The sequence below is a fragment of the Labrus mixtus genome, chromosome 8 (assembly GCF_963584025.1).
Source record: "Labrus mixtus chromosome 8, fLabMix1.1, whole genome shotgun sequence".
NCBI classification, from domain to species: Eukaryota; Metazoa; Chordata; class Actinopteri; order Labriformes; family Labridae; genus Labrus; species Labrus mixtus.
The window spans coordinates 25198008-25342186 of NC_083619.1; the positions used below are offsets into that span (position 1 = coordinate 25198008).

At 41.5% G+C, this 144179-nt stretch overlaps 5 protein-coding genes across 22 annotated transcripts in view; all 5 read left to right on the forward strand.

The window, feature by feature from the left end:
* The window catches only part of kcnj9 (potassium inwardly rectifying channel subfamily J member 9), a 14000-nt gene extending 1221 nt beyond the window's left edge, over positions 1-12779 (forward strand). The window contains exons 2-8 of the mRNA XM_061045394.1: positions 299-767; positions 2070-2283; positions 4670-4871; positions 6564-6756; positions 6998-7195; positions 9798-9928; positions 11093-12779. Of these exons, the coding sequence (XP_060901377.1) occupies positions 464-767; positions 2070-2283; positions 4670-4871; positions 6564-6756; positions 6998-7195; positions 9798-9928; positions 11093-11359 (1509 nt within the window). The 5' untranslated portion in view covers positions 299-463 and the 3' untranslated portion in view covers positions 11360-12779. The remainder of the gene's footprint in view (positions 1-298; positions 768-2069; positions 2284-4669; positions 4872-6563; positions 6757-6997; positions 7196-9797; positions 9929-11092) is intronic.
* An 8597-nt stretch (positions 12780-21376) lies between these two features.
* LOC132979524 (junctional cadherin 5-associated protein-like) lies at positions 21377-38355 on the forward strand. The gene is made up of 4 exons (XM_061045395.1): positions 21377-21511; positions 27571-28004; positions 30077-33975; positions 35185-38355. The coding sequence occupies exons 2-4, from the start codon at positions 27679-27681 to the stop codon at positions 35217-35219; spliced, it is 4260 nt and encodes a 1419-aa protein (XP_060901378.1). The 5' UTR covers positions 21377-21511; positions 27571-27678; the 3' UTR covers positions 35220-38355.
* Positions 38356-41339: 2984 nt separating this feature from the next.
* Positions 41340-96645, forward strand: LOC132979530 (supervillin-like). Of its 17 annotated transcripts, XM_061045407.1 has the most exons (42): positions 49810-50031; positions 52066-52129; positions 53655-53746; positions 53852-53909; positions 54028-54176; positions 55365-56193; positions 61282-62613; positions 63373-63546; positions 63692-63729; positions 63866-63927; positions 64034-64099; positions 64215-64351; positions 64567-64662; positions 67174-67468; positions 68781-68846; positions 70103-70838; positions 73138-73648; positions 75424-75556; positions 76978-77034; positions 78337-78414; positions 78908-79055; positions 79673-79765; positions 80003-80083; positions 80338-80515; positions 80599-80771; positions 81055-81210; positions 82258-82394; positions 85106-85253; positions 85398-85543; positions 86181-86356; positions 87363-87510; positions 87858-88137; positions 89336-89487; positions 89860-89965; positions 90426-90633; positions 90748-90881; positions 91355-91510; positions 91629-91784; positions 92399-92520; positions 93000-93155; positions 93375-93396; positions 95754-96645. In XM_061045407.1, the coding sequence occupies exons 1-41, from the start codon at positions 49971-49973 to the stop codon at positions 93384-93386; spliced, it is 8100 nt and encodes a 2699-aa protein (XP_060901390.1). In that variant the 5' UTR covers positions 49810-49970; the 3' UTR covers positions 93387-93396; positions 95754-96645. The 17 variants fall into 17 exon arrangements, with proteins under 17 accessions (XP_060901398.1, XP_060901390.1, XP_060901392.1 ...); XM_061045415.1 differs by lacking the exons at positions 49810-50031; positions 93375-93396 and adding an exon at positions 41340-41879; XM_061045401.1 differs by lacking the exon at positions 93375-93396 and having other exon boundaries at positions 49811-50031.
* Positions 96646-98448: 1803 nt separating this feature from the next.
* On the forward strand, positions 98449-104599 carry LOC132979525 (acyl-coenzyme A thioesterase 1-like). The gene is made up of 4 exons (XM_061045396.1): positions 98449-98493; positions 98746-99216; positions 103130-103332; positions 103595-104599. Exons 2-4 carry the CDS (start codon positions 98760-98762, stop codon positions 104201-104203), a joined length of 1269 nt encoding a protein of 422 aa, XP_060901379.1. The 5' UTR covers positions 98449-98493; positions 98746-98759; the 3' UTR covers positions 104204-104599.
* Positions 104600-105190: 591 nt separating this feature from the next.
* LOC132979526 (acyl-coenzyme A thioesterase 1-like) lies at positions 105191-108531 on the forward strand. 2 transcript variants are annotated; one of them, XM_061045399.1, is made up of 4 exons: positions 105191-105723; positions 106630-107112; positions 107237-107439; positions 107841-108531. In XM_061045399.1, exons 2-4 carry the CDS (start codon positions 106662-106664, stop codon positions 108456-108458), a joined length of 1272 nt encoding a protein of 423 aa, XP_060901382.1. In that variant the 5' UTR covers positions 105191-105723; positions 106630-106661; the 3' UTR covers positions 108459-108531. The 2 variants fall into 2 exon arrangements, with proteins under 2 accessions (XP_060901382.1, XP_060901380.1); XM_061045397.1 differs by having other exon boundaries at positions 105193-105646.
* Positions 108532-144179: the final 35648 nt, after the last annotated feature.

The following is a 144179-nucleotide window of genomic DNA, read 5'->3' on the forward strand; positions in this document are numbered from 1 at the left end:
TGATTAGCAAACCCTGCATAGTGGCAAGAAGAAGGCTGTTCTTGCTTTGTTTATTTTATGTTGATTAAGGGGAATGATAAAATAGGCAAAGACAGGAATTCAAACCTGTATGCTAAGCTAAACAGAGCCTCCATGCATTGTTTTCTTTGTAAAAAAGTACAAAGAAGAAAGCGTCTTGAGATAAATTGAAGACAGAGGTGTGTGCAAAGTCCCTGAAGTAGATCTTTTTTTCTTTCAAACATCAGTTGTCTGTAAATTACGCTGACGGATCATTGTGTTCTTCTCTCTTTCAGTCCAGGCTTCAGTCAAGCAAACAAATGGTCCAATCAATATCCACTGGACAGAGTGTGCCATAGGGAGGCCATCAATATCACGCTAATACACCTGACACACGAACACACACATTCGAGTACACACACACAACACACACACACACACACACACACACACACACACAGTAGCCATGGCGCTGGAGAACTCGGTCCTACCCACCCGCCCGGACTCCCTCTCCCTCCCTGTGGACGAGAAAGGGGAAGGGGAAAAGGTCGAGGTGGCTACGGAAGTCACCGCCTCCACCGGCGTCTTCAACCTGTCGGAGGAGCTGGGCCACGTGGTCACCACGGAGACGGCGCCGTCCCCTCCGCCACCGGTCAAGGAAAAAAGGTCCTTCCAGAACAAGCTGGCCGAGCGGGAGGCCCAAGCCAACAACCAGCAACCGAGGAAGAAGACGCAGGGGACGGAGAAGGAGAGGGGACGATTCGGGTGGGGTGAGTGACTCGGCATGTTGCTTCCTGCATCCTTCCTGCTTTCTATGAACTTCATTCAAGCTTTAAGAAACTGAATGGAGGCTGCAGGTACATCATTAATGACTCCCTCAAATCCTCCAGGGATGGGAAGCTATTGACTTACTCAGGAGGATTTATTTCCTCTCCTTCTTTTCACACACACACACACATACTGGAAAGGGTCAAAACTCGAGCACCTCCTTCCTGTCTCCACCCATCCTGCAATGATTCTGAATCTCCTCTAATTTGCATCGTGCTGTAAAGCTTCACCCCTCAGCGATTTTGACAGTTGTGCACATTTTTTTTTCTTCCATTAGGCTCCTGCAGTAGCTCTACTCTGTTCCGTGCGTGCTCCCTGACTCTCCACTATCACTTCACATCTTTGTGCGAAAAACCTAAAAACAGGATTAAAAAAAAGAAGAAAAGCTGACATTTTGGGCTGAAATCTTCTCGTGAAGGTTAATACTCGACTTGTAGGTTGACTGGGCTGCACACTGATTGATCCCCGTTGTTGTTGCAGACCTAAGTTGCAAAAAAAAAAAACAGAATAGTTTGTGTCTTGCATTTTAATCTCAGTTTGTTTGGTTCCCCCTCAGTCAAAAAAAAAACCTCTCCCTACAAAGACAAGACAAACATCAGCAGTTGACCTTCCAGGTTCTTACGGTTCTCAAAGTCCAATGTTGAAGTTTTTCTTCTTTCCAAGTGTTTGACGACGCTCTCCCGTCGTACTTCATCTACCTCTCTGCTCCTCACCTGTCTCTTCTCATTTCTGTCATCCCCTCTTCAACCAGCCGCCTGACTTTCCCTCGCAGCCTCACGGCATCTCTCTGAGCAGCTCTGCTCTCCCCTGACACCTTCCTCTGTTTACCTTCCACACCTCTCCATGTTCCTTTATTCAACTCACATCCTCTGAATAACGCCCGGGTTGTGTCTTCAAACATCAGAACTTTACAGAAATATAAAAAAAAAAAAAAAGGAAGCCTTGTGGTATTTGTGTTGTTGAATGTGTCTAAGAGGTTTTAAAAGGATTTCTTGGAAACCCTCGGGTATGAGGCCGAGACACCTGCAAACACTCGTCTTCAGCCTAGATTCAAGTGAAGAAAAAAACACTCGCTGCGGGCGCTTTCCACAAGGGCAAAATGTCGTGATTTTCAGCCTCAGGCGTTTCTTTTATTTCTAACTTGATCTTCTGTAACCAAACTGTATCTCTTCCCCTCTCTCCCTCTCTCCTGACTGCTGTGTCCCCCCCCTGCTGGTTCCCCATCCCCCTCCTGCCTTCACCAGTCCGGACTCGGCGTAAGAGGCAGCGCTACGTGGAGAAGAACGGTCGCTGCAATGTGCAGCATGGTAACATGAGGGAGACTTACCGCTACCTGACCGACATCTTCACCACACTGGTGGACCTCAACTGGCGCTGCTCGCTCTTCGTCTTCGTCATGGCCTACGCCGTCACATGGCTCTTCTTCGGGGCTATCTGGTACCTCATAGCCTACTGTAGGTAAGATTGATGAAACAGAGAGCAGTGGTTCCCAAAAGTGGGGGTCAGGGTCCCCTGGGGGGGGGGGGGGGGGGGTCACGAGATGCCTTCCAAAAACAAACAAGAATTTGAAATAATTTAAAATTGTATATTTTACCCATTATTTTTAAATTATAGACAAAAAAAGTTGTTTAATTTAAAATAAAACCACAGTCCGTAAGAGAGATTTGTGCTGTTATGAAAGTTATGTTAAACATAATCCTTAAAATTTAAGATCGCTCATGACTGAAACAATAAAGGTGTCAGACAGAGACCCTGAAATAATGATTTCATAATAATAATGTTATTATGTGTCATTCTTATCCCAGTGTTTCCCTCTCTGGAAGTTGGTGTGGTAGCTGCCGAGGTGCCCTTGAGCAAGGCACCAAACCCCCTCCCCACCATCAGCCCAGGAGCGCCCGCTGTGGGCAGCTCCGTCACTCTGACATCGCTCCATTAGTGCATGTCCATAGGATCCTGTTTGTGCATGTGTGTGTATTTCAGCCTATGTGTTCATGACTTACAGAGTGTGAAAACAGAAATTTCCCCTTGCGGGGATCAATAAAAGTAAATCTTAATCTTAATCTTATTGCATGCAGGCTGTGACATCCCTGACTTAGAGCCAGCTATCGGTTTAGATCCCCTCCCTCCAGACTCTCAGAGCAGAATTTTGTTTTACTGGTACACTAATGTCGCTACATCAACATGACAATGAGCACGATCTAAACTAGGGTTGCCCAAAATCCAAACATTGTTTTGTTGATTCTAAAAATCCCTTTTATAGACTCTTTCTGTATTTGAGTGTTTACTAGTTAACTCCTTCTTGCTGCTTGATGAAATAGTTTGAACTTCTGGGATATGTGCTAATCTGTGAGAATGATATCTGTAGAGAGTCTGATACTAACTGCATGTCAGCATGTTCAAAAATAAAGCTACAGTCAAAAGGTGCTTAGCTCAGGGTTTCCCACAGATACTTGAAAAGTCTATTATTAGATTTTTTATATTAAAGGGCATAAAACTCATCAGTGGTCTTAAAATGTAGATAGCAATTTGAGACGGTTCAGAAAACTGTATCCAATCTACAAAGTCTAGTTATCATTATTTAATATTTTATTATTCTTTTGTGTGGGTTTGCTTGTTTAAGTGACAGTTCAAGACACTTACTGCAGCTTTATGGCAGCATACTCTGTTTGCGTTCACAAACCGCCAACAAGAGAGAAAAGGAGAAGAAGATGGGGAAATGCACGTTCAAGGAAATTTGGCTACAAGAGGAAAAATTTAGGGAAAGGTTAAAAAGGGGCAGACAAGGATTATGAGGCGACTTGCAAGAATGGACAAAAGCTTTTAAAACTTGGGATGATGGAAATCAAAGCTGTTGAGTCCCACATGAAACAAAAATCTCATATTATATTCATCCTCCTTTGTTTGGAGCTTAAACCTTACATTTGATTTGGCTATTTATAACTTGAATCTAACAGTCAGTGGACAGATATAAGGCTGGTATCGATCTTCTCATTAAACTTTTTGTCAAGTAAGCGAAAAAATTAATTCCCTTCAAAATATCAAAACTATCTAATTAATGAAACCATCACCGGGCAGCTGCTAAAAGATGGATAATGATGCTCTGAGTAAGTGCAAGACATTTCTGCAAAGCAGGCAAAAAAAAAAAAAAAAAAGTCCAGACAAAAATAAAAAAAATCAGATGACAAAGCAGTATTGATAAAACAGCGTATTTCATCATGATGTGTTACATCCTCACTAGAAGATGTGTCTGCTGGAGCCTCGCTACCAATTAGCTAACATATTCTCCTCATAAAAGTGTGACCCCTTTATATCAATAACAAGCCACCTGGAGCCTGTGCCAGAGAGCTGTCAGTGTTGCTGCTATTCCTCGGTCACCAACACAGGTCAATAAAAGTCATAGATTTTTATAAACGACTTAACACCACTTTCATTAATTAGCCCTCCCTCTCTGACGGAGGGTTGTGTTAATCAGGGGCATTAGCTTGTGTACCGAGAGTAGCTTTAAAGAAAATGTGCAGATTTGCAGATTTTAAAGAGCAGCAGACAAAGTGAAGATGCTTCACGTTATGATATATGATGGATAAAAGGAGGTTTTTTGCAACGTTGCACAAACTGACATCATGAGCGTAAGCCTCATCAGCACTATTAATCGTATTCATTATAAGAACTTGCTGAAAGGGGGATTGAAAATAAACAGGGAAGGATGAGACGCCGTACCTCATCCTTCCTCAGTTCTAAAAATATAAATGTGTTCGCTCCCTGTCTGTTTTTTCCATCTCGACTCCCACTTTGTCACCCTCCCCTCTTTCCCCTTCTCACACACACTCTACGTTTTCTTCCCTAGGGGCGATCTGGACCATCTGGAGGACGAGACGTGGACGCCGTGCGTCAACAATGTCAACAGCTTTATCTCAGCTTTCCTCTTCTCCATCGAGACGGAGACCACCATTGGCTACGGCCACCGTGTCATCACAGACCAGTGTCCAGTGGGCACCATGCTGCTGCTGCTCCAAGCCATACTGGGCTCAATGGTCAACGCCTTCATGGTGAGAAACGGGAACAGTGTAGAATGAGGCAGTCAGAAAAACAAAAATTATCAATATCTTTTTTTTTATTATGTTTTATTAATAATATGATTGAGAAAGAAATGATTGTGTAATTGTTGAGGTGAATCAAAAGCTATGTAATTCCCTTCATATCAGTATTTAGCTTTTAAAACTGTAAGAATAGGCTAAAACATAAAGAATTATAAATCAAATTTCAATCATTATGTTACGAAGTATACCAGTAATGATTACAATCAGGACCCGACCGATATGAGATTTTTGGGTCCCATACGATATCGATGTTGGGGAGAGACAAAACCTGAGACAGATATATCAGCCGATATCTTTCCTTAGATCTGTCTTTGACCTGCAGAGATATGAAAAGATATAGATAACCACATTTCTTGTGTTGATTCCTCAAATGTAGTCATCAAACACTTGTGGAAAAGATTGATAATGAAGACATGATGATCACTCAACTGCAAAGTATCTGCACATGTACGTGCATCAGCGCTTGGCATTCTGGAGAGTGATGATGCTCGTTGTAATCCATATAGCGCCCTCTGCTGGTGACAGAGAACTGATAAATTAATGCAATGAAACTCAAATGAAAGGCTATTTGACTGATGAATAAATATAGTAATATCAGTGCGCATATCTGCGATATAATTAGGCGATACCGATAGTCACTGGATAGGCAAATATCGGCCGATATTATCGGCTGGCTGATTAATCGGTTGGGCTCCAATCAGATTTTTGCACTAATTTCCACTGTTAACTTATCAAAAACTACCAAACAGCAACTTAACTGAATTGAATTAGATTAATTAGATTCAAAGGTTATGTGTTTAAAAGCCTTATAAACTATCATGAAAAACAGTAAAAAGTACAAAATGATGGAATATTTGGGTGAAAAACACAAGCAGTACTGTCAGCAATTACACAAAAGTAAAAAACTGAATATATGAAAATTAAAAAATACAAAATATATTGACATTTTTATCATGTAACCTGTTGGGCAATTTAAAGATAAAACATCAACTGACAATTCAGATTAAATTTATAGTCTGTATTTAGAGTATTTTTTGTGTCTATAAGAATCTGTTTGTCTGATGTGCTGCAGCAAAAGTCAAACCTCAACATACATAGTATATCACGAGTAAGCTCCAACAAACAGAACAGTAATAACATAGACCCGCTCCACTTTGATTCAAAAAAGGCCCGATGTTAGTTAGATGTTTGAGATTATTCACGAGTATTATGCAAACAAAATGACACTCATTTCAGGGCAGATGTTAAGCTCCTTAATATATATATATCCAGAGTGCTGATGAAGCGCTATTTTCCCGTGAAGTAAGCACTCTTTTGATGAAGATGAATCCACACACTGATGTCCGAGCAGCATCATGTTTATGCATGTGTGTGAGCTGGAAACATGCCATGGTAATAGCAACTGATGGGAATGTGGGCTGTTTACTCTGCATGTTTAAAAAAAATTATAGAGTCTGAGGTTAAATCAAGAGACAAAACTATTTTTTAAAATTGGAAATACCCAGCTCTATTTATAAAACCAACAAAGTCGTTTCTTTTCAGCACTCATTATGAAATCTAACAACTGTACTTCTTGTGTTAGTTAACAAACAAAATACATTTTTGTTATTGATCCTCTACCCTTCTGTCCTCTCCGTCCAGGTGGGCTGTATGTTTGTAAAGATCTCACAGCCCAACAAACGGGCAGAGACACTGGTCTTCTCCAAACACGCCGTCATCTCTTTAAGGGACGACAAGCTGTGTCTGATGTTCAGGGTGGGCGACCTGCGGAGCTCCCACATCGTAGGGGCCAACATGAGGGCCAAGCTCATCAAGTCCAAACAGACTCAGGAGGGTGAGATACATAGATAAGACAATGAATTAAAGTGTTGGTACAGTTTTAACTCACTACAGATTCTCATGTGAATACTTTGATGACCTGTACACCAAATTTTTCTTCAAAATCTGTTTATGATTTTTGATTTTGATTTGTAACCACTTTAATAAACCACACAGGAGCACATTGAGACACACAGCTCTAAACTCTTTCCCCTTCCTTCTGATTTTCTCACCTCTGTTGTCCCTGTCTCCTTCAGGTGAGTTCATCCCGCTGGATCAGACGGACATCAGCGTGGGCTTCGAGACAGGCGACGACCGCCTCTTCCTGGTGTCGCCGCTCGTGATCTCCCACGAGATCGACACTCATTCGCCCTTCTGGGACATGTCGCAGGGTCAGCTGGAGAAGGAGGACTTTGAGATCGTGGTCATCCTGGAGGGAATGGTGGAGGCAACCGGTGAGGAATGGGTTAAATACAATAATCTGAAAAAGTAATGATAACGCAAACACCAAATCCTCCATCTGTCACTGGTACACTATTTTGCCGAGAGTTATTAAATGACTTGTTTTATTTGAATCGAGATCAGGAGATCTTAAACATAGGATTGTTAGAAAACTTAAAGGTCACATATTATCCTCATTTTCAACCAGTTTAAATAAGTCTCAGAGCTCCCTAAAATATTTCTGTGAAGTGTCTTGTTCTAAATCCACTCTGATCCTGTATTTGATCATGGCTATAAACCCCTCTATTTCATCCCTGCTCAAAACAGGCTGTTTCTGTGTCTGTACCTTTAAATATGTAAATGAGCTGTGTTTGACCACGCCCCCGCTCAGTCTTTCTTGCACCATGCCCTATTGTTTACGGTGAGAAGGCAGACTCAGAGGGCAGAACAAACACCTAGCTGTGGGAGTGTCACCCACCTGGGGGAGGGGTTACTGCCCTTTGTGATGTCATGAAGGGAAACAACTCCAAACGGCCTGTTTAAACACACATTTTCTGAAAAGTGGAGCAGGCAAAAGACGGAGAGGATGGACTTTTCTCACAATTGGGCGGGTCTGTAGACAGACTAGGGACACATATTAGCGTTCGACAAACACAGTGAAGTGTATTTTGCATAATATGTGACCTTTAAATGTTATGAAAGTAAGTAACAAAAAGAGATCAAATAATCACAACACAATATGAAAATGACTGAGCCAGAAGGCATTTCTATGTTTGTAGATGAAATTAAAAAGTGGGCGATGGAAAACGTGCAGCTAAAAATAAATCTTGCAGTGAATGAAAACATGGTTCCTCAGTGGAAGGTGACAGAAATAAAAGCTACTACAATAAGATGATGATGATTTTACTGCATGGACTTGCAATTAACAATATTTCTTGCCTCAGAGTTTCATGAGATTTAAATTCAGGCAAGTTGGTCATTTAATAACCAAACCAAGATAACAACTTAACAGCATTGTCCTGTATGGGGAATAATACCTTCCGGGCTCTGGGTTGTAAATGTATATTTGGCAGGAAAAACAAGAATTAAGCATTAGGAGATTAATCTTGCAGATGCATTAAAATGTCTGATATTACAGTAATACTATCACATCTCTGCAGAAAGCAAGCCCTGTCCCAAACTGTCCATTAGAAAATGAAATTCCCCTTTCCAGGATGTCCAAGTTTAGATCTGCAATATTTATTTATCAATCCCTTTATCTGTCTGTCTAGAATCTTCTAGAGCCTCACAATGCTGTGATAATGTTGGAAATATACCATGTATATTTAGAAAGGAGTGTGTATGGGAATGTGTTATATAACAGCACAACACAACTGGAGAGAAATCACTGCGTCTTTAGAGGACATGCTGTTGCTTTTGTGTTCTTCTACTGTATGTTCTCGTCTCTCATCTGTGGGTCAAATTTGTCTTTTTCCTTCTTTGCATCGGGAAAGCTTCAAGGGTGTTACATCATATGACAAGGTTTTTTTTTTTTATCAGGCAGAGACCCACCGTCAACAACCACATCCATCCCTAAATAAACCAACGTGTGTCAGTGAACACTTACCTGACCTTCAGCGAGGCACTCACATTGGACACATCATCAGTTAAATACCAAAAATGTGAATGTGTCACGTTAACCTTACATAAACTTGGTACTTAACTTGGCATTACTACAGTGTGTCAAAGCTATTCATGATGCGTCTCCATGAGGTAAAGGGGGCCTCTCTGCCCACTCACAAATATTGATTCCCTTAGTCAGAGTGCTGCGGAGAGTTTCACAGAAGTAGCTGATGGTCATCACGACGGCTGCAGACAGTATTTACATAAAGGCAGCTTGTAAATTACACATTTGTGACATGATAAGCTGCTAAAGTACTTCTGTTTAAAGGGGACATATTGTGAAAAATCCACTTCTACAGTGTTTCTGAACATATATTTGGGTAACCTGAGTGTCTACCGACCCACAAAATGTGAAATAAACCAATCCAGTCCTTTGTTTGTGGTCTGCATAAGTCTTACAACACAGAGAAAAATGCTCTGCTTCAAATTTGCGCTTCTTGTGATGTCACAGTGGGATTCTGATAAAACAATTCCCCTCCCCTCCCCTGATATCTCCACCCATGGACTCCACCCCCAGCCTAGAACAAAACTTTTGCGCAGGTCCGCTATCTTTATTCTCGCTACAGAGGAGTGATGTCTACGGGGAAAACTCAGGGGGGGTCATTACATTTAAAGAGACACACACACCAAAACGGAGCGTTCTGAGAGAGCTGGTTTATACAGGGTCACAAAACTCCTCTGGTGCTTGATTCATGTTATATTTTGACCAAAGCACAGCACAGATGTTTCATTTAGACCACAGGGGACTGTTTGAAAAGTTGGGAAAGGGGGGGATAATATGTCCTCTTTAAGGTTCTAGTCATTTAGTTTTTCGAGAGTAAATGGGTAACTGAATTACCTCTGTGTGTTTGATCTTACTTATGAAGTCACAACCTCTACTGTGCGGTCTTAACAAGTGTTTTAAGACATAATAAATGTCTGCACTCATTGTTGTGTTCATGTTTGCATGTGCAGGGATGACGTGCCAGGCGAGGAGCTCCTATCTCGCGGAGGAGGTGATGTGGGGTCACAGGTTTAGCCCGATGATGTCACTGGCAGAGGGCTTTTTTGACATCGACTACGGAGCCTTTCATCACACATTCGAGGTAGAGTCAATCAAAGCCGAAGATCTATGGGCTAATATAGTGTTTGAAGTGGTAACATGGGTGAACTGTCTTATGTGAACCAGGGATCAAACACTAATGTCAGTATTTGTTGGGAGTTTACCTTGCATTTCTGGGTCTGAGTGCTTAGAATTCTCTTTGCTGTTTACTTGAGGACAAACAGCCGATGTGGCAGCAGTCAGCAGTCAGGTTAAAAAGGAGTCTGGTGGTAGAAAATTCTTCAGTTGTTTAAAACATTATCACAAACGTTGGTACCTGTCGCTGAAAAACAAAAAGCAAAGGCTTCTTTCTGCCATATTGTGCAGCAGTTAAGAAGCATCAACAATATCTGTCTGAAAGTGTTTAAGTAAAGAAAACTCGTGCTGTTATTCCTATTCCTGTCTCCACCCACACGGAGCTGAATTCTCACACTTCTTCGGTTAGGCTCGCTGAAGGGCATGTTGGGAAATGCAGGAAGTCTGATGTGAGAATGAATTCCACATTCAGACTTCAGAAGATTTGCAAAACAACAAAGCTTCTTAAATCTAGGCCTATCCGCAGATGAGCTCTTATATACAGTACATTCACACAACTTTAAAGGGAGAGTTTTACAGAACTCAGAGCCCAAATATATACAATATCAAAACACTTAAAATCATTTGGACTACCATTCTTAAACCTGATTTAATTGATCATGTTCATGTTCTATTTTCACATCTGAGGCAGAGTGTCACAGAGTGTCTATGAATGTCCAAAGGGTCATGTTTAGATTGTTACCAAAGATTTGGGAAATGGCAAAATAATGCAGACCTGTGTGAAAACAAGAGCCTCAATATGTGTTTACCTCATCCCACGTTTTTTTATCTTAAACTAAATCTGCATAAATCTAGACACACTGACTGTTTCACAAAGTTTGTAGGACGTGATTTGTGCTGAGTTTGGTTACACTGGACTTCAGTCTCGAGTTAACCCCCGTCTTAACCTCTTCATCCACCAATGCAGACATAATGAGCGTCCTGCAATGTGATGAACTTTTACACAGCGTCAGGCTATCTTCCCATGTTTCAGGTCTTTTTGCCAGGCTAACTTAACCGACTGATAGCTGTAGCTTCATATTTACTGTGCAGACGTGAGATGTTCTTATTTGACCCTATGTGTCCCCCCAAGGTGGACACGCCATCCTGCTCAGCGCGAGAGCTCTCATTGGCTGCGGCCAGGCTCGATGCTCACCTCTACTGGTCCATCTCCAGCAGGCTGGATGAAGAACCCACTCTGACCAACCAGGCGGCAAAGCAGCCGGACAGCGGCTCGGCCAACAGCAAAGGAGGGGAGCCGACCTTCATCGTCGGGGAGATGACCGACATCCAGGAGCAAACGGGACTGGGCGAGCTGAACGGCAGCGTCGCCACCGACCAATCCGAATCAGAGGCCTAGGACAGAGAATGTTTACAAAGACATTACGTACACATCCACCAAACCACTATCAATGTTCGCAGATCTTTACTTTCAAGGCAAATGAGTAGTTTCATAAGCATAAGTCGTTCAGTATACACCATATCTTACGTTTCCGTTTGAAGGAGTTTATTCTTATATTTTGTCTTATCTGATTTCTTTCTTTATCTTTGTTACAAGTTTGTGTGAAATCGTTTCAATATGTTGTGTTAGCTCTAATCACCCTTGCCTATATCTACATTTAAATGACAAATACTATGCTTTAGGTTGGGGTCAATAATAGTATATCCTGTGGACAAAGGGAGATGGAGGGATTTGTCTTGTCGGCCAAATAAGTGTGCACATTGTGGGATTGTTCACATTTAAAAATAGGTACAGTGCGTAGATGCTATATTTTCCCCTGCGCATGATTATAATTAGATGATATTGAGGTAAAGACTCAAATTGCAGAAACCTTAATTTCCTTTAGATGCGTTGTAAATCATCAGGTATTATCAGGGTTGGAACATAACACCAGCCCACATCTGTCTACTCAGCTAAAACTACACAACAACAGGTGGTGCTAGAAAATTATATTTGAATAATCTGTTTAGCTGGCAAAGATTTATAAAAGGGGCAAAATGGGCAACAAATGTGGTTTCTTGGCCTGGTTGTAAATGGTTTCTAATGTCCCAGAGGCATTGGGGAGTCGTTTTTATTGGTCAGAGAGTAATGAGATGTGTTGCACCTGAGACCACACCCAGCAGTGATGTGACAAAGAATGGACAACACATCTTCAACTCCTTTTGTAGGAAAAAAGTGAAGCCAAAATACCCCCGCAACAGACACTGATGTCTTGCTAATCTGCTTGTAGTTAAAGTTTGCCCCATGTCCCATCTGTTAACATGGAGTAAGAGGGGTTTAGGACCTATACTGCAGCCAGTCAGTAGGGGGAGCTCTACATCTTTTGACTTCACTTTGAGGGTTGTGTGTTGTCCATTTTTACTTACAGTCTATGGAGTACACAGCAAGGTGTCAAATTAAAAAAGTGAAGGTCAAAAAACAGGATTGATCAGTGAGTGTTGAGTTCCTCTTCAATACCACTGGAACATTTCTGATATTCCTATCTTCACATTACATCACATTATGGTGAATAGGGTACCTACTTTAAACCAAAACCTTTAATATAGAGACAGGTTAACACTAGAGTGTGTCTGTGGCTCTGTTCTACGTACAATGTGTGTAGCACAAGGATAATATATCTTTTGTCCCCGGCCGAGTAGAAACTACAAGCACAACAGTGCCCTGCTCAGTTCAGCCCAAACTCCTGCTTCTGCTGCTGCGTATACATGTGGCCACTTTTACTTGATGTTTTTTAATATAGCACATCTATTAGAGTTAATAAACTACAGTATATTCCAGACCAGACGACTCAGAGTGTGTTATATTCTGCAGAGTGACACCATACATCTAAGTATATTATACAAACTGTGCATACAAATGGTTGTTTTACACTGAGACTAACACAGTTTTAAAATATAGAATCAGTACACAAACATTTATTCAAGGTCACATATTATGAAAAATGCATTTATCATGTTTTTCAAACACTAATATGTGTCCCTGGTCTGACTACAAACGTCCTAATTATGAGAAAAGTCCATCCTCTTCGTCTTTTCCCTGCTCCACTTTTCAGAAAATGTGTGCTCAAACAGGCCGTTTGGAGATTTTCCCTTCATGACATCACAAAGGGCAGTAACCCCTCCCCCAGGTGGGTGTTTGTTCTGCCCTCTGAGTCTGCCTTCTCATCGTAAACAATAGGGCACAGAGGGAAAAAGCTGGGCCACCTAAGCCCTTCCAGAGAGGGGGCGTGGTCAGACACAGCTCATTTACATATTTAAAGGTACAGACACAGAAACAGCCTGTTCTGAGCAGGGCTGAAATAGAGGGGTTTATAGGCATGATCAAATACAGGATCAGAGTGGATTTAGAACAAGAAACTTCACAGACATGTTTTTTAGGAGCTCTGAGACTTATTTAAACTTGTTGAAAAGGAGGAGAATATGTGACCTTTAAGTTGGATTTCAAAGCCTTTAAAGTTCACATCAGTGTTTCCATTTCATGCTTCTATCGATGTAGCATCATTACAGTTCAGACATAAATATTTACCGGTACATTTTTACTCCACTACGTTCATGTGTAAGCTGAAGCTCCAAGTTACTTACAGAAAAACTATTTCACACACAAGGAAGATGCAAACTTATATAAGCTGATGGGTTATATTTATCAGTTCAAATATAGCTTCACATTGATCAGCTGAAATATTCAACTGCTGCCCAGGGTAGTTATTCTGTAACACAGCTACATACAGTACTGATACAATCTGAAAATATGTTTCCGGTGTAACAGCTGATTATAGGTGGCCATTAAGGTGGTCAACATTTTAGATGCAATACTTTTGGATACCACGTGTGTTCAAAACAATCCAGTGTCCGTTCTTCGCAGCGATTCAATTTGCGTTATTTGAGAGATTAGCCAATGGGTGTCTAGTAGCGGGAATTGCCAAAGGCCCCACGATACGATATTATCACGATACTTGAGTCCCGATACGATATTATTGTGATTTAACTTTTTTAACTGCATATTATGTCCACAAAGTTAAACTAAATCAAGAACTGTTTTGTCAAATATGACAAAGAAATCTCAGACTATTCATCTCACTTCAGTCTTTTTTATTTCTACACAATGTGAGTCAAGCCCCGAGACAGACCAACACTGGGATAAAAGTCAAACCCTGTAAGGCTGCATGCACCTCACTAATCACACTTCAATCAATCAGTCAATATTTATTTGTATAGCGTCAACTCATAACAAGTGTTATCTTGAGACACTTTACAAAAAGCAGGTAAAAGACCTTACTCTTTGTCTGTTAACATTACAAAAGAGCAGGTAAAAAGACCTTACTCATTGCTATGTTACGAAGATCCGGCCTATCCATCATGAGCACTTTAGCAAAGCAGCAAAAGTTACAGTGGTAAGAAAAAACTGTCTTATTAAAAGGCAGAAATCTTCGGCCGGATCCCCGGCTCATGATGAAACAGTCTTCACAGGCCTAGACTGAACTTGAACATGTACGGATGACAATTGCAGCAATTATTAACAAAGTAACTTTTCAAAATGAATTGTGCGACCCCTTCAGCAATTAAACAATTAAAAAGCAAATTTGGTATTGATATATAAAAAAATATTGATACTTGGCGGCCACGAATCGATATAACATCGCCATGCAAAATATAACGACACTATGCTGTATCGATATTTCCCCCCACCTCTACTGCCTCTGACTTCTTTTTTGCTGCAGTGGTGTAGAAACAGGTCTTGAGATTGTTTGATTTTTAAAAGTATCGTTTCAAAGTTGAATTTCTGGTATTTTGACAACCTAAGTGGCTAAATCTGTTGGTATAATGTTTAACTCTGAAATGCTGTAAAAAGTAACATGAATAGAAAAACACACTCGAGTACACAACTAGATTACATCTAAGCACCGTTTTGGTTAGCTCCATCTATTTACAAAATGTTTCTGATATATTTTCTGGTGCATCAGAGGATCAAACGTGATCAATTGCTCAGCTCAAAGAATAAGTTGCGTTTGGAAAGATCCAGCACTGATTACAGATTAAGTCAATGTTTCCCTGTATAGCCCCTATAGCATGATGTGTCTCATTATAAATTCAGGGCTGGACTTCAGCACCAGGAGAAGTCAGCATATTGGGTTACCAGGCAGAATCTTGGCCATGAACAAAATTGCATGTCTTTCCCTGTCTTGGCTGCTAGATGGCGATAGAGATCCCCCGCAGCCAGTCACACGGCTCTATTGGTGTGTAATGAGATGGGGTCCCTGTCTCAGCTGTCTCCAAGGCAACCAGGGCTGGGGACAGGGAGAGGGCAGAGAGTGTGTGTGTGTGTGTGTGTGTGTGTGTTTCATGTGATTTTGTGTGCGTTAATGTGTCTGAAGTGGACCTTCACAACTGATGGGGGACTTTATGAGGATTGTCAGAGAGTTGGTGTGACGCTGTAGTTTGATATTTGTGAGAGAACGGGTGATGATGATGCACAGCAGTGACCTTCAGAAGGAGAAACAAACAAATGCCCTTGACATTGAAAAAATAAGTCATGAAGGATAGTGGCAAGTTTTCACTGTTTTTTCTTAACCTGCCACAATACAACAACTGTATAACATAGAAAGGGTATTTTAGAAAGAAAATAAGTCATTTTTTTGATCACTATAAAGGACAGGCTGAAGCATCAACGACTCCAGATCTCGACAGAGAGAAACAGCTGGACCTTAATACAATGCTTGAGACATACAGCTCTAGCAGATGCCACATTTCAGCTTTCACCTCACGCTACAAAAGACGTCAGAACTGTTTTGTTTTTTTTGGGGGGGGAAAAGGCTAAATGCAACTTTAATAGTTTCCAGTGATTTTCAGCTCGCCCCACAGTTGAACCGCGTGTGCCATTTCCAAGTTGTAATTATGATTTTAATGAGAGGCTGTTTTGCATGATCCCCGCTGAGCCGAAATCAATGTTTCTCTTCATGCGAGGAAGTCATGACAGTTGTGTTTCAGTCTAGGGCAGACAGCGAGAAGAGGGGGAGGAACATTTTAAAAACAGAAGGAAGCGGATATTATATACAACACACTTCATCAAGGACAAATAGATAACTTGGAGATAAATGGGCTTCTAAGGTTGTGCCAAACTCCAAACACATAAACCCAATATTGCCATTTTGTGAGTGTTGTCTTAGAAATATTGGATCAATACAGCATCGTCATCCTGCAGTGAAGGTCCTTGATCTATTTCAGCATAAAACCAACTTAGAACTATCATAATATTATGTTTTATGGCTGATGTTGTTGGCTAAGCTCTGCCCTTAGCTAGATTTTTCGTATTCAATGAAGATGAAAATACTTTGTGTAGCTTAAAAGGAATCATTTATAGAGATGAAAAACCTGAGATCATAATCCAGGTACAGTTCTCCTCAGCTCTCTGGAGCCTTTTAAAGTAGTCATCTTTGAGATCTCTGTTTTGTTGTGTTTGGCGGCTTCAGCACAGGGAAGCGGTAATTGAAGGTGTGTTTGAGGAAGTCACTTAAAAAAGGGTTTGTCATCAACCTTTACACCACTTTAGTATTACAAGAAGAACATTTCATATCAGTGGTCCATGAGCGCAATCCCATTTTGTTAAAGGCAGGGTTGGTCATTTTCTCTAAAAACACTTTTTCAGATTTTGGTTGAAATTGTCTTTAGGTCCTGACAGAAATGATTAACTCATTATGCTCTGAAAAAGGAACAAAGTAAATCAGTGAGTCATCTGTAGCAGTTGTAAGTCTGTAAAAACTTTGACCAATTTCTGCAACAAGGTACCAATCTGATCAACCAATCACGCCTCCCTGTCTCCCTGCTCGTTCTCTACCCCTCACATGCACTGGCCCACACTCAAAGTGCATCTCAGACGACAGAGTTTATACTGTGAGTTTACTTGCCGTTGAATGAGACATGAGACGACGTAGTTTCTACACGTAAGCAGTGACTTCTGGAGCAATGGCGCTCGTGCATGTGAGTGAGGGGCGTGGCTTTTGAGGGAGCACAGAGGGGAGGGGGTGGGTGTAGACTGAGTATTGAGGGAATGCTATGTTCATACTATGACCATTCAACTAAATGTTTTGTTGCACCCAGCTGTCTCTAGCCAACGAGTCGATATAAAAAAACAGTACACTACCTTTAAACAATTGGCAGTCAAAGACTGTCTGGCAAATATATAAAGGGTATTCACAAACAGATTTTTACCACCAGGAGAATAAAAAAGGAACAAAAACAGAGCTAAGAAGAGAAATCAGATACTCAATACATGAATGCTAATGTTGCTCCATGTTTGCAGGATGTGAAAGTAAGCAACTATTTGCCACAACATTATCTATATTTCATCAAGGTCAATACAGTGTTTGTTACCAGTTGAGGGCAAAATTAATAATTTCAGCTAATTTTTTTGTCAAGCAGGGGAACAGAAGAACCTGATATGGAAATACAGAAATATATCAAGCTATGTGTAAATGTAATATAGAAACCTTAAAGAAATAAATTCATAGGAAAGCATTTTCCAAGCAATGCAGAAGGTTTAAACAGTACCTTTTTGTGATATATGGATCTTATAGGTGAAGACAAAATGGTAAATGGTAGAATGAACTTGAGCTTGTAGAGTGCTTTTCTAGTCTTCTGACTACTCAAAGCGCTTTAACACCGCATGTCACACACATTCACACAACGATGGCAGAGGTTGCTATAGTGAGACCATCAGAAGTAACTAATCTTATTCATAAGCATTCATACATGAGAATGAATGGGGGTTAAGTGGCTTGCCCAAGGACACATCGGACATGTTGCTGCAGGAGCTGGGGATCGAACCCTCGACCTTCCGGTTGAGAGCGGTCGACTCCACCAACTGAGCCGCAGCCGCCCCAAAACACACCTCCAGTAAATTGATCCAATGAAGACCAATAATAGTTTTCAGATTCAGATCATGAACAGTGACTTTCATTGCAGTAAAACTCTGATTGGTTTTCCTGCTGCTTTAATTGTCCATAGTCATGTCTGAACCACACGGCTCCATTATAGCCGTGTATGTAACATAACCAGCAACCTTCCAATAGTCTGAAACAGCCAACAGCCAGATCTGTCTACCTTCTGTAGCACAGATGTGAAAAACATGCAGCAACACCTCCTGTATGTGCAATGACTTCAATCTAAAGTGAGATATTCTCACAACAGCTGCTCTAAGAATAAGCACAATTAAAGCACGACACCCAATTAATGTATGGACTGTTTGATGTGCCGCCCAAAATGTCCTCAAGTTTCAAACTTGAAAAAAACAGATTTTTTATCTAAAAAGTGAAAAATAAGAACAGTCACTTTTCTTACAAGTGTCTCTGAGCTCTTTAGTCGATTATTTTAAACGCAGGTAATGAGAATCAAAGGCCTACACTCCGTGAAAATTCAGCCTGCCATGTGAAGTAGAGCAGAGCTGATATGGGTGTTAGACCACCCACTGTAGCAAGCATCAGACTGCAAATTGCTCTGCCATTTCCAGGGTCGTCGTGCAGTCTGCCAAATGATGATTCTACACCGCATTGCCACAGCAGGTGGACACAATCCTCAAGACTGCTTTGAAGTAAATCCCCAGACATGTCTCCACCTTGAGCAGGTGTAAAGGTGACCGAGATCAAAACAGGATCAAACATAGTCTGGCTCAACATCAACACTTGGAGAATGCGTCTTGATGCAGAACGGCATGATGGGGAGAAAATCTCTCAATCAAGAGTAAAATGATCAGCTGTTTAGTTCTAGAAAAAAAAAAGTTCAGACAGCGCCGACTTCTAGCAAGACAAAGTCTCTTCAAAATGAAGACACATTTCAAGAAAGTTAAACTGAGTTTTAGCTGCAAATCAATATTTCAGTGTCTCTGAGGTGAACCGATATTGGCTCAGACCAGAGTCCGACCTCTACTTCCCTTTCACATTCCCTGCACTATAAAAGGAAGCACTCGGGTACTAAAAGAAACGCCAGCGTCCACCAAATGATATGATGTTATGTTGCCATAGAGATGGGGGACGATGGCAGAGCCTCGGTAGAAAGCTGATACAGGGGTCTGCGTTCAGCTATAGTTCTCCTCGCTGGCAGCACTTAGACTGACCAGACGTCCAACACAAGGCCGCTGCATGGAGCGGTGGAGTATTGATTTTCTAAAGCTCTTTACTAGCTGAGACAGAGTGTAATTAGTTGAGGTGTGACAATACATTGATTCTGATTCCAATAACACAGAACTCTACAATAAAACACGTTTTTTTTTGCCGTATTTAAAAGCAGTGTGAAAACTGTTCAGCACTTATCAAAGTTTTAGGAAACCAAACAAGTGTTAGAACAACTAAATTTAAAGGTTTTTTTGCATTGCTGAGGAATGGACTGGCTTTTGCAGCGTTGGATTTTGAACCTGAACTCAACAGACCGTTTGAAGATGTGAATAAGTGGTTTCATTAAATTTCCAGATGTTCTAATGAAGAGACAAGAGGACAAAATGTACCTGAAAACTGCAGTCAATCAGAGCAACAAAACATTTGGCATAGCTGTAGTTTGCTAGTCTATGTAGCTAGTTCTATACTGCATATAATTCAAGATATTACAAATGTGTTTATCGTTACATGGTGGTTCAATGACTAACACTTTATGTGATCTACTGTCCAGTTCCATTTCCACTAATGCTTTAGTGGATTCAGAACGATCCACATCAGAGGCACGTCAGGGTATGAAAATGTCTGTCAAAGAAAGATTGGTACCAGACAGATTTAGCATTACACGACTGGTTAAAACAATCGTCTAAGAAGAGGAATTTATTGTCTCTAGAAAAATACAGCTTGAAAGAAAACTAGAGGATCTCTTTAGTATGAAAGCTGAATCAGTATTGTAATCAGTAATTCTCAAGTTTCTTCAAGTTCAACATACCAGCATTTGTAGAGCTCTTATCCAACTTGCAATTTTCCTCCAGCAATGTTTGACCTGAAAAGATCAGAAAAGTCAATTTCACCGAAGAACTTTTATAAGAGTTCAAATAAAGTCAAGTCAAAGCAGATTGTCCAAACTGAAACAATGACTTGCAGTGTCCACTTTAAAACTAACAGTAGACATTTGTTGAGGATCATCGTTGAGATTACAGAAATGATTTTTGGACCACTTAATTCAAACATGTAAGTATATGGATAAAATAAATGGAAAGGTAATTAATAAAGTGGACCACATGATACATCTGAATTACAGATTGTGCTCCAAAGTAGTGCTCTGTCTTTGCAGTGATTTCCAGTTTAGTTGGTTGGATGTAAAAAAAAAAAATCTGTGAAATGCCTTCCATGTTCAGTCAGGGTTATTGTAGCAGAGTGTCAGGCAACTTTGAGCGCCTTGGCACAAAATGTAAGTCAGCTCTGGCCCATTTATGATTTCCACATTTAAAACTAAAGATGTGGAATAGTGGACCAACCTGGAATGGAAAACAGCTGCAGTTACTGTTAGCAGCACTGGGGTTAGACTTGGACCAGTGTCAGCCAGGTGTATCATTTATCATCAGTCTGACATCAAAGTGTCCTACAATAAGGCATGAATACTGGGTCAAAGTACTTTACCACTTGAACTACTTGGAGTTACTTGAACATTATGGATAACAACTTGTTTAACTGGTAAGTTGCTGGTAAGCTGTGGATGTACGTCAACTGAACCCCTTCCCCGAATAAGTAGTAAAAAGTGATGCAGAGACGCCTTACATCAGGCTGTAACACTTTGTCATTAGCAAGTGGATCTCTGGGACGTGTGCGTCGTCCCACCACTTCTCCAAACGAGGGATCCCTCAGAGTGCGGCATGTCACAGTTGGCACAGGAAGACCTGAGCCCAGCACATTTAATTAGCCAAGCTGTCTTGGCATTGGATGGGAGGGGGGACACACACAGTGACGAGTCATCAACATCACCAAGGGCGCGGTGCTGCTCACTGCCGTACTGCACATCCAAAAGTTAATGGGATGGGTATGGGGGGGGGGGGGGGGGGGGGGGGGGGGTGATTGTGAGAGGGAAATGTAGTTTTCATTGAAAAATTGGTTTGAGTATTGCAGCAAACATGGGCACAAGCAGTGACCAATCAGTTCTTAAGAAAATAACAGGTGTGCTCCTGCCAGATTTTAATTTACCAATCATGTTACACACACATTTGGAGACACAAGGAGACACAGAGGTTCCAGCTTCATGTCTGCACTTATCATTCGAGTCAACGTGTCAGATTCAATGCAAAGAAATGACTGTTGCTATGAAAAAAAAGCAAAGTTAGGAGGAACAGTTTGGAAGAAACCATTCTGACATCCCTCTCTGTGGCTGCCTGCATGTGAGGAGCCCACCCCACCTCAGCTGTAGTGAGGAGAGCCCAGTCCAGGCAGCCAGCAACCAGCGCGTCTCTGCCTACCAATCGGCATGCTCGGCTCAGGCTCTGTGCAGTGCTCTCAGTCTCAGCAGCTAAAAGCTGGGCGCAGGGGAACTGCGACGGCCGCGCCAAGCATCATCCCAGGTATGCGTCTCTCTCTGTCACTACGCCCTTTTCTTTTTTTTTTTTTTTTTTTTTTTTTGCAATGTTATGGCATCTGTGCTGCATGCTGTTTCCCCTCTTTCCACCGGTATTGGCTTATTTCTAGGGAGGGGTTGCCTGTGTCTTTTTTTTTCTTCTTTTCCCAACCCTCTCTCCCTCACGTAGCCTCTGTGGTAAGCGCAGGGCAGCGGGTCTTTTGGTAAACACTCACAGTCAGCGGAGACGCATCTGCAAAAACCGCCTCGTTAACCGCGCGTCAACTTGCACACACCTCAAAATGTTCGCCCTTCGACATATCCGCGCCGAGCTGCCTGCTGCTGCTGCTGCTCACTGCTGCTGGTGTTGAGGCGGGGATATGTTGCTGCTGCTGCTGCTGCTGCTGCTGCGTGCATTTCACGAGGATAAATTTGCAAAGAGGTTTTGATTTGGCCAAAGCAGCTTTCGTCAAAACATTACCGCTGACTATATTTTCAACTTGCAGCGCGTCCAGGTAGAGGTTTTTTTTTCTTCTTCTTGCGGCACAGGGCGAAGCAGGTATTGAGAGCTGATTTGAAAAATCATTTCATAGCAGTCAATTTTATGTAGGCTGTGCCATACAACACTGCAGCAGGCTATAGGAATAGGCTACAGAGGGTCACACTTTGTGTAAGCATAGACAGTGATTTATTATTGATAGCTGTGTGTTATGATACGACGGATCTATTTCAAATCATTATTCATTCATACTCTGAGTTCTCGTCCACTGGAAATGATGAGGAGGAGGATGTTTTTGTCAGAATCAGGTGAACACACAAAGTGCTCCTTAACGTGCAGAACTTGAGCGTCAAATGAGTTTTTTTTTTTTTTTTTTTTTTTTTTTTTGGTATGATTAGCCCAGTCTGTGGCGCTCTGCTTTCCCTGTCACTAGGTAAGATGTAGGTACACTCCCTTAGCAGTTAGGGTGGTGCTGCCTGCTAGTGCTGATGTGTTACAGTGGCCACTACCTGTGCATGCAGTCTGCAAGGCCCTGGCTGTACATTGGGGGCCTCCCTCCCCCTCCCTCCCTCAGCTCCAGGAGGTGAGGTGGTTTGTTAAAACTAAACATCTAAAAGTTTGAAGTGAATTCAGACTGCGCCTCTGAGTTTAAGTGATATATATATATTTTTTTTTTACATTTGCACGGGAAAGTTGTAAATAAAATCTGCACACATGAAATTGAATACGAGAAGCAGAAAATGATTCAAGTATTTGACATGAGTTGTCGGCAACTGCAACTTTTATAACACCTGACCTTATTGACAGACACACAGAGCGATCACATCTGTCAGAGGACCAATACGTTCACTTAAAAATGGGGTTGTGGTTGTAGTCACTGACGGTACCTTTGTTGTTGCTATGCAAAAAAACAAAAAAAAAGGGCTCATGTGCTATATTTCCACTGCAATCATTTGAAGCTGTGACCTTGTCAAAAAGGGCCACTGTGTGTCTGATTCTTCCTTCTTGTCTCCGATAAAAAAAAGTCTGCGTTAAAGGAAGCTTCTTTTTTTTCCAGACAAGCCCATCTTCACTGAGCACGACTGCTCTTAGATTTTTTTGCAAATTCAAGAAGCTCCTTGAGTTGATTTTTGCTGCGTTTACCACACCAGCCCATTCACTTGGAGAGCGAGGCAGAGTTGGAGGGCTTATACGTCAGAAGCCCTGATTTTGAACATGCTGATTTTTTTAACGTCATTTCAGAGTGTGCTCGTGGTTTGTCTAAGTCAGAGAAGTTACTGTGGCATTCATACATTTGTTAATCCATTTTTCACATGTATTGTCCCCAAAAATGTAGACACAATGTGGTCTTAAGGTGAGAGATTTTCTGCTTAGCCTCTTAACATCTGGATAGGATTCATTAACTCCAGGCTATATTTAAAGCTTTACAGTGAGTCATACCGTGTGAAACGAGCTCCCAGGCCAGGGGCAACTCCTAAGTGCAAAGTAGACAAAGTTATGGAGTGAGAAATGTTAAGGTCACCTTAAGGTCAAGAGAACAGGAGGGACTTTAACACACACTTCTAACTAAATACTCCCTTCTTTAATAACAGCAACATCACATTGCTGATGTAAATGGAGCAATACAATATTTAAGTGACTGATTTCTTAGTTTAGTTAAAAGTTTTTTTATTGCTGCTCTGTGCATGCAGCTGCAGCAATTTGTACAAGAATCGGCGACTATTTTGAAGTCGATTGTTTCACTTGTAAGGAAAAAAAATCTAAATATTTTAGAAAAATTTGAATTTTGTGATTTTTTTTCTAGTAAATTTCTGCAAATGAAATGTGCTTTGGTTGTGGACAGTTGGTTGAACATAAAAAAAACTAGTGAGGCAGATAGGTTGTGATAGTTTAAACTGCATTTCAGCTCTACTTTTTATAACTACATGATTCATACTTAATCATGAAAATAGTTGACTGAATAATAAGAACATGAAATAAGCCGATAGTTGCAGTCCAGTTCTTGTAGAGCTGAATTACTGAAAGTGTAAGTTTCATTAAATGCCTTATTTCATAATACAGAATAACATTTTGTAATTCAAAGTTATTTTTATATTATCACATCTGTATTTGTTGACTCAAGCTAAAGCACAATGGACTGTTGTAACTTAAGCTTCTGAAAATAAATATCATTTGAGTATACACAAATGCATGATTTTTATCCTTCATCCATCCATTCATTATCTATACCGATTTTTCCCGTCAGGGGGGTGCTGCAGCCGATCCCAGCTTTCATTGGGAGAGGGGCGGGGTTACACCCTGGTCGCCAGTCAATCGCAGAGCTGAATTTCTGTCCTTAATTGCAAATAGAGAATGAGTTGGGATAATTCACTAGTAATGAAAAACAAGTTTCACACACTCTAAATTAACTGTAAAATGTGTGTTTCATATCACACTTGTTGATTGTAAACTAACACTATGTTCATTTTGAGAGACAAACACAAATCACTGCGACATCAAGTTCTCTGCTCTCAGAAACTTTACATAGAAGTGTGATACATGTGAAGTAATGGAGAGGTAAAACAAATACTTTTCAATCTGAGTTTTCAGTTCCCATTTTGGAAAGTTAAGTCTCATATTCAAGCAATAACATTGTTCTATATCGCGATAACGATATGAAGTGTGTTAAATAAATATATATCCTAAAGAGTGTATATTAGCTATAACTTACAGTATTTAAGTGTATCCCGTTTTTTAAAAATGTTTTCATTATACCTTTTTGCAATACGTTTGTCCTGAATCAGAAATAAAGACAAAAAGCAGGTTTTTTTGTCCACCACTAATTTGGCATCATTGAATCTGAGGGGAGCTGATAACTTGTTTAATCTTGAGCTGACTGCGTCAAAATGGTTTGAAAGCATGAACACTCTGCCCAGGTTTCCATCCAATAGTGACAATGTACGCACACTCTGTGAGGAAGCACTGCCATGTCTTTATCGTGAACGCTCATGTTGTGATAATGATGACGATTTGATGAATTGTGCAGCCTCATATATGACCTCATCCCTAAAGTAATACTTTGATTATGTAGGTAACACAGACAGAGAGCTGTAGTTGTTAGTGTAAATATATTTATTAACTTGAACAGTTTTGGCAGAGCGACTCGTCCTAAAGGGAGGAGTGGTTTGTAAGTCTGCTTCACAGCACTTACGTCTTTGATTCAGCGCTGTATACTTGTCCTTTTAGTGACACCTTCTTAATGGAAAATGAATAGTGAGCCACTATTCAAGTCCAAACATGATTTAGCCAAAATGCTAATGTGTGCAAAGCCTTTGATCACCGAGTTACCGATTTGTAAGCCCTCCACAGTCTTCTCCAGGCAGGGCCAACTGTTAAAGGCAACAATTAATACATCAGACAAGGAGGAAGGCATTCACACACACACACACACACACACACACACACACACACACACACACACACACACACACACACACACACACACACAAAGAGAGCACACAAACCACAATGGAATTTGAAGACAGCAGTCCATTGTCATAAAACTACAATTTTCTCGTAGTCTTACCTTCAGGCATCACATTTACAGCTGGATTTAATCGCTTATTCTGCAATAAGATGATGAAGATCAAACCATCAAACTGTCTACTGTCAAAACTGTCAACTATTTCCACATTGTTTGTTTATTTATTTTTCAGCAAAAATGCAAAAAACATTTCCAATTGTGCTCGTTTCTTACAAAGTCTCTGCTGCTTTCCTTTGTCTTTATCTGATTGTGAACTGAATATTTTCAGGGTTTTTTGACTGATGTTTGAACAAAACAAACAATTTGAAGACATTATCTTGGGATTTAGGAAATCATGACGGCCAATTTTTTTTTTTAATGTTTAACTTTTCGCACACCAAACAATTATTCAGTTAACTTAGACAACAATCAGCAGATTGATATTTTATAAAGACAATAATTATCTGCAGTGCTTCTACCTAAACTATTTATGTATGCTTCATATAGAATTAAAAAGACGGTGCCAACAGTAGTGTCTGGTGGAAGAGTTGAAACTAAAGTTGTTTCATTACAGTTTACTTGAACACATTCAGGCATGTCAACAACTGTAATGGAAAGCTTTGGTTCCGAGCCTCTTTTTAAATATGTAATAAAGTATAATGCCATGCATGAATCAGAATATTCTAGAAACAACATGAAGGACATGAGTCCGTCTTCCGTCTTCATCACTTTTCTTTTAGTTATTAAGAGATAGGACAGTAGATAGAGTCAGAAATCGAGGGAGAAGAGAGTTGGGAATGACGTGAGAAATGAGCCACCGGTTGGATTTGAACCCGAGCTGCTTGGAGGCCTGCCCTCTGTACAGGGGGCGTGCACACTTGCCACTGGGCTATCAGCGCCAACCCCCCACCCCCATGAGCTATTTTTAAAATCTAAACTCAAGCTCTTTGTTCTTTCTGTTGGCTTTTACACCTTTATCCAGAGTTCTTTAGAGCTGGTTTTGTTAACACTGCACGCTATGCGTAAGATTTGAACTTGACATTAGGACTCAGGAGATGAATCACTAAAAGTGCAGTCTGATGCCTTTATGCTAGAAGACACGTCAGCACCATATACACTATGTATGTTAATCTAAAGCACACAGACAAAGGGCAGGATACACTATGTACAGAAATTCATATTTGTCTGTGATGACATGCAAAACGGTTAGTTAGTTGGATGTCAAATATATGACGCACATGGCGCTGGAGAAGATTACCTTAAGAGCATCTGACACAGACTGCTAATATAATGAAGTATTTAATCTCCTCCCTTTTTTCTTCATGTCGAAGAATTACTTTGAAGTTTCTGCTCTGTCATACAGTTATTTTTGTCTGGAGAAAGTACAGTATATTGTCCATAAGCACAGATTAGTGCAGCTGTCAGAATGCTGCTCCGAGTGTCTGCATGGAGAACAATACCAGTGATTGAAATGACTGATGCAAAATGTTCCACCTAGAAGGTGCTTGTGTTTAGGTTAAATCACATTTTCCAGCGTTTTTATCGCAGACAAAAGGTGGAGAAATCATTATGTAGGCAGTGATTTAAGGGATGGGAACACATCTCAATTTAACAACTCTTGTAGTCAAGAATTGTTTAAGACAATTTCGAGAGATTGCAAAATGTCTTTGGGATGAAGAGTGTGTCTTACAACACAGATTCTTAAGGGGTAATTGCTGTTAATGCTGATCTACTGGATTGCAGAGTAAAAGTTAAAAGGTGTGGTGTCTGCATTTTTTTACCGTAAAACTGAAATTGTGTACTCCAAAGTTGCCCCTTGAAGATGATAATGGCTGCACAAAAGACAGTGATAAGTTTAGCAAATGTTTGTGTTTAATATAGAACAGTCGCTGAGCTTTCAGGCATTGCGTTGTGCTAAAAGGGTACTGCATTAGCACATCTTGAAAGGTAACGGAGACATCAGTGCAACTCTGACATCAGTCGGTGTGTCGAAAAAAGCATTTGGGTGCATGCAGAAAAAGCTCTGTTCACATATTGTCTCTTCCCTCCCTTGTCCTCCCCTCAGTGATGGCCTCTGCCGAGCAACCGTGCTCCAGCTTCCACCAGCAGCACTGCGCATAAGGCTAACACACCCACCTTTGCCCTCCTGCCCAGAAGTGAGAGAGACACCACCATGTACAGTGTGGAGGACCTACTCATTTCGCATGGATATAAATTGCCTAAAAGCGACCCTCCGTCTGCCACGCCTTATGACAAGCGCCCTGCTGATTGCCAGCGGGAACTTGTGGACAACAGGGCTGGCCGGGGGACTCTGAACGGGTATGAGGCCGACCGGGGGACATCAATCACAGGAATCTATGGCAGCAGGCAGGCACTGGTGAAGGGTTACCCTGCCACTGACAACGAGAGTGGGGAAAGGATCCTAAGGAGAAAAGAACTCGGCATCGGTATCCTAGGTGACGCTCAGCCCTTGGGTGATTCTCTTGCCACAGATAGTGGGTGAGTGATTTTTTTTCCCTCTCTTTTGCGATCCCCCACACCCTTTACCTTCCCTTCTTTTTCTCTCCCTCCCTTCTCACTGGGGCCCTTCGGTATTGCATGCAAAACTGAGTCTGCACTGCGCAGGGTTTTTTTTTTTTTTCTTCCCTTCAAGAGCTGCAGAACACTTTGGCTGCAGCAGCACCACTGACATATCCTATGCTGGGTTATGAGGAAATATGAAAGGTGCCTTTGCAATCTTATGAGCTGTTTACGATATGCATGCACGGAGAGTCTCTGTGGAGCCCACCCGTGCGCTGGTTTCGTCTCCACAGCTTCCACCAGGCAGGCAGATGTAAACAGCAGCACTAGACAGTGAGCAAACTGAGGACTGAACATGCCTCAAGACAGGCGCGTAATCACTCCACTGTAAACACTGGCACACTGAATCACGCCCAGCACGTGCTCTGTGATGTAAGCATGTTGCTGGGCAAGTGTGCACAGCGCGGCTCCCCTCAGCTATACAGTAGCATATGCTGCTGAGTATGATCCATTGACTTTGCTGCTTAAATGAATGAGTACAGTGACTAACGCAGTGATTCAGTGCAGTGCAGATACGATGTGAAGCTCTTGGAAAGCATAATTGTAATTCATTCTTTTTATAAATCCATTTTTATTTATGAGACTGGATGTTTTACAAACTTAACATTTAATTACGTTTTTAGGATCTTTTTTTATCTGAGATGTATTTTTTTATGTACCTTGTATTTTGTTTTAAATAGCTGCTAACTGCAAACCATATTTCCTGAATGCATCATTCCGATTGATTTGATTTAAAAGATCTGATGGTCATATTTTATCATCAACTGGGATTTCAAATTAAAACTTATGCTTTCCATTTTTACTGACTGTCATCAGAGAATAAAATGCCTTTATAGGACTAATGACCTGTGGATATTCATGCATATCATGTACTTCTCCTGTTTCATTCAGCAGTGCTAAATAAATAACCACCATGGCATTAGAAATTCAGAAAACAAAATTACAGGATCATTTCACTAAAAAACCTTCCCGAAGACAAAGAAGTGAACTCCTTTAAAAAAAAAAAAAAAAAAACATAATCTGCCTTGCTTAAGTATGCTATGCTAATTGTTTTGGCACCGCAATGTGCATTTTACCCATAAATGGCACATGAGACATAAATATGGAACCATAAATAAAATCATCTCCAGGCAGCTCTGCTTTATCACCCGACAGTGGAACCACTGTTTTGAACGTGCCAACAGAGATTCGTCCTACACTTGCCATTTTATGCTAAATTCAGCCAGCATTTTAAAATATACATAGCTTGTGATGTTATGGATTCTCCCTAGCAACAATCAAGTGCCCTGCTTATTCTGACTTTCCAATGAACAATGTTTCTTATATGAAACTGGAGAAGGCTGGTTTAAAAGTTAAATGTTTATAGGTAGGTCAAATGGTATTTCTTTTAAGGGTACGGTTTAATCTTGCTAATTTAGTTATTTGATCATTCAAATAGATGGAAAGAGGTGCTTTAACTCTCAACTCAGATTTGACTGTAGGACATTAGACACTCCCTGGGAGCCATAGTCTGGCTATCCAGATGACCAGCTTCCAAGATAAGGTCAGCACAATTTAAAATGCAGATCATTTTTGCAGTAGCATCACAATTTCATGGTTTCTTCAAGGGACTTGGGAGCCGCTGACTTAAGCACTTCTCTCTCCTATGTGCTGGCTCTCCCTGATTAAGTTGCATCAGAAAGGATGTACCGCCAATGCTAAACCAAGCGTCTTGGTCATGGTTCTTCTAATGTTTGATAGTGAATGAAATGGAAACAGAAATAATACTTATTTTGATTACGGTAAATTTGTTTTGGGATTGTTCATTACATATTTCCTTTAAGATACCATTTTGTGTTTCTGTGTCCATATACCTAACGACTGTGAGTAGAGCCACGTCTTTAACTGCACAACAGTTAAAATGACGACCTTCCTAGTTTCAGAGTCCACCTAACTTTCCTTCAGTTACACTTTGAATGGCCTTCTAACACTTAACTTGTCCTTCTTTGCAGGTTCTACGATGTTCCCAGTTTGACTTATTCTGAGCCACTGAGTTATGACGAGAGGGATGTTTCCTACTGGCGGAGGCGAGGCCAGGACTTCAGCATCCTCCTGGACTATGCTGATGGCAGGGAGCTGAGGGCCTCTGCTGGTGCATGGAGGCCACAGGCCCTGATTGCAGCAGAGGAACACAGAGCAGAGAGGCAAGCACAGCAGCTATGGGAGGAAATTTCCTGGCTCAGGGACCTGGACGCTGCCCCTGGTCAGCTGAGGGTGACAGGGGAGAGGAAGTGCCAGAGCCTTGGTACAGAGGAGTGGAGGCCTGCTGTGGGCCTGGGAAGGCAGTTGTCTGATGGGGACGGGGAGCGGTGGGCTCAGGACCATTACCGCCTGAGGACACCAGAGGGTTTTTTTCACCCAAGAACTAAAGCAAAGTCGCAGTCTCTCCCCAGAGTTTTGTCACCTGATCGTTCTAGCTGCAGAGATCTCATTCCATCAAGGCCAAGCCTTCCTGATAGACAACAGAGACTAAACAGCACTGTCTTCTCTGGGCCCTATAGTAGGTATATCTATAGTGGTGCTGTTGTAAGGGACCGATGGGGTAGGAATTCTGGGCCAAGCAGCCATGTTGCACTTTTAACAAAGCCCAGGTTCAGCAGGCCTTTGAAGCCTCCATCATATGAGACTCACCAGCAGAATAGGGGTAGCGCAGAAATGCTTGCTATAGAGCAGGGTGCCAAACAAAAGGACAGGTCTATCTATTTTCCAAGGGGAGGGGAGCTGAGACATGACTATTTCGCACAACACTCTGCCATCACTGGAATGGAGCCCCCTGGATACATCCCACCCCCTTCTTATAGAAGAGCTCCACCCCCGAGATCAGTTTCCTTCAATCGCAACGAAATGGCAAACTTGAGATGGAGGGCAGAAGCTCTGCATATGCCAATGTCAGATCCTGGTAGGTGGTTATCCAGACAGTCAAGTAGCTCATGGTTGGAACATTATGGGGAACGTGTTGCATCCTATCGAAAACAGGTACACTCCGGACATGAAGAACAACCAATTCAAGCCCGTCAATTACCCGCTGAAGAACCAAGAGTGAAGCAAATCTCAGGAGGGCCTAGCGGAACATCTCTCACTGACTCAGACAAAATACGAAACATCAACAAAGAGATCCCAGCCGCTAAGATTTTAGGACAATCTACACATGATAGTGCCTTTCCTCCCCAGCAGGGGCCAGCTCTCAATACTGAAACACGCAAAACAGCGCTCAATGACAATGACAGCAGTAATCGATGGTGCACCAGGGGATTAAACAAAAAGAGTGACAGTGTAGCTCCTGAACAAAGCCAACAACGAAGCCAGTTTTTCCCTTCATCAATCCTGGGTAAACCGCCACCTCCCCCGTGCAAGCCGGCCGACCAGGGTGTCTCTGAAACTGTGACAGAAGTGAAAAAGGTCGAGCAACCTGAACCACCAGAGAAGGACAAAACCAAGAACCTGAAAAAAAGACTTAGTGAGACAATTTTTTGTTTGGTGTCCGTGCCTGTTACTCCGCAGCTTACTGGAACAATCCGTGATCAGAATAACAACAATGAGAAGTCACCGGACCCTGCCGACAGTCCCAGTGATAACAAAACTGGCCATTTAACAAACCAAAGTCTCCAAAGCACATCTTCAGCTGAGGCTGAGCTGCAAGCACTAACTGGTAGCATAGCGAGCAGCAAAACGAGCAGTCGAGCGAGCAGCAAAATGTTTAAAAGAGTCCCCTGTCGACCCCCTAAGATTAACCATTACAAGGAGATGAAACTGTCAGGAACCTGGCCTGCAAACCAGTATCGAGACCAGGAGACACAAACTAGCCCAGAGGCCCAAAAAACTGGCCCTGAGAACAAGGAAGCACAACAAGATCCTGTCCCCCCCGGCACTGAAGTTCCTCCTGATAGCAGTGGTGCAGTGGGCACTGCCTTCAGTTTTCCGATAAAGGGAGTGAAGAGCCTGAAACTCTCGAGCAACAGCGCCTTCTCCCTTACATCCACCTTCTCCAACCAGCTGAACAAGAGCACAGCTCCGCAGCCAGCAGTCCCACCCTCAGGAAATTCGGAGGAGAGCAAACCAGCAGCAAACGGTGGGCAGGACGGCTTTGAACAGTTCTTGCTGAGACCAGCCAGCCAGCGACCTTGGGATGCCGTTAAAGAGCTGGAGACCATCCAAAAAGAAGTTCAGGACCAACAGCAGCAGAGCAGCAAACAGCCCAGCGTAGATAAGTGCATAGAGGACCTAAACGAGGCCTACAAAGACATCTTGGAGCTAGGCACTGCCAGCAATAAAGTCCCAGATGGTTCTGTTCAAATCCCCGAGCGTATAAAGATCCGATTGACATCTGAACCTCTTAATAAGCCCAGCAGCCTGAGGCGCAGTGCGGTTAGTTGGTCGGTCGACCCAGAATACAGGGAAGTCAAGAGCGCCTTCTCCAGGCCTGCAACAAAGTCGGTAACCTTCAGCAAGCAGCTTAGGGAGGAGCTCCCTGTCCCACCTCGGGAGACAGGCTTCAGAGAATACAGGGTAATCTCGCATCTTTCGCGCAGACGCAGCAATGACGGCAGGACAGTAAAACTAGACCTGCCAGACGAGCCTATTGAGACACCACTCAGTGACTTCAGTCCAACGACGCACACTGCAGCAGCTGAAGTGCCATGGGCGGATAGACAGCCCATGCAGGATGCCTCCACACTCACTAGTCCTCCAGATTACGAGGACATATGCCAGACTTTGCGCCAGACCAGAGACCCTGCAGATGCCAACAAAGTGTCCACAGGCAATCTGAAACCTAATGACGCAGAGTCTCTTCAAGATCTTAGTGTGGAATCGGACGAGGATTGTCCCATTTGTAAAAGAGAGCTTGAGAATCAGATGAGACAGGGCCCGTTGCCTCCACTTCACGAGGAGAACAGCTCGGACAGTTCGGCCAATCAAAACGCCAGTCCACCGCAACGTGCTGCTTTAGAAAGTCCAGCGGAGGATACAAAATCAGAGGACCCGAACGACTCAAGCTCGGATCAGGTGGGGTCTGATGTAACAAGAGAACAGCCTTCATTGAGACAGGACAATGAGGAAGGAGAAGAAAAAACAAACAATGCTGTGGCAGAAAACTTGAATAATTTGTGCTCAAATAATCCCACTGAGAGCACACTAGCCGTTGGAGCTACAGAGCAGATTGCATCGAAAATGTTAGCAACTGATGTGCCTGCAGACCCCAAAGTCACAGAAGAACAGAGTGCAGGTGAAGCACTCACTATGGAAGTAGAATTAGTACAGAAAGACGTCGTTACAGCTGAAACAGCAGAAGGCAGTGCAGACAAACAGACAGCTGAAATGAAAAATGAGGGTGAGGGACAAGATGCTTCTAATGATAAACAGGAGCAAGAGAAGAAGCCATTTGCTGTCCCAGAGCATAGACTCGGTCTACGGACTCATCTGGGGCGAGACCACCCAGGGTTACCAGAGTTTCCACCAGATAGACTGCCACTCTCCGTTCCGCCAAACCTAGACCGCAGGCTGTCTTTAAGTTTGGAAGGGGAGAAAAGGAGCAAGGGCCCCTCCCACCGGATTGAAGCATTGCAGAATAAGCTTGCCATTTCTCCAGGTCGAGTGGCAGTCGAACGCCTGGCTCGGATGAGGGAGGTGGACGTCATGTATCGTATGAGGCGCCTTAGCATCAGGAGCAATGACTCTGGGGATGGGGAGGGGGAGGGCGGTGCAGAGGCAGAGGGGGAGGGCAAGGACGAACAAACAGAGGAGCTCCATCCTGCTCCTCAAAGAGACAAGGATAACATTCAAGAGGTCACCCAATCACAGCAGGTCTCTGAGGAGAAAAAATTGCAAGATGAGGCGGAGTCATCTCTCTCAGGTAAGAAGTAAAATCAATTAAGATTCAAAGTCCTTGTGGATCAACATTTTAATTAAGCTTGAAGAACTTCTTTACAGCTTTGTAATTTCTACCCCCATTTGAAATCACCGAGGTAAAATGACAAACAAAACATTTATTTCCTCTGGTTTTTGGTCTACGCAGAATCTGTAGACTACAAAATCGCCAAGAAAGAGGAAATTACTAATAAAGTTATTATTTTAGACATTTGTAGTTGAGAAATTATAATAGGACTTTTACTTGGAAACAGGCATTGTACTATCTTAACATAACTTGTGCATCAGATTTAATTCTGTTAATCAGACTTTCAAAAAACTGTTTTGCGAGAAAGTATTTTTTTGCATACTGTCAGTTTTTTTATAACCAGTTTTTAAAACACACATCTGGAAGAAAAGTTTAAATCAAACGTGTGCAAAGGAAAGCTGTCTGTGTCCCTCTGTTGGGTCTGGCTATGTGCTGGAATACACAAGTTATGAATCATGACTGACTGATTTATTCTCCTAGGTTCTATGCTTAGAAACTCTGTTCTGATCTTGCTATATACTGTGGTCTCTGTCTGAATTTTCAACTACTTCATTACTAATATATGTGTAACTCTAAGGGCCCGATCACACAGGGCTAGAAAAGTGCTGCCAGCAAAACCATTGTTTTCCTATGGTGCAGCACGCCTGGGCTTAAAGTTACAAAAATGTCAACTTTTCAGCTCAAGACGCAGAGTCGCAGCACTTGTCAATGTCCTGTTTGGCCGAGGCAGCAAATCAAATCAAGTAGGAGGCTTACCTCTGCTTTTCTAGGAGGGAGTCTAGGAGCAAAACAATGATGGGAGCTCTGCATTTGCTCGAATCAATTTTTCCCATCTTATTTTATTTGGTTTCCCGTATTCGCACAAAGCCCCGCTCCACAGGCGCTCCTAGCTGTTTTACCCCCCCCCCCCCCCCCAGATGGGCTCAGGCGTTTTGGGCGACGCGTCTCTGTGTGATCAGGCCCTAAGTGAATCAATCGATTCACTGACCGTGATTTGGCCTTGCTGTTAAACATCTCCAGGAAACGGTGTCACTGCCTCAAGATTGTGCAAGTCCTCTACCCCCTTAGAGAATTCAGATCTTTTAAAGAAATCATTTATTACAATACTAGATGATATAATGTTTTTTTTTTTTTTTTTAATGAATACCCTTCTTCTTTATGTCCCAGAACACCATGATCCCAGCCAAGTGGAGATAGAGTAGAAAGACTGCGTCAATCATCTCCATCAGAGGTTTTTAGCTCCAACACTGTGACCTGGCTGCCTACTAGAATGCCTTCATCTCATCTTGACACTGAAATGGCCTTCTTGTCCGACAAGAGCATTGTGTACACCCTCACCCTTGGCGCTGCGTTGACTTCTAAGAGTGCTGTTCCACTGCCAAAGGGAGGTGCCCTTTTAACTTGTGGGGGCAACTTCCACCCCAAGTCCGTCCCCAGCCTACCCAAACTGACTCCCCACTACCCCATCTATCCTCCATCCCCAAGCCCATCCTCTTTAAGGGTTTCTACTATTAGTCTTCTTGTAGCGGCTTGTCCTTTCTATTCTATCCTCCCTATGCTTTTCTCATTAGCAGACATTATGCAATTCTGTCGTGCATACTAAACTTTGAAAAGGTCCATAGTGAATACAGTCGAGGGAGTTTTTTTTTTGCAAAATGAACAAATCAGTTTGTTTATGGGCAAACTGTAAAGGATATGAATGTAAGCATTTATGTTTAACCTAATGTAGACATAGAAAGGTTATTGTCACAAACCTGTTCTGTTGCATTTAAACTACACCAAAATAAACTTTGTATCTGATTGTCGTGGTGAGGCGACAGCTGTTTTAGAACTGGACATCACTGTCACTGGCTTAAGAACTGTTTTGATTTTCAGATGAGATTAATCAGCCTTTCTTTTTTAAGATTAAATGACATTGTGCCCTGACTCATTGCTTTTGTACACTCCGCAACCATAACCCATATAGCTCTTCAATGAAGAGCAAGTCTGCACCACTCGAACATGATAGATCAGTAACCTACTGTACGATACATTGGTTCTACGCTGGAGAGGGAGAGTCGCCTTCTTAAAGTACGTTAGTCCCCAGATCAATCCGATGTATAGCTCCCATTTCCAGGTAATTTCAGGAAGCAATAAAGGCGCAGATTGAGTTGAAGAGGCGGTCGGCAACTTTGATTAAAAATTAAAAGATAAATATTGAGATATAGAACAAAAAAAGATACGTAGAGCAATATTGTTGTACAAACAGCTAAGTGGTGTAGTGGAGCTACCTGTAGGAACCATTTTCAGGAGTTTTAATGTGACGTGTCATTCAAATCATATTACAGGGATATGGAATCGTGTCAGGGTATATGGGCGCTTAACAGGGGTGGGTGCTTTTCTTCATGATATACTGTATATCTATGTTCATACATCTGTATCGCAAAGAGACATTTCACTGAATATTTATTTTTGTTATCATCGAATTGTTAATCAGTTTGCATACTGTACAAAATAAAGTATATTTTAAATATTTTAAGAGATATTTTGTATTTAACCATGAAATTTTATTTCTCCACACTTAAAGTATCATACGTCTGTAAAGTATCATATTGAGAGTACGCATACTTTTCTAGTGCTTTAAAATCTTGCAGAGTGATTCAAGAAGGGATGGCCCTGTGGTGTGCCTTGATCACACAATTCGGTTTCAGTAACAGATAGGGTTCATCGTAGCCTGGGTAGACGTGATGGGAACTTTTTGATTGTGCCATGATTTCCAATTGATAGTGCTTTTTTTCCATATGCTAACAGAGTCAATGTTTGCTCTCCATGTTGTACTCAATACATCAATTCATTCCAGCTGTATTTCCTATGTTGGTGGTCAAATGTGACCTGTGTCCTATTTATGTCTTTGTATGTCTTCCAATTCAAATCATGTGTTGTTCTGTTGTTGGTTCCTTGAAACATGATTAGAAATAAAATTGGGATTTTTTTTCTTTTGCTTCCACCCTTCTTTTCTTCTATCTATCTTTTCCTGCTTCCTCTTTTCTTCTGCCTTTCATTTAACAGTGCGTCAATGTTTTGGAAAAAAAAAATGTGTTCTGCTGTCCCTAACACTTATTGCACTAAAGGATACAATGCAGTATGCTTGTTGTTGGCTAAAAAACATGTATGTGCAAAAGTATGAAAAAAAAGTTTTTCTTTCAAATACAGGGTTTTTTAATAAATCTTAAATCAAAACATAAAACGTGATATAAAAAAAAAAGTTATTTTGGATAAAACAAGTTTGCGGTTACGTGTTTTTTCCCCACAATAGCAGCACTGCATTGATGAAAAGTATATACAAAAGATTTGTAGGAATCTTTCACTCATCAAGTATCACTTACTGTTATGTAGCATTTTACAGTTGTAGCATTTGATCAACTCAGAACTCTGTCTTAGCATTTCAAACATTTCTTGTAAATTTTGAAAAAAATCATGTCGCCTTATTCTGTGTGCATTACATTACACTCCAGGCAATGCCAAATACTAAGATACTAAGCACTGTTTCATACCTTAGGTTTTTACAAACAACTTACTGTTTCTGCCATGTCTCTGGCTGGAGAGGTACAGTAGCATTGTGGATAGTTTCCGCTCTTCATGCTGGTTTTCTGTAGGAACATTGAATCAAAACTGTGAACTTCACATAAACTAAAAGCTTACTCTTAAAAGTACAGCGAGATTCAGTGTTTAAAGACGAACCCATTGTCAGCATCACAGGGAGGACAAGCTGGCACGCCCATAATTACTAACACATCTCATTTTCAATTCATTATAAAGACCGAAAGGCCTCGCCTTGGTCTTGTGTGTAAACTGCCCCTGACAACATTTAATTACCTATTTCAGTACATATGCCCCCCAAATAATTGGCATGTCAGGTACACTTGAACATTGTGTCATTTGACTTTTTGTACTGCAGGTTACGTGCAACATGAAGTAATTATGCACACTTGTAATATTTTCTATTTTCATATGAGATTTAAGTGCTTTTTGTACTCACTGACATCTTTTTTTCTTCCTTGCATGAAATGCGAGAGAAAGGAGGAAAAAAAATGTTTTTCATAAAGTATATTTGCATTTGGTACTCCAATAGTAAAAACCGGTGGGCAAAACATTATGTTTCATAATTTAATTTACAAGACTATGCCAAGTATTTAAATGCTATTTTTAGAGTAAATCAAAAGAGAACTCATTCATTTTCTTTCTTTAAAACATGCCTTTATCTTTGTATCTATAAATATGAGCATAATCCATAGTCATGATTGTGCTACTGTTGTATGATACTGCAGTCTGATTCATAAATAAACTCTTTGCATGAAAGCTGTGTTTGTGATCAATTGCCGAGGCGTAATGTATTATTGTTTCATATACTGTATGATCTAATCCGGTAAATAATACTTTTGATGGTTTTAGATACATATTTAAATATGCAACTTTCTTTTTGTCAATTGGTGTCAAATTTTTCAAAGCATAGATATTTTATTGTTCATATTTAAATCTCCCATTCGACTTTAATTCTTAAGTTATTATAAAAGATATTAATGTATGTCCGCATTTATGTAGCCTGTGTTTTAAAAAAAAAACACTCCTACTACATGTTAAGGCCATTTCAGCCCAATTACCCTGACAGACTGTCACACTGAGCTCCACTTGTGCGATCATAAGTGTTGGCAAAGACAATACTTGAGCCGAACCTTGTAAAAACCTCCCAGCATGCTCTCTGACGCTTGGATGTCATCCATGTTCAGACGCTGCTCAAATACATCTTTGTGCCATCGTTTTTGTTTTTTTCTAAAAAAGAGGAGTGAGAAGTAAGATTAGCACATCCTCTGATGTGATACATTATTGATCCCTATAAGCTTTCTTTTCCCTGACATCCTAGTACTCTGCTGTAAGGCAAGTTGGCAGCTGCTTGGGACAGCAGGGGGCCGAGTTAAGAGAGGGGCTGTATAGAGGTAAACGTTATAGGTTGTCACAATCTGTCATACCAAGAGATAGCAGACAAAAACATTCTCAACATAAAAATGAAAAGGTAGTTGTTCATTGATGTTCTCCAAATACTATCACTAAAATCACCTACACGAAAAGCCTTTCAGATAGACCTACCATAGTTTATCTTGAATATAATAAATAAGCCAGCCCACTTCAAATGGAGAATTAAGAGACAGAAAACATAAGAATATTGACTACTTATTCGGAAAATACTCAATGACTACCTTAACTTAAGGCTTACGTTAAATGTTAACTTGCCTTAAAAACACAACTGCTGCAACAGCATGAATGTTGACTGTTAAATAGGCCTATACTTTATACTATAAGATAACAGTTTTGGCCACATATATGAACTTTTAGTTGTATAGGACACTATATAGGCCTACTGTAAATATTACTACTACACACACCTGGGTCATAGTAAAGTTGATTTAATATTGCTTGAATATGATTGGCTCCTGTAACTGATTCTACATCTGATAAACTGCAGTATATTGCTTAAAAGAGTCATTTAAAACCCTATTAGGTTGTAGTTTTCACCAGCCCAATATACATTTTATGAAAACAACATCTGTATGTCTTTAAAGCATGTTGTTTTCCTTAGCAACATTTAATAGCCAAAACAACCAGCTAGTTCACCTTATCAGCCTCAGGTGTCAGCTACTTATGATTACTGACTGCCAGTCTATAGGTTACTTTAATATTTACAGTCTATGGTCTATATACCAACTTGGCTTGAGAGATAAAAACTTATAATAGTTCAGAAACTTTCAGCTAAGTGACAGATTTTTAGAATTACAAAAAGGTAAATAGTATTACTTAATTCCCAGTACTCGCCCCACCTAGCTATTTTGTCAACTTCTGTTTTACTTTTGCTGTGTAATTCCTGGTTGTTATCTATACAGTTGTTGCTATAGATACTGTTGCTATGGCTACAGCTTGCTCCTCTACTCCTAGCTCAGCTGCTGTTCTGCTAATGCTAAAGTTAGTTTGACACCTGCCCTCACCTCATTCATAGAACTGAAGAACAACTTCTACTAATTGCAATTTTACTATTTAATGTTGACATTTAATTATTATAAATTAAATTAGTTACAATTCTGCCCTATCACACAATAGATTAATGTTATGTAAATATCTCGTCATCTAATCTTTATTCCATAGTGCATTGGTGTCCTCAAAATGAAACAGTCCCTCTGTCACTGTTTTGCCACAAAGCTCCAGGTGTCCCTGCATTATAGTTGCCTAAATCCCAGAGCCAGACCAGGGTAAGTAAACTACATATTTGTCACATCATGTTTTACACCTGTTAAACATGCTGGCCTTTTCTACCTTGAGAAATCACTAGGCTACAACTGTCCTCATCCACTACTTGCACATAACAAACCAAAATACTCATAAAGGATATCAAGAGTTACCGTCTCACATATCTTGTTTACTTTTAACACCTGAAGTAATAACAAAGACATAAAGTCTGATTTGACTGTCATGCACCTCTTATCTCCACAAGATGGAGCCATATTATAATTATACGATACCAAAAACAACCTGTATGAACATCCCCCATGGGGGAATCATTTCCCATGTCAATTTAGATCTTTTTAATAAAAAATTATATCCTCACATCTCCAATTATGTTAATATGTTTTCTTGTTTTTTGTAAGCTTGCCAAAAGTGCAAAACTTTACACTTATATTTATATTTATAATGCACATTTGGGTTTTGTCTACCTGAGCAAAACAACCTTAACAGCCTGGAAGAGGTACTGTTATTTGCACTTCATAGCTCTCCTGTAGTGATTACCCTGGTGAGTACCATGATACAATAAACAATAAGCCCTGACACTGCAGATTGCACATTTAGAATAGAGCTCTTTTGCATTGGAAATAAAGTGAAACATCTGTCAGTCAGTGGCTTTAAAACCATGCAATATTTGTCAAACTGAGGAATTACTCATTTAACTGCATCCTACAGTTGAATGCATTGTTTTATGTAGATACAGCATGCATGGCTCAAAGCAAAATCACATTTAATTAAGCTTTTTTTAGAGTCCCCGGTGCTGTAGTGCAGGAAACTCTGCAAAGTCTAGATGACACTGCGCTGCTGGATTGTAGTTTAACAGCTGATTCGATCCACTGTGCTGTTAGCAAGACGCATCCTGGCTATTTATGGCAGACGCCCCTACAACGAGGCCACTCTCTTCAGTCCATACATGGCTGCTGTGGGATGAGGTTACCAAGCCGATTTTGGCCCGCACTCCCCAAACGCCTTCGAAAGAGTGTTGTGTTGACTTTCACTGTCAGTCTAAACTATCAGACCCGGGCCCCCGAACGTGGCTTACAAGAATGATCATGTAAAGAGCCGCATTTTCTAACTTTTAGAAAAGTTTGAAGAACCACTTATTGTAGGAGTATTAGTCTGTTCTAACCCTAACAGTTTTTTTTGGGGCATTTTTCTCAGCTTCATCACATCTTTGAGTCCCTCACTTCTTTCCTGCATACCCCTCTCTCTCTCTCTCTCTCTCTCTCTCTCTCTCTCTCTCTCTCTCTCTCCCCCCCCCCTCTCCCTTCGTCCTTTTCTTCTTTGCACTGCTGTTCCTGGACTGATTTATTAGACCCCGTGCGGCAGAGCTGGTGGGAAAGCACCGGGCTATAATTGTCGGCTGCTGAGGGTTGGACCTGCTTCACGGTGATGACTCTGGATTCTCTCTTTGGGTTTACCTGCTCACACCTGCGCCTCCTGCCTCCTCAGCATCTGCTTTGCTCTGAACGAGGGAGCAGTGGAGCCCTCTTGTAGTATCATTTTTCTACTGTCAGGATAAATGGACTTCACCTGTGAGAACCGAGATCATTGTAAGTATTGTTCTCTCTTTCCTATTTAGATCGTATTCATGCTGATTTGATGAGTAAGATACACAAAGTTATTACAGAATGAATCTAACTGTTTATAATTCAGCTCTTTTATTAATAGGATTCTTGGGGACATGACATGTAGATAAAAAGGATCACTGACTATTATTTTACTTATTATAAACAAATCTTTATAATAACTTTTGATATGCTCTATGAAACCTTACTTTACTGAATGATGGCACCTGACCTAATCCATTATCTTTGACAGTAAATATAGATATGTTTATATATGTTTATTATGTGTCATCAGGGCAATTTTCTTACCATCAGTCATAGTTTAAACCAAATAATATTAATATTGATCACTTCATTTGCAGAGTCTGTGATGCCCAATGAAATCAGACTGGTTCAGAATCTTGCCAGTGCAAAGTTACAGGGCATTAGCACTTTTTCATAATGTCAGGCAAAGTTCTCAGGGGATTTCAGTTTTTAATAGTCAGTTTATGAATTGTGTCTTCTTATGTATTTCATTGCATCTTATTAGTGTACATGAAAAGTTTCCATTAGTGAAGGCAAACATTGGTGGCAAAACTCTGCAGGAGAAGTTTCTGGTTTACGTCCCCAACCCCGGAGGACTCGAGGTGGTGTCCCAACTTAAGCCCCCCTGTTGTTGCTCTGTGCCGTCTCAAGTAACCTCTTGGGTATTAGCATTCCAGGCTCCAGATTGTGGCTGTATGTATGTATGGTGGTATGTGTGTGCAGCTGATCTATCAGCTGGTTGTTGGGGGAGAGTGTTGTTCCAACTCCGGCCAGGCGTCACTTCTCCACAGTTTTTGTTTTTATAGTGTGTGAGTGTGTGTGTGTGTGTGTGTGTGTGTGCGTGTGTGTGAGTGTGTGTGACTTGTGCAGCAGTTGCTTGGTGCTTTGCACCTGCTGCAGGCTTCAAAATGAATAGACAGGTTTACTGGCCAGCCCCATGCTTGACCTTCTGCAACTGGATTCTGTTCTTCTAAGTACTGGAATAGAGAGTTTAAATTGTTCTGTATTACCATCTACCTGTGACACGTGCATTTGATTTCATAAAGGCCTACTTTACTTTAAATGCATTGAAAAAAAGTTACATTTAATGCACTTTTCTGTCTTACTTTAAGCACTTCAAAACATATTTGTTAATCAATTAAGGCCTCCAAAATGAAAACACTTCTGTAAAATTGAAAATGTTTTTTAAATTGTATTTCAAGTATGTTTTAGTGGTGAAAAACATTGTAGATTATTTTTTTTTAATATAGCAAAATGGTTAAATATAGCTCCAATTGTATGTTGTTAGTTTTCACCAGCGATATTGGAAGAAGCTACTGGTTTCCAGTTGTAGAAAATGTTTCTTGTTCTTGTGCCCAAAATCCCATTTTTGGAGCAATCAACATTTTTTTTTAATCCTCCTGCTCATATTTGATCTCACCTCCTTATTGGAGGTACAATCAAACTGACTCCAACAAAAATATATCTCCTGTCATATTTGTATTCAACAGGTGTGTGTGACCTGTTGCATATGGTCTCATGCACCGGTTGGCTTGTTGCTTGTACTCAGCACCATCTCTGATTGTCCCTGCTGTCTGCTGTCACTGTCAGCACTTAGTATGTCAGAACGCAGAGAGCTGTCTGCAGGCTCCTGCTGGCCTGCTAATATGCTGACCTCTTTCAGAATGTGTTACTCCTGTTTGGGTAACACGTGAGATGAATCAGTGATGATTACATGCTCACTTTTAATTGGGATTTGGATATTTATTGCACAGTAATGCTAATGATTTTTAATGTCTTTGCATGATATGTACTACTTTTAACTAAGTAATGGACAAGCAACGACGTATTGTATGTACTGATGATTGATGTAGTGTAGCCATTGTTAATATTAAACAAAGGGAAGGGAGGCTTTTGCAGCAGAGAAAATCTGTTCAATGCAGACAGACAAATCAGGAGGGGGAATAAAAACTCCATCACCAGTGAAGGTCAGAGAGAACAAAGGTACATGACTGACTGAAAAATGCTGACTGCTCTTCATTTTGCACGAAGATGAACTGGTATTAAGATAGAGGGAGACTAAATAAACACAGGGATGATGAAGGCACAGGTGTGAACAATCGGGGCGGGGCACGCAAACACACAGGCGGGAAGTATGAGTGTCAAAATAAAACAGGAAACATCATAAACAAAAAAGCAAGTAGGGAAATAACGACAGGAAGAATTTTACATAAAGTATTCAATCAATATGTTTACTGACAGATGGTATCCCAAATATTGTTGCGTACTATTAATCACATGATTTGATCATTTTAATTAGAAGATAATATTGGAAGGAAATATGACATGAAATTGATTGTTGTTATTATGATGAAGATGCAGTTATAGTTTCAGATTGTTTTAAGATATGGCAGACACAAATGGGATTTATTGTCACTGTGTATTTTAAAGAATCTGCCAATATGAATATTTACATAAAACAAGAGGAATAATAATAATTCAATACTTCCACAATGTGATATGAGCATAATGTGAGCAAGGGGCTCTATCATGATTATCTAAATGTTATTGACATTCTAGCTTAATAGTTACTTGAAGTTATATAAAATAGTTAATATAAATAATATATGTGATCTGAACAGTGTGATCTGCATTTGTATTTATAACAGTTACTGTAACATCTGACATAACAACACTACTTTTTGTGCAGCTAAAAAAGGAATCATCTAAAAGAATCAGTAAAATAAATATTTTCATGTTTATAAAATTGATATCACAGAACAGATATATGGCAATAAACAAGTGTATTTATATTTTCTTACAACCTTTCATTATAATTAAAAGAAATGCATGCAATCATTCCAATTACACATCAATTTTATATCAAGTAGTTTCTACAGTCTTGACTTGGTCATTTGGTGTTGTATGTCCCAAATTAATGAAAGTTCATCTCTGAAGCTTTGCTACAATTAAAAATCTATTCTGCAGACAGAATATGATGCTGCAGCATAATCTTCTGATTGATTATCACCATTGCTTTAGTGCATATCTTTACAATTATTCAAATAAATAACGGTTATCGTGAATAACCTAAGAGAGCCAAAAAGAACATTATTGTCGTGTAACTATGATAAATCGACTCTGACTCATTTCAGATTGCCTCAGAATTGAGCATCATATGGAGAGTTTGGATTCAAATATCAAATAATTTACATTTTGAATATAGCACTGAGTGTATGAATCAGTATGGCTCTTGTGATGTGTTACTTCTAGTTACGTCATCGTGTTACATAATGAGAAAATGAAGAGAATGAAGATGTTCCTGGATGATGTAATTTAAAGAGATGACAGCCAAACTCCCTGAATAACCATTTCTAGCCTGACATGCTCCTCATCTTCAAACATACTGTCCCTATCCCTCTCTCTCTCTCTCGCTCTGTTGCAATGTTTGAGTTGCAGAACTTCTTCAGTGTCTCTCCTCCTTAAAGCACTGAGCTCTGTGCTCATTGATATCCATATAAGAGCAGAGCAGGCAGATTTCTGCACCGGGCGTCTGGCAGAATTGATGCAAGGCAGCAGAGAGGAATGCAGAGCTGCATCTAAAGAGTGAACAGCCAGAGTAAATGTTTAAGAAAGGAGGGAACATCAGGCTCCCACTTGAGCCATGTGTGTGTGTTTGTGTGTTGTGTGTTAAAGAGGGTTTGACTCATGCACTTATAACCAGTTTCACATTAGATTTAGGTTGAATTTAAAGTAGATGGTTTGTGGAAAATGCAGCTTCTTAACACAAGGGTCGGACTAAGATCTTAAAAACTGCTTCAACAGGTGGCAAAAGAGTTTCCTCACTCTGAGTATAGAAAACCAAATGAGCTGTTCTTGCAATGCACTGTCGATGCAGAACATATTTTAATACACATAACTTATTTTGTAATCTGTTCCCAAAGTGCATCTTGAAATATGGGGAAAACAAGTTTCAGGTACGCTGCTCCTGCAGGTTGGGAATCTGCTGCTGCCGGATTTGGGTCTGGGTGAGCTGGTCTCTGTAAATCACTTTTTAAAAGTAGATGGAAGGTGTTGGAGGACAATGCATCAGGTTGTAGATGCTTTGTTTAATGACTTTCCGCTCTGTAACCATGGATACAGTATGTTGACCTGTGTTTTGTAATTTTTTACGTGTGGTATGTTGGTAACTTGTTAAATGTGCTGCTGCTCGTCTTGACCAGGAAGCTCTTGTAAAAAGGGGATGCTTAGACTCTTATGTGGTTTTATAAAGTCATGTTGGTGCTTTATGGCTGTATGGTTAATGTTACATTTAATCTGCACAAATATCTTTAAAATAGTGGATGAAATAGCTGCAGCGTCCTGGGAAGTGTCCGTGTGAGTCTGTATTATTGTGGTGATCTGGTTTGTTTTGGGTTCAGGGTGAAAAATGCTGTAACATTTACTTTGGAATCTCAACCCAGAAGACTTCCTAGTTAGTCAAAGTTTGGCCTGTTAAAAGGAAGTCTGTGCTCAACTGGAGTAAGTCGTAATGTACATCACAGAGAGCGTTAAGCTCAGTAAATCTGAGGCTGCATATACACTCTGAAACAAGGCATCACGTGGTGTTGCTTTCCACAGGGGGGAAAGTTCATCCTTAGTTGAAACCCCTGTATGACCGGTACGATGCTAAGCTTCACAGCTTCAAGTTTGATCAGCAAAGAGACGCTTTGATGTTTTGCTCACTCTGGGATTTTGTTGAGGAACCCGCCTCGTGGTGTTTACGTGATGTCATAGGTGTAAGACATCCTGTGTTGCGAGATGAAATTGTCGAGCTGAGTTTCAAACTATAATTGTTTCTTTGACCTGAGGGACGATTAAAGTCAGAGCACAGTGGTCTCATCGCTGCTGGGTTTTTTTTGTTTTTTTTTTGTAGCTGGTGACGTGTGAAGATCAGAAAACTCATTGACAGAGAGAAATAGACCGGACAGCTGAGGTGGTGAGTGCTTATTAGAAAGCAGTGCTTAACAGACTGCGGGCCTTTTCGATTTACCGTTTATGTGCAGATAAAAATACTCAAATTGACAATACTTCTAAAAGTGTTAAGTAGTGATCTATTTGAATTAGAAAACGGTGAACCTCTTCTATCACCCTTCATGGTTTATGTTGTTTATTTGTCTCTTTACCATGACAATTAAAAGCTTCAAGAGCTTATTTATTATACATAAAAATGGGGGGAAAAGCAAAAAAAAGCTGCAGATTATGCAAGTAAAATACAAAACTTGAAGGACGTTTGAAGACGCATCAGCCCTTAAACACAAGACAGTATTTGTCCTGAAATCACTGTCAACATGTAAAATCAGAGAGGTCTGATATCCAGATGTGTAACCTGTTCACAGCTCATGACGAGTGACTCACACTCGTGTTGTAATCTACAGCCCCCCCTGTGGTTTACTGCAGTTTGGTTGCTCGGAAGACCAAAAAGTATTTTGTCTTATGCCAGCGTGGTTTACTTCTAAGAAAGGCTCTATGGAGTGTCAGCCGGTCTTATGAAATGTGCTTTATAAATATACTCTTTTTGGCTTCACTTAGGAGTGCCTGTGCCTTCTTTTGATCGTGTAAAATGTGTGCAACCAGTGAGACAGAAGGGGGGTGACAGGATGTATCATGTTTGTTGCTGCAGAAGCTGGCATGGAAGCAAAGATCAGAGGGGTAAACAGAGACATAAAAAAAGTGACATAGAGAGAGACAGGGCGAAGAAGAATATGTATGAAGTGGAAAAAAAACATGCAAGAAAGAGGAGAGACAGAAGGAGTTAAGGAAGGAAAGGAAGTCAGAGTAAGGAGAGTCAGAGGATCCAGAGAGATGAAATACCACCAGGGATGACAAATCTGCAGAACGAAAAATGTACAAGAAGTGAGAAAGAAAAACAAGTCAGAGCAGCGAGCAGGCGTGGAGTCAGTCCCTTGGTAAACACACGGCCGGCCGGCTGACAGGGTGACCTCTCCACCGCGGCAGCCACTCACAACACTTGTTGCCTTATTAGGGGCGTCTACAGGGAGCAGAGGCAGGGTAGGAAAGGTGGGGGGGGGGGGGGTGAGTCTGTGTGTAAAGGGTGAGAAAAGCGTCAGACGGACGAGGTGAGTGAGTGTGCAAGTTAGCAAGACTAAGACAGTTGAAAAGTGAAACAGCTGGATTTCTATTATAGGGATTCAAATCACTTTGACTTCAGAATGGTGTTTTCCTACCCAGCTGTTGTGACACACTTTGGATTATTTATGAATAATACGCATCATATTATTATCACACTGATGATTTTTAAAGGAAAGAAGCTCAATATGTTGTTTGTTTTTCCTTTGTTGTCTTTTTTCACATTAATGCAAAGATAAGGAGAAGGAAAGTTGCAGACTGATCGATGCATTACTTCTTAGTTCTTCAAGTTTATTGGTGCAAAAGACAGAAGAATAAAATAAGACAGAAGTAGACATGTGCACAGTGGTGGCTGGTCAATAGAGGGCGCTAGGGCGCTGCCCATCCACTCCCCACTAGGAGGATGACAGACCTTCATTTAATAAGATTTTTTTTTTAATTAGGTTACAACAAAGGCATGTAACATTTTAAAAGGGCAAAGTAAATATTTAATAGTTATTTAGAAAATTGTATAATCAGCTACAAACATGTAGATTTACATGTGTCTAAAGTTACTGATTGATGATATGTTTCCGGTCCTGGGAGCTCCAGCGACATAACTGGTTTTCTTTGTAATTTTTTAAAGTGAAGACCTTAATTTCACTTTTTTCAGAATGTAAAGAGACATTTACTCTGCACATTTTCTCATTTATTTATGTAAAATTTTCATGTTGTGACATTTTCAAAAGAAACCATGCGCAGACCGTCTCTATGACATACTTTTACTTTTTCCAATAAGAAACAGAAATAAGGGTAGGAGGAGTTAATTCATCAACTTTTTAAATGATCAAGGAGACACTTCAGTATTTATGTGAGTATTTGTTTATCTCACAGCAAGGGCAGAAGTGACTGTGATGTAATGATCGATCATGTGACCAGACACTTTAATCTCCAATACCTCCTCGTCTGACTCCAATAATCACACTACCTGACTGAGACAGGTGGGAGTAAACTCTATTGGATAACACTGTGTCTCCGCCCACACTTTTTACTGAAGCTGTATCAGTTACGTTTGGGAGTGTCATTTTATTTATTTTTTTATTTTTTTACAAATTGCTCACCGTGTTTGTTGTAATGAGAAAAGATTAGAAGTGTTGAAGGAAATTATGAAAACTGTTCTTCTGCATTTCATATGGCAACCTAATTAGCTAAACTGACATTCAGACAAAGCTTTCAGTGGAAAACTCACAACCATAATAAACCATTTGTACGTGGAATTCAAAATGTCATGATCTTGTGGACTCTAGCTGTTAAAAGTAGAATAGACAAAGATATCTCAGCATTAGGTAACAGGGTTGATTATCACACAATTTTGGCTTTAGCTTTGGGAAGTTTGATGAGCTCCTGGTGTGTGTGTGTGTGTGTGTGTGTGTGTGTGTGTTTAGTACACCATCTGACTTCCAGTAGTCCTGGTCTGGACCCTTTACCACCCCCTGCAGCCCTGCTGGCACCCTCCTCCAATCCTGTCCCAGCGTTTTTATCATCAAGGCTAATTTCTGCCTGTAATCTGATTAGGGCTCTGAGCTGCTTTAGCACCCTGCTGTGCTGTCTCTCTCCCTCAGCTCCCTTTGCGTGCACACACACACACTGACATGCGCACACACACATGCACACACATTCTGTATGACAGCCAGTGTTTGCAGGCTGGCGTTTTTGCTGTGTAGCCAAGGGTGGTCAGTCTGCTGTGGCCGTGTGCTTGTCCGTGTGTGTGTGTGTATGTGTGTGTGTGTGTGTGTGAGAGAGAGGGGTCGTGTCACCACCTCCATCCTTTCCTGCCTGTCTGCTGTTTGCCGGTTGCTGCCCTCGCCTCCACCTCTGTCAGTCCTGCTGTTCACCTCCATCAACTTCCGCTGTGACCGAAGGAGATCCTAGCAGTGGGGCATCCTTCTGTTCTTCTTCCTAAACATGTTTCGAAACCCATGGATCTCTAGTTACCATGTGAACCATGTGCAGCCTTGTGGCCAAGGTAAGGCCTGTGAGAATGGAAGGACTGGTCCAGTTGTAGGACGACTTACATAACCCAGAGTATCACTAACTCTGTAGGGACTTTAGCTTCTTGCTTAGATAAATGACAGGGGGGGATTTGGCTTGGCGAGATGAGGGGACTTGAAGTTTCATTGTTGACTCCTTATTTTGTTTTGTTTGCTCACTTGGATTGGATGAAATGAGATTTCATGACGTAAGATTGGAAGAGTTAGCGGAAGTATTCCGGGATTTGGGGATTTGACAAAGAGGTTTACCGTATTAAAACATTGAACTACTACTTGGCATGTGTATTGACAACAAATGTGACTGAGGAGTGAAAGATCATTTTAACACATTGATTAGATGCTGTACACTCAACAGGTGTGTGCAGGTACCAGTATGTATTTCCCTGTTTCCTCCACTTTGATGTTGTACCTCTATCATCTCCTGTTGAGACGTAGAAGTGCTGCAGCCCTTCCAAACAGATTGTGTGCAAGTGAAGGCTAGAGAGTCTATTTTGCACCTCTGAATATTTATAGAAAATCCCTCTCCTCACCGCGCTCACTTTGGGACAGTCAGCAGCATAAGCTGCTCTCTGGCACTGCCAGCTTTGAGCCTTGTGTACTGCTTGTTTTGTTGACAACCTGAAGGCGTTTCCAAGGAAAGCTGAACTGACTTCTGTGCAAGGGGCTTTCCAGAAAAGAAAAATAGACTGTTAAACGTGAAGCGCAACTCCACAAGGGTCCCGCCTGCTCAAAACACTTGGCCTTACTAATTTAGGTAATGAAAGAAGAGAATCAAAGTTGTCTCATTTCGTCATCTGGAATCAGTTCTTTACATCCCAAGGACAACACAAATGATGGAGTCGTTTCATTCAAAATGAAGACCTCCAACTCAGATTTCTGGCTCCATATGTGTCTAATTCTGATGAGTTTATTGCATCACATGACATTCTTCCAAAGCACAGTGTAGTCCTTGAAATTAATCATGAGAGTGTCTTTCTACCTCCACTACTTTCACTTCCTCACTGCCAAACGTTCTTGTTATGTATTGCCACACCGTCTTCAGAGACCAAAATAAGAAGGAGGTGTTCTGAAGGCGTCTGGAGCAGTAACAGGATCTGTCTCCTATACTGGGGTATAACTTTACAACAAGGCTGCTGTTGCCATGACGTGAGCGCGAAAGGGTCGCGTCAAGCTGGGAACTGGGTGTGAACTTTCTGAGTTACTGAAAAGCGACTCATACTGAGGCTGGAAGTTTCCTGTCAGAACCTTTAAGGCACATTGTTGATGTTTACTTTGACAGACAGAACGTGCCCTCTCTAATTGAACTCTTAGGTAATAATCCGAGTACGGTCAAGTCAGTTTATAACACAGATTTAAAACCGCAAGATAGTCCTTTACCAAAGGACGTAGATGAAGACATTGAGTTAAAGAATGGGAGAAAAAGGTTATTAAAATAGTTAAAATGACCACATAAGAAGAAGAATTTATACTTTATTGATCCCGCGAGGGGAAATTCGTTTTTATAGCATATAGTCATAGCAGTAGATATGTCCACTGCAGTGCATTAACAAATACATTATATTATATTCTTTTACTATCAGGGTTGTCTAGAGAGGAAACTTTGTTAAAGGTTGTAAAAGAAAGTCAAAAAGTTACGACCGGGCAGTGATATGAGATGCTTTGTAGATCCACCCCGCAGGTTGTTTAGATCAAAAAGCACACTGAAAAACACCACAGGCTAAATCTCTGACAACAAGTCGATGAAATAAGATTAAAGAGGCCCAATTTGGGTAACACATCTGAGTTCAAAGGCTAATTCACTTCCCAAACACTGCACAGAAGCTTATCATGCTATTAGACAGGATTTTACAAGTCTGAGCGACTGTCATTTTATCCCCAATCTTGACCACTCGAAAAGTAAACAGCTAATTAAACGGGTTTATGTTAATGCCAGAAAAAGAACTCTTAAAAATCAGAAACATATTTTCCTACTCAGTTGGGTGAAGACTGATTCTTGTTTCTCTTCTTAGGAATTGAATCTGAAGCTCCTACCAAACTTTGCAGTTCCATCTCTCTGCCAACACAAACTTTAAGGTGAGCTTTTTTTTGGACATGGGTTGTTGGATTGTTTTATCTCACATGGACCAGCAGTCCAAAGATTCTTTGTGGTTTTAGTTTATACATTGGAGCTACAGAGTCACCTCGTTGTGTTTTCTAAGACCATTTACATTCTTCTCATTTTTTTCCTCGTCATCAAGATGTGGATATGGAAGCCCATAGGTTAACTCCAGTATACCGCTTTAGCTTACCGTGCACAGTAAGCATTAAAAGCTGGGGATGCCTGGAACAGCTTATCTTAAGACACTTTTTTGATCACATGACGTTATGGTCATAACACCTCCTCCAGGAGCACAAAGCCCTCCTTTGCAGAAGTTTACAGTGTCGCATTAAGCTTTAGCATAGTAGGCTAAAGGTGAGCTCATGGAGCAAGTTAGATCAAATAAACCAAATAAACAATTGTAATTATGTACTTTATTTTGCACTAAACAGTTTTAAAACAGGTACGGTACCTGAAAATTAAGAGAAGGATGTGAAAGATCAGCTTGATTGTTATGTTTTATGTTATATATAGCATAGGGAAGCTAAAGAGAGATGGGAAATGTTGGGAGGAGAGAGAGGGGTTTACATGCAGCGGAGGGCCGAGGTTGGATTTGAACCCACGGCTGCTGCAACTAAGGCCTCTGTACACGGGGAGCGCGACATAACACGCTCCGGCAGTTTTGGGGCGCTGGAGGCGGGCCCCATGTACGGAGGCTGTAGGCGCAAGGCGGCCCAGGTTCAAATCACGCCTGTGGCTCCTTTCCAGCATGTAATTCCCCACTCTCTCTCTCTCTCTCTCTCTCTCTCTCTCTGTCTCTCTCCCTGATTTCGTATCACTCCATTAAAGGCACAAAAAGCCCCAAAATAAATATAAAAAAAAACAAAAATCTCTTGCAGTTTTGAAATCTAATCTCATTTCCATGACTCCATAAGAGTACAATTTGATCTTTTGAGTTATCTCATACTGAAGGTTCAAACTCTCCCTAATGTTTTAAGAGCTTTGTATATTATCACAAATTGTTTATAAGAATTAATAATAATTGTTATCTGGAAATTATAAATCTTTTTTAAGACAAATAATTGATCAATCTGTGAAATATTTTTGGGAAGCTTTTCGTAAAATAAAGGAAGGGATAGTTTACTCTTGTGCAAGCTGTTGTAGCATGGGGACTTAAGGGAAGAGCTTGATTGTCTTTTTCCACTTGGAGGAGAATCAGGACTTGATGACATAGTTCTTAAGCTGGATCCCGCTGGCGGTGACACCAGCTGATCGTCACCTTTACCTGCCATCACCTCTTTAAGACATGTTTGAGACAGAGTCGCTGGCCAAGCACAGTTGGAGCTGGTTTTATTCTAAATGAGTCAAGCATCAAAACATAAAAACGCACTTTGACATTTTATTATTACATTGTTTATTTGTTATTTTAATCGACTATATTATATAAATATTTAATCTGCATTTTTAGAATTCGTAATTATAAAACATTGATCTGGTTTCTGTCTTTGTCTTCCTTTGAAGTTTTCAGAGTGACTTTTCCTTGGCTGACAAGACCGCCTTGGTCAAGAGTGTTTCAACCACAGATGCCAAACATCTGGCAGTCCTTCCGAAGGGTGCGTATTGATCCTTACCATACTCCATAACTAAGAGTAAAACAAATGGTTGGATTTTCTTTTAATTCTGTGAAACTAAATGTTCATTTTTGATTCAACATTCAGTTTCAGAGTTGAAGAAATACTTTGAAGGATCTGTCAAACAGGATTTCAGTATGAACAGGTACCTTCAGATCTCAATACATGAGCTTTAGACCTAAACACATCTTGATGCTTTCATAAAGTGTAACTCATGGCGATCAGTTGCTCACCTTTGCCCCTCCCCTTTTGTTTTCTGACAGGAAGGAGAGGATAGCCCGGCGGCTGGAGGGGATTGAAAGCGATGCTCCGCCTGCTCTGGTGCCCGGTGGTTTGGTAGCCAACAGAATGCTGGAGGAGGATCCTCCGCGATACACCCGCGCCTCTGATAACTGTGAGCCATGTGTGATGGGTAAGCATGGCACGATGCACTGCAAGAGTTCTGTTTATGATGCTGCCTATAGACGACTTCCTACGGCCGGTTTGTGGGCGCTGCCATCTGTGGCGGCCATCACTGCGGTGGCTTTTCAGCGTCTGCTGCTGCCTGTTCACTGTGACAGCAGCTTTCAAAGTTAAACTATTATATTATTGTCTCGATCCATCTCTTAGTCCTCTGCACGGCCAGTGAATGTGAGTTAAGTGTCCGCTCTCATATAGTGTGTGTTAAGTGTCTGCTCTCATACAATGTGTTTTACATTCACTCCCCGTTTTCTCTCAAATTTAAAAGCCTTTCCAGACGGTTAGTAAACTGTAAAACTCCACAGGTTCTCCCTGAAGTCCTTTACATTGTTGTAAAATTTTAAGTTATGTAGAAAGTACTGTAAAAGGTAGGACATTTTCCATTTAAAGGACCACTTGCAATCAAACAGGCAGCTGATAAAAGGAAGATGCCACCGCAGTAATGGCGGCTTTTCAACTTCCGTCTTTTTTTTCTCCGGATCGGTCTATAGTGAACTTGGATTGAAACTCCTGAATTGTTGATAGATGTGGTTATGCTAGGCAGCTGTACAGCAGGTTTTAAAAAAACTTTGCATGGCCTGGCATTCTGAAATAAGTTGGAATGGAGTGATTCCATATTTTGTCATGTGTGATTAATGGTAACAAGCCTTTACATCATTAGGCAACTCAAGACACTCTAAGATTGTCTGTGGGCCTGTGTTCCCTAACACATTTTTTTGCAATGGCAGCGAGCACAACCTCCATTTCAGATAACTTCTCATCAGCGTTTACTGTTGCTAGGTTACGCAAGTTATCTCAAGGCACTTTCACCTCCTTAGAAGTGACTGTTTTAAATGTCCCACCTATAAATGATTTTGAGGGAGAAGTGACATTGATGAGCGTGCAGTCTTCCAAAACTTTGATTATTTTCAACCAAGAGTGCTGTGATAGAGTGACAAAAAAAAAAACTGCTGACAAAGGGCATTTTTGAAGTTCAGCATTTTCAGTGGAACTGCAAAAACGCCCTCAGCATTGATAGACTGAGTGCTAAACTGATATGAACTGAGACAGTTGTTCACACATGGCACAAATGTGGCAGGATTGATCATTTAAATGTTGTCAGGAAATTATTTTGATAACTATTTCCCCTTTTTTAAAACAGTGAGGCGCTACAGTCGAGAGGAGCTGGAGTCCCCAAAGAAGCAGCCAGTACCTCAAGACAGAACACCGCAGGTCAAAGGTGGCGTTGGCAATGCACGTCAAGAGCCAATGTTGGTTTATGTTGACCCAGTGACGTTATCCACCACTTCTACACCAACATCTGGTTCCGCGGACCCCGCAAGCCTCAGTTCCAAGGCTGAGCGCATTGCACGCTACAAGGCCGAGCGCCGCCGGCAGCTTTCAGAGCGTTATGGCATCCAACTGGATCAGGAGTTGGATATTGATTACAAACCACGCTATCGTTCACGGCGTGATCCAGACGCCTCTGACCGACAGACAGCTGTCTCACAAGAAAGAATCAAACAGGAAGCAGAGGAAAAAGAACAGGACCCAAGGGTGCCGTACCGTGCTGGAGTGGGCAGGGTTTACATGAGGACTCACCCAGATCCTGCATCTGTTTCTGCTTCCAGCCCCGCCCACTCAACCCAGGCCCCTCCCCCGACACAAGAACGCCCGAGGGGGTTTTCGGAGAAGGAAAGAGCGATGAACATGGAGAACTACCGGCGAGGCGGGGCTCAAGAGCGCTCGGCAAGAAGTAGAACCCAGGAGAACCATCCGCTCCCGGCCCAACAGCAGCAACGACTCCCCCACCACCAGGACGCCGCCCACCAGGAGCCAAGCCCCGCCTCCACCAGGGATTACAGTATCGCAGCAGTACCCAGCTCCCCTCGCACTGCCCGCCGGGCCTCCCTGCCCTCCACTCGCTATGGCATCTCACCTGGGGATTTATTCATAGAGCAGCAGGCCCAGAGCATCCTCAACAGGCAGGGGTGAGTTACAAAAACCTTCTTTAGTCATGAAGTATGGTGAAGCCAACCAACGAAACTTCTAGACATGGCTCTGAAACTGTGTGAAATATTTCTAATATTGGGCTATTTCCAAAAAAGTGAAAAAAAAAACATCATAATTATGTCATCATACCATAAACCATAAACAATAGACTTAGGATGGAAAAAGTGGATGTTGCAAATGTAACGTCACCTACTGGTTTGTGAGTTACTGTTTTGGGGTATTTTGCTATTTTGTAGTTTTTTTTAAGCCAAAAGTGACTACATTTGGATGAGAGCTGAGGCGAGAGAGTTGTGAAAGTTTTCGGCTTACTCTAGTGCTACCTTTGTTAGCTAGCTGCATCAGTAATACAAGGTTACATTGATATAAATGGTGCGCTAAGTTTGGCTATCAAAACACAGGCTTGAAAAAAGTCCATGAACATAGCTTCATATTTTGGCCATGAAAGTGACTTGGGAATCACAGTCTGGCAAGGAACCAAAATCTTACCCTGCTTTGCTGTAAATGAGACTAAATCAATCGAGCATTATCTGTATTGTATAGGTTTGAAATTTAGGATTTATACCATTTACTCCTTAGAAAATTGTTGCTGAGGTAATGAAAAGTAGCGAGAAGTATGGTCATTTTCTCATCTGCTGGATTCAATTTGACCTATTCCACAAATAGGGTCGCCCTCTACTGGCCACTGAAAGAATGCAGGTTTAAGAGATGGCTTCACTTTCCAGATTTCAGGGCTCCGTCCAGTTCTCAGAAATGGATTTGCCTCTGAAAGAGCCACTGAATTCTAAATTTGATTCAAGCATATCAACACATCCTCCTGCATCACGCTAGTCTGCAATGTAGAACATGAACACATACAAGTTTCGACCCTCTCTGTACGGTGGACTATACATAGGCTCCTGAATTATACATGGCAGTGTGTTTTTAAGACTTTTTTGTTGTCCTGTTTACTTCCAATTGTAGCTGAGGTCGAGGTTGATTGGTTGAGTTCATGTTTCTCCAAACAAACCCCAATACAATTCAGACGTTTTTACTTAAATTAAAAGAGACTTGTAGGGGAGGGGGTTCACTTTTTGACACTGAATACTGTTCATAATAAACTGTGGGAGTTTTGGTTCAAATTAATATTGGTCATAATTAGGGTGTATAAGATTTTGTTGGCACTGGGGGCCCCCTAGTGGCCGGGCCCCAGAAAGCTTCCCCCCCCCTATGTGTGGTCCTGTTTATGAAAACACAATTTAAGTGTATACTCTTCCACTCTTAACTTCATGATTTGGTGCAGTTTTAGCTAATCACTGGCCGCTATACGCTCGCTTTCCTGCAGCTTCAAACAGCATCACACGGTAAGGATCTTTCTAGACTGTAGGTCCAGCTCTGTCACTGTCCCTGCTCCAGTTTCACATAGAACGGCGTTCTGCGGAGCTCATCATAGTAAAGGTTGCAGGGCAGCAGGGTAGATTGCAAGGTTGGTTTTTAGAGTTGATATGCTTCCCTTGCTTTGCCCCCTGTGCTAACCCTGATTGAACAGCAGCCTGGTACATTAGAAAGAGCTTAATGGAACTGTCTCTTATAATCTTTAATATGCTACCACAAAGGAAAGTACAATTATTAGTTGTGAACATGAGTTGATGATGTTTTAGACGGGTAAGACATACTGCACAATGAACCAAATTCTAAAAAAAAAATGCAGGTGTATTTCTACTAAGATAAAGACGTGACATCAGCCACAAAAACAAAATATAGATTATAACGTCTTAGATATATTTAAAATTTGAAAAAATTCAAACATATGCAGAGGATTTGGAACTGATCCTCTTCCTCAGCATTTGAAAATAATCCTAATGATTGATCTGTTAGTGCAGCTTACTCTGCTCTGATCTGTATGAAATGATTCCCTAAGGACTCTGCTCCTGCATTATTTCATAGCCTGGCCGCCCTGTCAAAGAGTGACTGGTCTCTCAACCCAGACTCTGAGAGTGACACTCAGACAGTCTTCAGCTGCCCTTCAAGGTAATGTCACAGAGTGTCATCTGTGTGAAGAACTTACAGAGCGCCAGAGTTCACCGGGTGTATGTCTTTGAGCTGGCTAATTAAAAATTCAAGAGAAAAAATGATTAATTTTTTCAAAAATCTTATTCAACTGACAGTTTTGTTTATTTTTTTCTTATTTTTGCAGTCATATATTTTCATTAAGTGTTCATGGGTCTTACATTATGGAAGACTAAACATGTGTCTCCAAAGCTTTGTTATAGGTCTGCAATTTTTAAAAACTCATAAAAAAAGAAATATACCAAGATAATATGCCAGCATTTTATTTTTAAAAACATGTTCTCGGTGGACTTGCTGCGAACTCGTTACAGAGAATATATCTCATAACAGAGAGATGTTTTATTTAATGTATTAATACTTCCCTTCAATAACTTTTCTCATTGTCTCTCTTGTTTCAAGTGTTTCAAGTTTGTTGATCTTTCATCAATAACTTAGTAGAACAACTAAACAGAAACCATATACTAATTTTTTTTTAGAATCAGGCAGTCCGGGTTAAAATCCGTCCTTAGCCATTTGTCATTTCCCACACTCTCTCTCTCTCCCCGATTTCTGACTCTATCCACTGTACCGTCTCTCCAATAAAGGCACAATATGCCCAAAAGTAAATCTAAAAAAAAAGAAAGAATAACAAACATATGCGTAATAGCTGCAGAATAGTAAACCATTCCCCAATGGGTGTAAAACTATGAATACTCTGGTTAAAGTTCTGTTTGAGCTTGTATCAAACTTCATGTTTGAGATCAGCGTTAGAGAAAGAATCTGTGCTAACTCTGAATCTTGTCCAGATATAACAAGAAGCAGGCATATCTAACTCTCTTGATGTTACAACTCTTCTGTCACATAAGTTGTGAGATCTCTAAACATAAGCAAACTCAGAGCTCTAAAAATCTGACAATTTATCCCTTAAGAACGACAGCATCCCCTGCATGTAGACCGTTGTTAAATGAGTGTGTGTAGGGTTTCATAGCAGTTGAGTGGTGTTAATGAACCAGAGTTGATGGGCTGACAACATTAGTCAGCTCCATGCCCTGACCCGGTCAGACCCAGACCCACCAACTCAGCAGCTGAGACTGCACTCACATCACCCCCTCCTCAGATTCTCACCTATGAAATTACATCTGAGTCTTAAACCGTCAGTGACTTTGACAATGTTGTATCATAAGACATGCATTGACCCTTTTCCTCATATGATTTGGCGCTGAAAGGCACATAGAGAGGGACATATTACAACAATTCTTTAATCTTCTTTGGTTACACTCAGTGGTCCTGGAGGGTTTAGAAACTGAAGGTCCATGGGTGTACATGTACAGTGGCCCAGATACGCGACATAGCGGGCAGGATGATACCCTGTGGAAAGATGAGGGTCCAGGGTCAGCCTTGGAGCAGTAAGGACAGGTGAACTTCATGAAGGCATGTCAAGCTTGGTCAGACTTTTCTAGAAAGTGTGAACACAGCCTGAATTATTTTTATTGGTGCACAGAAAAAACAACATCCGTTCTTTCATGGTTCATTTGTCAAAAAATATAGTTTCTCCATAAAAAGGAAACCAAAATATTCCCTGTCAGCTATTTCTTAATAGAGTACGTTCTGATCCCTTTCTGCCAGGATACATGTATGCAACTGCCGCTGACTAAAAATGCATCCTTATCAGCTGCTTACAGTGTGGTATGTAGTATAGAGCTGAAGTATCACAAGCACTGTGTAAGTCCTTCATGTCGTGTCAGAGCAGAGGCCCATCAATTATGTCTGGCTTAGTGGTCTACAATGAGATTAAGGCAACCTTTGGCTACCAGAGGTCACAGGGTTGTAGATGTAAATAGTTCTAGTTCTGTTACTTTTTTGGCACGAAGACATCCGAGAGAGAGAGAGAGAGACAGAGAGAGAGAGAGAGAGAGAGAGAGAGAGAGAGAGAGAGAGAGTTGTTGAACCAAGACCGGGGGCATGCTGCTACTTGACCTCGTTGCAATCCTACTGCAGGATTTGAGATCACAACTTGTCCCTGTGGCTGTTTCATGTCATTTATTTTTATGCAATGAAATGTTTCACAATACACATTTGGGTTTCCATATTGATAAGATTCTTAATATGCAAGACTTCAGATTTTAGTGCAAACCAGTCATAGCACCTATTCAAACGTTTAAACGCTTACTTGCTTAGCTGACTAGACAGTTTACATTGTCACCCTTGTTAATGGGAAATAGAATTACTGTAGTTGCTGGTTAAACTTAAAAAAAAAAAAAATGAAGGCCCAGAATGCAGGTCTAATGTTTCTGCCTTAGCAGCCACCCGCCACTAGCTAGGGCTGTAGCTCCAGTTAATCGCTACTGCCCCACTACCATAATGCTCTAATAAAATCAACACAGTGGACGGATGGCAGCTCGTACACAGAGCGGTTTGGCAGAATTTTGTTGAAGGAAATTGAGATCAAATTGTATGCTGGCTGTGTCAGGTTAAACTGGCATGTACAGTAACTTATTAACCAGTACAGGCATGCAGACATTAATCTGAAAGGAGGCTGGCGGTGCTAGCATTGCTAACGTTAGTCATACTCCGCAAACCGATTTTAAATTTTTGTCCCGCAGAGGCTGTGATCCCGTGATTAGATGTGTTAAACAAATTTAGCTGAATTCAGACTGTTTTCTGAGCGTCATCTGTCCTTTAGACTGCTCAACTAGTCTGAATTCAAATTTGCATTTAATCAACAGTGAAATTAGTCGCTATATCTAATTCAAACTACATAGATTTGATTTGCAAAGCTTGGATGTCAAGTTTGTCTCCCCTACTTGACAGCTGGAAAAATAAGACGATTACTATTTAAATTCAACTCTCTACTGAAAGTCTCTGCGTAGTTAAACAGTTGAATTCTGTCAGGTTTTTCCTTAGCGTAAACCAGTTCTCCCATGGAAAATTAGGTATATGCCCTTGATGTGCTCCTTGTTTGAATTGAATTAACATTTCGGAAAGTGGTGCAATACTGGAATTAAGAATCTAAGTGACCCTTATTCATTCCTCTCTCCAAGACTCCGTGTAAGGGAACGATTGTCAAGGGATGAAACTGCCCAGAGGCCTCCTGACTGGAGTCCAGACAGGCACCAGGCTAACAGACAGCGTATGCAAGGAAACACTGCTCAGTATGCACCACAGCGCTCAGAACCCAACCAGCAAAGGACTGTGGCCCAGCCTCAGCCAAGCCCAGGCCACCGTCCTGCCCATGGCCAAACAGCCTCCGTTCCTTCTGCTCCTGAGTACAAACACTCCGGCCCTGCTGCTGACTCTCAGCCCTATTTGGCCATCCCCGCCCCAGTGGCTGCCGCTAGATTGTCAGGACCTCCAGAGGTACAACCAAGAAGGAGAGTAAGTGCTGACCAAATCCATGCTGCCCACAAGGAGGCAAGATTGGAGGCCAAGCAGGTCCTGAAAGAAGGGGTCCATACAGAGGGCCTGCTTAAGAGCAGGAAAGCTGTGTTGCCCTCAGAGATCCGCCGAAGGGAGAAGAGTGTGGATGATCCCCACAGGGGCTATCTTGAAGACATGGACTGGCAGAACTACAGCCAGGAAAGGAGGAGGATGAGCCAAGGAGAGGAAGACTGGGATCGGGAGAGGCCGAGGGAGCGAGGGAGGGAGAGAAATGTTGAGAGGATCAGAAACAGAGACAGCCATGACAGCCAAGAGGAGAGGGTAGTTAGATCTTTGCAGCCTTCCCACTCCTCCTTACACCAGCAGCCAAGGCAGCATCAGCAGTCAGAGCCTGTGTACCATCAAGAGCCCCACACACACCCACAGTATGAACCCAGGCAGAGACAACATGAACCTCAAATTCAACAGCAAGATACTCAGAGGCAGAACCAGTACCAACACTCGAGACAGCCTCAAGAGGCTCAAAGACCACAGCAGTCTCAAAGACAGCAGGAGTACGACCTCCAAAGACAGGAGCCGCCGAGTCAGCAGCAATACTCCCACAGAAAACCACAAGAACCCCAGCTGGTTGAAGATGTAGTGCCTCAGAGGCAGCAGCGGCAGCAGCAGCAGCAGCAGGATTCATCAGGGCACCACAGGGTCGACTCCGCCGTCTACCTCCAGAAGGGTTCCTCTTTGCCTCAGGCCAAACAAAGAAGCGTGGAGATGGCCGGAGGTCTCAAACCCAAGATACGTACCCGCTCCATGTCCGATATAGGTCTAAGCCAGCATTCTGCCATGTACCGCATGGAGAGGGCAGCGGCCAGCAGAGAGACATCAAGGGCAGTGCCTCCATCGGGGGTGGCTAACGGAGAAACGGGAAACCTGGACACCAGAGTGTCTGTAGCACAGCTGCGACACTCTTATCTGGAGAATGCAAACCGGAAACCTGACTTGTAGGTCCACTGGCATGGGCTCTGTGTTGAATCACTAAATACCTGGCTAACTGTGCACGTGTTGTCCTTAATATATGTGCAGCATATAACTTAAAAGCAAGATAAATGCTCTAACACCAAGACGCTGAAGATCGTTTTCACTTTCCCCTTGCCCACAGGTTTAAGGATGTTCCAAAGTCAAAAACAAATTTGACTTCTACTTACTTTTTAAAGTTACTTAAAGGATTGTGGCATCCATAAAAAATGATCCACAAATGAAGATAATCTCTGTGCAATCATCAGTGCCTATGATGCTACCAAAGGCTTTTGACGTTTATGCAAGGGCTCATTAACTCGTTCACCCCAAAAAAAAACAGAAAACAACTCAAAAACACTTGAAAAGCAGAAACAAAACTTCTTACTAATTAGATTAGTTCTAACAGCTCAGTGCATCAGAAACAATAAATTATGATCCTTTAAAATAATGCTGATAGAATGTCATTCTGTGGCATAACATGGGGAAAGATTGCTTACATAACTACCATTATTGTTTTTCTTGCAAGTGACCCATTGGTGGTTGTGTGCTGCTGCATGTTAACAATGGGAAATGGCTCCTCACATTTTGATGTGCAGTTAGGTTGTGCTGAGCGTGTGCATCAGTTACAATCTGTGAGACCTCGTCCTGACATTAAAACCATCCATCACATGTATCTAACTTCCACTATGTATGTTTTTTGTCCCCCATTGTCTCTCTTTTCATCTATACACACATTTTAAAAGTGAGACTACTAAGGTGGATCTCTCAGCCGTGGAGGTGGATCCGGCCAACGGCGGCGGCGATCGGGACAAGAACGCTCGGAGGCCTCGGCGCTACATCACTCCAGGAGACAATCGCACGTCGGAGAGGTTCAGGACCCAGCCCATCACCTCTGCAGAGCGTCTGGAGTCAGATAGGTAAGAAAAGGGCCGTATTTAGCCTTCTGAAGAAGCTCTTTTGAATCATTTTATTTAATAAGAACAGCATTGGATCGCAGAGCACAGCACTAGGTTTACATTAAAAATCCTGTCGATGCTTTATGTGTGTTCACGGTTTCCGCAGGTCTCGTTTAAGCCCAACACAGCTGCAGGATGTTGAAGGTATGTACGCTATTTTAGAAAAGCACAACATATTTTTATGCATAATTTTTGACAATTGAAGGAGATTTTAGTGACAATTTTAGAGATAAGATTACGTTTTTAAGACTGCATTTGTTGTCATGTTTTGTCTCATCAGATGAAGAAAAACTGGATGACAGAGCCAAGATGAGTGTGGCTGCAAAGAGGTCTCTCTTCAGGGTAAACTTTCTACATAATTTGCATTCTAGTCTAAAAGATTAGTTGATAAATACTGTATTTTATTGCCTGAGTAATGCCTTAAACCCCCTCGTCTCAAAACCAAAAGCTGGAATCGTGTCCAGAGATACAGCAGACACGTGTGTGTGTAATTTCACAAGATATATACCTGCAGGTTTGTCACTGGGTGTTAAGACGTTCAAATAGATATTTTTGTACTGCACTTCAATAATCACTTATACGGCTTCAGTTTTAAACACAAACTGATGTTTTGTGGCATATTCTTGCAGGAGCTGGAAAGGACATCAGATGGAAGTGTTCCCAAACCGCGCTCGAGAAACGCTGCAGTAGAACGGCGTCTGAGAAGAGTTCAGGATCGCTCACACACTCAACCTGTCACCAACAGGGAGGTGGTCAATGCTTCAAGGTGGGCCTTTGATTGTGTTTGCATAGCTTGCATTCATTATTGTACAATTCGGAGATGTTCTTTCCTGTAGCTTTCCTCTTTTTTCCACTTCCCTACTCTTTAAGACATCTCCAAACTCCTCTTCACTTTTACATGTTATTTCATTTTTAATATTTTCCATCCATTGCATTATCTTAATTTCACTTTCTCTTCACCTGCTTCTCTTCACTTTGAAGTGATCCTGCTACATCATCACAACCACTGGGCATCAACACTAATGCAACCCGAGTCCCAAGCCCCACTGGTTTCATCACCAGTGTGACCAGTATAAGGTACATCTGGGCTGGGCTGCTTACTTATCTATCTGTGTTTTGTATCTGTTTGTGTGTGCATGTTTAGTTTGTGTATACCATATTTATTTCTATTTATTTGTCAGGGACAATGCATGGCGGCAGTGTTACATCTCATTTAAGTACCACTAATGCAATAGAACTTCTAGCCATGGCTATTTTGCAGTCATTGTCCCTGGTCAGGCTGTAAGGAGATAACAACACTGTAAAATAGACATAAAAAACAATGACAATTACAGCAGAAATACTGCAGACAGGCAGCGATATAGATGCATATCTCAGGTTCAAGTTACTTTATTTGTACCCGTAGGTAAATTTGATTGCAGGGAGAGTCACATATACTTAATAAAACACAGATAATACATAAAACATACAAAGTGCAAATGCACGGTACATGGGTAAAAGTGCAGAAGTGCATAAAGTGCTCAAATTCCAATCGGACTGATGAAACTATTGCAAGTAACCCATTGGTGTTGAGCTGTAAAAGCTACAGAGTCCAGAACAGTCAAATAGATACTAAATATCTATCTATGTATATCTATTCTCTTGTATCTATATTGAGTGATACTTCAACGTCTATGACGCCTTTATGGCTTTAGAATTCAGATTTTCAAGATCTCAGGTCACAAAGTTTCATTAGAAAAATCCCCTATGGGTTTAGAATTGACTTTATTTGGGGTGGAAAAGAATCTGGATGAACCTGATTCTAGTTTGGAGTCTATTCAGTGAACACATTGTTATTAGATGTTGGAAGAACGAAGAGATGAAATAGTTTATTTTAGACTCTTTCAAATCTAGTACCACACCCGTTTTGTTGCAGAAGTGCACCTGTTTCCCTCAATGAACTAAACACTTGTTCTGAATGTTAATGCACTTCAGAGATGTTTTACTCTCTAGCTCCCTCTCCTGGTTGCAGCGCAGATCAGCTCACGCAGCTCACGTTACCTTGTTATTTCTGCTGCTTCTAAGCTGTGTGCACCTTATAGGGGAAGGACGGTGGTGTTTACACAATAACTCATTGAGTACTCTCCATGTCCCGTTTACAAGCATTCCGGTTAGCGGTGTATCTCACAGGCAGATCACAAGTTTGAGTGAAGAAATAGGTTACATATCTCATGGAAAGGTCAGGGGTCGAGCCAGTTGAAACCGTCTGCATGTCTGGGTTCACGTGTCCTGCAGTCTGTTTACCAACCCTGGTTTAGTTCTGCAGACCGCCTGATGATCTCAATATCCCCTTCAAACACCCGAGTGCATTATATGATTATCTCTCTTGCTGTGTCTGTATTCTGACAACGTTGTCACTGTTAGAAAACTGCTAGCAGGTATTTGCATGTGTGTACTATTCTTTATACAACAAAGGGGGGACACTGTGTTTGATATCTCAAGTTTCCATGTACAGTAAATGCAGACAGACACACAGACAGACACATATAACATACATACATATAAATGGTAAATGGTAAAGTAAAACGCTTTTCTAGTCAAAGTGTTTTTACACCACAGACTGATGACAGAGGCTGCTCTGTAAAGTGACCATCAGAAGTAACTAATCCCATTCATACACATTCACACTCCACCAACAAAACAGCGAGAGCAACTTGGACTGGGGATCGAACCCCTGACCTTCAGGTTGAGCGACGACTGACTCTACCACTTAGTCCCACAGCATGTCCGATGTATCTTTTTTCAAGAGAATCCTGCACAAGACAGCTGCCTAAACTTTCACATCAGGAGCAAACAACAGACCATAAACAATACAGTTGCAGCTTTCAGCATTAGGACATGTGCGTTCATACACTGATCAAATAATCCTTAATTCTAGTTTTTAAAATCATCCGAGCTGATAAAATCCTCCAGTTTAATGTGACTCTATAGCTCAGACCAAGAGGAGGGCGCAACAACTTTAAAAAGCCCTTTTTACCAAATACAGTGCAAATGATTGGAATGACATGTGACACATACATAATGTGTCCGTGAGACCAAAGGTTTGAGGAGTCAGTGAACACAAATGAGAGGGCAGTTCATTCATGAAGTTAGGCCTTGTAAAAAAAAGATGTACCATCTGTTGTATAAGGAAGACAAACCTACTTTTTCTTTTTAAGACAAAATGATGTGGAGACAGATTGTGAAGCACCGTGGTTCCAACTCTTGAGGGAGCATGCATGAAAGAATATCACTATAAATCAAGTACTGATAAAAAAAATGTTGTTTTAATGAGTTTATCCTTGCAACAAAATAAAGACAGGATTTGATTTTTTTCTTATGATTGAAAAATATTTTATTCAGCTAAACGTGTGAGTTTAAACCAACCAGATGTAGAACCACATATGTGGTGTGAGCCTGGGGCAGCTGTGTGCTCCTGTTGCAGTCTAGAGACAAGAATATAAATGATAATTTCTGCTTTATCGTATGTCTGCTTTCATTGAAATATCTTTCTAAATGACTCACAGACATGACTTACCCACTGATATCACCCTGTTTCTTCTCATTCAGCATTCAGGCCTCATCCCAGCCAGACTCTGTGGTCCAGGATCAGGAGCAGAAGGAGATCCAGGAGCAGCAGAAACCAGCTCAAGTTTCCGGCGCTGGCGTTGAAGTAGACGACCTGGAGCATTTTACCGACGAGCATGACCTCTCGTGCCTCACCCTGACTGAGAAGATGGCCCTCTTCAACCGCCTCTCTCAGACTACAGGGAAGGCTGCTGAGGGGGCTCGAGGAGAAACCCGCCAGCGCAGAGCACAAAACCGGTTTCAGACTCAACCCATTACCCTGGGAGAGGTGGAGCAGGTAAAAAAAAAAGGAATTGCCCCATGACAATTTGACTAATTAATGTGAATAAAAATAGGAAAATACTTAGATTCAGGAAGACAATCATCCTATTTCCAAACGCTCTGTTACTTTAGTGGCATCTACTCTACATGCACCCTAATAAAGAAGATGTTATAATGATTTTATACTTATTAAACATGTTCACAATAGGCGTTTTCAGACCGCAGGAACATTTTTTATAGTTCTAGGAACTGTTGGAACCCCTGACCCTTTTTTATTTATTCCGCACTGCAGGAACTATGAACTATTTTAGTTCCTAGAACCCCTTTTAGAGGAACCTTTTTAGCTCCTGCTGCAGAGTAGGAACCATGGTGGTGCGAATGCAGACAGAAAAAAGTCTGATGTCTACCAGGGGGGACTCATTGCATTTAAAGAATCACACACACCAAAACGGAGCGTTCTGAGAGAGCTGGTTTATACAGGGTCACAAACCTCCTCTGGTGCTTCATTCATGTTATATTTTGACCAAAGCACAGCACAGATGTTTCATTTAGACCACAGGGGACTGTTTGCAAAGAGGGGAAAAGGCTACAATATGTCCTCTTTAATATAATATACATCTCTTATTTTTCAAGTGCTGTAGGTCAGGATTATTTTGATGTAAGATCGTGCATAGAACAGGCCTGAAGCAGCAGACCAGACACTTCCAGGTCACTTACACCGCAGCGAGTGCTTTGCGGTGCACCAGTTTCCTTTGGAGCGTGATGGATGAATAACATTGTTCCCTTTGCAGCTGGATGACTCTGATACTGCAACACAAACAGAGGTCACTGAGTTTAGTCTCTGTTTGTTGGTCATCTGTAGATGACACTGATGACCCACAATTCATGTATTGAAGCTCAAAAGCAGAGAACTGGAGAAACAAATCTGTGTTGTCAGTTAGAATGATCTTCCTAAAATAAATACTTTTGTGTCATTGTTTCTAATTTTACAATACTATATTGCCCCCCAGCTTTGCAAGAAACATATAAACAAACAACAGGAAGACGATGAACGAGGTCAGTCAGTGTAGAAGCTTATTAGGAGCTTCAATAGCCGAGGGAACTAAGCTGTCATTGATGATGTTAATAGTTCATTTCTCTTCCTAAAATGTCAAATAACCACCCAATGCGTTATCACCTTACAGAGATAAGTTACCCTCTGTGCAGAGTTTTGCATTTGCAGCCCTTAGTTCCATATTCCATCCACAAGATGCTTTGTGATAGGTTCTCTTCTCTTACACCACGAAAACAGAAAAGTGCATCATAATCAATCACTGCTGTCCACACAGGAAGCTGAGCCGCCAGTTACCTCTGAGGTGTGCAACGGTAACTTAGAGGCCCCTCAGGGAGGACATGTAAGACCCCTGCTGCCTGTGCAGATTGATGAATGGTCCTGCTTTTGATAAGTCCTATACGTCCTGCTACTGCTACTGACCAGTGTGGCCTTGTTATGGCAGATGCTTCAGTAGCGGGGCTGAACTTGATGGTGTCTTTAAAGGCAATTCAGTGTGGATTGTTCTTTGATTTTAACGTGATAAATTGCTTTGTTTTGAGGATTCAATTTAAAGGTTAAGTATGCCTTGTCTGTGTTTTGTAGCTCCTGATTTTTGAGATGTAAACAGCTTCTGTGACATGCCATTGCATAACAAGCATGGGATCTTTGAGTGCAAGCGGTGCATGCTAGTTTCTTCAGGCTACCTCAGGAACCTGAATAAACGAGCAAAATAAATGCTTATCGAGGGAATATGTTTGTGCATTGATCTGCCCTTGATATCGACTGTGTGCAGAAATGAATGAGAGTTAATACATGACCTCGCATTGCAACTTGTATGAAATGACTTTCCTTCTGGTAGGAGTTTGAGTTTCTTCTAAAGCTGCTGGTAAAAGAGAGGGAGAATATAAATACAGCACACTGATGTTTTTATAGTCATAGTGCTTAAATGTTGTCTTCTCTGAACTTTGAGGCTTTGATACAGATCACAGATGTCATTTTTCTGAACTTACGTATTTGCTACCTGAATTATTTTTCTTCTCGTAATAATAATTAGATTTTCTTTTTTAATCTGAAATACTAAAATTAAATGTATTGGTTATGCTATGGTATAACAATCATCACCCAGTTGCTCAAGTTTGGGCCGACAAAAGTTACATCATCAGTAGCTGTCAAGGTTTTGATTTAAATATCTCAAATAGATTTTTTGATGAAATTAAGGTAGGCTAATAGAGTTATAATTGCCGCATTTATTGGAAATGTGCAAAAATGTGCTGAAATATTGGCTTCTAAACATCTGACAAAAGGACCACAGATAAAAATGTCATAAAAATAAATAAAATAAAATAACATCTGGCTGATGTTTTTCCTAACTGATCTGACTGATTGTTTGAAAACCAATAATTTGGAAAGTTACCGTACCAGATCTATGCAACATGTATCTATGGTGTTGTTTTTTTTATTTTTTATAAATGACATAATTTAGAGTGTGCTGATGCCGCTGCTCTCCAGGCTTTAGTTGTACTAAAGTTCGTGCTTCTTGCAAATTATCTGTAAGACAGAGTTTCTAAATCCTTTCCTTCTTTGCATTCTGAAATAATTCCTGTTATTTCTCTGCAGCTGAAAAACGGCGACGAGATCAAACTGGAGCCGTTGTCAGCCTCCCTGGTCCGCTCTGTAGCAGCCGTCACCTCCAAAGCCTCCGTCACTACAGTTCCCATCACGCCAGGCAGCGGTGGTGTTACCGATGATGGCAGTCTCCATCCAGGGAAGTCCACCGCCACCGCCGCCCCCTACATCCCTGTTCAACAACAGGCGTCAAGTACCACAAACCACCAGGAGAGGGCGTTAAGGTATTTCTCCATGAACCAGAGTGGGGACCATGCCCAACCAGACGCTGAGCTCAACTCCACCCCCGTCCTCCCTGAGAGCCAAGAGCGAGTGGGGGCTCCTCTTGCTCCCACCTCCTCTCCTAGTCACAGGCAGCAGGGGGAGACAGCGGAGGTGGGCTGGAGAGAGCATCAGGAAGAGGAGGTTTGGGGGAGACAGCAGGGAGGAGCCAGAGAAGAGAGCCAAGACGGTACTATTAAGGAAAAGCTCCACTCCCCTGACAGGGAAGGCAGGCAGCGGCAGCAGCAGCATCCCCATCCTCAGCCTCAGCACAGGAGGGGCGAGTCAGAGCCTCTGCCCAGCTGGAGAGCCGCAGACGGAGACTCCCAGGAGAATAGGGACAGAGCTGAGAGCGGAGGAAGAGAAAGAGGAGGAAGAAGAGGAGACTACCTGAGAGAGACCGCTCACATCGCCTCCACACAGGAGCCGGAAAGAAACAGCACCAGGAGTCAGGCTGGCATTTCAGGTAGGAGGCTGATAGAGAAAAAGAGATGGAGAGGGGGAAAGAATAAAAAAAAGAGCTGTGGGTAAAAGGAGGGATGAAAAGATAAGAGGAAAGGGATGTGACAAAAAGAGGAAGCAAAGTCTAGTGAAGGACCTGTTCTCATTATCCTCATTGTCTTATGCAGCGTGCTCCCACGCATGATTGCCTTCTGCCGGCTCCACACACACACACACTTGTCCCAGCTGGGGGTATTTGATTTGGCCGATACAGAGAGCCGGAGTGTGTGTGTGTGTGTGTGTGTGTGTGTGTGTGTGTGTGTGTGTAAGAGACACAGACGTCTGAGGCTGCATCTAATTAGCATATTTTTCCATGCGTTTGCCTCACGGCTCCCTTTGTCTAATAAAAGAGGAAGCCCTCTCCTGACAGGCTGTTTGTCACCCAAAAGACGTCAAACCTTTTTTTTTTTCAAATCAAGCTGTGTGCTCACTGTCATCGCCTTTAAAGGGGCTGTGGTCTCCCTGCACCACATTACGCCTGTGGGCTTTAGCCGTGCTCATGCTACAGAATCATGGAGCTGACCTGTTTTTTTTTTTATGTTGCTAAATGCAGAATGCGTCCAGGGTGGGCTTTTTTTCTCCATGCATGCCCACAAACTGCACACACAGAAACATGAAAGCACTCAGTGAGAGTGTGGGTGCAGAACAATTGGCCGGCACTTGCATGAAGCAGGTAGAGGACTGGAAGGATACAATGGAAGCCTTGTCTGCAGGCTGTTCTCTTTATTTAGTTCTGCATGGGTTGATCTTCACAAAAGTATAGCCCACTATATCTTAGTATCATGAGGCTGGAAGAACCTGCTTTGACTTACACTAATTCCCCTGGGACTTAACCACCACATGCCGAACACCAGCTCATACCTTTACAGAAACAAAAGACAAGTCTAAACCTGGTAAATGGCAGCTTTTCTTGTGTTTTGGTCCTTAAATTGACCCTGTTATGTGACAATATGAGCACATTTTTGCCCCCACAATGTTATAAATAAAAATAGACACAGCAGCATAGACAGCAGGCTTTGGTTGATAACATTTCCAGCCTTATAAAACCTGCTGCATGTGTACAGGTGCATGCATGTGCTGTAAGAATGAGTGCTGGTAAACAAGGGATTCATGGTGGACAAACAATAATTTCAAACCAATGTGATAATAAGCGTGATTTTGATCAATTTCTATTGCTCCCAACTATAAAACTAAATCTGCTTTCGATTCCGATTCTTTATTGACTTCTTTGAGACTCTTATTAGTTCTTTTTTACATCACGTAGTGTGACATGATTTACACACGTAAACTAACTGACTTCAGCAAACTCAGCATGGTGCCGATGTTCTAATGGAAAATCATTTGAATAAGTCAATAACTTGTACAGACACCTGTGTCAGTTTGCAAAACCGTTAAACCTCAGTGAAATGAACGCTACTTGTTTGGCAGGATTTCACTTGAACATATTTGGGTATTCAGGAAATTCACTAATGTTGTGTTCATTATTTCCTCAACTAGTCAAGTAGAGCCAGTTATTGAATGATGGTTACGGCAGACACAGCAAAATACAGCCAGAGGTAGACAAAATATAAATTTCAAGTGATTTGAAACAAATATTTTTGCTTTAATTAATCATCTTCAACGATAAAATAATTTTATTCCTCAAAAGTTTCTGGATCACTTTTGTAAAGTGTCAGTTTCAGACGTTGCAGATGTCGATGTATTGATGGCTCGCTCAAACAATATTTAGTGAAAAAATGCAAAAGTGAGCAGATCTGAATTAAAATACTGTAGTATGATGGAGAATAAACAAGGACACATCAAGGACACACATCAAATCGAAAACAAATCGTAGATTTCGAGAAATAAGTCACAGTATTATGTGATTAAAGTTGTAATTTTAAGAGCAAAAAACTTGCTATTTAAGGCTGTGGTTAGCATGCCTTTCATTGAGGAACATGGAGCATCTTGTAAAGTAATACTTTAGTACAAGTTTCACAAATACCTGAATACTTCCTCGTTTTAGTGCAGGCTGTTCTTCTGATACTCTCCTTCAAAATAGCACAGGGCCTAACCCAAGTAGCAACCTCCAGTGTTGAAAAATGAAGCCAATGCAGAAGTGCAAAATCCTGCCCCATCACTCTGACATCTCGCCTTTATAGCATGTCCATAGGATTCTGTTAGTGCATGTGTGTATATTTCAGCCTATGTGTATGTAGCTTCTTCTTCTTCTCCTCAATAATTGGACCAGAAATAATTATTTACACTCTTGACTTTTCTTTCAGACTTGCCGGATCATCCCGCTCCACTGAGACCACTGGTAGCGAAAGTTTCATCCAGAACAGTTTCTCACATCTCAAGCAGTCAGCCGCACACACACATCCAACCTCCTCCAACTCTTCCTAAACCCTTCACACAGCAGCCGCCTCCAACCCCACCCAAGCCTTCACTAGACCTCCAACCCCATCCGCACTCCCAGCCCCCACCGACGTACCCCAAACCTTTCACCCTCTCCCCTCAAACGCAGCCCAAACCTCAGGGATTCGTCCAGCCTCTCCCTAAGCCTTTCTCGCACGCCGCCCCTCCGACTCCGCCCAAACCCCAGGTTCCTCCACAGACGCCGCCCAAACCTCAGTCCTTCCCCCAGTCACTGGTCAAGTCCCAGTCCATGCCTCTTGACCACATCGAGGACTTCAGCAGGCACAGCGTCCATTCTGGAGATCTGCTGTCCCCCACAGATTCTGGAGACCAACTGTCTGACGGCATGTCCAGCAAACAGATGTCTATCAAGGAGAGGTAAGTGACAGCTCTGGGTTTCATTCAATGGCAGAACACATGAAGTCAATTGTTGCTACTAACAAAGGCTGCCAGAAAAACTGATTTTACATAATTTCAAGATTAGAAACGTGTGCAAAGTCTCCACAAACATAAACAGCAGTTTCCTGATACCGTCACAAAAAGCTTCTGATTTCTTGGCTTATAGCACATGTTGTAATTTTTTAGTTTTTATTTAATCCCATTGAGTAAGTAATCAAACTTGGATTGTGTAAATGCTGTGCTTGTCTGTGATTGTGTTTTTTTATTACCCTAACCTGAAGACCAGGGCTGGAGCTAGGAAAATGTCCTACTGGGCCTCAGAGAAAATTATAAATTTTGGGGAAAAAAAGCAGTAAAATAACAAGTCTAAAGATTTCTATCTTGGCTATTTTTACAGTGATTACTTAAAATAAATGGCACAGCCTGTTTAAGTGCAATTTTGCTTCTTAGACAATGTCATGTCGAGGGATGTTCCTAGCCACTATAATGAAAAGGAAATTTAAATCCACAACACAATACTCTCTGGATCGGGACTCTGGATCTGATTTTCTCTCCTAAGTTTCTTAACGCTATCACAACAACTCTGTTTACTGTAAATCATCAACAGGGAGATCCGCTTATAGCTTGTAAGGGAAAACAGTGGCCGGCTCCCAAAATGGAGAATTGGGGGTAAAGTGCTGCTTAAATCCTTACGCAGAGTAAAGCTGCAGGCACAAGTCCACCTTAATTCCATTCACATTTCCAGGGTCCAATCACAGCTTGGCTCTTTACAAGGTGAAAACTGTGATGTCAGCAAAGCTTAGCCACCAACAGAGATTCATAGTGCTTCATAAATGCACAGTGTTTGACAGAATCAGAAGTCAGTGTACACCTGGTCTTATAGTTCATAGGCTGGTTACACCCTATTTCATGTTTGAGGGCGACAGAGATTCATTTTTAGCAACGTTGCGTTTCTCCTCTCTGTGTGCAGGGACTCTTGTGTGGACTGTATGAATCCTCTGAGGTTTAGTAGATACCTCCACATGCCCTCCTTTCTGCCCTGTCCCCACTCAGGCAGCGAAGATGACATACTTTCTGTTACCCCTCAGACGTTATCAGCGCCGTGTATAGAGGTTTTTTTTTTTTTTTTTTTTTTTTTACAGTCGAGTTCGCTGGCTGTGCTGTAGAAATCTCTGACCTGGTTTTTCACCCTTGAAGGAGTTTTATGTCTCTATGCCAGCGACAGCCAGACCAGATAAATTATGTTTTCAGGTCATGTGTCGGCCCGTTCTTTTCTCCTGATATTTCATGAGCGCCTGAAGGTAACTTCATTCCTCAGGCACAAAGTCCACTTAGACTCAAGGGTTAAGTGTTTAGATTTTGATGGTTTAAGGTTGGAAGGTCAAGTTTACGATGACCTCACAAAACAAATGTTTGGCTGAATTTCAGGAATAAATATGCTAATAATGTATAAAGCTCACACAGGTTTAAGGATAAAAGTGCTGACATTTAAGACCAAAATGTGAATTTAACTGTGAAATCATAATGTTATGCAAAAAAAAAAACGTTCTCTAAAAAAGTTTAAGTGAAGGTAGCTGGATATTATCCTCTGGAATCATAAACTGTTTTCACACATACAATAAAATCTGCAGACTTCAGCTGTGATCTCAAACAGAATCTTGTACTTTTAACTGTTTTTTCCCCCAGTCTTTTATTCAGATGTCCAGCTATCTTACTCGCATCTTATTAAAATGTACTTTTTGTTTTTGTGTCAGAGTGGCTCTGCTGAAGAAGAGCGGCGAGGAGGACTGGAGGAACAGGATCAACAAGAAACAGGAGGTGGTGAAGGCGGCGTCCACAGAGGAGCCGGCTCAGCCCAAGGAGAACGAGGAGACATGTCAGAAAAACGTCAGTCTGATCTGCACAACGCCATGAATAAATGATAGCTCAAATTATATTCACAGCATTTCATCACAGTTATAATGTCATACAGGACAATATGCATGGTTTGGAAACAGTCAATTGCAGCATTTTACTGTTTAAGGATTCTTGGAATGAGCATACAGAAAATGCATCCAAAGAAAGAAAAAGAGGGCAACACAATATGATTTGTGACCACAGACTGTTAAAAAGAAGTGGACGTCACATATTGGTTACTAAACTTCTGTTTTGAAGCCTTGAGTCAGGTATTTCTGGCTGTCGGCATTTCTTCATTCATTCACTTATGTATTTATCATTTTTCATATTTCTAATCAAAAGCTGCCAAAAGAGAAAGAGGACTTTCTAAATTGCACAAATAAGTCAGCGCCAACTTTTTTTTTACAATTTAGAGCAGGGGTGTCCAAACTACGGCCCGCGGGCCAACTGCGGCCTGTGGTCTATATTTAGGTCATATTACTCTCTAAATATCAGAGAGTGTGCAGAAGTTTGCCTGACTTTTGGAGTCATGAAAACAAAGAAATGTCCCATGCCTAGGTTCTGTTTTTCTGCATTAACAAGATAATAATCCTGAATGTACGTGCGTTTGTCGGCACAACACCCACGCCGCAGTTGCACTCCGTGGTGATCCAGTATTTTCGGAAATTGCCTTACTGTCTCTCCAGTCAGCAAACAGCCGATCCTGACTGATCAGAGCGGGGTTTGCGTCTGAACTGCAAAGATCGAAGTTGCCTGCACCACGTCAACAAACTAGAAATAGTTTCTACTTTTTCGGGCCTAACTATTATCGTTTGAATCAGCCGTTCTAAAAAAACAAGTTCCAAATGTCATCCCCCGGCCCTCCTGGTTGCCATGCCAGCTCCTGTCTCTGCTCTTTTAGCTAAGTGCCCCTTTCATTTCCTCCTTTAGTCCATCTGTTGTTTGAGCTCAGTGGTCCAGACCAGTGCAGCATCCAGGAAGCATATGGGACCGTCTGCTTGTAGAATTAGCAGTCTGGGCGTTTTGGGAATAAATTCCCTTTTTTTTTTTTTTTGATAGATCAGATTTGGACGAGCTTCAGTCTAAGTTTCTGTTATGATTTTAAAAAAGGTTAGTTCGGCCATTGTTAAAGAATCTCTTTCATGCATTCACATGAATCTTTGTTGGTTTATCAGGAGCTACGATTCCATTTAGAAGCTGAAATAACCTCAGATTTCAGGACTGACAGTTTTTTTTCCTGCAGCTCATCTACTCCACATTAGTATTCTGTTGGGCAGAACAGCCTGCTTCAACCCTGGACGGTAACCCTTCAGGCAGTCTCACCCCTAAAACCCATTAAAAGCAACAATGCTTCTCCCCCCCCTTTTCCCCTCCCTCTGACCGAGTACTTCCCCTGTGTTTAACCCCCTCAGGAGGAAGGGGTGGTCGCTCCAGACTGCTCCGCTGTGTCTGTGTCTGAACAGCTGTGGGTAAGATCCGTTGGCAGCTCACACACCAGCTCTGTACCCCCTCACACTCAGCCTGTGTGTGTGTGTGTGTGTGTGTGTGTGTGGGACCTGTGTTGTCTAATCACAGCTTTGTGTGGATTTTGTGTGATTGCTGCTCCTGAATCTGGAGGTCTTTGATGTCTCTGCACTTGAACTCTTTAATGCCGCTTTACTGCTGGGAAACTTACAAAGATGCTTATGTAGTTTCCGCTCAACGGTTTTCTGCAGCTTATTGCTGATCTGGAAGAAGTAATCAATGTAGACTAATCTTAAAGAAGTTAAATGTAAATCAGTCATCGATCCACCTTAATTTATACTTGAGAGATCACTGAGGGCGCAACAGTGATATTGAGTGAAATAACAAAAGCAATTAAGTGATGAATAAATAACACTCTCTTGCTCATGCTGCATCATTTCATCTCCTAGATCCTCTAAAGATGACTAAACCTGATTCTTTAAAATAAGTGACCTTAGATGAAGGTTTAAGAGCTGACTTTGTCTTTACAGGCCAATAAATGCTGTTAACCCCAGCTGAGAATCACATTAATGTATTTTACAATATACAATACAACACAACACATACTGCATCTTCAAGCTGTCACTGTGTGTTTGACTTTCATTGCCTGTGACTCGCTTTGCCAACATACTTCCGAACTAGTATTTCCGATTCTGGGGCGCCGACAGCCTAGCAGTTATGACGCGACCCATGTAAGGAGGCAATAGTCCTCAGCGCAGTGGCCGTGGGTTCAAATCCGACCTCGGACCTTCCTGTCTCTCTTCAGCTGTCCTATCCATTAAAGGCCCTAAAAATATCTTTAGTATTTCTGCAGCAGCAGAGGGACAACGGCTCTGCAGTTTGATGCATCATAATAACATTAAACATTAATATTATTTTTAATCAGGTATATTTACTGCATTTCTTTTTAATTTGGGGAAGGGCAGTGTCTATTTTTATTCAGAAGCATTTCATTTTACTTTTGAAAATGCCTTTGTCATTTCTGACCTACATTGAGACTTTCATCGTGCATGTCTGTATTTTCCTGAAACGTGTTTCACTTTGTGTTTATGTGTGCATCTTCTTTTATCTGCCTTCAGCTTAGGTCTCGTAGGCCACACTAGCCGATAGTTTAACAACAAGTCACGTTGAATTTCCAGGGTTCTTGCGATCTCACCTTTGCACGCCTTCATCTGCACGCTTGTCGTTTTCCATCCATCTCCTCCTTTTCATTTCTTTCTTTCTTTCTTTCTTTCTTTCAACTTTTCCATCCGCCTCCTCATCCTCAGGAGCCTGTCTTCTCTTCCACCTATTCTCCTCCTATCCCCCTCGGCCAAAAGTGTCAATACATTGAGCACCATAGTCAGGTAAGGACATGCACCTAGCACACTTGAGTGCCCCACATGCACCAGAGATGTATCTTTTCTGCTTTGTTTGCAGCTACTGGTTTTGAAGGGTGCTTTGGTTCTTACTGCATGAGTACATCTCATGTGTAAAGCCATCACTCCAACTTTGGAATAAAGAAAGTAAGACAAGGTAGAAAGGACATGCAGCTAGCACGCCTGAGTGAATCAAATCATTTCTTATCTGCCTGAGAGAAGTGTTGCATCATATAAAGTCAGAGTGTAGCTGTGTGAGAGGTGCTGCAGTTCTTTATTCTGGGATTCAGTGGTGCCTGGTTGACTTGGTTTTTTATGTGTTAATGCAAATGGTCCCAACATTACCATATTAACACTGGAATAGCTGTAAGGTCATCCTGATTGTGCAAAGGTTACAACTTTGGCATGCATGACTTTTGGCTCTGCTTGCACAATCTTTGATTGTTCGATCATTTTCTACGATTTCCTCTCGTCCGTGCAGAAAGTGGGAGAGGACATCGAGGCCCAGATGACCATAGAGGAAAGAAAACAGATGATATCGGTTCGTGAGGACGCCTGGAAGACAAAGGGCCACGGAGCAGCCAATGACTCCACTCAGTACACCGTGGCGGGACGCATGGTCAAGAAAGGTCGGTGCAGGAACCTGTTTTTTTATCCAGCCATCTCGATTGAGTCGAGCTCTATTTCAAAATGTCATCAGACATTTCATTAGACTTTACCCTACACAGATACTTTAGACAGACATTGGTTTACATTTCAATGCCAAATATCAACCTTTATGGACAATATTTCATGCATCAGTAGAAGTGGGTGAAACGGTGAAATGCAAAAATGCCTCCTATCAAACAGCTCCACGGTGCAGATGCCCCAAAAGTAGCTGAACGTGTTTTTCTTTTTAACAGAGGATTACGTCATTATGTAAAATCTTTCTCTTCAGATTAAAGCTGCCATCTCGTGCTGCACATACCTGAAGAGAGAGACAACTAATCTGAGAGCCAAAAGTAGCACACAATCAAATAAATGTGTGTTTTTGTTGGGAAGCATAAAAAAGCACACAAAGCAGATATTAACATGCCTGAACCCCTGCTGTTGATGATATTATTGTTATCATTAAATGTTAATTATAATGATTGAAATGTGCTGGTAGCAGCAGCAGCAGCAGCAGCAGGTTATCTTCTTCTTATCTAACCGCAGTGTCGGACATTTTGTTCTATCTGGTGTGAATTGTGTGTCTGTGTGTCTGCAGGCCTGGCAGCCTCTTCAGTTATCAGTCCCATCCTGTCACCGGTCTCCACCAAACTCAAGAGCATCACGCCGGCTGTCAACAAGCCGCAAGAGGGTGAGACGGATTTATCACCGCCTCCTCGGCTAAAGAAACCTCTGTCAGAAGATTTAAATAACCAGAGTTTCTCACACTGAAAAGACTGATTTGAAGCTATTTATAAACTGTTTTGTTGCTTATACTAGAAGTGAAGATGAAACCAATAAGATAATGATTTTTTTAAATGGAAAGAAAAAGATTCAATACTGGTCATTATGAAATCCAATTTACTGATGTTGAATTATTGAATTATAGAAATTGAGGCCAAACCCAACATGGAATCAGACAAGAAGCTGGACAAGTTGGAGAGCTTTTTGGGACGTCTGAATAGCAAAGGTATGTATTTCTTTAACAGACTTTAAGCTTGTGAAATGATTCCCCTGCATCCGACCTTTTAAGACTTTATTCTATGTATTTATTTCTGTTAATGTTGAATGTGTTTGCTGAGGACAGACGAGTTATTCCTCACATCTAAACGACAGAGGTTCTCCTGTCTTTCCGCCCTTTTGACTATTTCCGCTTTTTTAAAAAGTTTTTTTGTGTTCAGGCCTTATTTTTATTTTTTTTTGTGTTTTTTCTTTGTCGATCAGTTGCTGGTCTGCAGGAAACCACCCTCACAGTGACAGAGAAGGCCGTGAAGGAAGTGATGAAGCTCGATGACGAGATCTTCTCCAAGTTCTACCGACACGTTGCCGAGTTCCCTCGCATGCCCACCAGGATCGAGATCAGCGAGGATTTCGACTCCATCTTCGGCTCTCAGTGTCCAAAGTGAGGAAAATAAGAACGCAGAAACTGATCGCTGTAACCGCCTGTGTGCACGCTCATAAGTCACACTCTCTCGTCCTCCGCAGGTTGACCTCGGCTATGGTGCAGCATAAGCGGATGGTGCGTCCCTCCAGGAACGTTCAGTCGTCCAGAAACCCTCTGAGGATGCTGGCGGCCAGAGAGGACATCAGACACGAGTACACCGAGCAGAGACTGAACGTGGCCCAGCTGGAGAGCAAGAGGATGAAGGCTGAGAAGAGTGAGTGTAAAGACGGCAGCTTGTGTTTGTGTAGATTATCCTGATCTAGCCAAAGAAATCCCCAGAGGAGAAGTTGGAAACATTATTGTTGATTAAAGCCTACAAAACATCATCCACCTCTGCCACTTTATTGTAAACAGTACTAATTGGGATGCGGCCTCCCTTGACCCACTTCTGTAGCAGTGTTTACAGCGGGGATTTCATTTTGTTAAATTTTAATGAGGCAGTTATTTCTCTCCCGCCTGTTGGTGTGTCATTTTTTTTCTTCTTCCTCTCATTCCAGCAAATAAATCCTCGGAGTACTCCGAGGCGGCTCTGGCGGGTTTGGCCAGTAAAGAAAACTTCAGCAGCGTGAGTCTGCGCAGCGTCAACATCTCGGAGCAGATGTCCAACAACAGCGCCGTGCCGTACAAGAACGTCATGCTGATGCAGATCAAAGGTATACTGTTCTGACTCCTCTGATATAGGAGAGGTTGGTTTTACCTGCTCAGCCCTTTTGCTGCCAACTTGTTGTGCTTATTTCCAAAACATTTCTTTATATTAAGGGTTTGGAATGGAGTTTATTTTGATTAAAAACTGAACACATAGCTTGAGGGAAAGATGTCAGAATAGACACAGCTCATAAGAAACGGTGACTGTGGCCGAGCGGTAGAGACGGTTGTCTCTCAACCTGAAGGTCGGGGGGTTTGAGCTCCTGCAGCTACATGTCTGATGTGTCCTTAGGCAACACTCTTAATCCAGAGCAGGGATGGGCAACACTTTGGTCACAGCAAGGGCCACGTTCATTTAGTTCTCACTACCAGGGGACCAAATTCTAGTGTACAAAAAACGATTACAGTCAATTATGTCTCAAATTTAACTCAAGATAAACCAGTGATGAAATATTATTATGGACATATTTCTGGTTTTCATGATTTTATGGCAGATTTTGTCATGTTTTCTTCATGTTTCCAATTAATTGACCTGAGGGCAACGTTGAGGGTTGATGGGGGCCGCCCAGTTGCCCACCCCTGAGTAACCTGTGAATGTGTATGAAAGGATTATTTATTACTGATGGACACTTTACATACAGTAGCAGCCTCTGCCATGCCTGCACTGTGTGGACGGGTGTGATTGGGTACGTGTGACTTACAGTGTAAAAGTACTTTCAACCTCAGAATTCATTATTCTTGTAAATATTACATATATCTCGATAAGCTGGGCTTTTGTTTTCCTCCTGTCTCCAATCTTTGTGCATTGCTAAGTCAAGTTTACCGGCTACTGGCTGCATCCTTATATGTTAAGGACAAATATTTGACTAGTCTCATTTCTCTCCACCGCCAGGAAGATTAGTTTGTTACCCAAAATGTCACCAAAGCTTTTAAACGTGCCTTTTGTTGCATTAAGCCTGTTTTGTTTTTGTTTGTTTTTTTGTAATATGATGTTTATTTGCTCCGATGGAACAGAGAGGTGTGGCAGATAAGATTAATTATATTATTCTTTCCAGGTCGTCGTCACGTTCAGACCAGATTAGTCGAACCGAGAGCGTCCTCCCTGAACAGTGGAGACTGTTACGTGCTGGTCACTTCTGAGCACTGCATCGTCTGGATAGGAGAGTTCTCAAACGTCATCGAGAAGGCTAAGGTGAGCTCTCCGCCTGTGTTTGTAACAGACTGTGTGTGTGGTTTGAACGTCCAGCATCACAGCTACTGTTGGGATATTTGCATCTGAACAAAGGGGGAAGGCTCAGTTCCCTGGAATTGCATCCGTGCATCCCACATTTGCGTCCTATTCCATTCCACCAGAGGTGAACTGAGAGAAGCCAGGAAGGGAATGGACGTAGAGAGGGAACGAGGAAATACGTTTTAAGAGACACAACACGTCCTGTCCTCTGTGGCGTCACATTAAGCAACATCTGTTTGTGATCCAGCTGTGATGAGCTGTTTCTGCACAAATACACACAATAACAGTCTTTACTCTGTATGTTACCTGATTACAAACACCTGCACATGAAGAAAAACCTGCAGGCTGCTAAAAACCAAATGGACAGGGAAAATCGTCTTACTGATTATGAAATCTACCATTGAAGGAGAACAAATTAAATATAAAACTCTGGAGTGCTAGGCCTACTCTGTATTGATTTTATGGAACGAACGCTTGATATTTTGTTTTTAATCTTCATGTCAAACATTTTATTTAAATCCGCGCTCATCACAAACCGACTCTTTAGACACTGATTGGTGTGTAAAATCAGTTTCACCGTCTGGTCAGCGTCTGTTTTAAGGTCTGTTTGTTCTCTGTTATTAAACTCTGGTGATGTGAAGTTTTATTGAACATCTGCAGCGTCCAATCAATGAGTGAGCTCTTGTGTATCCTCGTTCCTCTCTCCTCGTTCCTCTCTCCTCTCTCCTCTCTCCTCTCTCCTCTCTCCTCTCTCCTCTCTCCTCGTTCCTCTCTCCTCTCTCCTCTCTCCTTGTTCCTCTCTCCTTGTTCCTCTCTCCTCGTTCCTCTATCTTCTCTCCTCTCTCCTCTCTCCTCTATCTTCTCTCCTCTATCTTCTCTCCTCTCTCCTCTCTCCTCTCTCCTCTCTCCTCTCTCCTCTCTCCTCTCTCCTCTCTCCTCTATCCTCTATCCACTCTCTTCTCTCCTCTCTCCTCTATCTTCTCTCCTCTCTCCTCTCTCCTCTCTCCTCTCTCCTCTCTCCTCTGTCCACTCTCTTCTCTCCTCTCTCCTCTCTCCTCTATCTTCTCTCCTCTCTCCTCTCTCCTCTATCCACTCTCTTCTCTCCTCTCTCCTCTATCTTCTCTCCTCTCTCCTCTCTCCTCTCTCCTCTCTCCTCTCTCCTCTTTCCTCTCTCCTCTATCCACTCTCTTCTCTCCTCTCTCCTCTATCTTCTCTCCTCTCTCCTCTCTCCTCTGTCCACTCTCTTCTCTCCACTCTCCTCTCTCCTCTATCTTCTCTCCTCTCTCCTCTCTCCTCTCTCCTCTCTCCTCTCTCCTCTCTCCTCTCTCCTCTCTCCCCTCTCCTCTCTCCTCTCTCCTCTCTCCTCTATCCACTCTCTTCTCTCCTCTCTCCTCTATCTCCTCTCTCCTCTCTCCTCTCTCATCTCTCCTCTCTCTTCTCTCCTCTCTCCTCTCTCTTCTCTCCTCTCTCCTCTATATTCTCTCCTCTCTCCTCTCTCCTCTCTCCTCTCTCCTCTCTCCTCTCTCTTCTCTCCTCTCTCCTCTCTCTTCTCTCCTCTCTCCTCTATATTCTCTCCTCTCTCCTCTCTCCTCTATCTTCTCTCCTCTATCCTCTCTCCTCTCTCCTCTCCTCTATCTTCTCTCCTCTCCCCTCTCTCCTCTCTCCTCTCTCCTCTCTCCTCTCTCCCCTCTCCCCTCTCCTCTATCCTCTATCCTCTCTCTTCTCTCCTCTATCTTCTCTCCTCTCTCCTCTCCCCTCTCTCCTCTCTCCTCTCTCCTCTCTCCCCTCTCCTCTATCCTCTATCCTCTCTCCTCTCTCCTCTTTCCTCTCTCCTCTCTCCTCTCTCCTCTATCCTCTATCCACTCTCTTCTCTCCTCTTTCCTCTCTCCTCTCTTCTCTCTCCTCTCTCCTCTCTCTTCTCTCCTCTCTCCTCTATCCCCTCTCCTCTCTCCTCTTTCCTCTCTCCTCTATCCTCTCTCCTCTCTCCCCTCTCCTCTCTCCTCTCTCCTCTCTCTTCTCTCCTCTCTCTTCTCTCCTCGTTCCTCTCTCCTCTCTCCTCTCTCCTCTTTCCTCTCTCCTCTCTCCTCTCTCCTCCGTTGAGTTGTAAGAGCTTTGGATCGATCCCTAACATGGTAGGTCATGAACTACTTCCTGGTTCGAGCACGGAGCGAGGAGACAGCATTTAAAAGAACTGAGATGCACAGAAAAACAACTCAACCCTCTCATTTTAACACACAAGAACACAAACACACGAACACAATAAACAAACACACACTGGGCATGTATACCCATCTGTGCGACTTATCAAACACACGCTCTCAGGCTTGTTTAAGCTTCGTCTTTTCCCCAAAGGACGTCTGTCTAGACACTTTCTAATAAACATTTGTTTCTCTACACTACCTCCTCATTCAGAGGTGTTAACTTCTTTTTTAAAGATTTTATGTAATCTGAGGCTCGTCATGGTCGCACGACTCGGTCTTCAGTATCTGACTCACTTTTTAAATTGTCTCCCTTTTAAAGAATTGTTGTATAAATGTGAAACAGGGTGTTGTAGAGGTCAGTTCATTTTCCTTGTAGTTATACTTAAAGTAAAAAAATTAGAGACTCTCACAGACATCATCCCTGTTGTTGTTTTTTTTTAAGGCCTAATTATGTTTGTTTCTCACCCGAAGGCGATCGATTTGGCCACCTTCATCCAGACCAAGAAGGACATGGGCTGCAGGGCGACGCAGCTGACGACTATCGAGGAGGGGGTTAACCCACAGGGTCCAGACACCCAGCAGTTCTGGACAACACTAGGGGGGCAGACTGCTTATCAACGTAAGTCATGAGCCCTCAGTACACTGATAACACGAGAAGGTCCAAGGTTGATGCTCTACCCTGATCGCATTGATACTTATTTCTGCAGACTTTTTGGATGGACCCAGACAGTCGCACTGATATCTTTTATTTCTGTCTCTATAGCGACCGGTCCCCCAGAGGAGGATGAGCAGTTTGAAAATGCAATAGTGGAAACCAACTGTATCTTCAGGCTGCTGGATGACAAACTGGTCCCCGATGATGACGAGTGGGGGAAGGTCCCTCGCAGCTCTCTGCTGGCGTCCAAAGAGGTCAGGGGGAAAGTTCTGTGCAGCTCTCAATACGTTTAGATTTCATGATAAATATAGAGGTAAACTGTAAGCGGGAGTTTGTAACTACAGTAATAATTTCAGTCGTCTATAACTGACTAATGGTACGACTGAAGCACTGAATATTTAGATTCACAATATTTCAGTCTGAGAGGCTCTGAGCTGCAAGCTGGTTTTAATTTGTTGCTTAGGAACAGCAGGAGCCATGGCAAAAAAAAAACAAAAAAAAAAACTCCTACATCCATCTGTGCAGTGCTGCCGCTGCAGACAAAATTAAACGGGTTCAGGACACCGGGGCTCTCGCATATTAATGAAGAAGAATCGTGCATTTTTACTCGTCTATCTTCTTCTATGTAGCACTGATTGAGATCTGCCCACAATAGTTTGTGCTATTTTTCTTTTGTTTATGATAAGTTTTGGCTTATTTTGTATAGTTCTACTGTTTGTTTCCATCATACTCACTAAAACAACAAACCATAAAAATCATCATTATCAGGAAGAGTTCTTCACATGTTGCTTACAGAGGCATTCATCACAAATAAAGCAGCTTATTGTAAGTTCACAAACAAACACAACAACCTGCTTTCTTGTTTTTGTTCTCGTCGTTTGCATGCTGCAGGTGCTGGTGTTTGACTTTGGCAGTGAGGTGTACGTGTGGCACGGTAAGGAGGTGACTCTGGCCCAGAGGAAAGTCGCCTTCCAGCTCGCCAAACATCTTTGGAACGGGATGTTTGACTACACCTGCTGTGACGTCAACCCGCTGGACCCTGGAGGCTGCAATGCGCTCATACCCAGGTAAGGAAAAAAACAAACACACACAGTCTTTTATCTCGTATCTCTACTTACTGTAAGTCATTTTCTCGAGGCTCACACTAATTTTGATTTAAAATGGAGCGTAGCGTTGGATCAGGCGGGTTCACGGCGTCACACTCTACTATCATGCGAGTCTTCACAGCCTCCTATTGGCCAAACAGTTCTTATGCCGCCTTATTTAAACTGCTCCCTCTGCTCCTCCTTTTCTGCTGTTCTGACTTAATCAATGTCATGCTTGTCGTTGATGCTTTCTCTGTTTGGGTTTGCTGCTTCTCTCCCTGCCTTCAGCTTTCCTTGTTTGCACGGGAAGGGCAGGAATGTTGTGCTGTTCCTGCCTAATGCTGCCCATGTAAGCACGTGGAAGAGCAGGGAGATCCCAGAACAGAGCCACACCACCAAATATAAATAATTGTAATAAAGTAATTTGCTTGACAAAGTGAACTCAGGTTTTGGCATCTTCAAGAGGTGTGATACAGGGACCGGGACGTAACCCAGGTACTGCTCAGAAGTCAAGGCAAAATATGCAAACGCGGCAGAAAGCATGGACTACACAGATACAGAGACAATTATACTTCACATGACCCTGAATACTACATCACTTCTCACACACACTTACAAAAAAAGTGCTTCACCTCAGATCAGTCTTCTGAAGAAGCCACTATTTGGAAAAACCCTTTTGATTTAAGACAAAAACTGGTCTCCCAAAATAAAAGGATGAAAGACCGAAATATGACATATTTGTGTTTCATAAGTGTCATTTTATTGTAGCTACCGTCTTCCTTGTATTTTAAGTATCAGCGATTATATGTTGAATCTGAATCACAAACAGCAGGAATTAAAAGACTCTTTTGTTTATCATTATTACACGTGCACAATCAGATGCTCTTAACTCAACTTGCTGTGTATAAATCTCTGCGTTCGAGCCAAAGCATCAAGTTCAATCCTGACTACTGTTCATCTCTCCTTCATGTGTTTGTTTCAATACCAGGAAGGGCCAGGGCCGTCCCGATTGGGCGATATTCGGCCGGCTGACGGAGCACAATGAGACCATTTTATTTAAAGAGAAGTTCATGGACTGGACCGAAGCGAAGCTGCCATCACCAAAGGAAGTGTGCGAGATCATACCTGAGCAGAAGGTGCGAAATCCAAACGCTTTGATTTTTAAAAGACTGATTGTTTTCAAAGTTAGAGCCATCAAAGAGTCGTCATATGTTCCCTCTATCCCTCCATCTGTTCGTTTATTGGACTGCGGCTCGCTCACTCGGTCTCAGTACATGTTGCCAATAACAGTTGGTTACTCACTGGGGCCAAAACCAGAATTAGGGAGCATATGCTTTTGTGTAGATGCTGGACAAAGTCTTGATGAATGAGCCAATGTTTGACCAGCTGAAATTTAAAAAAGGGTCTTTTTTTCTACCTGTTAGACCAGACTCCGGGATTCTTTCATTATAAATCTGTAATCTTTGCCCTCTTCATTTCCCAGGAGGCCCCTGGGAGAGACTGTCGGCCGTACGACGCCACCCTGATGCTGCCTGTCCTCCAGTCGCCCATCGCCACCATCTTGGACGGTGTAAACGTCGGGCGTGGTTACGGCCCGGTAGAGACGGAGGATCACATGAGGCTCCAGGAGCTCAGCACAGCGTCAGTGGACGTGTGGCACATCCTGGAGTTTGACTACAGCCGTCTGCCGCGCCAGAGCATCGGGCAGTTCCACGAGGGAGACGCCTACGTGGTCAAGTGGAAGTACATGGTCAGCACCTCAGGTCAGTCGCTGTGTTGAAGACAAATTACAAAATCTATAAAACCAAAAGAAAAGTGTGAGTGGGAGCTGCTGCATTCAAGTACACACAGGGCTCAGATGAAATTTAGCAATTGTGCTAATTCCGTTGATTTTACATGGATGCATACCTCTGATTGTTGATTAATTTTGTTCTATTATCATGAATTTAAGAAATAAATACCTGTGAATTGACCTACTATGCACTCTGATCCTGGAACATTTAAGTTCATGGTTTCATGCGGGCGGGGCATGTAAATAAAAGCTCCAAACTTCAAATCTAAACAAAATGTTTCTACAACTTAATTAGCAGAGATGATTCTTAATCTCCGGTTTTTCTGAAATTTGTTTTAAAAAAAACAAAACAAATTATAAAACAAATCCTCAGGCAGTTATCTGAGACAGGCCAATGATTGGGCATTTAGACGTTTAAATATGAGACATTTTCTTGTATTTAACCGCAATGACATTAATTGAGGCAAATAACAAATGCATATCAAACCACAAAGAGTAAAAAGTCTAGGAACCAGGAACACTAGTAACCTAAAATGTTTAGAATGAATTTCTTCTGCGGTAAAGTGGGCTGCAAAATGAATCACACGCATCTCGTCATTTTGCAATTTGCAGTAAAAAATATCCCTTAAGTCTTCATTGTTTTTGTAGAAAAGTAAGAAACTGTTGCGATGTTCCCTCACTCAGCATGTGCATTTTTTAACCTTTTGGAGTGAGGCCTGGATATAGAGGCTGTGTTTTCACACCTTTTTATGCAGTCAGAAGAAGCTCAGGCTTGCTGGCAGCTAACCCCTCAGATTAACCGGTGAATAAAAAGCTGCTGTTTGGGTTTATTTTGGATTCAGGTGAGACATGCCGCAAACACAGGTATTGTGCAGAACGTGAAGAACAACAGATAGACCTAAAAACTGTGAGTGAGAGACAAAAATTCACTCTAAATGCGTGTTGATTTATCACTCTAGAAAGCGTTGAATGGTAACGCACTGTATTGTTTTAAATGGTGCAGTCCTACTTTGAAGTTTGAAGAACTTAAAAAGCGTCAGAATTCAAGCTGCAGGTCTAACTTTTTTTTATTTAACAGTTGTGACACCTCAGAGTAGTTTTTTTCATTTTGTGTTGTGTGTGTGTGTGTGTGTTGTGTGTGTGTGTGTGTCTATGTGTGTGAATCCCAGTCGGTCGCAGGCATAACCCCGAGGCGAGGAGCACGGGGCCGGGGAAAGAGAAATGCTGCTACTTCTTCTGGCAGGGTCGACACTCCACCGTCAGCGAGAAAGGAACGTCAGCGCTGATGACGGTGGAGCTGGACGAGGAGAGAGGAGCACAGGTAAGAGGGAGAAGACTTCTCAGCACACAAAGTCAGAAAACAAAAACAAACATGAACAGAACAGAAATATAAAAGGTGTTTAGAAAATGGTTTCTGGTGTGAAATTAACAAGAAAGGTGTTGAGTTCTGCAAAGGGACAGGGAGAAGAAGATGAACATTTAGTATTTGAGAGGTGTTAATTATACTTATGTATGCTTTTGCATTCCTTTTATAACTTGATGACTCGTATTAAGGACTTGGTTTGAGGAATAACAACTTGTGTTTACGTCGGTACTGATTTTGTAGTCGTTTTTTCCAGTTGTCAAAGTGGTGCCTTGTTTGATGAGGCAGATTACCTTCAGCCTGTGCGAACCCTGTGTCTGTGTGTTACAGGTTCAGGTGCAGCAGGGGAAAGAGCCTCCGTGTTTCCTGCAGTGCTTCAACGGAGGGATGATCATCCACGCTGGCAAGAGGGAGGAGGAGGAGGAGAACACTCAGAGTAAAAACTATACCTTCATATTTATCAGTTGTCATTCTTAACTTCTTCCTTTGAATCAACCAGAAACAGGTGTTGTTTAATGACTCCAGATTTTAACTTTTTTTTCTTTGATTTTGGCAACAATGAAAGTTTTTTTTTAAGAATCTATGTCAAAAATTAGAAGTCATCATTTTTCATTGCACTGCTGTGCTGTAGCTGCTAACTCACAAACTTTGCAACAAAATACAAAATTCAAAACAATGTGCAGGATATGTGCCAATAATTTGACTCTAAATTTGATTTTCCACATCCTCAAGTCTCTGCTCATTTTGCATCTGAAACACACAAACTGTCCTACAAGCTTTTCACTGAGAGTACAATTCTGTTATCATGACTTTTCTTTGAGTATTTTTGTTGATGTGGTTAGTTTAGCTCTTAAACACACACTGATGATTATTCTGAAACGCTTGTTTGTCTCTAGGTGAGTGGCGTCTGTACTGTGTGAGAGGCGAGGTGCCGTTGGAGGGCCATCTGCTGGAGGTGGCGTGTCACTGCAGCAGCCTGCGCTCCAGAGCCTCCATGATCCTGCTCAACATCAACAAGGCCATGATCTACCTGTGGCACGGCTGCAAAACGCAGCTGCACACTCGCAGCGTGGGGAACACAGCCGCACTGAAGATCAAGGAACAGTGAGTGAAGTCATTCAGTGAAACAAACACTAAATAAAACCCGTTGGTTATGGGATGTTTTTGGTTGTCATGAAGCAAAAATTAAGAGTTCTCTTTTCTTTTTCTCTCTCTCAGGTGTCCCCTGGAGGCTGGTCTGCACAGCAGCAGTAAGGTGACCATCCATGAGTGTGACGAGGGAGTGGAGCCGCCGGGCTTCTGGGAGGCTCTGGGGAGAAAAGACAGGAAAGCCTACGACTGCATGCTGCAAGGTACAGTGCAGTCTGTGCTCATCGTCTGTGTTTTACTTACAGAGAATCAGCGGTTCATTTGCTCTCTCTCGTCTCTCAGTCACACAAGAACACTCACCTCTGAAAAAAGTAGCACAATCATTCTGAGAGGATCATGGATTTAGAAGCTATATGTACCAAATCTCAAGCTATTGGTGCCAAGTGTTACACAAAGAAGACAAGAATTTATTTTTCCAGTTGAACAATAAAATTTAAGTCTTATAAGCGTACATGTTGACGTCATTTTACACAGCAAGACAAAACTGTGCCTACCAACAATAGTGTAAAATGAAAGTTTAACAGGACAAAAACTGGGAAATCTTTTTGTTTTTTATTCAGGGGATTAGTAAAATGTATAATTTGGGATTCAATCCACAGCTCCAAATGTTCAATTTGCTAAACTTGTAGCTCTGATTCAGCCTGTTCTGTGCTTGTTTCTGACTTTGTGTTTTCAGATCCGGGTAAATTTAACTTCACCCCACGGCTTTTCCAGCTGAGCAGCACATCGGGGGATTTTGTGGCAAATGAGTTTTTCCACCCGTCCAGAGCTGCCGACGTGGTCAGCTCGCTGCCTTTCCTGCAGGAAGACCTCTACAACGCAGCACAACCCGGTGAGGCCTGGATACTCACTTAGTGAAACAAGAATAAACACTGTTCCTGGGTTCAAAATAAGCCTGCATGTAGTGTGTATATACCTCACACTGATATGACAGCGTCTCTCTCTGACAGCGTTGTTCCTGGTGGATAACTTCCACGAGGTGTACCTGTGGCAGGGCTGGTGGCCTCAGGACAGCGAGAGCACCGGCTCGGCTCGTATCCGCTGGGACGCGGACCGGAGGTGTGCGATGGAGACCGTGCTGCAGTACTGCAAAGGTGAGGACAACGGTCAGTACAGGAACACAGGTGAAATAGTATTTAACATCATAAAACATCAACATGAGAGCTGAATACTGAAGAACACCAGAAAATGTTTCCATTTTTCATGTTTGAGAATATGAGAAGGTGCAGGTTTTCAAGTTGTATCAAACCTGATGAGATGGATTTTTACGGGGTTTAAGAACATTTTTTCTATAATTTTGTAGAACTCTTATATAACCAGTATAGACATACAGTAGTGGGATTTTTTAAAGTAAAATAAATGATTTTGACACAATACTACCAAAGGAAAAAAGCCTGAAAATGTAAAAATAGATCATATTTTGATCCTTGTTAAGATGAAACAGTCACTTTTTTATTTTCTGTCTCTTTAACACAAATAATACTCTCCCCTCATATTAATGCTCACACGTGTATTACTACCTTGACATGTTCCCAACTTGTTAATCTGTTATTTATTTAAGAGACGATGAAAACATTCCCCCCTATGTTGTAGTCAAACCTGCTTTTTCCAGCTAAATTGCAGCATTTTAATTTTTAACTGTGGTGCACATTTTAAGCTTCATCCACATTTTTGTCCCTTGAGGTCAAAGTTATCGTGATGACTTAATTTTCTCCTGCAGAGAAGAACGAGAAGAAGCCACAGAAGTCCTATCTGATCCACGCCGGTCTGGAGCCGCTCACCTTCACCAACATGTTCCCGAGCTGGGAGCACAGAGAGGACGTGGCTGAGATCACAGAGAGGGTCAGCTACACACACTTTATTTATACCTTTTTAAATTCAGAGGTTAGATGACTATCGGTTTGTGCCTGTTGCTGTCCAGATTGTGTGTTTCTTTTATGATTCAACCTTTCAAACTACAACAGTACCTGCTCTTATTTCTGTCTTTAATCTATCAAAATAGAAAAAAAAAAGGCTTTTTGCTTTGATGGTGTAATGCCGAAACGTTGCCAATAAATGTTTGTTTGCAAGTTAGACAGTGAGCAGAAGTTTACCTCTAAATATCTACTTTAGTTTTTAATCTATCAACACATTTAATTTCCTCCATAGGAACCAATAAAATCTTGTCTTATCTTATTTTATTAAACAGTATATACACTAAAGCTTCTTTCTTCTCTTTAAGTGTTTTATGACTATTTTCTGCTGCACATGTGTAAACCAAGTGATGACCAAACCCTCCCGCTGTCATTACTAAAAATCAGCTGTTTCTGCTCCTTCTGCAGGAGGCGGAGGTGTGTAACCAGATCATCCTGGTGGAGGACGTGTTGGCCCGGCTCTGTCAGAACACCTTTCCTCTGGATCAGCTGCGAGCCCGGCCGCTCCCAGACGGAGTGGACCCGCTGCGTCTGGAGATCTACCTGTCGGACCAGGACTTTGAGGTGAGCAGACAGAGGAAGTGTTAGAGGGAGGGTTATAGTTTCATTCCCTTTGATCAGACACTTCCAGTCATTGAAGCAGTGCACTTTTGACTCAAACCTAAACTCATGTTTGCACATTTTGAAAATTCAACACAGAAGACGATCTGATTATTACATTTAGTAACTTTTCAAAGCTAATCATACCATCCATCCTAACTCCATCCAACTCTCACTTCACAGACAAAGTTGTAGGTGATGTAAGGTAAGAAGAGCCACTCATGTGATTCATCAGCATTCACAGAGTCTCTCTCTCTCTCTCTCTCTCGAGCACGTCAGCACTTTTGTTTTTTCCTTCTGTGGTTTTTGAAAAACTCCGAGTCTCTCCTGTCTCTCCTCTCTGTGGTGTTGGTTTGATGGGGAAGGTTTCATGCTCGGCTGCACAATTACATCCGACGAGTGATATTCCCGATTACTCTGTTCAAAGTTACAGTGGAGTCTTTTTTTTTTATTTCTTTTTTTAAATCAGCTGCAGTGACACACGACTTAGCAACACAGTTTCCCCACACAGAGACAAACATAACATGACACACACTCCAAACGTAGATCCTACAAGTGCTGGGAAAAAAAAGAGAAAGATATGATACAGGAAGTCGGGGTTTACTTTATGGGAGTTGAATTAAAAAAAAGAAAAGAAAAGCACACACACATCGATGCACAACACAGACGTACTCTCCTGTAATGATGAAGGTGTAGAATTGTGCAGCTGTTGTTCTTTTCTTCTCCTCCTCTTATGAAGGTTTCTCTCCAACACCTTCCACAACACAGCACTCCTGCTCACTTCTGTACTGCTGCTACTACTACTCTGCACTGCACACACACACACTCACACACACTCACACACCTTCCACCTGAGAGTCTCTCATGATTCAGCTACACTGCAGTCTGACTCACCGTCTGCCTGCGGAGCACAAAATGGAGGCATGAAAACACTGAAACGACTAAACTGTCCTTCAAACGTTGAAATGCTTTGCCGAGGTTTTTTTTTTTTGTTCACATTAACAACGACCCGCAGAGGATCGGATCACAATGAACATAACGTCCGTGTGTGTTGGAGCTCAGATTGATCAGGCAGCAACACGTGTGTCATTACATGACTGATTCACATTCAGAAAAATGAACGACTGAAAAGTCACAAGTGTACACCACACAGGATATTTTTTTATTTCTGATGCCTTATGCGATCAAATATGGACAAGATATTGGATATGCATCACTAGGTATCTATCTATCCTTTTAAATCTGGTCTTTTAGAAGTGCTTGTTCGTTGTAAACATGCTCTTTTCTGCTTTTTTACAGTCTACTGTTTCTGTTTTTTATTGTATATTGTTTCTTGGGACATGATGTTGTGCAGTTTTTATCGATGTATTTGTGAGGTGACCTTGAGCATCATGAAAGGCATCATAAAATAAAATGTATTTTTATTAATATTATTATCATCCTGGATGATAGAAGGAGCAGCATGTCAATTTAAAAAGCTCTCCTCTGCAGCATATCATACTTATTCTCCTTTTATAATTAAGCTGGGACGATCATTTACAAAATGTACAGACTTTAAACAGTCCAGACCATAATAATCATTATAATGATGATATAAATAATCAGTGGCAGAGTGTTGAATTAGGTCACAAATGAAGTAAGAAGTAGCATCATAATCTCACTGAGTTCCTGCCAATCTGGCTTCTTTTAGCAATCATAGGAGTCGCCCCCTGCTGGCCATGAGACAGAGTTCAGGTTTCATGTTCATGTTTGTGACTGGGAGACTTCACTTCTCTCATAACATACGGGCCGTTTATTAGTATCAAACTGTGAAAGAGCAACCTTTCTTTTTTTTTTATTATCCTTTTATTGAGACAGTATAACCACGAGACCGTCTTAGATTTTTTTTCTCTTCGACATTTTTCTTTCTTTTTCTTTTTTTTTTTTAAAACCAGTCCAACATTTTACAAAATTACGTAACAGCTCTACATTTGTAGCAGTTGAAAGAGCAAAGTTTAACACATAAAATCACATAAACTCACTTTATCTAACGCAGTTCAATCGCCTGACCTCAAGTGGTTCCTAAAAATAAATGTAGGTAAATGTTTATACTCTGATGAGTGTAAAAGTCACTGAAAGGATTAAACATAATTTAGCATAAATTTGAAGACAACAGCTACTTCAATGAAGATAAAAAATGATTTAGTCCTGATGGTTTTTTTCTGTATTCCTTACAACAAACCAATGCATCACACAAAAAGCACGTCTTCTCTCTGAAATCATACTTTCACTTAAACAAAGACCCTGTCACATTCCTGTGTGTCCTTGCCTTCCACTAATGATCTCTTCATGTCTACAATTCTACAATTCACTTAGCAGACACTTTTATCCAAAGCGACGTACATCAGAGAGTAAGAACAAGATAAGCACAAATCTAGAAAAGAGGAAACAATGTCAGTAAGAGCAAACGATCAGCTTCGAGTCTGATTGGACACACAGGTGCTGACAGGAAGTGACCAGAGGCAGAGCTAAACATCGACGGCTGTTCTAATCACGGTTCTGTTTTGTTTTTCCGTTTTGCAGAAAGCTTTGGACATGAAGAGAGAGGAATACGAAGGTTTACCAGGGTGGAAGCAAGTGAACTTAAAGAAGGCCAAAGGACTGTTTTAAAGCAAGTTTTCAATTCAAGATGGCGCGCGAAGGGAATTAAAAGTGGACGATGGAGATGGAGAAACGGGAAATGTAACCTAAACCTGCTTCGGTGGATATTCTGAATGACGATGGATGAGACCGGAGATGAGCTCCCTCGCCTTGCTTATAGTCATGTTTTACCTTTAATCTGTGTCAGTACATTACGATATTAAACTTCAAACGGTGTAAAAAGAAGGTCAAAACACCTTTTGTACAAGGTGGTGGTGCGTATGTGGAGTCTCCTCCAAACACTGAAATCATGGACTTGCTTACAGAAATGTGCACACTAGGACGCTTTGAGTCGGAGTGCCATGCTATGGGTGTGTATGTGTGTGTGCGCGGTTGTATATAAAGTTTGTATGTGTGTGTGTGTGTGTGTGTATGTGTGTGTGTAATGTTAATTGTGTAAATGTGTGTGTAGGTGCGTTTGTAACTTTGTATCTATGTAAAAAAAAAAAAACACATCATGTCAGATGTTGTGAGGAAAGTTGTTTTCTTGAGTCGCGATGGCGTCGGCCGAGTCGTTGTTGCTCGACCTCGTTAAACTGCTGAGGCGGCTTCGACTCCCTGAGATGTAAGAGTTGTAATTTTAAAGGTTTTTTTTGCTTTTATCAGACACAGAGAGAGAGAGAGAGAGAGAGACTGCGGCGTTGATGAATCTGAGTGTATAGTGCCTTGCTTTTTGTGTACAGTTTATATACAGAAAATTCTAGTCTGCATTTTTAAAGACTTTCTTTGTGATATAAGACATAGTGAATTAAATCACAATAACGCTCAACTTAAACCAGGTGTCGTTCATTCTTCCTCCTCTTCTGCTTCAATATACACGTCACTGTATTTCATCTTGAGCTCAATTTTAGTATAAAAAAACAGAATATGCAGATTATTTAATTATTTTAGAAAATAAGCCAGTGGTATAAAAGTTGACCCATGACTCGTCTTATCACTCAATAAACCTTTTAGTTCAGAGTCAACATGACTGAGAATTGCATCATAAACCAAGCTGGGTAAATATTTAACCCGATGATGATAAAAGTGGGTACTACCCCCATCCTGCTTTTGGTTTGCTCCTCTGAAGGTATCCAGTTTAATTTCTTCTAACTTTTTCATTAGAATACTCTTTTTTTCTTTTTAAGGGAACACTAAACACAGCACTCATCTCCTTTCCCTTGTTAATCAATGAAGTCATTTGCAAAGCCTGGTTTGTACGGACTTCAGGAAGCGGTGGAAACGCTGACAAGTACACAGGAACCTTTTAGTTCCTTGGAGAGAATTCCCTGAACCTTTAAGTTCTGGGGACGTTTGGTCGAGGAGGGGCTTGAGAGTGAGTTTGAACATTTCAAAAGCAAAGAGACCAATTTAGATCTATTAGAATTAGATTCATAGAAATGTTCAGTGGTAATTCTAGCATCTGTTGGGGCCCTAGGCAAATTCATATGGTGCCCCTCCAACCCGCTTTCATTATCATTATGTCAAATGTGAACTTTTACAAATTGTTTTTACAGATTTTATATATTAAAATTATTTTCTAAAACATAGAAATAAAGGACAACAAGATCCTTCATTTTCCTTCGGTGACTTTCACAGCAATAATGCATGCCCCATCTGCAACAAGAGTGAGTGCTGTCAGATGGGGCCAACTTAAGGGGGGGTTCACTCCTGTGGTTTAAACTCTGTCAGACCTGGGGGGGGCCGCCTACTGGTCTGGGGCCCTAAGAGGCTACCTGCCTTGCAGTGTTGACGAGCAGCGCCTCTGGAAATGCTAAGACACACGTTGCATTGCCACACTATGATTATCATAGGATTGTGAATGTTGAATTGACAAGTGAAAGGTCTAAAGTTTTTGTTCCACATGGTTCCAAAGTGCACAATCTACCTCCCAAATAAGGAGCCAATGAGAAAGCATTTCAGAGGCCTAACAAAAACACACCAACTGGTCAATGTGTGATGAAACAATCTGCTACTAAAAGTTTTCAAGCTTGACACCAGATTTAATTTATCATGTGGGCTTTAGTACGGTCAAAAACTCTCTCTCATGCTCATTTAGATCAGGCTGTATTTTGATTATATTATCATTAGTCTGAATCTGGACAATAACTTGTAATAGAAGATTTTAAAGAAATGTAGTAGGGTAAATACTGCAATATTTAAAAACATTAGAGGGGCACTGGTGGAGCTGAGGTTAGTGCGCACACCCCATGTACGGAGGCTGTAGTCCTCCAAGCGGGCGGCCCAGGTTTGAATCCCACCTGTGGCTCCTTTCCCACATATCACACCCCACTCTCTCTCTCTCCCTGATTTCTGACTCCATCCACTGTCCTATCTCTACAATAAAGGCACAAAGAGGAAGAAGAAGAAATGGAATTGCAAGTACTACCAGTAATTATTAATCATTAATGTTGCTCTCCCTCTCTCTCTCGCTCTCTCTCTCTCTCTCTCTCACACACACCTACACACAAACACTCTCACACTGTAGGTCAGATAAAGCACGTGACTGTTAAGCAGTACATTACCCAATGGCAGTTTTCCCTTTAAACATTCCTCTTGAGGTTCCAAAGTATCGACTGAATCGTACAGCTTGTGTGTGATAAAGAAATCAGGAAGCCTAAGGAGTTACTTACTTTTACAAGCGGTGAGTACATTTATTCTTTTTAGTATTTCTATAATAGTATTAGTATATATATCTATATATATATAGATATATATAGTATTTTTAAGAAAAGTGGAAGACACTCTATAAACATTCAATACAAATTTAAATACATAACATTGAGGGAGAGAAACACTAGTTTGAAAAGTTGTTCTCTAAAACAGGAAGTGTGTATTTTAAATGTTCAGATTCCCTGATATGAAACTTTTTACCTGATCACAAACTTTAATTCAGGTACAAAAAAAGAGATGTCCTCTCAGGTCAGACTGAAGCTGCTGCCGAGCACCAGATGTTTGTTTGATGACCCCGTTCAGGTGAAGGTGGCCGGGCTGAGGTCCAGACAGGTGGTCACCATGAGAGCCAGATCCACTGACGACAGGGGGGTGGTCTTCAGCTCCTCAGCGACCTACAAGGCCAATCAGAACGGAGAGATCGACTTGGATGAAGAACCCTCGCTCTGCGGGAGCTACGTCGGGGTTGAACCCATGGGTCTGCTGTGGTCCATGAAGCCAGACACTTTGCACAAAAGGTTTCAAAAGAACAATTCACTGAATCCTCACGTGGTGGAGTTTTCTGTGCATGAAGAAGAAGGAGAGGGCCGGATGTTAGCAGAGGCGACCAATGAGAGACTTCTGATTGGAGACGGGGTCAGCAGGATCCCTGTTAAAGAGGGGAACATTCGGGGAGTCCTGTTTACTCCCCCAGGTTGGTCTACATCAATTATTTCATATTTAAATCAAAAGAAATGCTGGCATTACTTATCTAACACATGTCTTAGTTTGACATCGCCCAGGTAAAAGTTTTCCCTGTTCCAAAGGTTCTCCTTGAAAAGTTCCTGAAGAAACCAAACTACAGATTGGTGCCTGGGTCGGTGCAAACACAGGCAGCAACTTTTCATAAAAAGTAATTTATTCAATGAACTTAACCCAAGTAGGCCTACATCCAATCATCTACGCACCTTCTAGTGTTGTAGTCAAGACCACACTAACAGAGACCAAGACATACCCAAGACCAGAGTGATCCGAGACCAAGACCAAGACCAAGACCAAGACCAAGACCAAGACCAAGACATTAGGGATTGCGACTGAGTCAAGACCAAGACCAAGACCAAGACCAAGACCAAGACCAAGACCCAGACCAAGACCAAGACATTAGGGATTGCGACTGAGTCAAGACCAAGACCAAGACCAAGACCAAGACCAAGACCAAGACCCAGACCCAGACCAAGACCAAGACATTAGGGATTGCGACTGAGTCAAGACCAAGACCAAGACCAAGACCAAGACCAAGACCCAGACCAAGACCAAGACATTAGGGATTGAGACTGAGTCAAGACCAAGACCAAGACCAAGACCAAGACTAAGACATTAGGGATTGAGACTGAGTCAAGACCAAGACCAAGACCAAGACCAAGACCAAGACCAATACCAAGGCCAAGACCAAGACATTAGGGATTGAGACTGAGTCAAGACCAAGACCAAGACCAAGACCAAGACCAAGACATTAGGGATTGCGACTGAGTCAAGACCAAGACCAAGACCCAGACCCAGACCCAGACCCAGACCCAGACCAAGACCAAGACATTAGGGATTGAGACTGAGTCAAGACCAAGACCAAGACCAAGACCAAGACCAAGACCAAGACAAAGACCAAGACATTAGGGATTGCGACTGAGTCAAGACCAAGACCAATACCAAGACCAAGACTAAGACATTAGGGATTGAGACTGAGTCAAGACCAAGACCAAGACCAAGACCAAGACCAAGACCAATACCAAGGCCAAGACCAAGACATTAGGGATTGAGACTGAGTCAAGACCAAGACCAAGACCAAGACCAAGACATTAGGGATTGCGACTGAGTCAAGACCAAGACCAAGACCCAGACCCAGACCAAGACCAAGACATTAGGGATTGAGACTGAGTCAAGACCAAGACCAAGACCAAGACCAAGACCAAGACCAAGACAAAGACCAAGACATTAGGGATTGCGACTGAGTCAAGACCAAGACCAAGACCAAGACAAAGACCAAGACATTAGGGATTGCGACTGAGTCAAGACCAAGACCAATACCAAGACCAAGACTAAGACATTAGGGATTGAGACTGAGTCAAGACCAAGACCAAGACCAAGACCAAGACCAAGACCAATACCAAGGCCAAGACCAAGACATTAGGGATTGAGACTGAGTCAAGACCAAGACCAAGACCAAGACCAAGACCAAGACATTAGGGATTGCGACTGAGTCAAGACCAAGACCAAGACCCAGACCCAGACCCAGACCCAGACCCAGACCCAGACCAAGACCAAGACATTAGGGATTGAGACTGAGTCAAGACCAAGACCAAGACCAAGACCAAGACCAAGACAAAGACCAAGACATTAGGGATTGCGACTGAGTCAAGACCAAGACCAATACCAAGACCAAGACCAAGACCAAGACCAAGACCCAGACCCAGACCCAAACCCAGACCCAGACCAAGATCAAGACCAAGACTAAGGCCAAGACCAAGACATTAAGGATTGAGACTGAGTCAAGACCAAGACCAAGACCAAGACCAAGACCAAGACCAAGACATTAGGGATTGCGACTGAGTCAAGACCAAGACCAAGACCAAGACCAAGACCAAGACCCAGACCAAGACCAAGACATTAGGGATTGCGACTGAGTCAAGACCAAGACCAAGACCAAGACCAAGACCAAGACCAAGACCCAGACCCAGACCAAGACCAAGACATTAGGGATTGCGACTGAGTCAAGACCAAGACCAAGACCAAGACCAAGACCAAGACCCAGACCAAGACCAAGACATTAGGGATTGAGACTGAGTCAAGACCAAGACCAAGACCAAGACCAAGACTAAGACATTAGGGATTGAGACTGAGTCAAGACCAAGACCAAGACCAAGACCAAGACCAAGACCAATACCAAGGCCAAGACCAAGACATTAGGGATTGAGACTGAGTCAAGACCAAGACCAAGACCAAGACCAAGACCAAGACATTAGGGATTGCGACTGAGTCAAGACCAAGACCAAGACCCAGACCCAGACCCAGACCCAGACCCAGACCAAGACCAAGACATTAGGGATTGAGACTGAGTCAAGACCAAGACCAAGACCAAGACCAAGACCAAGACCAAGACAAAGACCAAGACATTAGGGATTGCGACTGAGTCAAGACCAAGACCAATACCAAGACCAAGACTAAGACATTAGGGATTGAGACTGAGTCAAGACCAAGACCAAGACCAAGACCAAGACCAAGACCAATACCAAGGCCAAGACCAAGACATTAGGGATTGAGACTGAGTCAAGACCAAGACCAAGACCAAGACCAAGACATTAGGGATTGCGACTGAGTCAAGACCAAGACCAAGACCCAGACCCAGACCAAGACCAAGACATTAGGGATTGAGACTGAGTCAAGACCAAGACCAAGACCAAGACCAAGACCAAGACCAAGACAAAGACCAAGACATTAGGGATTGCGACTGAGTCAAGACCAAGACCAAGACCAAGACAAAGACCAAGACATTAGGGATTGCGACTGAGTCAAGACCAAGACCAATACCAAGACCAAGACTAAGACATTAGGGATTGAGACTGAGTCAAGACCAAGACCAAGACCAAGACCAAGACCAAGACCAATACCAAGGCCAAGACCAAGACATTAGGGATTGAGACTGAGTCAAGACCAAGACCAAGACCAAGACCAAGACCAAGACATTAGGGATTGCGACTGAGTCAAGACCAAGACCAAGACCCAGACCCAGACCCAGACCCAGACCCAGACCAAGACCAAGACATTAGGGATTGAGACTGAGTCAAGACCAAGACCAAGACCAAGACCAAGACCAAGACAAAGACCAAGACATTAGGGATTGCGACTGAGTCAAGACCAAGACCAATACCAAGACCAAGACCAAGACCAAGACCAAGACCCAGACCCAGACCCAAACCCAGACCCAGACCAAGATCAAGACCAAGACTAAGGCCAAGACCAAGACATTAAGGATTGAGACTGAGTCAAGACCAAGACCAAGACCAAGACCAAGACCAAGACCAAGACATTAGGGATTGCGACTGAGTCAAGACCAAGACCAAGACCAAGACCAAGGCAGGGCGAGACCGGGACAAGACCATAAATATCAATAAAAAATCATCATCATTTTGTGCAGCAGGCGAGTCACTAACCGTAACACCGGGAAGGTCGTGGCCGTAAGCATGGAATAAAAATCTAATTATGAATGAATTGAAATTATTTGTCCTTTTAGAAAGGGGCGAGTCCACCTCGTCTGAGACCGAGACAAGACCGGGTAAAAATTCTTTCGATTCCGAGACGAGACGAGACGGAGACCTTGAAAAAAGTGGTCTCTAGTTTCGAGTACTACAACAATCTCACCTTCGGTCATTTATTGTCATTGTGTATGTTTTTATTTTAAACGCTTTTCAAAGTCACAGCTGAACCAAACTATCCACCAGTCACTGGGGTCATAAACATTCTCATTCATGGTGAACATATCTTAACACATGACTGTATTTAAAGTCATTTGGATCAAATATAAGTTACAAACTTTTTATTCCATGATCTGTTTTAACTTGTGTCTTCTGGTCCAGGAGCCGGTCCTTTCCCCGCTGTGTTGGATCTGTACACGTTTGGTGGAGGCTTGTCAGAGAAGAGAGCCTCTCTGCTGGCTAGTCGAGGATTTGTTGTTCTGACAGTGGTACTGTACGGCCACGACGACATGCCGAAGAACATCAAGGAGGTCCATCTGGATTACTTTGAAGAATCAATAGAGTTTTTGAAAAGGCAGAATAAGGTGAGGGCTTTTGAAAAATACAGTCCAATCACTTTTTGGGACACATTTTCATTTTCTAAACTCCAAGAGTTATCCAGAAAAGCCAAGTTCCTCCCCCCCCCCCCCCCCCCCCCCCCATGTCATTCTCCACTCTCTCTCTCTCTCTCTGATTTCCATCTCTATCCACTGTCCTATCCCTCCAATAAACTCACAACAACATTCCCAAAATAACAAAATCTTTAAGAAGCAATAAGCAGCTAATAGTCTGTTCTTTTTTCCACAGGTGGGCAGTAAAGGAGTCGGTGTGATATCACTGTCAAAGAGTGGAGACCTTGCACTTTCAATAGCTTCTTACCTGCCTGGTGTTGAAGCCACAGTGTGGATCAACGGCTGCTCTGCCAACACAGCGTTACCTCTTTACTACAAGAAGAGCCAGATACTTCCTGCGTTAATGTTTGACGTAAGCAGGATGATTCCCTCTGAATCAGGAGCCTACAATGTCAAGTATGTTAATAATGATCCACTGCTGGAGGAGAACAAGGCCACCTTGATCCCCATCGAAAAAGCAACGGGACGTTTCCTCTTTGTGGCGTCAGAGGACGACTTGAACTGGGACAGCAAGACTTACACAGAGGGGATGGTGGAGAGGCTGAAGCATCATGGGAAGGACAACTTCGAGATCTTGTGTTACCCTGAAGCAGGGCACTACCTGGAGCCGCCTTATGGACCGTACTGCCCCTCCAGTTTTCACAGCCTTGCGCGTAAACCAGTCCTATGGGGGGGTGAGCCCAGATCCCATGCAACAGCTGAAGTCCACCTGTGGAAGAAGATCCAGGAGTTCTTCAGAGCTAATGTGGGCGTTGACGTTACAGAGACAATAGCAAAGTTATAGATACAGAAAGAGAGGATCAAATAATTTAAAGAACTGTTTTTTAAAGAAACGGTTTAAAGCTGAATTGTTTTTTGATTAGATCATGTATGAAAAGGTCATTACAGATCACAACATTATGCGGGGAAATGTTCACTAAGAGCTTCACATTTGTTTTATATTGCACAGATAGGTGTGATTACTGAAGCTCTGATAGATGAAGTCTGAACCCTGGTCCCAATTTGACTTTTTCATTAAGTGACAAAACCGTATCTTGGAGCATTTTGTTTTGCTTAAAGTCACATATGTTTCTTGCAGATAAATAAATGTGTTGTATCCGCCTGGAGAAGCTGACTATTTATTGTTTCCTGCGATCACTTCATGTTGTGTTATCAAATTAGTTACAATAGTTGAGTTTCATTTTGCTCAGGATATCTTATTTGATTCAGCTTCAGATCTACACATCTAACTGGCTTTCAAATACCATTCTTATCGTGGTCACTTATTCATTTACATTTTTACCTGCAGCTTTTACACTCTGGGACTTGCAGGCTATACAGTTACCTTAAGTACTATTCTATTAATCTACATATAATGGCGGAGTAAGATGCTGCTGTCATTGCTAAATTTGTTAGATATAATAAAGCCAAAACTCGTACCAAATGAAGAGCCGAAAGAGCCGGTGTTATGCAGAGAAATGTATCCCTACCAAAAATGGCATGCGTCTTGAAGATGCGTTTGAAAACATACATCTTGTTTCTGTGGACAGATCTGTGATGACAAAGCATGTGAAGTTTATACTTTATACAGTACAGTGTCCTTATTATTCTGGAGACTCGAATAAAGAAGCATTTTCATTAGCCTGCGTAAATATGACCAGCAAACAGTGTTTGACTCTGAAGTGTCTTTTTTCTGCCCGTGTCCTCTTAGGGGCTCCGTAGTTTTTTTTGCATCTGGTGAATACACTTTGTAACAGGTAAATGTCTCTTGCAGCAGGTGAGAAATATTTTTTTTTTTTACAGAAGTTGAAATATTTTTTGCAGCAAGTTAAATGTTTGGACGTTTTTTCATCATCATGAAATATTTATGCAGTTGACCCCTCAGGACCACCGTAGCATTCTGCCTCTTGTTTTCTTTTCTTTTTTTAAATTATAATAATTATTTGCTCTATTTTAGTTTATCAGTTTTCTTACAAAGTAAACAGTTTGAAGTTCATCCTCCAGATCAGCAGGTGGCGGTAGTGTATCTGAAAACTATTGACCAATCCTATAAAAAAAAATGAAGAAGGGCTTCTTGTAGTTGTCCTCTCCATTTCACTGCTGAACATTTAAGTCACATAAGTTTGCAGCTTTGCGCGAAACGAAAACAAAAGCCAGCTCAACTCTTTACATAAAGATCTCATTTGGATTAATTTTCAACGCGGACACAAAAACATTCACCTCAGCAGAACTGTCATGCTGCACACAGGTGAGAGACACAACTTGGAAAAAATGAAACTTCACCACTTCACACTTACAGATCACTCCGCGTCAGCTCGATGACAGGTAAATAGTCTGGATTTAGATTAAAAACATATAGTCCGTTTTAGAGAAGTATTTACATAAATACTTTGCAAGAGGCTATTTGACGTGTGACAGACAAGTGTTGACGTTTGACACAGAAATAAAAAAAAAACAAAATCAACTGTCAATTGTACATAATAAGAAGTTGGAAACTTTAATGCTTTAATTTTGACATCTAGATCCAGAATTACAAAACTGGGATGTGCAAATAAATAAACACAAGCTATAAAAAAAAGTCTTGACATCACAGATTGAACAAAATAATTGAAACATGAGAAGGAGATGCTTTTAAGTGCTTCTTACATGACTGTTTTCCGTACAAATATGCATAACAATTTAGTGTACAGTCTCACACACAGCTGCTCTTCAGATGGTTAAGAGAGAGAAACAGAACATATTTTAAACATTTATCTTGTAAACCTTTGACTGCCTGGTTATTCACTCCACATCTGTCAGTAAACGAAGGCTGGTAAGATATATGTTAGGTTATTGATTGATTGATTCACACACAGCTGGCTAAGGAACATAAAGAAAACATGAAAGCACATGTGTGGGTGCAGGAGAAGCTTACTGTACAAATGGCTTGTATGAAAATCACACTCAGTAGATATGTGAAAGAACAACAAAACTAACTATAAGACATCACATACAGTGCAGGAAATTAATATTAACAAGCAAAGAAAAGAAAGTTAAAAAGAAACAAGCAAAAAACATTGACAAACAATAAATCAAAGAGTCTCAACAACATAGATGGATCAATTTGATTAGAATATTATTTCCATAAGGTGACACCTCAATGCTTGATTGAGAATTGTTTTAGTTAAAAAATGATAATAATAATACATAATTATCTTAATGTGTGTGTTCTGTTTATTTCCTTTCTTACAGATTGAAGTCTGAACTCTTCACATAAAGAAGAGATGTCCTCTCAGGTCAGACTGAGGCTGCTGCCGAGCGCCAGGTGTTTGTTCGACGAGCCCGTTCAGGTGAAGGTGGCCGGGCTGAGGTCCAGACAGGTGGTCACCGTGAGAGCCAGATCCACTGACGAGAGGGGGATGGTCTTCAGCTCCTCAGCGACCTACAAGGCTGATGGGAGCGGAGAGATCCGCCTGGACAGGGACCCGTCGCTCAGCGGGAGCTACGTCGGGGTTGAACCCATGGGTCTGCTGTGGTCCATGAAGGCAGACCGTTTGCACAAAAGGTTTCAAAAGAACAATTCACTGAATCCTCACGTGGTGAAGTTTTCCGTTGAGGAGGGAGAGGGCCGGACTCTGGCAGAGGAAACCAACGAGAGACTTCTTATAGGAGACGGGGTCGGCAGGATCCCCGTCAGAGAGGGGAATGTTCGGGGAGTCTTGTTTACACCCCCAGGTACGTCTTTGTCATAACCCTTAATGATAAAATGACTCATGCACTCAGTTAACACATGCAGAGTTTTATACGTCCACTATTCCAGTGATCTAAAACGGGTGTATTTTTTTGTTTCTTCATCCAGGTGAAGGTCCGTTCCCCGCTGTGTTGGATCTGTACACGTTTGGTGGAGGTTTGTCAGAGAAGAGAGCCTCTCTGCTGGCGAACAAAGGGTTTGTGGTTCTGACCGTCGCCCTGTACGGCCATGACGACATGCCAAAAGACATTAAAGAGATTCACCTGGATTATTTTGAAGAAGCGATTGAGTTCTTAAGGAAACACGACAAGGTGAGTTATTTTAATTGACTAGTTCAAATTTTTTAGGACACGTTTGCTTGTTTGCTTTTTCTACCAATGTGTCATTTTTCACTCAAACCAGTGAGATGCTGAAATTGTCTATGAATTAATTTCAAGTTCTGGCTTCAATTTTGTCAAAACTGAAGCTCAGCTGATCTATTTTTTTTAAATCTATTTTTTAAATTCTATATTGTGGTATCTATCTATTTCTTTTGTACATTCTTAATTTTTCTTTTGTTATTTAAATTGTAGTGTTCACTTTTTGTTTGCAGTCTTTGCTTTTTGCTGCTGTAACAATGTCAATTTCCCCATTGTGGGATAAATAAAGGATTATCTTATCAACAGTCAGTGATGTGTTAAAATCAGCTAATAGTTTGTACCTTCCTCCGCAGGTGGGCGGTAAAGGAATTGGTATCATCTCTCTTTCAAAAAGTGGAGACCTTGCACTTTCAGCAGCTACTTACCTCTCAGGTGTTGAGGCCACGGTGTGGATCAATGGCCACTCTGCAAATACAATCTTCCCTCTCTACTACAAGAAGAGCCTTCTTCACCCTGCTTTACTGTTCGATACAGGCAGGATAATACCTTCTGAATCGGGGGCCAGCATTGGCAAGTATGCGATGAATAATCCCCTACTAGAAGAGAACAAAGCTTCTCTGATTCCCATCGAGAAGGCAAAGGGACCGTTCCTCTTTCTTACTTCAGAGGAAGACATGAACTGGGACAGCAAGACTTGTATGGACATGATGGTGGAAAGACTGAAGCATCATGGGAAGGACAACTTTGAGAGCATTTGTTACCCTCGAGCTGGGCACTACCTGGAGCCCCCTTATGGACCGTACTGCCCCTCCAGTTTTCATGGGCTTTGGGGTCAGCGTATCCAGTGGGGCGGTGAGGCCGGGTCCCATGCAGCCGCTGAGGTCCACATGTGGAAGAAGGTCCAGGAGTTCTTCAGGACTCACCTGAGCTGTGATGAAGAGATGAATAACAACAGCTTTGCTTCAAGTTAACTAAAAAATATGTAGACGATGTACCAAGTGAATGATTTAATGTTTGATTGATCATTAAATATGTCATGAATGATCACAGCCTAATGTCAGATTTTAGCTTTCATGAATGACAATGACCTCTTTGAGAAGTTTCAGTCTGGTTTTAGAGGACTCCATCGTACAGAAACATCCCTCCTCAGAGTAACAAATGACCTTCTTTTAGCTACTGACAGAGGAGAGAGCGCAATTTGAATTCTTTTAGATTTGACACAGTAGATCACAACATTTTAATTGAACACCTAGAGTCCTGGGTTGGTGTCAAGGGGCACTGTGCTTAGTTGGTTTTATTCCTATCTTTCAGACAGAACCTTTCCTCCTCCACCTCTCGAATTACCTGTGGTGTACCTCAAGGTTTCTGTCTGTTCTTTTTCTCTAATGATATTGCTTGATTTTACTGAGCTGCTATAGTTCAAGAGCTCATCAATTACCTTGCTGCGGCCACTAGATGGCGATAGAGTTCTCTCTAAACAAGCACATGCCGGCTGTGGCAGGAATACACACAATTCATGGATAGTAATAAATCTGCTTTGAATATGAACATCAGTTTTGTTAAAACTGCCCCTGCTAAAAAAAATTTTGGTTTAATTTCATGGGCAGAATGGGAAAATATTAATTTGGGCAAAACAATTTGTGCATTTTAATATTAATCAGGAACTAAATCACCAAGACAGAATTTCTGAAGGGCTGCAAATAAATCCTCCAACTCTATCCAGTCAGAAGCCTTCTCAGCATCAAATACAATGACCTGGGTTGGGTACCAGAGGGTTGCTGGTTTAAAGAGCCCATATTCTGCCCTTTTTGGGGTTCGTATATTTAATCTATGTACCTACTTTTGTACGTTCACAATAGATAAAGTCCGAAAAAAGTGTCTGTTTTCATGTACTGCTCCTCCTTGCTCCCTCTACGCTCTGAGTCCGTCAGCTGCACTCTGTTGAGCCCACACTGTTAGACCCCACGTGGGCCAAGTCTGCTCTGATTGGTCTGCCGATCCGCTCTGTCGTTATTGGTCAGTCGCTCTGCACGGTTCTCGGAAATGTCCCGCCTCTTACCATATTGGGAATGCAGCCACTGGCTCCGTCCGAGGGGAGCAAAAACATTAGCACCTTAGCACTACTGCGTTACCGCAGGCTACGGCATATCGTGGGCGTGCTACAGAAGTTAACGGGCATGCAACATGAGCTGCAGGGCTTACCACAACGAGCCAATGGGCTTAGATCAGTGATCTCACACTGACAATGACGTCGGACTGACAAATTTTTATCGAGGGGGGCTAGAACCGAGCGTTACATGCAGCTAATGCTACAGCTAACAGGAGGACGTAGGAGAAGCCGCGTTTCCGCAGACTTTGAATTTTTGCACATAGATGTGCCTAAACATGCACAGGACACTTGGAAAACACACTAAAGAGCATATAAAACCAGAAAAAAACATAATATGGGACCTTTAAGTACCGGTACGGTCCAATGTGTATAGAAATTGATCTGGATCCTGGAGAGATGCCAGGTCTGCAGAGGTGCCCTTGAGCAAGGCACAGAACATCATTATACCCCAATGTTTTGTTCTTTCACTGTGCATTACATTCATGTAAATCTTCACACAAATTAAAATTTCAGATTGATATAGATGCTCATTTGATGGCACTTGGTTATCTTGCAAAATATGCACAGCGCAAAGAAGCCATAGCAACTTGGAGAACTTCAGCTCTAATCTAACACATACATTTAAATCCTATATGTTCCCAATATTGGGTCATTTCTAGACTTAATCCTCTCTTGTGCATATTTTTTATGAAGTGGGTTGAGTTTAAATTTTACTTGAGGATTCAGTTCTCTTCAATACTAGAACAAGGTACCCTGATCCCTACTACTACTTATGGACCTGACTGCCCCTCCAGTTTTCATGGCCTTGCTGGTTAACCACGCCCCAAATTATGCAACTATGTGTGTACGAATAAATTAATTACCTAAACTTGTTTTTTTGAAGCGACTGTAAACATTTAATTTAGCTGTAGATGTGCATTCGAGGGTATCGCTAACCTGCCACTTCAAAGACAGCAGAGACACAGAGCCTGTGGCAGGGCATCCAGACCATCACGGACTATACAAACCTTTGCTACAGACCTGCTGTACAACCTCAACAGCTTTTTTGCAAGGTTTGAAACACAAAACAAAAGGCTGCCACAGAAGATCCATCCTCCTCCTCCTCATGACCAGGCGTTGCCCTTGTCTGCATTTAGCAAGAAGAAAACACTCTCCACCATCAACACCTGCATGGCTGCAGGTCTGGTCCACATTCTTGGTCGTGTGCTGAAGGACTGCGCAGAGTAGCTCAAAGATGTCTTCAGTGACGCCTCTGAGGCAGGCTGTTTCTTTGTGGTTTTAAAGCCACCATCATCATACCTGTCCAAGAAGTCCTCTCCATCCTGTCTCAATGACCATCACCCTGCCACACTAACCCCCGTCCTCATGAAGTGGTTTGAAAGGCTAAAATCCAGACTCCTCGCAACCCCTAGACCTGTTCCAGTTTGCATAGAGAGCCAACCGATCCACTGAGGATACAATCTGTTCTGCTCTCTTCCCACATGCACATTTATTGATGTGGTTGCTGTTGTTTTCAATACACATCTTTAGAAAAACTAATTTGCAGCTAGCCACCTCGATACAACTTTGGCAAAACACAGTGTAGGAGAACAAACATGAATTGTAGGCAATTCTCTCGCCCTGATTTTTCTATCTCGCTCTCTCCTGATAGACTGGAGATAACCCGTTATTGGTCCCAGCAGGCTCACTCACTACAGCGTCAATTTATCAAGATAGCAGCACCAGCCATGTCTGCCTCCTGCAATTATCAAGCAGCATTGTTTGAAAGCTCCTTCTCTGCCCATCTTCTATGTTTTTGTATCTTGACTGCTCCCTTTCTGTCATTTCAGTTTGTCTGAGCTCCCTTCAGCCTCTGGCTTCTCAGATGTAGGGAATCATTTTTGTTACAGCGCTGTACCTGTGCCGCAGAGACATACAGGCATCTGAGACTTTATTTGAGCACACCTGCATGCATCAATATCAAAAGTGGAAAGTCAATTCTGCAAACGTTTCATGTGTTTAACATGATCTGTAACTTCTCAGTATGGTACACAGAATGGTGTGTAGTTCTAAGGGAACAAATGAAGAACTGACGATTGGTTTCCTAGTTCTGTTCTCTATTTCTGTAACACAGACTTTTGTGTGTTAGTAAGTGATACCACATAATATTACAGGATTCTACTGCTTCTTTTCCGTCTGAGAACAAATGCCAGTGCTCTGACGGGATATCCATCATCGTGCTGTGTTTTGTGATTGTGGCTGCAGGCGCCTTGTGTACAAGAGCAACAACTGCTGTATTTTTAATGAGCAGTAATGACAAGGAGGCAGGAAGCTGTGCTGCAAGACAATCACAATCAAACACACTGATTCAGTGACAAGCTGTTTAAAGTGATACGGTCCTGATTTCTGTGTTACATGTTGTGGATCCTATGGACATGCATCCATGGAGAGATGTGAGTGTGTGTGTGTGTGAGCTCCTGAGCTGTTGGGGGTTCAGTGCCTTGCTCAATGGTACCTCTGCAGTACTGCTGGGTATTTCTGGTTCAGCTCTAGACTGGTTCTCCTCTTACCTGGCCGACAGGTAATTCTCAGTTACAGTTGACAATAACACTTCCTCACATTCATCCATGGCTTCTGGAGTTCCCCAAGGTTCTGTCCTAGGCCCAATACTTTTCACATTTTACTTGCTTCCACTTCGTCGCATAATAAACAGCTTTAAAGATATTTCTTACCAATGCAAATATTGCTAAACTGTCAACTCTATACTGAGCTGCCTTAGTGCCATTAAAGATTGGATGGCAGACATTTGGAAAGGGTAACAGTTGGAAAGGGTTAATTTTATGGTATAAATCAATAGTTGGCATATGTGCACTCTAGAATAACTAGAAGTTAGATGACAAATTGCTTCCAAAATAACCACCCAATTTTGTATGTGTTGTAAAGGCTTAACTTTGTAAACCAGCGTCTTCCTGAAAGAATAATAAACAGGCAAAAAATATATCCAAAAATATAATCATTGTAGATATTTTCACCGAACTGCTGAGTGTGTTTGTGCCCATGTGTGGACTAAAGGATCTGCTCAAATAGATTAAGCATAAAACAAAACATTGTATGTACCTTTAAGTGTCTTGTTTTCTTTTAAGGATAATTTATGGTTAGAGAGAAGCCGAGGCGTCTCTGAGCTCTTCTAAAGTGATTTAAATGACCCAGTTACTGTGTCACCTCCTGTGTTATTAGGCCATGTACATGAAGTACACAGTGTGTAATTAGCTCAGCAGGCTACTGGAAGGAGCAGATGGATGAAGACTGAAGAAGATTTATGTATTCATTTGATTCTTTGTATCGGATAAAGAGGTTATTAAGTGATTATTATTTATCAATCATGTTTTTTCTGACAGTTAAAGGTGGTGTGGGCATGATAAGATGTGGCAGGGTGACAATAAAAGACGCCACAGTACTCTGAATTCACTGTTATAACTCTTAAATCTGAAACTTAAGAAGAATCTCTTCCACTTTTGCTCAATAATGCATCACACGTCAACCTCCTGTTCCTCAGCGTTTCAGTCTGCTTTTAAGAAAGTCTTTGGTTTTCAACATCAACAGACAGGACAGGTTATTTAAGTCCAACTCCATATCGTCTTTTAATTTGACACCAGAGTTTTGTCACTTTGGAACAAGTTCACTTTGCTTTGATGTTGTACTGTAAATTTGTATAATGTGTTTTCTGACCCCCAAAAAATCTTGTCTTGTCACGCTGTATTGCGGTGTCCTCTAGGAGGGTGGTCTGGGTTCTTTTTTTATGCCTTTGCTGTATGTCAAAGCACTTTGTAAATCTGTGCTATATAAATAAAGTTATTATTATCATTATAAATGTCCTGAATGGTAGCTTCTGTACAGTATTGTGTTAGCGTCAAACTGTGTTTTCTGTTGTTGTTTCTTTAATTCAAAATTAAATCTTTGTGTTGTCATCATGATTTAAATTCAAAAAGACACGTGAGGAAAAATCATCCTTTGTGTACATAAATAAATTGGCATTAATGATAAAGTGGAGCATGAAATCAGTATTTTCATACATCAACATTAATTTCCTTTTCATTTACATAACGAAGAGCGTTAAACCTTTTTAATTTCTTCCACTGCATCGCACATCCAAAACAAGAGCAACCGTATCATCTCCTTTAAATTCATTTAGCGGAAACCAAACGAAGCAGCGATTCCAGAAACATTTATTCAAATCCCCCAGCAGTGCAGCGGCCCGTGTGTTTGGCAGCAGCTCCTCAGGCCTCCGCCAAGATGCAGACGACAAATCGAGTGAGCCAGGCTTTAAAGAAAAAAAAAACAAAAAAAAAACAGAGGATCAAAGACGTCCATGTTTCTGGTAAAAGCATAAAAATTGTTTGTTTTTCCCACAGAAATTGGTCATTTAAAGAGATCCCTGCAAAGGTTCAGTGAGCTTCAGAAACATGGAGGTCCTACAAAAGATTTCTGTGTGTCACGCTGCATGAAAGAGTGCATATTTATAGTTTTCTGAGTCATGCTAATGCTTTGAATATTTATGTATTGATGCAAAAATGCAGTGGCACTTTCTCTGTTGTTAACAGATTGTATGGAGAGATGGATGAGGTCACACAAAAAAAAGGTTTTCACAAAACATCCTTTATAAAAGTTGAATCTGTGGTTACAGTATTTTTAAGCCAGGTCTATAATTTACTACTTTCTGCAGGAGATTTATGACAGGCCCTGTGTTATCATCTTCAGCCCTCTGGTTTTAAAAAAAAATGTTCCTGCTTATGTTGTTATACCTTACATGTCCTCATGGGGGTGCTATAGTTAATCAATCTGTGCTCAAACACAACTTCATATGTTTCCCTGGTTCTGTTAAGGATGATGAATCTGGTTGGGTTTAAAAGAGTCGTGCAAAACCTCTAGACGCCTTCTTTTTTCTTTAAAATAAATAAGAGGTGAGTCTTTTCCAAAAGTAGATTAAAAGCGACATATTTAGAGAATACCCCCAAAAAAGGCTTGATATTTAATGAATCAAATCTAACCTTCTGTCTAATTAATCACATACCCATCCTAATTCTATCATTAAGCATCTCATAAAGACAAGGAGAACATACATGGCTGGTTTTGGTTTACACCCTAAGCAGTAAGAAAAGGAGAATGACATTTTTCTGCTTCCTGTTTGCAAAAGTAATTAGCTTTGAGGTGCAGAACCGCCATAAATTCCTTCATGCCGTCTTCCCTTTTCCTTGAGAAATAACTACAAATAATGACTTAGATTGTATTACAGTCTCAGACACAGCCTGTGTCCCGTGTGAGAGATAAAACTGTGTAGAACTAAAGGTTTGTGTCTCTGCGTGTTAAAATACAGAGAGACTCAGATGAAGCTCTGGCCTCATTATTTGAGCTTGTGACAGCCACGAGCCACAGGTTGAAAAGAGAGAGGAGGTACCGAGGTTGTATAATGAATCCTGTAAGAAGAAAGGAAAGACAGATGAGGAGGCGTCGAGAGGGAAATGTTTCATTAAGTAACGATGCCATGTGGGGAGAGAACGGCAATGACACCTTCAAATGACTGAGGCGCTCTCACAGCTGGAAGATGAAGTACAAAGATGTTCACCCAGTGCTTGTGGGGTTTTGTGTTTTTGAGAAAATGACGTGAAGGATAAAACTATCAACAGCAGCGTCTTTGAATCTTCTGACTCTGAGAAGTGAATAATGTGTTGTTTTCTATCATTTAAAACACAATATGTGGTCATTTGGTTTGGTGCCCTTTGGCGCCCACCGATGGTTTCTGCTTGCAACTGCACCTGTACCTTCTTAGACAACGTGCAGCTATTGTCCAATGGAGGGTGCAAAACAGGCAAAGATGACTGACAAGGTACAGTAACAATACCGGATTTTGCGCAAATTTGAGTCTGCCAGGCAGTGGCGATTTTTGTCTATTGGGGCCCTATAGGCAAAAAATCAATTGGGGGGCCCTTCAACCAGTGTTCAGCAGGGAAACGAGAGTGAGTGCTTTCAGATTGGGACCCCTTAGTGCGGTTTCCAAAATGTTCCCCTACAGGTCTGGGGCACCAAGCAGTTGCCTTCCTTGCCTGTTGACAAGCAGCGCCTCTGCTGCCAGCATCTTCAGCCTGTCATATGTGGAGTTTATGTGTTTGTGTGTTCAACTGCTACCATGGTATGTATGGGCTGTGGCTAAATGTCTGCATTGGAGAGAGGGTAAGTTATCATGCTACTTGAGAGGTTTGAAAAGTGACCTTAAGCACCAAATATGAAAAAAGGAGCACAGCATGTGTGGCTTTTAAAAGACAATGTCAGCATGTTTCCAAGATTTTTGATCATTTAAAATTGAGTGTACCTGGTATTTCTGCAGTCAATCTACAAAATGCTTGATGATTGACAAAATAAAGTACAGAAAGAAAATTTGCAACTCAGAACACGCTTCTGTTAAAAAACACAAACAAAACAAAAAGAGAAGCCAATCTTTCCTTCAGTAAATCTGAACACAGAGGCCTCAAAGTGAACACCCTTCATCCACTGAAGAAGTCCGCACAAGTGCTGAACACCAGACACACGCAGACAGATCGTCCACCGTCATTGGCTGGCTCCTCTCTCCTGCTCGTTATATACACGGTCCCTGATTGATAAGTTGCCACAGGTGTGCTCAATTGCTGGCTGCTCTGAGGCTGAGAAGCAGCACTGGAGAGGATACAAGAGAGAGGGAGAGAGGGAGAGAGAGAGAGAGAGCCCAAAAACAAACACCAAAGCACAACGGCAACAGATAGCCTCCCTGCAATCTCGTCCCTGTTATAAATTCCAATTTGTACTCCAAAAGACGAGACTGTAACAGCTCCGTCTGACCCTGCTGTGTTTCAGGCTAGAGGCTCAGAAATGGAGCAAGCTGAATTTCTTTGACTATGCAAGCAACGTAATATGTGACTTTTTTCCCTAAATGACACATTGACAAAACAATCAAAGGCCAGTCTAACAAGTTCAACAAACTCGTGAAGTGTCTTGAAGATTTCAGGACATTCTGCATCTGAAATCTTTCCCAAGTTGTCTCTCACAGTGGAAGATCGTCTTCTCTTCTTTTAAAATTGTTGTTTTCTTGAAGGCACAGAGTAACCAAATAAGCTTTTGATTTAATTTTTTACCACAGTCACAGTTTGCCTCACTGCCCTCTTGTGGCAGCCACAGGTAAAAAACAATGTAAAGTACAACCAGCTTCATATGGAGATTAAGGATGAATTGTAAAGTGGATGTCAGAAAACCCTGAGTTCCAAACACGTTCATATTAAAGTTCATATATAAGAGCGACTCGCTGCAGGTTGATCTGCTGCATGTTGAACACTTCGAAGGCTCGACCTCTCGGCTGCAGGCAGCTGAACGACCATTCTGTGTTTACCCTGGCATTGTACCTAGCACGCACTGTCACACACGTTTTTTAAAATCCTGTCAACTCTCTTTCAACTTTTCCGCATGACTCCGGTAAAGAACAGCAGACAGTGAACCTATAGGAACAAAAAAAAAAAACATGATGACACCTCGCCCGGGGAACAGGGACAGAAAACTACAAGAGAGTAGTTTGGTGAAGTGGAGGTCCATACAAGACAGCGCCCTCTTGTGGATGCATTGGTGTTTATGGGTTGTGTATGTCTATTTTCATACTTAAGAAAAGCATAAATGAGCCTCAACTCTTTGCATGTTTTCACAAAAGACTTCTATATTCATTTTAACATTTCAACGCACATGTCCACTTTCAAGTTGTTTTTATACCACACATTAATTACGTGCAGGTCTCTGACATTTACAGCTTTATTTTTGCACAAAGAGCAGCTAATTAGCAGACTGAGAGGCTGAATTATTGATGTCCGTGCATCAAGGGAATTTGTCTTCGTATGACGCCTCTGAGAAGGAAAAGATGAATCCTGAAGGGTTCGCTTCGACCAGAACAGAACCTTGAATCCTTTCAACATGTTTTTTTTTCTTCACATTCGGTTTATTAAAACCTCCATTTTGTGCTTTTGGTGTCATTGTTCTCCGCTGCTGCATTAAGACAATTTCCCCCACTGAGGTCATTAAAGTTTCATCTGCTCTTATTGCTTGAATTGAAGACAGTCGCGAGTGGGGCTGATAGCTGTTTAAGTGCACTTTATAATCTTGAAAATCAACAGGTATTCATGGAATATAAGGGGACAATTACATGAAATCTTGCTCCGGAGTAATCATCCCCGGCTGTGAGGAGGTACTTCGGGTAAAAGTCTGATTTTCTCGAGATTGCAGACGTGAGGTTTGGACCCAGCAGCAGCCCTAACTCAGAACTCATAACTCAGCTCAGTCTGCACCGTTACACTTTGTGTGGGTGTGCTGAAATGTTTCCTGAGGTGTTTGGGAGCGTCGGGTTTGGATCTCACACCTCACACCTCACTGCTCTGAGCTCTCTGCTCAGGAGAGGCCCGAGGACGGACTCAGGCTAATCAATCCCAACACAAAGGAACATCTGGACACATGCTTGTTACCCTGAATGTGAAGACAAACTCTTACTGGAAATATGAATTTGAATTAAATAGAATAGAATGTATTTGTATCAGGATGCAGCAAGTTCAAGAGTCCCAGCGTGGTTGGTGATTAAAAATAAAACGGACATGCTTGCATAGAATATTTAAAACATTTCCATTTCATGTAAAAACACATTAATGTGACCTCTCTGGCTGCCTGCATGTTGTTGGTTTGGTTTAACTTCCTGGCTCAGCAGCCAATAGGCAGAGTCAGGAGGGACATCAGGAAAATGTGGCTTCCACTCTTAACATCTCTCTCTCCTCTCTCTCTCTCTCTCCTGGGCGTCCATCAGCTGGTTTGGTTTGGTTTGCACATCATGACACTACACTCATCTATGCATTTAATTCATGACTGATTCATCAGAGCCAGAGTGATGTAGTACGAATAGACAATTTCCTGAGATGTAAAGGGCTAGAATCATTTCAATCAGGAGAGATACCATTCTGCAAAACTGCGCCCTGAGAGTTTTGATTAACACTTTAAATAAAGCTGTTTTGTCATCTAAAATCTGTCCTGGTGCAAAAAACCGAAACAGTCTATACTGGGGAGCTTGGTCAAAGCCACACAACTTCAGTCTGAGTGATATTACCTGAAATAAACAATCATTTGAAAACGTTTTATGAATTTATTTTTAGCGTAGTTATCTGCTTTTGCAAATGAGAAAATGAGAAAATGTGCATTTTCTTTGCTGATTAGTCTCCATGGTGATGTTTTCATGTTCTCAACGGGGGTAGTGAGGCAGACCACATGCCCCCCTGATGGAGTCCAGACACTACTGGTGGTGGAGGCGATGAAAGTATACGCAGGATGTGGTGAGGAGCTAGACCTGAACACTGTTGAGATGGAATAGAGGTGAGTAAGGTGGAGGAGGGTCACAGCGATCAAACTATAACGACAAACTGACGGTGACAGAGAGGAGAATTGATTTTAAAAAACGTGACAGCAGCAAGGTGATTGGTTGATCGAGGGTTTTTTTGGCAGAATCTAGTTAGTTAAAAAAACTACTCATGGCCGCTCTCCATGCTATTAATCTGAACTTTTAATCACACATGTGAGCCAGTATGCATCCTGAGATCCTCGGACAGCAGACTCAGTGACCACTTTTAAATCTCTTCTCAAACATTATTTTATCAGAAAGCTTTTCCAGATTTCACTTGAGTTTACTGACCGTCATATTGTTGACCTCTCTGTGATTTTAGGGGTCATTGATTATAACAGTTTGTTTTGCTTTGTTTTTTTTTTTTAGTTTTCATGTTGTAAAACACTTTGTAACATGACTTTAGAAAACAAAAACAGCCAAAAAAAATAGTGAACTGTAAAAGGTAGAGAACGTGCAAACATTTTGGAGATATACTGCAGAAATACAAAATTATAAATGATCAAAATCTTGGAAACCTGCTGACATTGTCTTTTAAAAAACTACACATTTTCCTGTGCTCCTCTTTCATACTTGGTGTTAAAGGTCACATATTGTAAAAACACCCTTTACCATTTTTTCCTAACACTAACATGTGTCTCTAGCTTGTCTACAAATCCCCCAATTATGAGGAAAAAGTCCGTCCTCCCTCTGCTCCACTTTTCAGAAAATAATTGCTCAAACAGGTTTCCCTTTGAGATTTTCCCTTTGTGACATCACAAAGGTCAGTAACCCCTCCAAGGCATTAAAACACATAAAAACAAATGCCTCTGCACACACATGCAAAGAGAACATGGGCAGAGAAACACACACACACACACACACACATACAGTCACGCCCCTGTATGACTTATAGAGCAGCAGAAAGGCCTGTAAACACAACACTGGTGGGGTTTTTTTTATCAGCTGTGTGTGTGTGTTTGTGTGTTTGCATGCAGTCTGAAAGGCCTGGAAATAATTAAGATAAGGGCTTGAGGGGGCGGTGAGGGGGGGGGAGGCCGAAAGACATGCATCTCCTGCTATATTTAGCTGAGTGAGGTATCAGACCTACAGAGAGCAGCTCCGTTCCTCTGTTGCTCAGACGTTTGATTCCTCCTCTGTTTCCATCACAACCAACCTGAGACTCACTGATAGAAATTACACAGAACTAAAAAGTATTCGTCAACTCTTCTCCTCTGATGATATCAGATTATCTGAAGTCAACTCAGTGTGTAGCAGTAGTAGAAGTTCTTCAAGGATTAGCATTTCTCTGGCAGTCTCTGTAGTCTTAGTCTCAGTCTCGATAGCAACAGTTCAAGAAGTTAAAAGTACAAGAAGTGCAACAGTGATGAACTGCAATCATACACAATCGGTAGCAGCAGTGGCGGGTGGCGTTCTAACTTCAGCTTTTGCAGTTGCAGAGCTTCAGCGGATGTTTCGCTGAAAAACACCGAGGTGAAGGACGGAGCACTACAGGAAGTCCTTTCTCGTAGCTTCCATCAGACTGTTGGAGGAATAAAATACAACAAGGCCCACACCTGTGTGAAGGCCAGTTGTAAGTGCTCATAATTATACATGCACTTGTACGTGTAATTTAAGTCCTTGTTGTGTACATATTGTAAATTGGGGTTTTTAGATTTTACAACATTATCAACATTTTGCACACTGGATAATTTAGCACTCTCAATCAATTCATCATTTCAAACTTAATTTGTTTAACACTTTTCATGAACTAATAATGAAGCTTTACATAATAACAAATCAATTAACAACCTGTTTTTAAGGTGCCTTATGTTCTTTGTCCCAGGTTTTTTAATTGTGTCTTGACTGTGATTGCAGCTGCTGTAGCAGTGTTATTGCCCGCAACAGATTTATAAAGTATCCATCTGTCCGTCCATCTTAATATCCAAATAGCATGTTGCTAATTAGCTTGATCTATATGAAGTCATGTATTCTAAAAACAGTCTCAAATGGCTAAAGGGCAGTAACTGCATCCATCATTGTGATCAACATCAACATGTTGTCCTCCTGTCGTGTGTTTTCTGTTGACCTGAATCTAAAGCAGAGTTATGATAACTGATCTTTGAAAAACAGAAAATGTTTCTGTTTTCTGTTTACTGTCACATCGTTTCTGCAGCTGTCTGAATACAAACCTGTATTCCAAACAACGTAATGACTGATATTTTTGAATTATCTCTCTGAACAATCCTAGCGGAGTTATCCTGATTATCACTTTACTTTTGTCTGATTTGATACTAAAACAATGTAATCATTAAATTACCTCTAATGGAGGAACACTAATTATAATACTCTCAGAGTGACTGGCTTTTGCCTCAGAGAGCATTTTCTCATTTCCAGTTATAAGATCATGATATTGAACTGTGCCAGTGTTGCTTCTGCACAGATGCCGTTTGTGTGAGTCTATATTCTCTGCGACACATTCAATCTGAGAAACGGCTAATGAAGCCTGAAGCTGCCACGCTGCTCACTGACTCTGTAGAGTTTTGATCGACGGGAATCACTGAATTAAACCATAAATACAAAGTTTAGACTTTCCAGCCTCTTTGTCCCCAAAGTTTGCTGCAGGCGTCTTGGATTGCCTCGTGAGACTATGTATTATTTTACACTCGCTCTCTTTCTCTCTCTACATGCTGATGTGTCTTAAACCATTACTGCAGGAAATGTAATGCAGCGCTGCAGCCAGTGTTGAGCACAGTGAAGCAGCTCTGTGTCTGTTTGCAGGAGAGGATCGACATGGAGACGAAGCACCCGCAGGGCATCGTAAGAAGCACATTGTAAAGACAAGACGGCGCCACCTCAGCAGCTTTAAAAACTGGAGAGAGAAACGGAGAGACAGAGGAGAGAGATGGAGGGCAAAGAGAGAAGATACCAGAAAGCCAGGCTGGACTTGTAGGGTTGGACGAAGGATTCAAAAGGAACAAAAGGAAAAGTATAAAGTCTGAGACAAACTGCAGCTCAGGAACAGAATCATCCAGGTACAGCATTCAGTCTGATGTTTTATTTTTTTTTTCAGGTAGATACGAGTTTCCATCTCAGTGCGTTTACAGGATGAAAAATCAATACACATAAACTTCGTGACAATGCATTCCTTTATGTTTGGCTGAGTTGCACTCTTCTTCTGCTCAGACTTTAAATGAATGTAGGTTAGCTGACATGACGCTCTGAAAAGAAAGTAATTTAACTTCTTTTGACTTTACGACTAAGATATTGTGTAATGTTGATGTTTCCATGTTCTGGACGTTTCTGGTTAAAGTGCTTACAGAGATTGAAATCCTTGTTATTGATGTGAAGCTGTTATATTCAGAGTTACTCCTGAGGTGGTGCGAGCTCTCCGGTCAAAGTGTCCAGTTACCAATTCCTTGCCGTGGTTACCCGGCGAAGGCGACGCGGTAACTGTTTAAACCAACGGCGAGGAGACACGCCTAGCTTCTAACCACCATCATCCAGACGCCTAACCTGCTTGCTCTGATTGAATAGCCCTGAGTCAGATACTGTTATTGGCCACGCCTGTTAACGGGCAGCTCTCCTCTTATTGATCAGTGCACTTGGTATGCCCCGAGGGTTTGTTTTAATGTCTTTGGCTAGAGCAACCATATAGGAACCTTTTGTAGATGTTTTCACACACTATACCTTTAAGACCACAATTCTTAAGAGTGTGAAAAAGCCAGTGTCCACAGTTTAGACTATAATGGCAGATGTTGTACTTTATTGAAGATTTCAGCAGAGCAAAGCAAACAGCTCAAAATGTGATTAAAAATGGATTCATTCGTTTTTTTAGAAATGTATTTCAAACAATTTAAATCTAACACTTCAAGTCTTTTTTAATCATGTTTATTTTGGAGGGTTATTCAAATAAAGATGTTAGAGTTAAAGAAGCAGGATGGTAAACGGTGCATGAGGTTGTAAGATGAAGATGATAAAAGAACGAAGTGTCTGTGTGTGAGCGAGAGCGAGAGAAAAACACTGAACAAAAAAGCTTCTGAAAAGGAGGTGAAAGTAGGAGATTTCTGATTTCCTAATAAAAACAGAACAAACCACACCCACACACACACACACGCACGCACACACACACACACACACACACACACACACACACACCTGAGAGCAGCAGGAAACTGGGAACGTTTCACATCAAGACGTGAGCCAAAAGCCTGGGGAACGGAGTGCAGGAAACATGAAACCCAACCCCTTCCTGCCCTACTGTCAGAGTGTGTGTGTGTGTGTGTGTGTGTGTGTGTGTGTGTGTGTGTGTGTGTGTGTGTGTGTGTGTGTGTGTGCTTGGCGCATAAAAGAGATCATATCATGTCAATTATATGTGTGTGCAAATACCACCGACTTTGTGTGTGTTGTGAACGACTGTTTATGCTCAATCTAAATGCTACAGATGGAAATATCTGTTGGTAAATTAATTTGTTTTATATTTTACAATAAAAACATCTTTGGTCATGTCGTCTAATTTTACAAGCAACCAGCATCAATGTTGTCATCAGTCTTATCTGACACGGGTCTGCAGGTGTTATACAAGTATCTACATCCTTAATATACAACGTGATCACTCCATGAAGTGAACTAAACAGCCATTCAAATGTCTCATTGTTGTCTCAAACTTCAAACTCTTTTCAATACGTAGGTGCAACATCTCTACAGTTCATTTAAGTGTCGGGGAAAGAAAACTCAACGGCTCTTGTAGTTAGTATAGTTTTGCATTTTACCTTTGCAACACCAGAGGGCACTGCAGCGAGCCGTGGTTCTTGTTTTTGGTTTTTGTTTGTCCCATTTTTGCTCTCTAAAATTTGTTTTTGAACCATGAAAATGAATGCTAACATCAAATGTAAGATAAAAGTTCTCCATTGACCCAAATCAACTGAAAAACATATTGTTAGTAGGTATTTTCATGACTTCATTCATCTTGATTATTTTGTGGATATGTCTTTAAATTGTGTCGACCATCCAAGAGTAATTCTTCTTTTAGGTTTGTGAAGCTGTAATGTGTTAGAGACCTCATGGCAGCAGAGTTATATTTGGATTGAAGTGTCTGCTGTGAGCAGAGAAGGAAATGTGACTCTGAGACTGAAGAAATGTATATGTCTGATATTTACGAGTCAAGGTGATGTCTTCTTTCTTGCCTTTTAGAGATGAACCGAAGCAGCCAGGAATTTGTGGGCTGTACCTTCTAGCAGAATATAATCAACACTGTGAAGATGAAGATTTTGCCACTTTGCCAGCGATTGTGAGATCTTGGTCAGCATGGGTCAGCGATGGTCAGCCATATGTGTTGTGTTTCTGTGTTGTCTGAACACGGCTGAATAAATCTAAGATGATCCACAGTCTGTTTCACGATTTCATCATTGTTCATCTACTACAGAAATAACCCCCACCTAACAGATATCTAAAAGTTTGACAGACCAAGTTGTTGAACATGTATTGGCTTATGTGAAAGACATTGTTTGGTTGGTGGAGACCAAAATAGAGCTACAAAAAAAGTAATTCAATATTGTTCATTCAATAATTAAATGAACATGAATACAACTTGTGACAATTTCATTCTGCAAGATGTGTGAAGGTATTCTTTTGTTGAAATTGACTAAATCAAATGTAGACGTGTTGTGATGTTAGTATTGCCGCCAAGTGGCCAAACTCTGTATTGCACCTAGAAGTTTTTTTTTGTATGAGGTGTTTTTGTTTTTTGGAGGTAAAAAATCATGTTTTCATAAATAATTACAGAATAAGAAATCTTTAATAGTAGTTTTATGAGCAGTGGTTAACATTTTTCTTGCCAGGTGTTTCATGGTATGTTCCTCAATAAATACACGAAATGCAACCAGTGTATTCTGTCATTTTTTCCATTCCTGGTTACCTCACTTCTCCTCTGAGTCATCCCGCAGGTTTGAAAAAGTTTTTTTTGTTTTGCTATAAAACTTTTCTCAAACCACTGTGAACCAATGAATCTTTCATGTGTCGTTAAATTATGGCGATCCGCAGTGAGGAGTCAGCAACGCAATGTATGAGTGTGTGAGAGCTGCAGGTATGACATGCCTGTTGGAAAGAAAAACAGAGACATGTGGCTTTAATGTGGAGCAGGCCAGGAGCAGGGACCTCCGTGCAGCCTGGAGACCCTGAAAACACACCTCAGGATGGAAAGCAGCACAGCACACACACACACACACACACACACACATTCCAGCTGCATGATATCTCAAGTATGCGCTGAGGGTTGACTTAGGATCTTACCTGCACAAGGCTGAGAAATAGAGCCCAAAGGGTGCAGGTTCACTAATGACTTCAACATGGTTTCTTTCCCTCTTTTTTTCTGTAGATCAGATGTGTGTTTACGTGTTTTTGCGTCGCTTTTAGAGCAGCGCAACAAGGCAGAGTGTTTGAACCCTAACCCTGCTACAGATACCTCACTTAATAAAAAATGAAAAGAATGATTTCCAAATGCTATTTGATGTAATTGGTTGTTTGCCCTCTGAGGAAACTTTTGAATGCATGTTACAGACTCTTCCCCCCCCCAGAGAGACACTGCACTATTTCCCCACAAGATCAAAGCGATTTTTTTAGAAACCACAAGGATGAGCGGATGTGTGCGCAATAAAATATACATGACAGGATAACACACGAGAATGTTGTAGCTTAAGCAAAAAGAAATATTGATGATGGGTGGAGAAACACGCTAAAGGTAGAGTCAGGGAGATGGATTAATTATGTTTAATTTCTGTCAAGTTAGTAAGATAAGCTTAAAACTATGTAGAGCTGGAAAATCAAGTTACTGAGCTTTAAAATACCCCAACCCCAAAAAAAATACGACCTTCATGTTTTGTGTTTTAACGGTCCCAAAAAGGAGGAGCACAAAGTTTGGGTCACACAGCAAGCATTTGACTTGCAGACTTTGCAAACATTTAGGACACATTAGAGCACTAAATGCACCTCATTTAGACATGAACGGGCACAGGAGAACTAGAATAATATTAGTGTGGTGATGTGTACTGAGGTTGGGAGACTGTTTAGAGTTTAGGGATGCCATGAGGATAAGGTCACTGTAACCGCAGGTGAGTTTGTATTAGTTTATTGCTTGTATAAAATTAACAACCTGCATTTAGTTTTTACAACATGCACTCAGCTTACCTCTTTTTTTTTCTGTCTTTATTTCTTTAGAAAGCCTTCAAAACAATCCGTATGTTTACATGCAGTTAGGAAAAGAGTTATTTTTAACTTGCATTGAGGAGTCCGGAATAAATGAAAATAAATAAAAATAATAATAAAGGTGGATATTAACTTTGACTCCACAACTAAGTTATTTTTTTTGTGAAGTGAAATGAGAATTTTAAAGGCGCCATGGTAAATTTGTATCAATAGTTAAGAATTAAAAAAGGATCCGCACACTGTATTAAAAGCTCCCAGGTTCTTCTTGAAGATCTGTGAGATTGAAAGGTTGCTTTTGAAATGAAAGTTGCTGAAAGCTTTTAATACAGTGTGCAGATCCTTTTTTAATTTGTAACTTTAGTTTGATTTTCGATCCAGCGCCTGAGTAATTTTTTTTTGGGATATGCAAACCCTACACCTTGTTTTATCTTTTAATCTATCACTATGGCTGCAGGAAGACGCTAACATGGCTTAACTACAGTGTGCCAAAAGGGACAAAATAGCAAGCGATTAATGGGAATGAACTCTGACAGTCCTATTTGTTTCTCTCCTGCAGTCCTGTTTTTACTTTTTGATATCAGCCTTGTTTGACTGCTTTCATTGCATACAAAGAAAAGTTACTCCTGACACACAAAAAAAAATCTGATAATTTAAAGTGTTCATTGGTTACCTGGGAGGATTTCTTAATTTTTGAAGAACTTTGACAAAATGCATCAACAGCTTCATAATGTGTGGTTCTCCAACAAAAACCCCAAGACATAAATAATAAGCAGGGGTGTGTCCAGAAGGGTGGCATGGGCCCCCTCTTGAAATCTGATTGGCCACCCCCAGGTTCCACCCCCAAAATCCTGAACTGTGATTGGCAATTTGCCCTGTCGGAAGCATCACTGATGATCAAACCAACTATTAGCTCGTTTTTTTGTTGTTGCAAGGGCTGCTGGTATCTATCTTTATGTATTAATGTCTACGTTACAAGAACAGGTGCACAGGAAAGTAATGCACACTGTCTTACGTGCAATATAATAACTTGCAATGTGTTGGGACCAAAAAGTTGCCAATTAATGTACTTTTGCAAGTTAGACCGTGCTGGAGTTTGCATGCAATTTTTAAGAACTTTAAATTCTGACTTGAACATAAATCTTATTTTTGTGTGATTAAAACATTGAGCTAATGTATCCATTGTCTTGTGTTATAAAGTAGACAAGATTGGAAAGGTAGATACAGTAATTGATATTTATTTGTGTATGTTTGTGCACACATCACACTTCAGGCCACAACTTCATAAGTCAATGCCCCAGTAGGGCCATACCAGTCAGAAAAGTCTGGACACGGCCCTGTTGATAAACCAGAACTGGACACAACACACCTCAGGATAACAATCTACTCTACCAAATTTGTCAGTGAAGTAACATTTCAGTAACTTATGTTTTACTAGAAAACCATGCAGTGAACACAATCTTTTCAGGTATTTCTCCAACTCCTGTCTGGTTGTTCCACAGTACATCTGTCTATCATGTACACATGAAATTCTCCAGTGGAGCTCCACGATGTTAGCAGACGCTGTTGGCAGAATATTTGCAATGCAGCTGCAATATCTCCAGAAAATAAGACACGGTGTTGTGAAACCTGCAACCTGTCGTCTACCTGGCGAGAGCAGAGATTTCCTGCGGTGTTCATGAAGTCACCTCAGCTTTGATTCTAACCCTGTGAACGGTCTGATCTTCTCCTCTGCTGGGAAAGTACCACACCAGGTGAACACAGAAATGCACATGTGTTTAAGTCATCCTCTGACCTCACGTAGGTGTAAAGTTTCCTTCTGCTGCCGGCACACACACACACACACAGAGAAGATCTCTCCATGTCCAGCTGGAGACTATTAGTGTTTCTCCAGTCCACAGGAAGTCAGCCATCATTTCAGGCTGACAGGTACATGGACAGATCTCTCCGACTATCTGCTCTGTTGTTCTGTTCGGACATCGGCTCTGTAAATCTTTACAGCGTCCTGGCATCCACTCTCATCATCTGGGGGGATCAGATCCAGCTCCAACCATGAACAGTTTTATAAACATGAACAACATGAAAGCTCCCAAAAGTGAAGCCAAAAGATTTGGAGCTCCCCCTGCTGACTGGCTGCAGTATAGGTCACAAGCTCCGCCTCTTCTATGTAAACATGTGGGACTGTGATCAAACGAGAAAATCTAAATACAAGTCAAATCATCTTTTCTCAAACGTGGTTTCTGTCATTATAGATAGTTCTTTTTGTGCTGATTTATGTACAACAGGTTAGAAGTTCTTGCCATGATTGATGTTTGGCATCACCTGTTTTTTTTTCCCCTTTGTTTGTTATGCCCCGTCTAGGAGAAGCCAAGACATAACATGAAGAAAACCAGAAACCCTCACTTCCCAAGCAGCCTCAGAGAACAGTTTGAAGCCTTCAATCAAAATTATATTTATTTTGATGACTCAAATCATGAACAAGAATATAACAGTGACAAATAACCCAACATTAGCAAAGTAGAGGAGAAACGAAAAGTTGTTGAACTTGCTATACCCATGAGTCTCTGCTTCCATCTAACACTGGGCCGTTTCCGAATTGCCAAGTACCTACTCAATCTGTCAGTAGTCAGTACCTACTATCCGTGCTGTATACTGTTAGTATCTACTATTCAGTAGGCGCGCACAGTAGGCAGATATTTGTCCCTACTTCGTCTGATTCATTCAGTATGAAAGTGACGTCATTTACGTTTCCCGAACCGGCCGCATTCACCCGTTTTTTTTGTTTTTTTTGTTTAGCTTTATTCAAGAAGAGTAATGCGCATATACAGTCAGGTAAAGAAAACAATATCACAATGTAAATCAAGTAAAAGATTAAATAACTAAATCACATACAGTACATAAAGGAAAGTACAAATGAAAGACAGTAATATACAGAATATAAAATAAACCAATAAAGACTCATTTAAATAGTGAAATCATTATTTAAATAGTGAAATCATTATTTAAATAGTGAAATCATTATTTAAATAGAGGGGGAAAGGTTTTATAATAATGCAGATATTTGTTATATTTTCTGTTGTTAATTTAAAGTAGTGATTTCAGTCGGGACTTTAACTCTAGATTAAAAATTTATTAAATTAATCCACGCTCGTTTGTTTTTGATTTGGAGGCGGACGTGACGATTTACGTTTAATTTCGCACAGCATTGTGGGTGGTAAAATACAATTCATTTCCTGAAAGCACGCATCTGATCCATACTGCATGAAACCCGGAAGTTAGTATCCATACTGAAATGTTCAGTATACTGAGACTCCCTACTGAAAAGTACGTACTGCCTACTGAACTGTGGATATTCGGAAAGGGCCCTGGTTTACCATGGACTGTACCAATCGAAGGAATCCGTCCGTTTTATCAGAGAGTTAAATAAATGTTTTAGTAACCTGGGTGTCAAAACTGTGGCAGAATCGCTCCTGCTCCACTCTGGCTCCATATATATAATATATCAGCACCTATCACTGGGGGATATTTAGACTACTAGAGGAGTTGGGGATGTGTCGTCGATCTTTATATTCAATCAATTGGTGATAGAATGCTATTCTAAGGGGGCAGGCAAGGAGTGGAATCGTGGGGTGAAGTCGATTGTTGTGGAGCAAAGCCATATCCAACAAAGCACAAGCTGGAACACTAATATTAAGGAGTAATAATGGAGAAACATTGTAAAGGGATAATGGCAGCAACACATTTCAAACAGCATGGAGGGAGATCCAGTGATAGAGGATGAACTGGATCAGGAGCGACCACTGTGCTGCTGAGCAGTTTGAGTTCTTTGCTTTTACTTTCTCTCCTCCACTCCTCAAGTTGAAAACATGACAAATCGCACAGTTAAAGGTCAGTTACATGATTCAGCTAGGGCTTGCTTCAACGTGCCCACGTATTGTGTGAAATTTAGACCGCGTGAAAAAAACGTGTTGCCGTGGTATTGAAGAGCGTTTGATTTTGACCAGGATCTCATCGAAGTAGAAAGTTCTGGTATCCCGACAACCTAGAACTGACAAAGGAAGAAGGACGTGAAATGTGTGTTTGCACGTGTGTGTGTGTGTGTGTGTGTGTGTGTGTGTGTGTGTGTGTGTATGAGCATGCATGCTCGTCAAATAAAGCTGAAAATGAGCACTCGTGCTCGCCGGAGCAGTCTGAGAATCTTCCAGCATCCTTACAAACATCTGACGCCACAGATGGCTGAATGAAACAGCTGGTTAGCACCGCTCCCTCTCTCTTCATCTGCACACACACACACACACACACACACACACACACACACACACACACACACACAGTGCATCCCTCCTCATGAGGTCACGGTTGTCTCTTTGCATTAACTTGCCTGTAAATGTCGATGTAGCATGCTGATGCTGATGCTGATGCAGAGGAAGCAGAAAAAGAAGAAAAGGGAAGTGAGTAAATCAAGTTGATAACCTCATTTAATACCAAACCATTTACAAGCATTACCTCATTAATTACTTTTTTTTTTTTTTTTTTACTTCTGTGTTCATGAATCAAATTGTTTAGTTGACCAGCAACTTAAGGCTAAGAGGAGATTTAAAATTCCTGCTGGTGACAACTGAGACAGAAAGTGGAGAAGAGTCATGTGTCATCCCTGAGTGTGGTCTTGCAGGAATCTTGTACTTCCTCTATTTTCAGGGACACACTCTGAGTCTGAGAGTTGCCATATTGTCATGTATTATATTACAGAGTAAAGCTGACGAGGTATCCAGAGGATCGAGGTAAAAACAACATCATCATCTGGACAGCATCAGTCTGCATCTCTGTAGCTGCAGTATCGAAGCTGCTGTCAAATCAAACACAAGGACAAGCAGTTACATGAGGCTTTACTGTAATCTGTATGTAACTGAGTTTAGAGATAGCCTCGAGAAGATAGAGAACTGTAAAGAGCCTCCAACAGGTCATCTCCGGTACTGCAGGCCAAACACTGAATCTCTCAAATTAGCTTGCAGGACAACAGCATGCAGCGATTTTTAGATCAGATTTATCAGAAAGAAAGTGAAAAGGATAATAAATATACTTTTATTAATAACTAGTTGAACTAAAGATGAATGTATGATTAACTACACTGACAGTCAGTGGCGATTCAAGAGTCTGACATGACATATTTGGGGGGCCCTATAACCTGCATTTATCACCATTATGTCTGCCATTGTCCCAAAGCTTACTCTGCTTTCTCTTTCCTCCTGTTACATTTTTCTTTGTTGACTTTCATCGACAAACTTTTGGTTCTCACAGCAATAACGCATGCAACGCTTAGCAAGGCAACGAGAGTGAGAGCTGTCAAATGAGGACCCCTTTAAATGTTTCCTACTGTCATTGCACGATTTGCACATTTTGGGGCCCCTGCCCACGTTGCCTTTTGACAAGCAGCGCCTCTGCTGACAGTAGTTTAAAGCTCCCTTTTTCAGTTTTCATGCTCCCTGAGGGTCCAATCTTGTTGATGTTTCCTCTTAATGGCAGTCTGATGGCAGCTCCACATGACACGTTGATGTGTCATTAGAAGATTATTGATGTAAAAAAAAATACAGATTACTGCTGCTGTAAGCTTTAAGAAGGATTATGTTCATTATGTGCAAACATAACTTCTGACTTGAAGGTTTGTGACATGAACCTGGATCAAGAGAATCAGAGTGAACTGTTTTGTGCACCTTGAGACCTCGTATACTTTCCGCCGAACTACTGCAGGAACATTAAAACTTCTTCCTATACTGGAGCAAAATGTTGCCAGAGAACATAAAGCACTAATGCACAACAGATGCATATGAGTGACAGGTCGGAACGTGCAGTACTGCAGAAGAAAAACAATAACACGTAGTTCTTAAAGGTTGAACCCTTGGAAGAGTGTACACGTTGTTCAAATGCAGATTGTTTCATTGTTTGTGTAAATTTAAAATATGCACACTGATAGACGGTTAATCCTCATTCAAATCTGTAACAAAGACAGTGTTTCTAGTCATGTGATTAAACCAACATGTTACATTATTTCATGCTCATACTGTTACTTAAATAACTCTTCATCAATGAGCGGTGACAATTTTTATCTGGTGAAAGCAAAGGGCAGCATCTGTCTTAGTCTGCTCAACTCAACAGCTAAGTAAATCATTTGTTATTGTCTCCTTAATCGATCCACCTACACAATTTACTTTTTCTTTGTCTTGGACCTAAATTAGGAGGAAGGCGGGCATTGCTTGGCAGAGCTTTTGACAAACAATTACAAACTTTGGCTTCAAGTTCTTGGCAAATTGAACATTTATGATCTCACTCCCATTGAGATCTCAGCAAATTGAATCAGCCGAGGAAGATTCCCTGATACAATTAAAGTCTAAAAAAACAGCCACTCAGTAGACCTTGGGATGAGACTTTTATATCTATTGTCTCATATCCAAATAAACAGGATAAAAAATGATTCATATGAGCATTTTCTGGTACTATAAGAAAGTAAAATGAGGGCTAGGAAAACATTTCCAAACAGTGCATGGACAAATGTCATGATATAAAGCTAGAGGGAATGATACCAATGCAATATGTGTCACTGATGGTAGCTATGTTAGCATTATGTTGCTAAAGCTGCTGCTGTAAACATGCAGTGAGAGCGAGGCAGCTTCCTAAAGCAGAACACCTGGTCAAGATGTCAATTATTACAAATCTTCTGCAAATACAGCAAACATCACGACAACATCATATCTTCAAAAAACTAAGTAGTTAGCTGAATGTTTCAAAGTAGTTATTATGTTGCTAACTCAAAGCCACTCTGTTTACTTACCGTTTAATGAGCCGGGGGAATGAATGTGCCGTTTATTTCTAAAGAAGTGTATCGAATTGAATTACAAACCCAGTCTTTTACATTTAAAAAAAGAAAGATGACGGTCTTTGTTTAAAGACATCAAACACAGGATGAGATGCATGTGTGAACGCAAACAGCAGCATTTTTCACCGCACCTTAACCCAGACTTTATCCTCTGGTCAAAAATTCTGCCTCTTAGTATAAGTTCTGCGTGAAGTCGGGTGTATCCGATGTGTGAACACAGCAGGAATCATTCAGGAAATTTCCCGATAAGCGAGTGGGAAGGGGGTGTTGACGTTAATATCATGCAACCAGTTCTAGACTGGTGTGATCGCAAGTATTCTTCACCACTCGTTCTTTGGCTCTGTGAATACGTCCAGTTAAACTTTAGCATTGACATAAAGGTAAAAAATTATTATTTTTACGTTATTTAACATCATGTCTTGCCTTTTTTATTTTTTTTTGATTTTGAAATACTTTTTTAATCCCTGAGGGAGATTCTGGTTTACACTCCGTTAATGAGAGACATGCTTCTCACACACATAGGCCCGAATCACACACACATGCACAAAAAGGTGCGTAAGTGGAGAGATGTCAGAGTGAGACTGCACAGGGACATGTGTGAATAAGACACTCAAGAAGATTCCAGGGGGGCAGACTTTCACATTTTCAGGAGTGCACGTGAGAAAGCAGCTTGTTTTTTTTTCCTCAAACAGGCAATTTTTACAGGCGGCCAGATGTGAAAAGGTGAAAGTGTGTAGGTGTGTTTGTAGGGTAAGATAAAAGATTTAAACGAGTTGTAGAATGATTTCATCTGTGACCCGATTTCAATGCTTAGGTGAGAAATGCAAACTTTATTCTGCCACTAAATAAGAGTGAAATAAGCTGAGTAAAAACAGAAAAAGAAGAAGACAGTGAGCTTTCAGGTAACAGCGGCAGTTCAATCTTGAAATGATGATCTGAATCATTTAAATTGCCGCCATTCAATTCAGTCCCTTTCTTTTTATGTTGTATCTCTTTTGAATCCACCTTTGAGTTTCTTCTCAGTCTGTGAGGTGACAACAGCTATGATTTGCCCATTTCATTAAAAATGCCAGTATGAGAGGAGCCCCTTAAAAGCCCCCAAAGTGCAATTATACGCAAATTAAATATGCTGTCATGCTATGATCACAACCATTTCCTTCTGCCTGGCTGGATCACCATTCATAATTTAATCCTTTATGCACTTCTCCTGTTCAAGGTGCTGCCGGCGCTCCTGGCGAGGTAACGCAGGGAGGAGCAGAGAGGAGACCGAGCTGTGGGTCAGTTATCAGTTAAAGTGGTTGTTCTCAAAGGGTTGTTTACATGTGGGTCAGGACTGTAGCTGGAGAGGAGCTGCTGCGGAGGTTTACGAGACAGAAACAAGAGAATGAGAAGCGGAAGGAGGAATATTTACAGAGAGAAAATCAATCTGAGAAGCATGCCTGTATGAAAGAAATAACATTGCATTGATTATTTTACATTTAATTTCTTCATTAGTTTGAGCCCCTTTGACAGCAATACATCTTAACTATCATATTGTAAAGAATTTGCATGTTTTTACTAAAGTCATTTGATGTTTGTTCTGTATTAACTTTGTCATTAGATCTGTATTATTTCTCTTATCTCTGTGATCTTAAGAAAGAAACCATCAAACACACCCTCAAGATCGAGGCACTCATCTCTCTTGGGCAAATTAAGTTGATTGTCTCAAATCACTCCACCTCAGTGAGTCATTGTTTTTCACTAAATATGGTTGTTATGTTTTTTTTTATTGTGCAATTTTGGTACCTCTACATCATTGCAAATGGGGGGGAGGGGGGGGGTGGCGGCTGTGGCTCAATTGGTAGAGTCGGTCGTCTCTCAACTTGGGGGTTCAGCTCCTGCAGCAACATGTCTGATGTGTCCTTAGGCGAGACACTTAACCCCGAGTTGCTCCTGCTGCTTCGTCGGTGGCGTATGAATGTGTATGAATGGGATTAGTTACTTCTGATGGTCACTTTACAGAGCAGCCTCCGACATCAGTGTGTGAATGTGTCGGTGTGACCTGCGGTATAAAAGTGCTTTGAGTAGTCAGAAGACTAGAAAAGAACTATGTCAAGTCCATTTACCACTGTAAGCTTCAAAAGTGAAGTAAATTCATATATTTGAATTAATTAATGTATTTAAGTTTACGTTAAAAATAAGTTTACAACATCTATATAGTGAACTATTTACATATTTGAGTTTCTAAGTTAATATTTAAATATTTACATGTTTTAATATTTTCAGTAGCACATACAAACTGCGACTAAATTATCTTGAATCTACCTCTGTGGTTGTCATAATGTTCGCCTTGAGTTTAATCATCCTGGCGTCCGATTGGCTAACAGGAGGACATGTGATGAGTAACAAGGAAGTGTTGTGTAGCAGAATGATGCAGATGACAGTAAAGTGCTGCTGAGAAAGTTATCCGTCTCCATCCTGTTGTTTTTAAGTGTTTAAGTAGCGTGATCCATCCACCCCGCATCGGACCCTCACGTTACAGCACTTAAATCCTCAATCATTTTTGAAGCATAAAGATTGATGATGATGATGATGATGATGATGAACTCTAGCTGGAGTCAAGGGTATCATAAAAGTCAGATTTATTTTCTAAAATATGAAGATAAGCCTGCTGCTGCTTTTAAACTAATTGGTATCGGAGACATAAAAAAAATAGAAGTCTGTTTCCTGTTCGGTTTAAAAGTAACAGTTATGACTGACAGTCTTTAAAACCTGTTTTCTCTCCAGTTTAGATTTCTGCTGTGGTTTTGAAGGGGGAAATCTTTATCGATAATCATACACAACATGCCGCAGAATAAAAAAGTACATCAAACAGTGCATGGTTTATCTCCACTGATATACTCACCTTAAAAAGGAGCCGGCAGATTAAAGTTGAGGAGGTTGAGGATGGCAGGTTGGAGAAAGAAAAAAAAAAAAACCAGACTTGAATAATAAATTTGGCTTTTATCACATTGTACCAGATACCTGTGTGATGTGTGAGATAAGAAGCTCCCTGCACTGAGTGTCAAGTGTCAGAGTGAATTTCCGTGTGAGCAGAGAAAACACTGCGAGGCGGTTTGATCTCGACAAAGTGCAATTAGTGTCAAAACAGTGCAGGGTGGAGGGGAGATGGTTTGTGCTGATCTGAGGATGATGACAGGGTGGAGGAGGGGGGGTTGTTACCTGCATGATGATGAAATGTGCTCAGTGGATTGAAATACATCAGTGTAGCGTGTGTTGTGGAGCTAACTAATAAGAGGTAATGGAAATGATCAGCTCTTTCTCTCTCTCTGTTGTGAAGTCACTTTGGCTGTCTGCAGCGACAGATCTGAGCGCCACTGAGGTGCTTTGTTTTTTTTTTCATAAAAATGTTCAGATTTTCCATCCTTGCCTGATATGAAGGCTTATTTATGTCAGTTGTTTTCGTCATTATATGATTTCTTGTGGTAAACAACATTTGAAGCAGCAAAGATTTCTGTATGAGATCGTTAGTTGGTTTTATTTTACAACTGTGGCCAAAACTTAAAATATCTCAACGTTTATTTGATGGACTCTAGATTAATAAACTACAAGCGTCCAGGATTTCCTGCAGATGTCTCCGAGTGACTCCAATCCCCTGAGGTTTCCTGTTATGTCTACTTCAGGTTGATGTTTGTGTTCTCATACTTCTATTTGCGGTTAATACTATCAAAACTACGCTTATTAATACCTGATCATTTGAAACTGATAAAGTGGCCTAAAATTGTATGTAATCATAAATCATTTTTAAGACTTTGATTGCATCCCTGCAAAATAAAACTATTTCAATCACAATTTGACATATAGATTTATTATAATTTAGCATTTCAAATACTGCTTACTGAAAGTAATAGTTTCACATTATGATGACCCGCCATACTCTACCTCTGAGTGGCTTACCCTGATATTCTTTTACCAAACCAATCAACAAAGGCAACAACAAGTACAAACCAATAAGAAACAGGGTATAGGGAGTGTCATTTCTTTGCCATCCTTCATAAAAAAAAAAAAAAAATCAGAACAATATAGAATGATGTGCAATAGAGGCAATTTAGAATTTGGTATACGCAATGGAGACAACACAAAAGTGGGTGTACGCTGTATACCTGCGTATACCTGTATATACCCTGCAGTACATCACTGGTCATCACCACCAAGATCACATCAGCTCATGCCTCCACTTCCTGCAGAAATGTAACTAAGGGGTCTTGCAGGGGGGAAAAAAAACAGGGTATAGTTGAGGAGAAAATTTTGGCTCCTTGTGTTCTCACACTTTCAGGAAATGTTGTGCACATGTGAATACAGCCTAAAAGAGGACACTTATTAAATGCCATTCTCTCGCTGTCCACCAGATGCCCTCTGTCTTTTTCTGCTACCCTGGTCACCTCAAGCTAACATGCAGCCCCTCCCCGCTGCACCGGAATAACCCCTTTCCCAAACCCAGACTTAGGCTGCGCTCTAATATCCACGATAACATGCTATCTAACATGACAGAAATGATTTCCTAGGTCAAATGCAGTATGCAGAAGTCCTGATCATGTTCTGCAGGGAGCTTGTTGGAGGTTGTAAACTCAAATTCTTTGCTCAGAGGAAGATGCATCATATCCTCAAAAAGACCAAGAGAGTATAGTTGGATGCACTACATACTGCGAGGGATGGATGAGCAAGGGGTCAAAGGTTACCATGTAGTTTTATGCCTATTCAGTATGTGTCATTGTACTTTGTGAGGGCAGCTGCAGTATGTATGTGGAGTTATATGGCAAGTCATCTGACTTTCAAGAAAGTAGAAAAGCCAGCACACTCAATGTCCTTTAGGGTCTTTAAATCTGGGTAGAGCAGCAGCGTACAGAGCAGCAACGGGCGCGTTTCAGCAAAGAGCCTTCATCAGCGTTCAGTCCTGAAGTAAAAATGTGAAAACTGCTTTAAACACATCATGACCTTCCCTTAGTACCTCCTTACCTTTTCCAACTTTTCCTTATCAGCACAGAGGTACACTGACTTGAGAAAATACAATTATTTTGATTTTAAAAATATATTTTATTGAAATATACTTGGCAGATATATGAACATTTAACACAGGAACGCTGGATTAAAACCAGGAAAATTTATTTTTAATTTCATGTATTTTTCATTACACTTTTAAAATGTTACAGTCCAAACATAAAGTGGAGCAAACTCTCTTCTGTATCCTCGTTTTTGCTTTAAGGGTGAGGTTCCTTCAACAGTCTTTGCAAGTTGTTTTACCATGTGAGTCTCTCGTGTTTCTAATAATCACATTAACCGCTCAGGGCTTCAATAATAAATGAGGTTTTTTTTTTTCCTCCTTTCTTTGAACTCCTTCATCTTCTTTTATTTTCCCCCTCCAGTTATGAGCGAGATCACGACGAGCAGCCATTCTGACTTTCATGTTCAATAATGTCAACTGGGATGAGTCATGGAGTCGTCTTCGCAGTGACTTACCATCCTGCGCCCAGACGCCGAGCTCTTTCTCCCTATCCCATCATACACCGGGGCAGAGGCTGAGGATGAGGTCATCGCTGAGGGGATGCGAGACCACATGGGTAACCGCCTGTGAAAAGTATCTTTATCCTGTTGAATCCTGCAAGGAAACGTAGAAATATGAATCAAGATGCACACATTAAAACAAACAAAACCACTCAGATATCTCCTGCATTTAGAATCTGAAATGTAAAATGATGTGTTAAAGCCTGTGTATCATTCACAGTGCATCAGCAGTAAAACTTGCACAGCTGGAAGGGTTGCAAAGCTGTAATTCTTTTTCAGTACCGCCTGTTACATAAATCGCCACTTGTATGCATAGAAATTTCATAGGTGTGCGTACATTTTGCCGTAGCAGGTGGTTTAATTCAACACAATTTGCATGCCGGCGTGCAAAGAATATTTCATCTTCCCCCACATATATATATATATATATATTCCCACTGAGCTCGCACTCACAGGCAGCACACACTCCTGTAGTGAATCTGCAGGGCGAACACTGTGATTAAGTGTTGACACATGTTTGTACATCTTTGTATATATCACTCACTGCTTTTGGACAGGGGGGAAGACGGGATTGGAAAAGGGATGATGCATCTGTAATGATGTTTGTGTGACACAGAGAAACGCTGATTTTCTTTGGGAGTGACAGTAGGGCTGAGGTTTCAGTTCAGTATGGTTTCTACTGAAAGGGCGCAGTATTACCCAGATGTGTCCTTGTCCGGTGTGTTGGAAAGAAGCATGATCATATGGAGAGGTGAGGCAAAAAACAACATCATAAAAAACATCTAAAAAAGTGTCAGAGACCATCACAATCTCAAACAAATGTGTCAAATATTTTATGTCTTGATATCAACTTGGTGGTGGTTTTGACCCGCATCAGACTCGGTGAACCCAGAAGGTGGGATTAGGTTGAACTCAGACGCGTGGGCCAGCAGGGTGGCCACGGGTCAGACAACAAGAAAGTGTATTTAGCGAGCCCTGGCAGTTGTGTTGCGAGCCTTATGTGCAGGGGTCCTCGTCGCTGTTGCCATGGGGTTGAATCACACCTGCATGTCCCATCTCTCTTCAGCTGTCCTATCGAAAGAAAGGCGAAAAAGGCCCCAAAAATTACTTAAAATTGTGTTTTTGAATTCTGTTGTCTATTTATTTTCTTTGTTGGTTCAGGTCTTGTTCTTGTTGTAGTCGTATTTGTTATTGTCATCAGTCATTTTCTCCCTGTGCTTCTTTCATCTTGTGTATTTGATTGAAAGTGTAACATGTTAAAGAATGTTCCTGCACACAAAAAAGAAGTCAGAGCCAGCACAACAAACAGCATTGAACTAAAATTGACTGCTCTCTCTAGGGTGTTAGAAAATCAAAACAATGGATCAATTATTAGATGATAGAAAAAGTTATAAAAAGGAGAGAAAGCGTCTTTTTTTCTAACTTACATAAGACAAAAGTTGAATCCATTGTTTTCCAACTTTCAGGATTGATAGGTTTTTTTTCCCGGGGGGATGCCAGATAGTTATTAAAAAAAAAAAAAGCATTTTAGGCATCCAAAAATATTCAAAAGGAACAATCTTGAAAAGAATATCAGTTTGTTTCCTGCGCACTGATTTATGCAGAAAATTATTTTATCTGAAGAGAAGAGGGCTTGGACGTGTTAGTTGCTTCATTTGAAGAGGCTAAAAAGGTTAAACACTAAAGCTCTTCAAGAAGTGGAGTTTCCAAACATGAAGCTCAGGTTGAGCTGTGTGATAATAAAGTCAGCAGGGTCTGTAGAAGGAGGCTTTTGTTCCATATGGAGCACTCGGTCATGTGACTGCCGCGCGTCCAGGGGGCTGCAGTGCTGCATTAATGAGGTCAGCCCTCCAGGTGAAGGCTTGAATAGCAGGCACTGCCCCAGGACGAACACTGCTTTATACACACACACACACATCTGCACATGTGTAAAGACTTGTACTGTGACACACACACACACACACACACAGACACACACACACAGACACACTGTCTGCTCCCAGGGGAGATGAGGTGATGTGAAATGACATCAGTCGCTCCTGTTTCGACATGTGACTCATTACACTCGACGATAAGCACTCACCATTTTCTCTGCAGGGAGAGAGCCAACAGGCCGGGTTATCACTGCACACATCACCTGAACTGGACATGGGCCTATTGATCAGCACAGTGATGTGAGGAGGAGGATGGTCCCTGCACAGGAAATGAATGTTGTGCAAGCGAAGAGAAAAGAAGAGAGAGAGAGAGAGAGGGGGGGGGGGGGGGGGGGGGGGGGGGGGTGTTACTGTGTCACTCAGACAGAGGTGTGGTTCATTTGGAGGATGAACAGTGATGGTGGGGGTGAGAGTTGATGCATCTTGTATCCTTAAAGCATGCATCTTTGTTTGCTCAGTAGAGAGAAGGGAAAGATGTGCCAGGATTATCTTTGGGTTTTTTTAAGGTTTTAATTGCTGCCTCTTACAAAAACAAGTACCAAAAATGTAATTTATTTTGTTAAAGATTTTTTTGTCAATGTCGTTTGTAGCAACTTTGGTCAGCATGTTGACGTAAATCTGTTGTGCCCAGACTCCGAGAACTCCATTTCATCATTTTGCCTAGTATCTGCTTTCCTGACTGTTATCACACACACACATACACACACACACACCTGTGACCCCTGGTTTACCTGTCTGCTATACCAAAAACACGTGTCCAGACTTTGTCCTGTCAAGCACAAGTCTTATCTCAGGTAACAGGAACAAATGAAAATCTGAAGCTCGGCTCAAACTGTCTCGATCAATCGGCGATCAATAAAACAGACGGGAAATCCAATAAGCAGGTTTTTAGACATAGCTGCGGTCATCTTTCCTGCAACGGACGGATGTGTGAGTCTCTGTTCTGTGTGTAAAGATGTTTCCAAGCAGTAAACTACGGCTTTAAAACTGACCCTTTCATTAGTCTTGTCATGTAATAAATATTTCCCTGCAGGTATTTTCCTGTTAATTCCAGGTTCATGTCCTTCTCTTTATTCATAACACCATGCAGTCACAGGCTTTACAGCGTGTCATTAATGGAGCGAATGAAAGAGAGAGAGAGAGAGAGAGAGGGGATGATCTATACCTCCTCTCCACCTGCCTTATAAAACCTGAAAACTCACCACTATTAACTCCACCGCCACTCATCCAGACAAGTGATCTGTGCCCACATTACTCATCTCATGACACTAAATCCCATTATCCGTCTGTTCTCCACTCCTGCATCTCTGTGATGCTGGAGTAGAGGTGAAGTTCATTGATTTTTTTTTGGGAGGAAATGTTACATGTTTGGGCTGATTATCATATCAGAGAGAGACCTTTAACGTACCTTTGTCCTGTCTTTTTAATCCATAGTTTCATGCTTAACTACCACGTGCAAAAACAAGAAAACAAAACACAGAGAGGGGGAATTTAGCGGGAGAACAGAACAACTCTTGTTCAAAAATTTACATTAAGATAAACAAAGGTAACATTAGCATGAACAAATCTATGTCAGGCATCAAGGTAAGACTATGTAGTTTTAACACTGGGGTGCTGCACTAGCATTTCACAATAGCATATTTTTGTGTGTCAATATTTTTTCTACATAATCTATTTATTCAGCTATTATTTGCATGTATATTAAATTGAAGAACCCCTACCTTCAAACATCATATTTTAAATTAGTTTAATTTTTATTTTCCAATCTTTGAAATTAAATCGAAAGCGTTTGATACCGTCGATCATGGCCTTCTCATTCAAATATTGTGTAACATTGGGTGAGACGCCAACACTTGTAAATGGTTCCAGAACAAACTGTCTGATAGATCACAGTGTGTAAAGGCTGGAACTTTTCAGTCTGCATTTCTGTCATTAACAAAAGGCGTTCCACAAGGGTCAGTTCTGGGCCCTATATTATTTATAATCTATATTAACAATTTTGTTTCGTCTATCACGGACTGTAGCATTCATCTTTACGCGGACGATATTGTACTACATTGTTCTGCTGAGAGAAACTGCAATTTGCTTTTAATACTTTGCAGACGGCATTTATCGGCTTAAGACTGATAATAAATGCCACTAAAACCAAGTACATGATCTTCTCAAAAGCCAGAGATATTGCTTTTAACAGTCTACAATTATCCACACGCCATGGCAGCAGTATTGAAAGGGTCAGAGTATATAAATATCTTGGCATTTGGCTGGAAGAATCTTTTACTTTTAAACATCATGTGGAAAATCTCACTGGCAAACTTCGGCAGAAACTTGGATTTCTGTACAGAAACAGAGCTAACTTCCCTCCCTTACAACACCCTCTCAAGATTGACACTCTTGTTTCTCTTGGGCAGATTAAGACAATGATCTCAAACCACTTTACCACAGTGTGCCCTTTTTGTTTGTGTTTTGATCTGTATCTCGACATCATTGTAAATGAAGGAAACCTTGCTTAAATAAAGGTTTGAAATGAAATACAAATACACGTTATTCTATATACAAGCAAATACTTACTCATGCCTTCCATTCTTTTCAATGCAAAGTTTAACTCTACTGTATCTTGCATCTATTTTTTATCCTGAAACCATATTAAAGGTCACATATTATTCTCCTTTTCAACCAGTTTATATAACTCTCAGAGCTCCTCAAAACATGTGTGTGAAGTTTCTTGTTCTAAATCCACTCTGATCCTGTATTTGATCATACCTATAAACCCCTCTATTTCAGCCCTGCTCAGAACAGACTGTTTTTGTGTCTGTACCTTTAAATATGTAAATGAGCTGTGTCTGACCACGCCCCCTCTCTAGAAGGGTTTGCGTGGCTTGAGCTTTCTCGCTCCATGCCCTATTGTTTACGGTTAGAAGGCAGACTCAGAGGGCAGAACAAACACCTAGCTATGGGAGTGTCACCCACCTGGGGGAGGGGTTACTGCCATTTGTGATGTCATGAAGGGAAAATCTCCAAATAGCCTGTTTGAGCACACATTTTCTGAAACGTGGAGCAAGTAAACGACGGAGAGGATGGTCTTTTCTCATAATTGGGCGTTTGTAGACAGACTAGGGAAACATTTGAGTGTTAGAAAATCATGGTAAAGTGTATTTTTCACAATATGTGACCTTTAAATTTCCAAAGTAGGGGGGCGCCGGTAGTGTAGTGGTTAGTGTGCACAGCTCATGTGCAGAGGCTATAGTCCAAGTGGGCAGCCCAGGTTCGAATCCGACCTGTGGCTCACTCAACGCATGTCATTCCCCCCCTCTCACTCTCTCTCTATCTCTCTCTCTCTCTAATTTCCAACTCTATGAAAATAAATCTTTAAATTTCCCAAAGCAGGGAAAATTCATCCTGTGAACATAAATGGTTCGAGCATGCTACACTAACAGGTTTAGAAGTCACATTTCCTGTATATCACAGTCAGATCCACAGCTTCACTGTGAAGCTAGACCTCCTACCTGGCGCATGACAAAAGAAACTGCAGAGAAAGGAATTTTAAAAAAGCATTTAGCCCGAGGGCTCACCTCTCCTTTAAAGAACAATACTCACAGTATATTGGCTGAAAACTCACTGGGAAGGATTTTACAG

Coding starts and splice junctions, on each gene's coding strand:
- LOC132979530 (XM_061045401.1), top strand. CDS start 49,971: ATGTTTCGAAACCCATGGATCTCTAGTTACCATGTGAACCATGTGCAG. Junction 54,177..55,364: donor CTGTGAGCCATGTGTGATGG/GTAAGCATGGCA, acceptor TTTTTAAAACAG/TGAGGCGCTACAGTCGAGAG. Junction 91,785..92,398: donor CTGCAAAGGTGAGGACAACG/GTCAGTACAGGA, acceptor TTTCTCCTGCAG/AGAAGAACGAGAAGAAGCCA.
- LOC132979525 (XM_061045396.1), top strand. CDS start 98,760: ATGTCCTCTCAGGTCAGACTGAAGCTGCTGCCGAGCACCAGATGTTTG. Junction 99,217..103,129: donor AGTCCTGTTTACTCCCCCAG/GTTGGTCTACAT, acceptor CTTCTGGTCCAG/GAGCCGGTCCTTTCCCCGCT. Junction 103,333..103,594: donor TTTTGAAAAGGCAGAATAAG/GTGAGGGCTTTT, acceptor TTTTTTCCACAG/GTGGGCAGTAAAGGAGTCGG.
- LOC132979524 (XM_061045395.1), top strand. CDS start 27,679: ATGTACAGTGTGGAGGACCTACTCATTTCGCATGGATATAAATTGCCT. Junction 28,005..30,076: donor TCTCTTGCCACAGATAGTGG/GTGAGTGATTTT, acceptor CCTTCTTTGCAG/GTTCTACGATGTTCCCAGTT. Junction 33,976..35,184: donor GGCGGAGTCATCTCTCTCAG/GTAAGAAGTAAA, acceptor TTTATGTCCCAG/AACACCATGATCCCAGCCAA.
- LOC132979526 (XM_061045399.1), top strand. CDS start 106,662: ATGTCCTCTCAGGTCAGACTGAGGCTGCTGCCGAGCGCCAGGTGTTTG. Junction 107,113..107,236: donor AGTCTTGTTTACACCCCCAG/GTACGTCTTTGT, acceptor TTCTTCATCCAG/GTGAAGGTCCGTTCCCCGCT. Junction 107,440..107,840: donor TCTTAAGGAAACACGACAAG/GTGAGTTATTTT, acceptor CTTCCTCCGCAG/GTGGGCGGTAAAGGAATTGG.